This window comes from Mus caroli, unplaced genomic scaffold, assembly GCF_978045245.1.
Source record: "Mus caroli unplaced genomic scaffold, Mus_caroli_1 scaffold_3, whole genome shotgun sequence".
Classification (NCBI taxonomy): domain Eukaryota; kingdom Metazoa; phylum Chordata; class Mammalia; order Rodentia; family Muridae; genus Mus; species Mus caroli.
Window position 1 is genome coordinate 12,554,988 of NW_028227258.1, and position 144,179 is coordinate 12,699,166.

The window sequence follows — 144,179 nt, forward strand, 5'->3', positions numbered from 1 at the left end:
TGCAGCAATTACACATATGAAAAGCTCCTACACCCCACTGCCAGGGATGGGAGTCTCAATGGCGGACTGTGTAAAGCAGGTTGACTTGGGGCATGTTGTACCGAATTGTCTTGACCAAGCTAACTGAGGTGAGAAGACCCACACATTCTGAGTGGCAACATTTTCTAGGGAATTGTGGACTGTATAAGAATAGAAAAGGTGTGCTGGGCTCTACTGGCGTGTACACATCAATCCACTGCCCTGTGCTCTTGATTATGGATGTAACATGCTGCCTGCTGCTAGCTTGAATCCCTCCTTGAATCCCTCATGATGATGGGCAGAGCATAACCTGCAACTGTGAGCCAAATAAGCCCTTTCTCCTGGAAGTTGCAAATGTAAATATAATTTGGCATTCTATATGGCATCTGTTGGGCCTAGGGTGCTTCTCTGCCCTGGAAGGTAGGGGCAGGAGGATCAATTTTTTAATGAGTTGGGTTCAGTTGGGTCACATAAGACACTGTCTCAAAGAAACAAATTTTAAGTTACTTTTGTTCAGTATTTGTTCAGAAGATATCACCGTTTTCAGTATCTGCCAGTGCAAAACAAACCAAGCAGGAATATGGGAAACTAGGATAAATGGTCTGGCAGATACATTAAACTCAATTATGGTTTTTATTTCCTGATTGCTAGTAACTTCACTCTAAAGAGTCCCACAGTATGTCATTAGCTCAAATAATCTAAGATTTTTAAAGCATATGCTCATTGGTCTCTTTGCAGAATTTTAATCCATACATAAAGTGTGTTTTCACCATGTTCACTTCCAATTATCCTCTGGAGTGCCTCTCCCATCCCTGATGATCCTTCAACGACCCTCCCCCACCTCCGTCAGCTCCACCTCAGATTTAATAAACATATGTTTCTACTAATTTGGTTAATTAAGTAATACTTATTTGGGAAAGATCATGCAGTTTCCAAAACTAGCTATTTGGGAAAGTTCTAAGAAAGATATCACTGTGAAGTTAATAAATCATATCTCCCCATCACCTGCATTCAACCTCTACAAGCTCTAAGGAATCCTCCTGCTAGTACCACAGGACACTCCGGGTAAAATTTGTAGAATCGACTCCAAAGGACAAGGTGAATTCCTGGGTCTCCTCTGTTTAAAACATTATACACTCGGAATCTTTGCATTTTCATGTGAAAACCATCCTAAGATTTACCTAGCTTTTCTCTCTCGGGACTTCCTGCAAAGAAGTCACATGCTGCAGTTACTCCTCAAATTAGAGACTTAAGTTCCCCTGCCTGGTCAATTAGAAGACCCTTGACCTTACAAGAGAATACAAGCTCAGACTAGGCGAAAGTCCGCCGTCAACAGCGTGTTGGGCTTTAAAGAAATCTCAGTCGACTTTGCAGCTGGATTTTTTTTTTTCTCCTTTGGTGTGTTTCAGGGCCACTGCTGGTTTTCATTCATCTCCCTTCTCTGGGTTGCAGGTGACATTTTGGGGCTAGAAACATAATGTGTCAGAAGATAGCTGCAGCTTCCCACTGTGTTAGTTATTGTTTCCTTTGTCAGGAGGTGAGCGAGCACAAACATTTTCCAATTGCTCAGATTTTCCGACAGGTTTAGATCTACTGAGCCATCACCGATGCCCACGCCTATGCCATTTAGAAGCACTGATAGAGATTTCAGAGAGAATGTCCGACTTCTGTCCCACACAAATGCATCTACTGTCAGTTAACTCTCTCTCTCTCTCTCTCTCTCTCTCTCTCTCTCTCTCTCTCTCTCTCTCCCCTCCCCCCAGGAGGCACAGATTCCATGTCCTCTCCTTGGTTTACCCCTGCTCAGTACAAAGGAAATGGATGGAATGCTTCTCATTTGGGTTCAAAACACCGGCGTACCTTTCTTTTCTCCTTCAGGGAAAACATTATCCTGATCAACAGAATGTGTCTCTCGGGACTCAGGCGTGCAGTCCTTTCTCGGATAAAATTCCCCATAGAATCAGAATTAAGTCCTTAGTGAAAACTTAAATTACATTTTAAGATTCATTATAATATCATAAGTTCCAGCGAGGCTTTGCCAACGGCGCTGAATGATTCATGATAAACTTGAAAACCTCTGTCGCCTCTTCCCAGGGTGTCTTCAATTATTTCTTTGACGAACTCTACTCTTAATTCCTTGTTAAACTGAAGCAATAAGGAGTTTAGGGGCTTTATAGTCTTGCTCAAACTTTTTTTTTCTTTTTAACTTTGGATATCTGCAAGTAAAATACCATTGATTGGATCTTTCTAAATGTACCTCTTATAAAATTATGGTTAAATATTATCTTACTCTTACAGAATTTGTAGGACTTATAAATGTAAATTCTCGATAATATCATTTTAGCTATGAGAATCACATCATTAAAAATTGCTCAAATTCATTTTACATCAATCTGAGCAGTTAGTTAAGTTAGAAAATAAGCCTTGATGAAATTTCACCCTGCTTTCAATTTGATTTCCTGGCCACTTAGGATATGGGTTCACGTCACCAGCAATAGAGAGAATTGAACGGATGAAATCAGAGACACCGGGAAGTTGGAAGTCTGCTTTTGTCCCTCATCTGGAGAAACTGAGTCCTGGAACAGACCTGAAGTCTAGCATTTCAAAAATAGCAGTGTGTATTATATTTCTATGAAGGCAGTGGAATCAAATGTGAGTTTAAATATTAGACATACTTGATGGTTAGATATACTTAACAGATACATCTGTTCAGTGAACAGATCTGCTGCATATTCACTGCCTGAGTGTGGCAGCATTCTTGAAATCCTTAACTATGAAAGGCAGAAAGCTTTCTTCCAAGATGTCTCAGAAAATAAAAGGGTACATAAAGATAGATGATGGACAGAGAGGTAGGTAGGTAGATAGATAGATGGATCAATAAAGGTGAAGTAGAAATTTCTTGTTTCTTTGGATACTCAGTTATATCACGTGACATGTTTCTGGAAACTATCTTATAAGAGGATATTTTTGCTGAAGCAGACACATGGGAGGATTTTTTGCTAAGTACAGACATGTTTTCTGGAGGCAGTCTGGAAAAAGGGCATGTAATATTCTGCTAGAGCAGATGCTTGAGAGAACACATGATGTTTGGAAAGGATATAAATATAACCCAACAGACAGTAGACAATGCTGGATGGTATTGATACACCTTGGCACACTCTGCTGGTCAGCATTGGGCTTTGCTGATACTGGTCTTCACTGATGATGCTGGGTACTATTGGTATGCCTTACCACTTATTGTTGGTCACCATTTGTCATGACTTTATAGAACTGCACCAAAAAACTTTTGGTGGCGTTCTGGCAACTTCTTACTTCTATAGATTCTGGCTGATTGGCAGAGCCTAGCAGTTTCTTCTGGATTGACCTGCCATTGTTGATCCGTGAATGGTGTTTGTGAGTGGCTAGAGATGCCACTGTTGATTCATGGGAATTAAACTGCTGATATCCTGACAACACAGATTGGACTTTCTACAAAGAAATATTTCAAAAAATAAGTCCACATCCTCCTTTGCTCTCTTAACCTTTCCTTTCCAATACCCCTGGTGGATGCTGGGCTAGAGGGGAAGTTAAACCATTTAAGAACACTTAGTAAAAGTAGGTTTTGAAAAATCTAAGCCTACATAGATAAGAGAGAGAATGAAAGAGGGAGAAAGATGATAACAAACAAATAGCTAATATATAATGGATAGATAACAGACAGACAAACAGATTGCTAAACAGATGATAGAGAGATGACAATGAGGTGAACTCTACAATGATATTCCATAATGGAAAACACTGTAATTAGTACTAATCTAATATAACTAACCTGAAAAAATCCACTTTCCCCCCTGCCTCAGTCCTGCCCAGGCTGTAATAACAAATTATCAGAAACTGGGTAATATGAAATTGATTTTCCAGGTCTGAAGGCTAGTCAGTCCGATACCAAGACACTGGTTTCTGGTAAGGAAGATTTTGCTACATCATCCCATGAAATAAAATGATATAAGAGAGGGCAATAGGGAGAGAAGACTGAACTCATATTTATAATGAGTTATGTCATCTCCCATGGCACTAAGCACAGTGAGGACATCTACTCCTTTGAAAGGAAGGGTTTCTTTTTATTTGGCCCCATTCTATAAGACCACTGGTTGCCAAGTCAGTTCCCAAAACTTGCTTCTCATAGACACATCCATGCAAAAGCAATTCAGTGTTTCTCTCTGATCTACCTTTGTATAGCATATGCAGCTTACAACTGTATTTTCATGGTCTAGGCTATAATTTGATTGTGTTTGTTTATTTTTTTAAAGAAAGGCACATGGTCAACCAGTTATATTCTGTTACTTGGGTAGGTATGTAATTTTAGAGACTAAATGAACTTTGAGAGTTGGTTTTGAGACCCTACCACAGCCGGGCGTGGTGGCACACGCCTTTAATCCCAGCACTCGGGAGGCAGAGGCAGGCGGATTTCTGAGTTCGAGGCCAGCCTGGTCTACAAAGTGAGTTCCAGGATAGCCAGGGCTATACAGAGAAACCCTGTCTCGAAAAACCAAAAAAAAAAAAAAAAAAAAAAAAAGAGACCCTACCACGGTAGTGAAGCTACTAAAATATCTTCCTCTATTGGAAAGATGTGAGGTGTCTGTGTGTGTGTGTGTGTGTATTTAGAGAAAGAGAGAGAGATAGAAGAGGGAATATCACCGAAGAAAGTATCTGTGGTGCTAGTTGGAAAGAAGGAAATGGAACAAAATGAGGTAATAGGAAGATAATTATGATCAAGATGCATTATGTACATGTATAAAACATCATGATAAAATTTATTGTTATGTATAATAGATATATGGTGCTGAAAACATTTATAATCATCTTAAAATAATTTCTGACCTAGTATTTTAGGCAGCTACTCGTCTTTCTCATTGTCATCTCAGCTCCAGCCTTTTATTGGCTGCAGACAAAGGGTCACCTTGGTCCTAAAGGTTTGGTCTGTTGTTCCAACAAGATGTAGCCTGTCACACAGAGTTAGGAAGACAAAAGAGCTACCAGCTCTTACCCACACACTGTGTTCTCTTGCACACGATTGTACAGTGTTCTGTGATTACTTGTGTCCTCAGTTCACTCAGTATTTCAGATAGCTGTCCATCAAGGTGGAGTTATGTTCTTTCCTTTACCCTGTTCCTTTAAAAGTAGAAAGAACTAGACAACAATATTAATTGAATACCTTAAAATAAAACAGGAAAAAATATTAGCAAGAATGAAGAGTTTGGAGCCTCTAGAGCAACATTAAAAACCATGACTGCATTATTCCGGTAAAGGGCACTACCTTTTCCATCTTAAGTCATCAGATTTATGAATTTGTAGTGAAAGGGGACTGGAACACAGTGGTACAAAGCGTGCTACAGTCGAAAAGGTTATCACACTTTCTTTGTCTCCTGGCATACCCAACTGCATGAAGAAACACAAGAGTAAATAAAATGGGTCATTCGGCTAACAATAAAAATCACACGAAAATATTTGCATCCGTTGGGTGTGATGGTATATGCCTCTCATCCCTGAAATGAGGGAGGGGGCAATGCAGGCAGCTTTTAATATATTTCAGAAAGGGGACATTTGATGAGTTACAACGTTGCGTTCATTAAAGAAATTTAACAAGATGCTGACTCTAAATCTCTGTGCTCTTGTGGTCACAAACGGTCACTTTTAGGAATGACACCCATTTATGTGCTGCCATTGGTGACAAGTAAACAGAAACATTAGTACACATATGAAAGGAGAAATATAAAGTATTTCTTACAGAATTCTTTTTCTTGTGACCTATATATCAAATGGCCCTTTATTTTACAGATTAGCGATGTTTACAGTTTCTGAGATGTCCTTGCACTTCAAATATTATTACAGCCACAAAACTGTGAGCTCCAAGCTAAAGCTGTTAACTGTTTTTCTCAGTACCATATAGTTGTTTTCAAGATTGGGGACTAACAGAAGCAGACTCCTCCCCACAGAAAGAAGTTGAAACTAAATCCAAACATGTTTCAAAATAGAGACAAACCTCCATTCACACTTGATGGTTTCAATATGCAAACTCACCAAAAAAAGTAAAAACAAAAAGAAAAAAAAATCACAGGGTAATAAAACAAGAGGAATGCTTTGGAACAAGCCCTGAAAAAAATAGTGAGGAAAAATCAAAATGGAAAATGGGAAAGAAAAGAGAAGGAAGAATGTATAGGAGAGATCACAGCTTGCCGTCTGGGTACACAAGCAAGTGTTTAGAATGCACTCTATATTTTCATTACATGTAAAATTGACAGACCTATTTGAAGTCAGGCATCTCCTCCATAGAAAGACTACTGGGCACAATTACTCAGCATAGTCCTGAGGTTTGCTCCCTCCTGACAGACTGCCCAGACTCCCTCCACTCCCCGCTGTGAGCAGAGATGGCATTAACCCTTTCAGCTCCTCAGGGTATCATTTAGGAAGTCACTGGGGTGTTACATCTCTGTCCACAAGTCAGCTCCTGGGAGAACCTGGATCAATGTGTTTTATGCCCATGAAATCTGAAAAACAAAGGATGCGTTTTGTTGTAAGAAGGTGAAGTCTACATTTCTCATTATCCCTCTATAGACAGAGATGATCCTCTCTCTGAACCCAGTGGGGCAATCCAATTACAAAGTCATTAGATGCCATTGTAAGGTGATGGCAGGGTGGATTCCTGTTTTCATAACAAGCCTGTTCTGTGTTCATCCAAAACATACATTCTAGCCTCTTGCAGTCAGTTTACAAGGTTTCTAATTAAGCTCCAGAGAGAATTACAGAGTTCAGTGAGCTGAGTCGCTCTGCTATAGCTGACAGAAGAGACACTCTATTTTATCAGAGAGGTAACCACTTTCCTTTCATTTTCCCTACCACACGTGTTATCTCTTCTTCCTGTCACAACGTTTTTTATAGGATTTTATTTCAAAGGATTACCTTAAGATGGCTATCAACACCAGCCAAGGGGACATCTCCATGCAGAATATAGTGGGTGATTTTGCCTTCTTAAAAATAAAGCCTGCTGTAGACAGTACAACCTCATATAATATTTCTGAAATAATTCCTCTAGGTGAAAGCAAAAAAGACACTTTTACAACCGAGGTTTAATTTAATTTTAAGGAAAAGAAAATATTTGTGAGCAACCAAATGCACAACTCGCCAACTTGATTTCTGAGTCAAAATTTTAGCTTTTAAGTTTGCCTTAGATACTTCTTTGGTTTCTATTGCCTGACGTACCAGCTGCAGGCAGACCAGCACATGCCCACACTGGATCACAGTTCATAACGTAGCGAGAAAGCATTGTGGAGAACATAAAGGTCCTTCGTTTCCTATGCAAGGAGGGAAACACTTTATTATTCAGCTAGAGTAAATGCTCATAACCATGGAATTAAATATTTCTGAAGGGTTCATTCCTGGGCTCTCTGGGTTGAATTAGGCTCCTCTCAGAACTGTACTTCATGTCACCCACATGTCTAAGGAACTGGTGCCTTCTGCTCTGCTGTGCATTTTTTCCAGACATGCCGGATGTCTATGCAATAAGCTCTCTGAAACTTCAAAGAGGCACCGAGCATTCTGTGTTTTCTCTTCCCTCCATTCCGTGTAAACACCATTAGCAACCAGACCACTCCTCTGCCAGAAGACTTGATGGCTTGATGTTAGTCTGCTAATTGTTCACGCTTGCTCTCGGCCTTTATTATTCTTGGTGGAACCAGTTACCAGCACATGGGTTTCCTACAGGACTAGAGGTACTGATGGCATCCTAGGAAATGCAGGTACCACACACTATCACTTATTGCTCAGTGCTACAGGTTCCATCCTTGTCAAGGAATTTAAAACCATATCCAGATTCTGCCACATATCTGGTGTTAGGATGAAGGAGGTGAGGTGTGCTCGGTGGATAAGAAGATGAAGGTACGTGCTTCACAGGCAGATTTCTTCATAGTTGCTTAGCATGTACAGTCCCTGGATTTAATCCACAGCACACGCTTCACCCTCAGGAAAACCAGAAAGCAGGATATCCATATCTCTGCATTCCCACTGAACTTAATGGATGTTGCAGAACTACAGGAGTTAAACACATAAATAAACAATTTTAAATGATTTTAGATAATAATAAGCCATGGAGGAAAGAAATCCCAGGATAAGATGTGAAATTATGGCTTGAGGGGTTGGGGACCACAGATGGGATGCTCATGAGAGCCCTTACTAGGCAGATGGCATGTGAGCTGAAACCTGAAGGGGTGGAAAAACAGAATCTGAACAGTCTAAATACCAGACAAAAAGGGTTTCAACATCGAGGAGGCAAGAACAAAGCCCCCAGGGTGCGAGAGTTTCTGTGGGAAGCCTCATAGGATGGAGGTGCAAGCCTTCACAGGCTGGTGAAAATTGCCAAGTACACACAGTTCTTTGCCTGCGAATGTTCCCAAGAGTTGTCCCCTATTTCTTTGAAGCAGATTGATTCTTTTTTTCCCAATAATTCTCCACTTAATGGAACTTCGTGGGTGCAAATTTTTTTTTTGTTTTTGGAAAATTTATTTGAAAGTCTGTTTAACTTCCCTTCTAGCAAACTCTGTGGGGATAAAAGCACAACTCTTCTAAGACTTCTGTGAGGATTACTGCCCGTGGTGGTTATTCGGCACTTATTTTTTTAGATTTAGAAACACCTAGGAGATGCATCTCTGGGTGGAGCTATAAGGGCACTTTGAAATAAGATTAACTGATGGGGTATACTCTAAAGTGGAGTGATAGAATCTCAGAATAAACAAGAAAAAAGGGAGGACTTTTCTGAATTCCAGCACTTATGCCTCTGCCTCCTGAATGGATGCTGTGTGACCAGTCATGTCATGAGCTCACAGCCATGCCTGCCCACATGTCAGAGTGTATCATGATGCTGTGAGGCAAGGTAAACCCCTTCCTCCTTAAGTGTTTTTTGCCAGGTGCTCTGTCACACCAATGAGACAAAGACTGCGCCACCATGGAGTGCACACCCCAGTTGGTTCTGACTCAAGATCCCTGTCTTAAATAAACCAGATTTAGTTTGTAGCAGCAATGTTTTTATATGCAGCTATGTGTGGGTGAATTCCTATATACTATACTATACCCCACTCCGCCCTTCCTGGCAGCTGGTGAGTAGATAGTCTCTGCCATATGGAGTTCTCATTGTCTTTATGATTCCCCCTGTCCTATCTTGGAAAGAGATCCTGATCCCGGAAGTAGAACATCAGTCTTGTACCCCTAACATCACTGTGAGACATGAAGTCATATTATTTTAAGGCCATCCTGGAGCCACTATCAGAATATTACACTCTCTCCTCTCTCACTGAGTTGAACTAAAAATGAGTCTCATACAATCCCTTGATAAGATTTTTGTATGGTAGCATAGCTATGTGTATCGCAACACAACTATAACAAAGTAGATATAGGATACTTAGTAGCTTAGTTTCTTTATAATTACCCGTATGATTGACACATTTTGTAAGCATTGCGCTTGTTTAGAGATGAGGATGCGTGAAGATAGAAAACACTGGCAGGATACCTCAAAACCCAAGGAATTTAAAGGGTTGAGTAATATGAAATTATTCCTTCTTCTCATAATAAATCTGGTATGATTTATATCCTTAATTGTTATCTAAAACTGTCATTCCCCAAACATCTGGAACTGTAAAGATATACAACTAAAATTTATTCTTGTGCAGCTACTGTGCCTCACCAGCACAGAGTAATGGGTTGCTGGCTCTTCCCATTTGACCTTCCTCCATTATCAGAGGCATTATTAATTACTCCCATAATCTCAATGGATAAGAAAGACTTTTCCTACCAACTAAGTATTTGGAACTTGTCTTAGGATAGAAATGGGGCAATCAGGTAACCAGTCTTGCAGAGATTAGAAAGCTGTACATAGCCCGAGTATGGGGTAGGGCAAATGTGATATCCGGTATACCGGCGTGGATGGATGAAGAATTCTTACCTATGAACGAATGCATATTGAGCAAAGGCCAAGATGACTGCATGCTACCTCCTCCAGGTCACATCCCAGGGGAACCTTCAAGAAGTAGCTAAATCACACTCTTACCAATCAACAACTCCTATTTGTCAGTGACAGTTTTCCCAAACTCACAGTATTGAAGTGATAATTAGTAGATATTTCTCACAAAGAAATATCATAGATATTTCTATGCCTGTAACTACATGGCCTGTGTGCAATGCTGTCTTTAACCCTCATATATCTTAGTAAATTTATCATGGATAGGAGGATTTCAAATCCACTGGAAACACTCCACATTTCACTGAACTAGATCGCCACATTTGCAAGCCTCTCTTCTGCTGCCCCCGCGGACTTACTGATGTGTGGATTTAGACGCTTTGTCCCTCCAATGGTCATTTCTTCAGGCTTCTTATTCATGTCTACAGCAATTTATGCATAGTTCCTTCAGGAACTTCCAGAATTTTCCAGGATAAGATCTGTCAGCTGTACTCAATATGATTAGAAACAAGAAGATGTGTGTCAGCTATGGTGTACCTACTGTCTGTGAACTCAAGGACTGTGCTTACAAACATCAGAATTCGAATACATTCTACTTCATATAATTCCATTAAAATCTATCTTCTGGGACTGGAATTCTAACTGCTTCAGCATGTATATCTCCCAGGAAAGACCTTCCACACTGGCCAGCCAACTACAAAACCTTGTTCTCAGCACTTCTTGCAATTTTAGATGTCTGATGTTTAAGGAAGCTTGCCACCAAAGAGTTTCTAGCTTCTGATTTCTCAAAGCTTGTTTCTCCACTGCTACCCCAATTCAGATCAGTAGAACCTAGCTCCCATCCACAGAATTACCATGGCATCTCCACAACAGGCAGCAGGCATGCTGCTGTAAGGCTTTCAACCTTACTCAGGATAAACAGTAGTATACTAGAAGAGGACACTCCTACCCCATGCAAACTGTGTATATAACTCAACTGTATATCCACAAAATATACAAAGTTGTAAGGGAGAGAGGGTTGAAGGCAAAAGGAGAAAAGGTAGGAGAGAACTTGGAGGAGAGATTAGTATATAAGGGGAGAAATGAATGGAGGTAAACAGGTGAAAGAGTCCTGGAAGGGAAGAATGAGGAAGGGGAGAATAAAGGGGATAGGAAGAAAAGAGAAGGGGGAAAGCTCAGAGGAGGAGAGAGGCAGGAGTGGAAAACAGAGGAGAAACATACACACACACACACACACAGAAAGAGAGAGAGAGAGAGAGAGAGAGAGAGAGAGAGAGAGAGAGAGAGAGAGAGAGAGAGAGACTTCTCTCATTTTCCTGGGAGTTGTGTTAGAACAGCCATTCTAGTCACTGAGCTTGGCTTTGACTTTGTTACCATGGTTACCTTCATTGCGCCAATCACTGGGAATTCCTGGAGCAGTTCACTGTGGACACTCCTTTTGCTTAATTTGGGTTTTGTTTTAGGAAATTGTTTTCTCACAGTATTTTTTCTTTTTTGTTTTTTTTTTTTTTCTCTAACTTCAGCTTATAATGCTCTTCATGGTCTTAAACCAAGGTGAGGCCTGCAGGGGGTACTCTCTATTGCCTCTCGATTGCTTCCTCCATGGTTCACTGCAGGTGAAGTGAAGAGGTTTACTCTCTTGACCCAGGATTATGTCTAGGTGCTGTTTCTACGTCCTGAGACCGGAGCTTTCTCGGGGCTTCTGTGCACTCTCATGGTAGCCAAGTACCCTTTATTTCTGAAGGAACATAAAAAGGACTTGGTAGAGAGAATGTCCCGTTGTTCCGAATTGTATTATTTCAGAATTCTGGCCTATAGTGCCTTTCCTTCTCTCTTCCCAGATGGAAGCCTTTTGTCTCTGCTTCTTCAGTTAGGTTTCACCCCATATTCCTATCTGCATAGGAATGTGGCTGCTCTGTGATGATCCACTACTATTGCTTAACACAGAGCTCCTTGGAGAAAGAGCCCCTGCTCCCATCCCTTCTTCCATCCTTTGCCTAAATGGACCAACAGAAACGTTTCACCTTTCCTCAGAATTTTGCTTCTACCTTCTCTCCAATGCAGAAACCATTGGCTCCGATGCTAAAATGTTGACCTATAATTTGCTTTGAGTTTCTGATTTTACTTCATTACCAAGAAACATGAAGATGCTCCACTAGAAGAGGTTAGTCTAGGTCTCTTCCTTCCCAACATATAATTCTTCTGAGCATGTGTACGTCACGTTCTTGTGTGTATGTATACATATCAGTGTATGTATCTATGTATGTGTACATGTTACTTAGTATGTGTGTACAGGTCCATTTATGCATGGACATGTTCCTGTGTGTAGATATATACATGTTAATGTATGTATGTGTGTATGAATGTGCAACTGTGTGTGGAGGCTAGAGATAGATTTCAGGTATCTTCCACTGTTGCTTGCCAAGTTACTTTGGATAGAGGGTCTCTCAGTGGATCTAGAAAACACTGTTTTGGGGAGTCCTGCTAGCCAGCATGTCCTACGGCTCAGCTTATAACCATGGGGACTCTTTCAGTGCTTCAGAGTTAGGTGCATGAAGGGTCTAATCTTTTACTTGGGTGTTGAGGATCCAAACTCAAGTCTTTACGCTTACCGAGCAAGCGCCTTACCCCACTGCGCTGTCTCTTCAGCCCCATAAGAGTACTTTTAGATCAAAGAATAAAGCAAAACAAAACCTGAGAAAGTATAGATTTTACTCATATCTGAACTCCGGAGGATTCTCCTCTGTTGGATTAACTCGTAGTTGGCCTTTAGTTGCCTGCTTTTCAGGATCTGCTATTATTAGCAGTCACCTTGTTCTTCCAGAAATCATTCAAAGGTGAAATGGTTTGTTTGTCTCCTTCTTCTTGGGAGGGGTCCTTTGAAAGTCAGTTCATGTGATTAGACGTTTTGTCTCTTGATCTTAAAAAATAAAAGTGTTTTTGTAGACTTCTTTTGCTTGTAGTCAGGAAAAAAATGACAGTTTCTGGCAGCCCTCTGTGTTCTTAGAAGAAAGAGAGAGAGAGAGAGACAGAGAGAGACAGAGACAGAGACAGAGAGACAGAGAGACAGAGAGACAGAGAGAGAGAGGCAGAGAGGCAGAGAGACAGAGAGAGAGAGAGAGACAGACAGAGAGAGCTCTATATAACTGGGGCATTTTATATTAAAAAATGGAGACACAAAAAGGTCTAGTACTTTGCCCTGTATCATTGATCTATTAAAAGCCATGATTGAAATTCAAGTTCAGATTTTCCTGATGTAAAACTCATCTGTCTTAAATGTAGGCAAGCATCCCTTAAATCTTTTCACCAGAAGACGACACCTTAGATGTTCAGTTTTGGAGCCCTCAGCTCTTTCACCTTGCATCCCTCCAGCATACTGGAAGGAACCTCACATTTTAGTCAACAAATCTCTATGTGTAAGAACTTAAAGGACAAAATCTCTCCCCTACGTTTAGGTGAATATGCCTGCAGAATCCTGCTATTCTCCAAGGCCTTGAACTATTTTGGAAAGCAAATCTCAGTAATTTTGCCACTATTTAAAAACTAGACTTTTTTTTTTAAGTTTCCAGTATCTGTTGCCTTGGAGAAACGCCCAGGCATGCTGAGTAAAACATCATATGATCTTCGGCCCAGGGAGCTAGAGGAGAGAGGATGGCTTCAGGGCTGACAGTTTCTACAGGAAACTGAGGAAGCAACTTGGATTTGGTGGCACAGTTGAAGTTCATGAAGAACCTGCACTGTTATCAGAGAAAGTGTCAAATTCATCGACAGAAGCAGAGACTGAAACCAGAGCTCATACAGTGGTGCCAGGGAGGGCAGAGCAGGGCTTTGGAAAGAGGTGTCAGGTGCTCTGCAGAAAATGATCGATGTAAAACATACCCTGTGTGGCCTGCAGAAGTCATCCCGGTTGTTTCAGAACCTGAAATCATCTCATATGCAGCCAGACGACTCTCACACCTTAACCAGACATAGACTGGATGGCTGATTTTACTTAAATAAACTACATGCTTGTGTTATCTTGTTTGGCATTCATGACAATCCTAAATACGAAGTGAACTTGTGGCTAGTTCTTTTTTTTTACAGATGGAACCCCAACACTTTAAACAGAATTCTTAAAACGTAATCACACAGCAGCAATGCTGTTTGTATCAGATGCCCATATCCACTTCCTGTGTGCACAGAGCTTCATGTCTTCTCTGAATATTATACATACAGACACACAGACGCACCCACACACAGAGACACACACACATGCACACACATAGAGAGAGAGACAGCAACAGAGGGAGACAGAGAGACAGAGACAGAGATATAGACAGAGAGACAGAGAGATAGAGAGACAGAGACAGAGAGACAGAGATATAGACAGAGACAGGGAAACAGAGACAGAGAGACAGGGAGACAGAGACAGGGAGACAGAGACAAAGACAGACAGAGACAGAGACAGACAGAGACAGAGACAGAGACAGAGACAGAGACAGAGACAGAGAGTTCACACACCACTGAGGAATCACTTTTTCCCAAGCTGGAGAAAGATAAAACGGAAAAGATTTTAAAAGGCTGAACCTTCTTCTAAGTATAAGCAGCAAATATTCATGTTGTGCTGAGGAAAGTCCAATGTTTCATATCTCACAGAGACATAAATCAAAACCTTCCCACCAGCTCTAGCAACCATTTTACGGTTTTATTAAGGTAAAAAATGATCTTTAGAGTCACACCTTAGAAGACAGATCAGGTTAGACAGAAGAGGAGAGGCGTCCATGGGAAAGGGTAGGGTGCTACTCAATATTGGGCCATTTTTTTCCTTAAGCCCCGCTGTGAAGTATTTCCCTGCATCTCTTTTTCAATGCACTTCTGTGTCGAGGAGTCTGTCTTCGCCGTGACAGTGTGACATTCTTGAACACAAGGATGAGGACATTCACTTTATTGCCACATCCTAAGTGTTCAACAGACCACGTGGATATAGTAATCATTCGATGAGAACTAATGAATGAATAAGGGGAGCATGTTATCATGAAACAAACAAGACAGACGCACACACTACTCAATTACAGCACTACGCAGTTTCACAGGTATGTGCATAGTTTTATATATAGTACAGGTGGATGCAGTCACAAAATATGATTTTATATGTTACATAAATAACACCACATATTTATGTCTTGTTTCAGATTTAAATATTGATGTGACATATTTAAAGACATATACATATATATATATATATACACACACACACACAGTACAGATACATGCTGATAAAGCATATGTATTATACATGTATGTGTCAGGATGTCTATGCCCTCCTAGAGAAGCATACTACTATATCATGTACACCCATACATTTACACAATTTGATGGTCATTTTCTCACATTACGTTTCTGTCATTGAATATTATTTAATGAAACTATATTAAAAGAGAAATGATAAAAGACTTTAGTTGTTGCAGCCCATGGTGGCACACGCCTTTAATCCCAGCAGTCGGGAGGCAGAGGCAGGCAGATTTCTGAGTTCGAGGCCAGCCTGGTCTACAGAGTGAGTTCCAGGACAGCCAGGGCTACACAGAGAAACCCTGTCTCGAAAAACCAAAAAAAAAAAAAAAAAAAAAAAAAAAAAGACTTTAGTTGTGAACTGTGGAGAGATCCCAGTGGAAATGTTAATCTGGGGCTTGCCTCACTGGGTGTGGTACTTACTGCAATGCGTGAGGCAGTAGGGATCCCAGGTGCTAGCTGGCCACATGCTCCAGATAAAGTGGTGAGTCCCAGCTGTAGTGCAAAAACTATCACAGAAACATGAAAAGAGAGTCTGGTTGGTAAAGGTGCTTCCTGTAAGCTTGATGACCAAGCTCAGTCCCCAGACCTGATCTGGTTGTATTCTGACTTCCACATGTATGCTCTGGTATGCAAACAACATTCATATACACACAAACACACACATGAATATATATATATATATATATATATATATATAAAACACAAATAAAATCTACAGATTATATATACATGCATATATATATTTGTGTGGGTATATATCTCTGTTGGCTCATGTGTGATACATATGTGCATGTATATATATATAATATATATATATGTGTGTGTGCATGTATATATATATAAGTATATATATATATACACTTTGCTGGTATAAATTGTATATACACACACACACACATGCACACACACACACACAATCTAAATCTAATTCCAAATATGTCTAACCTTGTACAAAAGAATGTGAAGGTTGCTGATACTCTTCACTGCCCACTCACAGTCACAGGTAATGTTCTTTGACACTTATGCAACTGTGCCTCTCTGATGCCACAGAGTCCCAAGCACACATTTAGCTCCAATCATCTTTGTCAAGAAAGCACCCCTGGTGGCTGTCTGCATCCCACTGTCCAACTACAGACTTCTTCTGATCCCCAATATTGAACAGAGTCAACCTGGACTAAGCTATGAATGCGTTCAGGAACTTTTCATTCTCATTCGATCACCCATGCCCTTGTTCCCAAGCTGAGAACTGCCACTCTGTAGGCTGACATAGGGACAGCATGATGCACATTCCTATCTCAAAGGCATTGTGCTCCTCTCGGTGACAGTTTCTCAATCCTGTGCTTATACAAGGGTTCAAAGAGATAATGGATGGGCATTCACAAAAGTATACTTAATTTTTATAATGTAAATCTCATGGAAAATAAAAGCATGTAAGAGTGCAAATACTCCTGACGACAGGTGGATTGTTTTACACACAACATAATAGCGATGTTTCATTATTTGAGGTACACCCATGGCGGTCTGAGCTCCAAGCTGAGATGAGCATGCTTTCATGACACAGATCAAAATGTGGGCTCAGCAGGGCATTGGCTAGAGACTTTCATTCCCTCATTTAAGCCAGAGCAAAACCTCAGGCCCAAGGCCTGGCCTAGGCTCACAACAAATAGAATGATAATGGAATGGAAATTTTCCAGGTGGTTTGAGCCACATCCTGCCCCTGCATAGTCCTGCCATGTTTCTAAATGGGAAGGATTCCTAGGGTTTGAAGCCTGAACTGTCTTCAACTCCTCCCCAACAGACTCAAGTGTTACTCTGGTCCTTTGTGATTTATAAACAAACTGCTTTGGCACTTTGGGTGTTCTAACTGGAAAGTACCTGAAGTTTGAAAGCCCATGAACTAAGGGTGAATGGAGTATAAATAAGCCAGATTGGGAAACTCCAGGGCTTGCTTGGGTCCGTTTTTCCATTATTGCATCATGTGTAACCTGGGTGAGCTCCTTTGGGCTAGAACAGCCATTCCTATGTAATTCCTTTGTCAATAGAGACTTTCATCACGTAGAGAACTTCCTCTGTAAAGCCTGTGATATATATTATATTGAAATGGATTTGTTTGGATATGTTTTTGAGGCTCAGTACAGAAAAGCATATGATATAAGCTGTATTATCCTTAATCAAAAGTTACTTTTATTTGTAGATTTTAAGGGCAACTAAAATTTTTATTTGACAGGTTTGAATATCTCTAGTTGAGCATACCTGCACATTTTTATTATGTTCTAAGATTGGGCATAAATCAAATGATTTCCCACAGAAAAATAAAAGTAGCAGAGTAATACAGTTCTTGGAATTTAACACCTCTCGGTCAGGAGATCACACATGCCAAGGTGTTTATTTATGCACCTCTTAAAGTTGAAGTCTGTGGCAGGAGACCTGAAGACTGCCTTTCCTTCATTTACATAGGCTTAGTGGTGTTGGGACAGCAAATGACCCAGGCTTGTCATTAGGAACATAGCATCTGGCATTTTCATGAAAATATGTAGGTTTTATGGTTTTCTGTTTAGATGACAACCACCTGGTATAACCATTGAAATCTAATAAGCATATTTAATATTTTGTGTGTAGTATATGTGTCTGTGTGTGCAGATACGCTTGTGTAAAATGTGAAAGTACACAAACAGAGGCATAGCAGGACAGCAAGTAGCTGCCTCTACTGCTTTCTGCAGTATTGCCTTGAGATGAGATCTGTCATTGAACTAGAAGCTCGCTGTGGTACCTGGCCAGCAAGGTCTCAGATCCACTGTCTTCAGCCTTTACTGTGAAGATCACAGGAACACATACACAGCCCGTTTTTTTTTCTTGGTTGCTGGGAATTTGAATTCAGGTACTCATGCTTCAAGAACAAGCTCTCTTACCTACTGAGCCATCTCTACACTGCTAAATAAGCACTTTTTTAGAGGTAGATGCTCACAGTCGTCTACTGGATGGAACACAGGGTCCTCAATGAAGGAGCTAGAGAAAGTACCCAAGGGGCTGAAGGGGTCTGAAACCCTATGGGAGGAACAACAGTATGAAGTAACCAGTACCCCCCTCGTGTCTCTAGGTGCATATATAGCAGAGGATGCCCTCATCGGCCATCAATAGGAGGAGAGGCCCTTGGTCTTGTGAAGATTATAAGCCCCAGTATAGGGGGATGCTAGGACCAGGAAGTAGGAGTGGGTAGGTTGGGGAGCAAGGTGAGGGTATAAGGGATTATCAGAGAGGAAACTAGGAAATTGAAATGTAAATTAAGAAAATATCTAATAAAAAAAGAAGAAGAAGAAAATGTGGTAAAAATAGTGCATGCCATTTATCACCAGGCTCATGAGGTCATGCTAATTTTGCAGTTATGTTTGGCCCATACAGCCAAAGTGCAGCTTGATATACGTCACTTCTAGATCAGGGCAGCCAGGAGCCCAAGTATCTATCTCCTCTTGCCTTTTCTCGCGCTGTCCTAAGTAACTATACAGGCCACAAGTTTTAGATGGTGGTCGTATATTGTAAATGGCTTCTGAATTATTCTTAGCTGTGGCATAGAACAGGTGTATTGTGAAAACAGAAACAGAAACACACAAACACCTGCAGGCTAACCACCTCATTTCTGCAACACCAATATCTCTAACTTATAGCACCTGCTAGTGCTGAACAGTTTCTTGTGCCTTGTCTCCTTTTGACAAGCTAGTCCACTTCCGATTGCATAGCATCCTTTGTGTCAGCATTGTAAGGCTCAGAAAGGTTTTGCCTTGCCTAATTCCCCACAGCTCTCAAGGGGAATAAAGATTTGAACCCAGACCATCTAGCTCAGCATCCATGCATCCTCTCTGAAGAACATCTTAGAGGTCTGTGTTAGTCAGTCGTGTTCTGTTAGACCCCAGTCATTCATCGGTAAGTGCCACTTCTCGTCAGACACAGCTTTCTGTCCCTTTAAATGCACCTGGGATTTATAGGTAAGCACTGACTAATAAAGTAAATGATATCAGTGCCCTATGAAGGTCAGACCACAGGCATGGGTGGAAAGAGAACAAAAGCAAGACACCCCCTTCAGTTTTATCACTGCCCTTGTGTTGTTAGTTATTGGGACATTTAGAGCCTCAGACATGTGTTCCTGCCACGGTGGCCTCACAGGCTACCCAGCAAGGATGATGAGGACAGAGCTTTTCAAGTGTCTCTCACTCCTCCTGCCTGGGGGTTGCAAGCATTGCCAGCCGTGTCTCCTGCAGGCAAACTGGGGACATGAGGTGTTTTGTTTGTCTGAGCATGAAACAAGAGTGAACTTGCTGAGACCTGGCATAATGCAGTCACATGCCTTGTTTCTTCTTTCAGGAGATTGTCTTTTTCTAGTCCCTCAGAATATGTTAAGGAGCTTTCACTGTATATCACAAATCATGGTTTAAATTTCAAAGTATTAGATAAAAATGACCTTACACTACATTCGTAGATGTCATTCTTAAGCAACCCCCTCAGTTTCCATGGGAACTAATGTACATCAAAGGTAGAAGAAAGAAAGGAGAGACTATGTAAGACCAAATTTTTATTCCCTGCCACCTCCCCTTTTGGCAAAACCAAATGACCGTACCGTTTAAAACTGAAGAAATTTGACACTGGGTCTTATTTTTTATGTCAGTGCATTTTCTTAAAATTAAACTTTTAAAATACAATTTGATAATTTTTTTACTACATGTTTTAAAAGGAAAACTTTCCCAAACGGAGCCGTTGAGGCAAAATTGAGATAGAGTTTGAAATTATGCAGTCAGAAATAAAGGGTTGTCACTCTCACCAACACTGACATAGAGGTAAGAAAACACATGGATGGAATAGAATCTGTCCCCTTGCCTAGAGAGGAAATGGGGCCCATCAATGCTTTGATTGTTTAGTTCTGGCATCTAACACCATGAGAAATTAATTTCTGATTTGTGTTTTTGTTAGTTTAGGTAGCCCTGGCTGACCTGGTAATCACTGTTTACCTCAGACAGGCCTTGAACCCACAAAGTCATCTTCTTTTCCTCCCCAATGTTGTTGTTAGATGTACTTAGCAGCATACATCATAATTTTGTTGTTTTTAACACTCTTGCTTCCTACATCATTAGTCTTAGAAGATATATGTTAAGGATAAGAGATGTCCCTCCCTCATAAAGTTTCAAAGCTTCTGCAAGACAAAAGACAGCATCAACAAGACAAAAAGACGACAACAGATTGGGAAAGGATCTTTACCTATCCTAAATCAGATAGGGGACTAATATCCAATATATATAAAGAACTCAAGAAGGTGGACACCAGAAAATCAAATAACCCCATTAAAAAATAGAGCTCAGAGCTGAACAAAGAATTCTCACCTAAGGAATACCGAATGGCAGAGAAGCACCTGAAAAAATATTCACTATCCTTAATCATCAGGGAAATGCAAATCAAAACAACCCTGAGATTCCACCTCACACCAGTCAGAATGGCTAAGATCAAAAATTCAGGTGACAGCAGATGCTGGCGAGGATGTGGAGAAAGAGGAACACTCTTCCATTGTTGGTGGGATTGCAAGCTTGTAAAACCACTCTGGAAATCAGTCTGGCGGTTCCCCAGAAAATTGGACATAGTACTACCAGAGGATCCCGCAATACCTCTCCTGAGCATATATCCAGAAGATGTCCCAACCGGTAAGAAGGACACATGCTCCACTATGTTCATAGCAGCCTTATTTTTGATCGCCAGAAGCTGGAAAGAACCCAGATGCCCCTCAACAGAGGAATGGATACAGAAAATGTGGTACATTTACACAATGGAGTACTACTCAGCTATTAAAAAGAATGAATTTATGAAATTCCTAGGCAAATGGATGGACCTGGAGGGCATCATCCTGAGTGAGGTAACCCAATCACAAAAGAACTCACACAATATGTACTCACTGATAAGTGGATATTAGCCCAGAAACTTAGGATACCCAAGATATAAGATACAATTTGCTAAATGCATGAAACTCAAGAAGAAAGAAGACCAAAGTGTGGACACTTTGCCCCTTCTTAGAATTGGGAAACAAAACACCCATGGAAGGAGTTACAGAGACAAAGTTTGGAGCTGTGACGAAAGGATGGACCATCTAGAGACTGCCATATCCAGGGATCCATCCCATAATTAGCTTCCAAATGCTGACACCATTGCACACACTAGCAAGATTTTGCTGAAAGGACCCAGATATAGCTCTCTCTTTTGAGACTATGCTGGGGCCTAGCAAACACAGAAGTGGATGCTCACAGTCAGCTATTGGATGGATCACAGGGCCCCCAATGGAGGAGCTAGAGAAAGTACCCAAGGAGCTAAAGGGATCTGCAACCCTATAGGTGGAACAACATTATGAACTAACCAGTACCCCGGAACTCTTGACTCTAGCTGCAGATGTATCAAAAGATGGCCTAGTCGGCCATCACTGGAAAGAGAGGCCCATTGGACTTGCAAACTTTATATGCCCCAGTACAGGGGAATGCCAGGGCCAAAAAGTGGGAGTGCGTGGGTAGGGGAGGTGGGGGGGGGGAGGGTATGGGGGACTTTTTGGATAGTATTGGAAATGTAAATGAGGAAAATACCTAATAAAAATATTTTTTTAAAAAAGAGATGTCCCTCATAGGAATTATGATAATAGCAGTAAAAATGGAGAAGAGATGTATGGTAGGAAAAGACTAGACCCAATACTTGACAAAGGAAGCAGGAATAACAGAGGCTAAAAATGGGGTCATAAAGAATCAATGAAATGGTAGTCTTGTATATGACTAAATATCTGTGGTTCCTTTTACCCAGTGATCTGAAAACACCCTCAGATCCCATCTTGGCATGATGGGGCCTTTGAAAGTGGAGGACTTTCACTAGCCAATGAGAATCACCAGCTCTGTGTACCATATTTGCTGTGGTTAAAGAAGACAACGGCAGGACTCTGGTATCAATCCAGGTAGCGACCTTGGGAGCTGATTGGCATTGGTCTGACATTTCCATATCTTCATACTGTTCTATACTTTAGGAAGGTACATTGAAATGTTATTGAGGGAAGAAACTCCAGAATAATCTTCAGTGTCTCCTTGGAGAGTAAGAGACTCAATAGAAAGGAACAAAATGGGAAAGTCTGTGGTATACAGAGCCAGCGAATCCGAGAAGCCGCCTAGAGTAGAACAAAACTTGGGTAAAGAAGAACTGTTACTTGCAGTGCTCACCGTGGGTCCTTTGTTCCGTTACTGATCCGAGGACAGGAGGAAAGCTCATCTAGAGACCACAGCCCTGCTGAACACCCTTGGGAGGACCCACTGTGTCAGCTTTAAAGCCTGACAGCAGCAGAGAAGACAAAAAGAAGAGAGGATTGGAGGAGAGACATGAGAAAGATGGAAAACAATGTTGTTCTTTTCAAGCCACAAAGAATCGGAGGGCAGCAGAGATGCCTGTAGAATATAGCCTCGCAGGTAGTTAGGGAAAGACTCTGTGAATCTTTCCGAAGCGTTGACAAGTTAGAAGGCCCGGAAGGCGTCCCTGCTTTCATGGGCAGTTAGAAACCCTTCCCTGCCTGTTGTTCTTTAGAGCTCCACATTGCTGACCCCTTTATGACTTTAAAGGGAAAAAGATTGCAAGTTCTGAGAGTTTCTCAAACATACTTTCTGGGCTTAATGCTACAGGAAAGTACTAACTTTATGGGTTTTTATTAACAATGACCTAAAACCTCCATCCCAGACTTTCTCCAATTACCAAGTAAAGAGTGTTCAGCAACGAGGACCAAAGTAAGAAAGAGAACTCCTGAGTGTGATGAGCAGAGTTTTAAACCTTCCAGCTCTGACAACACAGAATAAACTGCTTAGTGCCAGCAACCTCCATGCACCCATGTAAATCCCACACTGTGCCTGGGCATGATTGAATTATGTGACTTGTCAGCAACTCAAGGAAGGTAATGATGATAATTACAGTTAATGGACTAGAGGGGAATCCTTAGAAAGGTACCAGCCCACACCAAACAGAAATCAAGTAAAATTCTTTATGGGTCTAAAACACTATATTGTTTGCCTACAACATTGAGCTGTGGGTCCTTTGTCCTCTGAAGAACCTTCCATGTCCAGCATTTGGAAGGTTGTCTGTCTGTCAGTCTTGGATCACCCAATCTCTTCACTAAAGGATATTCTGTAGGTTCCTTCACTGGCAGCTTAGGAACAGAAGTGACATAAACTCTGACTGCCACTGCAGAACAACAGGCAGAGGCACTCAGAGCTCCTTTCTGTCTTCACAGCAAATGATGCTTTGAGGTTCTCTGTGTTTAATAACCTCTAGCTGCTGTACTATGAACATTCAGTACTCAACAGTACTCACAATTTCTAATTCCACGCCCGTGGTGAGGTGACCTTGCAGACGATCAAAGGAAATACTTTCAAAGCTCACAGTGGAAAAGGTTTGGTTTCCCAATCTTCTGCAGAACTGTTTTCAATACTTCCTGCAAGCAGTTATTGGTATCTGTATTTAGGCTGTGTTTCTTCATTCCTGTGTCTATGTTTAGCAGATATATAAGGGAGCAAAATGGTTTTAATGGCCTTAAGTGGAAAAGCAATGATGTGTAAACCTCTGAGGAGCAACAGAAGAGCAAAGGACCATGGCAAGGAGACTTTGTTTCCTGATGACAAGGAGTCAAATTGTTTTTGTCTGCCTGTGAGTCAAGGGGAAATTCATGGCCACCCATATCCCTTGAGATCTTTCGGTGAATGTTTCTTCTTGTAGGTAGAATGTGAGAGAGTTCCATCAGGTAGGGGGATGGAGAAGGTTCTTTAAAGGGTCATGTGGATAATCCTGTCATCTGCTGATTTAGATGACCTCACTGGAGGCCGTGGTGACAGATGTTTTCTCTCTGTAGAATTGTGGGTTTAAAAAAAAAACTAGACAGATACTCACTAGATGTGGACAGTTTTGCAATCTAGGCACTGTGGACATTTGACACCTCTGGATTCAGCATCCTGAGGAGGCTGGCATGGGCAATAGAGACTGTGGTTCCATATGCTTTCCCTTACTGACTGTAGAGCTAAGCATCTTTCCAACAGCAGCCTTCTTCAAACTCCTGACCACTGAATATTCACATTCATTAACCACTTTCTTCTTCAGGACGTCAATTTGTTTTCTGAAAGAATTTCAGGATATGAATTATCTCCCACCTCATGAAAAACAACTGAAGGTCAAAGAAGAGATGGTACATGAACACATTATAGCATTGAAATCAGCCCAACCGTACTTCCTTATGCCTCTTCTCTCATACAAACCTGGTAAATCTTATCTTGATTTTCAAAAATATGTTCCATGTTGGTGTACCAATACAAAGAAAGCAATATGACAAAGAAACAGGCTGAAGGGGAAAGTAACTAAAGTATATAAAGAGTAAACCTGGGCCCTAATTATAGCAGAAAGAGCCTCTAAAATATCTAAGGGAACTGATTTCCATAAATCCGTGTTAATATTGCAAAACAATTCTTTGTTCAAAACTTATTCCTTCTCTGTTTTGTTCTTGTTGTGTTTTAATTAGAAGTTCAACTTAAAAGTGACACTTTTATGTCCTCCTCATCTGCCTGGCCCTCTGGAATACTGCCGAGTAACTATGTGGCATTCACCAAATACCACTGTGTCCACTTATGTGGTTTCAAATGGATTCTGAAAAGCCAACGTGTCCTCCTAACTCTTTGAAATTCAGACATCCTGAGTTTCAGAGGGCCCTTTCACTGGCGCTTTCAAAACCCTTTACAGACATCCCTTTATTCTCTTTTATTGTATAAATTGGGAGATAGATCAAATAGAAGTTAAGTGGCATGTAGAGGTCGATGCAAATTGCAAGAAAACCCCGGGAAAAGCATCACCCTGGGTCCACAGCAAATACCTCCCTGGTCACCTGATTTTTCTGGAGCAAATTGAAAAAGCTTCCAATGCACATGGCAGATGACAAGGACTCTTCTTCTTCTTCTTCTTCTTCTTCTTCTTCTTCTTCTTCTTCTTCTTCTTCTTCTTCTTCTTCTTCTTCTTCCCCTTCCCCTTCCCCTTCCCCTTCCCCTTCCCCTCCTCCCCCTCCTCCTCCTCCTCCTCCTCCTCCTCCTCCTCTTCCTTCTTCTTCTTCCTCTTTTTCCTCTTCCTCTTCTTCGTCTCCCTCATCCTTCTCTTCATGTTCTGCCTCTTCTCTCCTCTTCTTTTTCTTTTTAAAACTTGTGTGTATTGAAAGTACTCTATGCATACATATGTAGACATGACTTTTCATGTCTGAGAGCATACCTGAGTGTGAGTCACACAAGTGTGCATGTACTCAAGTGGCCATAAAGGTCATCCTCAATAGCTTCCATCATATTTTTAAGACAATGTCCTGTACTTGAATTTACAGCTCACATTTTGGCTATTCCAACTAACTAGCTTACTCTGGGAAGTTCCTTATCTCTGTCACAAGAGTGCTGGGATGATAAGTACACTGCCACACATGCTCAGCAGTGTGAATGTTAGTTCTCCTAACTTGGGTCCTCACATAGACACAGCAAGTGAGCCATCTTCCCAGCTCCAAATTCTCTCTGCAAAGATTTTTCTCAAGATTCACCCTCAACTCCCTGTCCAAGAGTATCTCCTTAACCCTTGTCACACTGTATCTGTATTGAAATCAATACAGTCTGTCTGCTCATTTCCTGTTCTCTTTTGTGTATTTACTATAAATCAATCAAATTAAAGTTATTTACAGTTTCAGATTCATTATAAATTTCCATATAAAGTTGTTCTTTGTACAGTAATAAAGAAAACTATTTTTGTGTTTTTTTAAATGAAGAACGTATCATTACAGTTCACTATCTCTCTATTTTAACAGAACCCATTGAATAAAGTAACTATATTTTATTCTAAACGTTTCTAGTGTCAATAAACAAGTACTGCTTTTAATAAACATTCACAACCATGTGGATATTGCAAGTCCAGCATTCAAACTTAAATTTTCTGAATCAATTGTTTGCAAATAGTCTTTGATTGTACATCTATCTATAGATTAGGGCCGGATCCAAGTTCTCTCTGTTTTTATAAATCAAACTTTATTGGCCTGTTTATTCATTTGCATATCATCCAAGATTACTTTTGACAGTTGCATAGTTAGAACAAATATCATATGATCTACAAAATATTTCCAAAACTACCATTTGCAAAGGCTGTTGCAAATGACTTTGGAGTGTTGCAAATGACTGTTGGAGATGAATCTTATTGGTCAATCCTGGCAGATGAGATCAGTGACCCAGAGTGCCTCATATATCCTAACACAAAGAAAATATAGTTTCAAAATACCAAGCAAAACTCCCACGCATTCTCGCTGGTGATCATATACATCAGGTTCAGACTCACACTTAGCAAATGTCAAACCATTAAAACAGAGGATAACAGTTTCACTGAAAGATCTTTCCACTTCTGCCAAGTGACACTCAGTAGGAAGAACTATTGAAAAATTTTGATTTTTATATACATACATATATTTTGCTCTAATTGCAACAATGTTGTGGTTGCACCACTCTTATTTACAGTGTGCTGAGACAAAAACTACTGGATAACTTGGTATGAATTTTGGTGCCAAAGTACTACTTTGATTATGTCATTTTATCCCTGGCACAAATATATTCCTTTTGTACATGTTCCTTTTACATGATGTACAAAAAACATAACTGTCCTCTCTCTCTCTCTCTCTCTCTCTCTCTCTCTCTCTCTCTCTCTCTCTCTCTCTCCTTCCCTCCCCCCTCTCCTTTCTCTCTAGAAGAACCTGCGAAGTCATAATTATGTTCCCTTCCCACTGGCAACTAACAAGCCCTTTATTTTTGTCCTGTTGGAATGCAATAAGAATAAATAAAGTCCATTTTCCTCCTTGAGGGGCTATCCTGCCATTCCATCTAGGACTTCATAGTTTGCCAATTCCTAAAGCATCTATTGGTATAAATAGTTTTATGTCCTTAAAAATGTGGGCCATAGAAAATGAGGTGAGAAGGGAAAATATCTCAAAAGAATATGAAAAAAATCAACATCATCTGTAAGATGCAACAGCAAACTCACTAGCTTTTAAAAACTTATAATTATCATTGTTGGTTAATTGGTACCATAGATTACCCAGTACTGACATGTAATTTTCTAAAACAAAGAGGTTTTATTGTGTTACACAGTGATGTGGATTTAGGGACTTTTTATTTTATTTTTACACATTGAAGAACAAAGGGCAAAATTCTTGAAGCATGCAAGGATTTAGATAATGAATTGTATCCTAAATTTAGAAAATACATCAGACAACACACAGTGATTCATGGTAGAAATTTGTATCCCAGAAAAGCAAGTTATTTAGATGTTCATTTTTTAATAAGTCAACTTTTCTTAGCTCAAAGTTGAATAAAGAGCAGAAACATTAATGAACATTTATGTAGACCTTCAATTTATTTATGCTTTACGGGGAGAGATAGTTAATATTTGTACAGTCATTTAGATTGTAACATTAATTTTAGCAAGTTTATAGATCCATTTGTCTTTTAATACACCACTATAACAACAATCACCCAGAGCCTATGGACTCTTCAACATTTACTTGCTGAATATTCTGGTTTCCATTTGTGAATGCAAATATTTCTTGACTAGGCTAGACTGAAGAGGGTACTAGTCTCTATGCAGAAGTAGGAATGCATTTAGGGATGGAAACCGATATTGACTCAAGATTCTGCCTTCAAATTTTCTTGTGGGAACCAACTCTGACTTGGTATGTAGTGGCTTCCTGCCAACCTGGCCTGTGAACAAATGCTTCAGAAGGAAGGCAGATATTTGTCTGGGACTCTCTTCTTTAAAACACTAGGATCTTTCTAAAACATCAGGTATGAAGGCCAGAAGGGGAGACTGCCAGACCCAGTAAAAGTATTAGTCCTTTGTAAACAGAGACTTCACTCATCAGTGTGGATGAATTAATGATAATGCGAGGAAGAAAAAATGTAGCAAAGGAAACTTCGGATGAACCCAAATGACACAAGGTCTTAGAAAACCAAGAAGAAAGTGCAGCAAGGCCTTCCCAGCCTGCTGCATCTCAAATGAGCTTCTCCTTTGAATTTTATTCCATGTAGAATACCACACACAGAGATGAACTCATGGAATTTGCATTCAATAATGGATAACTTTTTGACATTTATTTGAAGTTTCCCTTCAGGGAAAATGCCCCAACTAGTTCTTTGGAGTTACTTCATAATTAAGCAGGCCCTGGTGTGCATCACACGACTGAGGTCATCTAGTGGATAGCCTCTCGAACCTTTTTAAATCTCAAGCTTTGGGGCAGTTTAATATTTCCTTTTAGAAATAGGAGTCAGTGAAAGAGCTAGGATTCACAAGAACAAACGTGCTCTTCCTTGACAACAGGTCCACTGGGTCCAGGAAATGGGCTTACTGGCAACTCATTGTCATTACCAAAGTGTTGGTGGGTTGGTGGCTTACTGGCAACTCATTGTCATTACCAAAGTGTTGGTGGGTTGGTGGCTTACTGGCAACTCATTGTCATTACCAAAGTGTTGGTGGGTTGGTGGCTTACTGGCAACTCATTGTCATTACCAAAGTGTTGGTGGGTTGGTGGCTTACTGGCAACTCATTGTCATTACCAAAGTGTTGGTGGGTTGGTGGCTTACTGGCAACTCATTGTCATTACCAAAGTGTTGGTGGGTTGGTGGCTTACTGGCAACTCATTGTCATTACCAAAGTGTTGGTGGGTTGGTGGCTTACTGGCAACTCATTGTCATTACCAAAGTGTTGGTGGGTTGGTGGCTTACTGGCAACTCATTGTCATTACCAAAGTGTTGGTGGGTTGGCTGTGACCTAGTGGGCTTTTCTTCAAGTCAATAGATCCAGCAATGATTAAACAAGAAGTGTATGTGGAAAGACAACCATAAATATAAGTAAATAATATGAGAAAAATCAATAAATCAAATAATTTAATGAAAATCAAGGTGAGGGCTGGTGAGATGACTCATGGGTCAATCTGCTTACTGCAAAGCCTGATGACCTGAGTTCCATTACAGGGGCACAGGTACAGGAAGGAGATATCTGCCTCCTGCAAGCTGCTCTCTGACCTTCAGATACACAATGAAGAAAATATAAGAAACCCTTGCTCTAGTCCTCATCACACAACAAACTCAGAAGATGATGGTCCCTTCATTCTCCGACAGCTGCCGAAAAGCACAGAAGTTGGCATTAGCATACTAGTAAGACACCTGATTGCTTTTAACTTCTCCAACCCTGTCTTATCATCTAATATGTAGAAAGAGCACCAACATCTCTCTATCTCAAACAATTGATTAACTACTAAGTTAACCACTGGCTAAGTTCATAAATAAGAACATAACCTGGTAATGCCCAGCATTACCTTGCTTTTCAATCTCTGAAACACCTCAGCATCATTCCTCCTCCTTCAGGGATTCATCAAGCCTCATTGAATGGATGCTGTTGCAGGTTTGAAGTTCTCCCCCTAAGGATCTCCAATCATGCATGATAGAGAACAACAGGAAAGAAAAACTCATTGTAACTGCTTTTACTTTTTAAGAAATATGTCTTCAATATTTAAAAAAAAAAAAAGGTAACTGGTCCATGGGCATCACATCCCTATGTATGCTATATCCCATCTAAGAAAGACAATTATCGTTTTCAGACATAATCTACCTTGTGAGTTGTGATTAATATTTGTTTTGGGTTTTTTTCTACAACAGGATCTTATAGCTTTGGCTGGCCTAGAACTAGCTTTGAGAACCAGGGTGGCCTTGAACTCAGAGAAGTCAGCCAGCTTCTACCACTTGAGTACTAGAATTAACACTGTGCAACACCAGCACATTTTGGAATGTTTCATGGGGAGATAGAACTTGTCCTTCTGTAAAATTTTAAAGTGTTGGACATATGCCTCAAGTGTCATGTTTCCATTACAAACTGTTGGGAATCCATAAAGTTTACATAAACATTTAAGTACTCAGATTTGGTGAGCGACTCCAAGTCTTTTCTGTTCATAACTCTGATGGTGTCCAAACACCAGGAACTTCCTCTCCAAGCTCCATTACTGAAAGGGCCCCACCTTGAGCCCCACAACAATCTTAACAACGATCTGTAAATAATCTCACTCCGAACTGATGAAATGCTGAACTACCTCGCCATCTCTTACCAGAGAAAACAATCATACTGCATTGCATCTTCAGTCAAGTGTTGCTATTGAAAATATGAGAATTCTTTCTGAACTTGTTCATAAGAATCACTGAGTACTCATTTGGGGCAAGAGAAATAATAGATAGGACTGATTAGTTAACCCCATACCCTGGCCCTTTCTTTTTGAGACAGGAGCTTATCTATTCCTGGCTGGCCCTGAACTTGCCACACAAAAACCACTGTGACCTTGAGCTTTTGCTCCGGCTTCTGCTTTGGCAATGTTTCAGGGTCACTGCTGTACACCACCAAGCCCAGCTTATATAGTTTTGGGGATGAACTCCCTGGGACTCATGGAAGCTAAGCAAAGCAGGCTACCAATGTCCTCCAAGAACGATCAACACACTAGATATGATTAGAGAAACAGCTAGGAAAGCTAAAAATATCGTGTTTGTTAACTGTCTCATAAGAATATACCAATTAATGACTGTTGCATCTAAAATTTAAGTGCTAGTATTTTCTATTTCAACTCTCTTAGAACAATAGAGAACTAGAATTTAGAGGCACCTTGCCTCCTCTGAAGCCACTCTACACTTAACATTTAATCTCTTTGGTATGCCATTTGCCGCACAGAATAAAACTAAGATGTTTTACCCTCAGGTCTGTCCTTTAGCAAAGAAGTAAAGTAATCAGAACCTGGCATGCTTGTTGCAGGCTTCATCTGTGTTCATTTCTCTGCTGATTCCCCAGTGGAAGGTGTAGCTCAGAGACAATAAAGGACCATTTTACATCTTCCACTAGGTGCTGTGAGATAAATTCAGATATGTGCTCCTGTTCCTTATTGAGCATCTCCAGTGGGTGTGAGAGCTAAAGGCTAGGGATTCAGAGATGACAGGCATAGTTTATGATCCCAAGCAAACCTGCAGGCTGGGAAATGAGAAACACAGGATCCAATGAGCCAGAATGTGAGAGGATGTAATATAGGAACAAATAACATGCACCTAGCTCATATAGGAAGAAATCAGTCCAGGAGCTGGTAGACAAGAGGCTGAGAGGGACAAGGAAGGCTTCTTGATGCCCAAAGCATTTGAACTGATGTGTTTATTAAGGCTTTCAATCATCAAAGAAAAACAGGTAGAAGAGGCTTCATGACCCAAGGCAGAGACGTGCTTGCTTTCTGCTTATAGCCATAGCTTCCTATACTCTCAAAGGACATCATCTTACTAATGTATAAATGATCGCCCAGGGTAACAAAGTATGTGCGATCAAGAGAAACATTCTGGGACTGATCATTCATGCTGGGACCTGGACTGACAGCATTGATGTTCTGTAATACCTCTGTCAATTTGAGACCACCATCACTATCAAGAAGATACTTGCCTTCGCATGCTAAGATACAGTGAGCGATGCACAACACGTTCTTAATAAGCAAAGATTCTGGTATGTTTTTATTCAACATGGTTCCCTCTTGCTTATTAAACATAGTAGAACCAATTGTCCTGTCTCCTAGCTGCTGTCATGAAAATCCTTCCCTCAGAACATCGATTTAGAGCATAGACTTGTAACAACCTGGGAATGCCACATGGCTCCAAGTGGGCAGTTATTATCTAAGAGAAGACAGCTTAGAGTCCATAGTTTACTGTTACCCTGTGTCTGCCACATTTTAAAGTCTCTTTGGAGAAATTGAGGAAAGAAATCTGGTTCAGGTCTTTGGTATTCTCAATTATTCAAAATTCTTTAAATAAAATACACAATGGATGTTATGATCTGTATGCCACTGCTGATGTCTCACAGCCAGAAAGTAGCCTTCAGCCTTCAAATTACTGACTTCAACAAAGCCACCTCATTTATATTTTTATTATATTTTTATTGTTTTTTTTACACTCCAGTCCTCATCCCCCTCCTGTTCTACCCTCTGGCAGTTCCTCATCCCATTCATTCTTCTCAGTCTCCAAGAGAATGGCTCCACACCCCCAAACAACAAGATCTCCCCGCTCCCAGGGACCTCAAGTCTTTCTCTAAGGTTAGCTGCATCTTCTGTCACTGAGGTCAGACCAAGCAGTCCTCTACTGTATATGTGTCAGGGGCCTGAAAGCAGCTAATGTGTGCTACCTGGTTGGTGGATCAGTGACTAAGAGATCTCCAGGGTCCAGATTAGTTGAAACTGATGTTCTTTCTACAGGGTAGCCCTCCTTCTCAGCTTTCTTCCAGCCTTTCCCTCAGTCAACCACAGAGGTCACCAGCTTCTGTCCATTGACTGGGTGGAAGTATCTGCATCTGGCTCTTTCAGTTGCTCATTGAGCCTCTGGGAAGGCAGCCATGCTAGGTTCCTGTCTGTAAGCACACCATAGAGCATCAGTAATAGTGTCAGGCCTTGGAGCCTTCCCTTGAGCTGGATCCCAAAGAAATACCTATTGTAAACAAGAACTATAAGTTACAGAGAGAGAGGATGTAGGCTTTTGTGGAATTTAATTCAGAAAAGACAGTTAGAAATCTAGTTTACCTAAAAAAAAAAGTGTGTGTGTTTGGGGATCCTGTATGTATAATCATTTATTTTCACTAGTGAGCCCTTATCACATATGTTTATACACACAAATATACAGAATTATACCTATATCGGCATGTAATGTAGGCTATATGAAAGAAAATGAATGAAATCTGTAGCAGTTTAACAGCATGTCCGTGAATCATCAGGTTGTTCATAATTAACTCTCCAGGGCAGTAAAAGTCAAATGAGGATACAAACATGCAGATGTATTCCAGCCTGATATTTCCTGGGAGATTTATCCATTAATTACACATGAGAGAAGCAGCCAGCCATGGTGGACAAGAATCTGATGCTCCTCAGAAATAGAGGGCCATCCCAGGGGCACCTCAGTAAGGCTTTACTGGACCAAGAATAATAAACTCACAGACAAAAAGCAGATTTTCAACAACGAGGAGACAATGAAAGCCTTGAGCAGCAGTGGCCATCACCAAGGAAACTGTCATTGAGGAACAAGGCTTTTAAAGAGATGCCAGTGCAGAGCATGCTACGGCTCAACCGAGAGATGTGTTTTGTGTCAAATGGAATCATCCCAAGTCTAAGCAGATGACCTGTTGGGGGGCCCTGCAAGAGACTCCCACTCCGCAACTCTTCTGCCCAGGTGCTGAAGTACAAACTGTGCTACCATGCATTGTCTCCTTGGAAATGCAGGCATGTCACGGCTTCTGTGAGCACGGTTGCTAGACATCTGTTATATGAGAACAGTTTGGGGGCCTTGTTACACCCTCTGCACCAGCTTCACTCATCCAGGACACACTCCTAAGCCAGTGGCGGTCATGATAATTCCCTAAACACTAACTCGGTATCTTCTTCTCAGGAGCTCTTTTTCCTCTCAATTGAAGATGCTATACTCCGGAAATGCCCTGAGCTTTCTCTGAGTTTGATACTTAAAACTTTCTAGGGACCACCCGAGGCGCGCTCAAGTATACGCTGTGCCTTCTCTTCCTGCATGTCTACATACCTAACTAAAATCAAGCATACGCTGTGCCTTCTCTTCCTGCATGGCTACATACCTAACTAAAATCAAGTATACGCTGTGCCTTCTCTTCCTGCATGGCTACATGCCTAACTAAAATCCCTTTTGCATTTCTCCTGGTTCCTTTCTTTTCAATTTTCTCTTTGTTTCTCTAAAGATCTCATAGTTGGCTGTAATTTGAACAAGAAATACGAACACGATACTAATAAAATTATAGCTGTTTTCAAATGTAATTAAATACATATATAAACAGATAGAGAATCTGTTTATGCTCAAATATTCCTAGAGATACTATGAATACCATTTCAAGAGTTGATAAAGCATCTAGATCTTTTCGTAACAAGATCCTTGTTAAGTCATACAGCTTCCGAATAATTAAAACACTATATGATCCAATTATCATTCTTTTTGCCACCCTGTCACTCTCAGTCCAGCTAAGGTGCTTTAACCAAATGCCTCGGGTGACACATAAACAGCAGAAAATGAGTTCCCTGTCTTCTAGAAGTCAGGAAGCCCAAGATCAAAGTATTAGCAGGTTGCGGTTGGGGCAGCTCAGATTCCAGGTTTGTAGGCAGAACCTTTTCATTGAGTGTTCACTGGGTGCCAGGGAGGGACTTCCTGATCCTCTTTGCAGAGGTATAGATCCCAGCCATGAGCACTCACTTGCTCTCTTGGTAGATTTATAACATTGATGGAAGCATTCCTCTCCTCACTTTGTCACTTTGATGGCTAGGATGTCAATGCACAGTTGGCAGAAGCAGGATGAGGACACGGGTACCAAGTAAACTAGACTTAGAAAGTTGTCTTCAATATCCAATTACAATGCTGAAGCAACCATTTACTAGAAGCTTTGTAGAAAACATACACATCATTTTCATTTTAGTGGGGAATTGTATACCTCCCCCAAGTATTCTCTCTCTATAAACTCACACATTTCAGTTTTATCACAAAGTTTAAATCCAATTTTTAAATTTGACTTCAGTATTTAATACTTTCTATTTTTCCCAGTTTGTCTTCCATGCTAAAGTTATTGGTAATAACTATACCAAACTAGATGCATTAAGAAGCGAAAGAAAAACTTGACTCACGTGTAAGAAAAGGAATATGTCAGAAAAACTTCTTGTAATTTATAAATATGCATGGAAATACATTTTCAAGAAATACTGCTTAAGAGATCAACTCAGTTGTTCAAAAGGAGAGACTAATTTGAAAGAATCATTAATAATATCAGTGGAAATTTTTATTCCAGCTTTATCTCAAAGTGCCACATCTAGACAAATAAATTAGGTCATTGAGATATCTCAATGTTGTTTAATTTCATTCTGGCTTAGAAAACAGACATGAAATACAAAGAGTCCAAAACCTAAGTGCAAGTCAGATGGATGGCTTATCATCCCAACATAACACATAGTTACTATACATTGAATACTCTCTGTAGCATAAATTCTCACAGTAAGTAGTAGGTCCCAGAGAACATTTGGCACGCATACCAAGGATGATTCACATTTTCAGACCATTTTCCTACTAATGAGACAATAGACTTTTGGTTCCCTATTTCAGACAGCTACAGAAGCCTCAACAAACAGACAACTGGTATGCCAAGTTGTAGTCATTGGTATCAGAGACTCACTGAGCTGTGTTAAGGACTCTGAAGTGACATGAAAGGTGTCAACAGACATGGTGAATTGCTGCTTCAGTGCCCTTCTTTCAGAGTTAAAATGCAACCTAGCAAGTAAAAGATGCTCACACTATATACATGTATAACACTTCCATCCGTGGCAGGGAGCAGGTAGAATCACTGTTTAGGGACAGCAACGTAAAGACCCTGATATGAGTCATCTATTTACTTTCATTAGCCATGCCGGGTGAGAGAGATGCTTTCTGCTATTAAGAAATGCACAGGCATTTTCCATATATGTTTATGCCCCCGTGAAGACTGTTACTCTGTCCCCGAAGAAGGTGTTACAACCACTGATAAAACAATGTATACTTGGTGGCCAGAGGGTTAACACATTTTCCAAAGAAAGAAGACTATGTATGATAATCATTCATAAATAAGCACACACGTACACGTGCATATGTGCATGCACATATTTCACTTCCAAATTATATATGCACATATTTAATTTTAGTAATAGGTTTTATGATGATTTTGTGTTTAATACTTAAACTTTAAAAATTATTTTATCTATTTCTATGTGTATATGTATGAAACCACACTAGTGTATACACATGTATGTGTGGTACATGTACCTGTTCGCATAAAAAAAAAAGCCAGAAGAGGATCTTAGATTCATTAGATCTGGAGTTGCATGAATTTTCAGGACACTGTGCTTAGTATGTGGGTGCTGGTATCTGAATACCAATCCCCATGATTGTGCACCAATAACTTTTAATTGCTGAACCACCTCTCCAGCTACAGTGGTTAAACTCCAGATAAAATTCACCCACATGAAAGTCCAGAAATAACTATATATTTTGATAGGAAGAGTCCTGCTCTATCATTTGCTAAGCCAGATGTTGTTATGCTTTTTATCTTGTCTTCAATATACCAAGCAGATTTAACTTCAGAGTGCTGTACAGGACTGATCAGATGACATAGAATATATCTCATGCATCATGTAGAGTTAACAGGCAGGCATCACCATCAGATGACACTGAATATGTCTCATGCATCATGTAGGGTTGACAGGCAAGCTTCACAATCAGATGGCATAGAATATGTCTTGTGCATCATGTAGAGTGACAGGCAAGCGTCACAATCAGATGACATAGAATATATCTCATGTATTATGTAGAGTTAACAGGCAAGCATCACAATCAGATGACATAGAATATGTCTTGTGCATCATGTAGAGTGACAGGCAAGCATCACAATCAGATGACATAGAATATATCTCATGTATTATGTAGAGTTAACAGGCAAGCGTCACAATCAGATGGCATAGAATATGTCTTGTGCATCATGTAGAGTGACAGGCAAGCATCACAATCAGATGACATAGAATATATCTCATGTATTATGTAGAGTTAACAGGCAAGCGTCACAATCAGATGGCATAGAATGTCTTGTGCATCATGTAGAGTGACAGGCAAGCGTCACAATCAGATGACATAGAATATATCTCATGTATTATGTAGAGTTAACAGGCAGGCATCACCATCAGATGACATAGAATATATCTCATGTATTATGTAGAGTTAACAGGCAGGTATCACCATCAGATGACACTGAATATGTCTCATGCATCATGTAGAGTGACAGGCAAGCGTCACAATCAGATGACATAGAATATATCTCATGTATTATGTAGAGTTAACAGGCAAGCATCACCATCAGATGACATAGAATATATCTCATGTATTATGTAGAGTTAACAGGCAAGCATCACCATCAGATGACATAGAATATATCTCATGTATTATGTAGAGTTAACAGGCAAGCATCACCATCAGATGACATAGAATATATCTCATGTATTATGTAGAGTTAACAGGCAAGCATCACCATCAGATGACATAGAATATATCTCATGTATTATGTAGAGTTAACAGGCAAGCATCACCATCAGATGACATAGAATATATCTCATGTATTATGTAGAGTGACAGGCATGCATCACAACCAGCAGAATGCTGTCCTTCTCTTACTTCCACCCATTGCTCTTCTGCCCATAATGTGGTCAGTGTTGTTCAAGTTGATGCCCCATATGCTTAGTTTTTTTTCTAGAATCTTCAACTGAAGCTGTTTGTGTGCATTGTGATGCAAGAACAGTCTCAGAGAGGAGAAGAGATGACTTTAGTGAACTAATGGCTTTGATAACACTGTCCAGAAGTCATGGTGATATGCAAAAAAAAATCAGTAATAAAAATATTCCTGTTTGGAGGCTCAGAGGGAATTTTAATGCAGGAGCAATTAAGGTGCAAAGATGAGATCTGTTTAGAAAATTGGATGTATAACAAAGCTGAACTAATTACAATAAAGTGAGAGGCAGAGAGAGAGAGAGAGAGAGAGAGAGAGAGAGAGAGAGAGAGAGAGAGAGAGAAAGAGACTTGTTCAAAAGATATGATGGGAAGGTAGTTCACTGATTAAATGATTGTAAAGAAAATGTGAGGACCAGAGGTCAGATGCCTGAGACTCACAACCCTGTCAGGCATGCCATCACCTACAATCCCAACACTCAAGAGGCAGGGACAAGAGGGTCTCTGAAGCAAGGTGGCACATGAGACTATATGCAATTCATGAGCTCCAAGTTCAGTGGGAGATCCTGTCTCCATAAATAAAATAAAACTAAAAGCACTATTGATAAAGACACTTAAATCAATTTCAGGCCTTCTTATGCATGGAAGCACATGTTCAACCATGCACATCCATATCCATATGTGTGGCCACACACATTAGAACATACTTACACATGTATGCATACTGTACACACATACACAAGAAAAGAAGAAGGAGGAAGAGAAGAAAGAAGGGGAAGACAGAGATGAAGACAAGTAGTAGCATTGCAGAAGGAGGGAGAAATGGGATTAAGAAGTGGAGGGGAAGAAGAAGAGGGGGAAAGATGGGGGCTGAAGATGAGGGGGAGAAGAGGGAGGCAGAAGAGGATCAGGGTAAGAAAGAGGGAGAAGAGCGTAAGAGAGAGAGAAGCTGAAGAGGAGGGGAGAAGAGGGAGGCAGAAGTGAAGGAGGAGAAGAAGGCAGAAATGGAGCAGGGGAAGAGAAAGGAAGAAGAAGAGGGGAAGAGACGGGGAGTATGAAGAAGGGGGAGAAGAATGAGGCAGAAGTGGAGCAGGGGAAGAGAGAGGTAGAGTGGGAGAAGAAGAGGGGAGAAGAGAGAGGTAGAAGAGGAGGGGGAGGAGAGGGGGCAGGAAAGATGGGAAGAAGGGGAAGGAGAAGAAAAGGAGAAAGGGAGAACAAAGTGGAGGACTAAACCAAGCAAATGGTCCTGAGAGGCAACTTCAACCATTTATGCTTGGTAATTTGCAATCATTGTCCATAATTTCAAATACTAGACCATGAGATGAGGGACAGTCCCGAGTACTAGTAAAGGTTTGCTGGATCAAAGACAACTCACATTAAAGTGGACAATGACTATCCAGATGCAGGAAGCAAGTGAGAGAAGGCATGGAAGTCATATGCCAAAAATTCTTGTGTTAAGGCCAGGTAGAATTACCTTGGTATCTACACTAACTGTCCTTTAACTTGTTTTGCTTTTTAATTAATATTGTATAAGAGCGCAAACATGCTACTGGGTCACCATGACTGATGTGCACTGTGCGAGAAGGTCAAGAAGCATCATGAAAGGCAATAAAACCACAAAGTCACTGAGTCACTCTCTGCCCTCTGAAGCAAAGTTATCCATTGCAGTCTAGCCGGTAACTCAGAGTGGAAGTAATAACTCGAATCACAAGTTCGGAGGTTAATTCAGCCCCTCTATTCTGTTTGTTATATATACTGTTATTAACTCATTCAATCAGCAAGTCACTGTGGTGAAAAAGGTGGTAGGTCTTAGGCGAGCTACAGCTGTAGGGCAAAGAGTGTGGATGGAGCAGAGCTTGGAGCCGTGCACCTGCATTAGGAAGTATGTACTGAGGAGGTGAGAGACTTCAGGGAAATTAGTCACAATTTCAATGATATTTTAATCTTCTGGTCCCACAATGAAGGCAATCATGGTCATTATTTTTTAAAGCCAGTCATATCAAACATCTGTTCTGGTATTAATCCTCAGTCTAAATGGAGACTGTTATAGCAACCTCAAAAGAAAGTTTACATTTACAGTCTAATTTTAGAAATTGAGAAACATTTTTATATCTGTTATTATTTCTGATGATTCTCTGGATAGTTCAAGCATGCAAACATATTATATAAGGGCTGGGTTTAGATCAGTTTAGAGCAAGGGTTGCTCTTCCAGAGGACCCACTTTGATTCCCAGCACCCATATGGTCGCTTAAAACAACCTGTAATTCAGTTCCAGCTGATCTAATGCCCTCATCTGGCCTGCGGTGGGTACTGCATCCACACATTACACAGAAATTTGTGTGCAGGTAAAACAAACATACCCCTAAACGAAAAAGCTAAAATGTATCTTAGTGTTACTATGGCTTTCTAAAGTAATTATATTATTTCCCAATCATTTTCAACTTATTTACTTCTGTCTTAGAAAGTTTTCATATATATGAACTCAAAATAAATTTGAAAAGTGATATGTTCAGAGTTTGTCATTTTAGGGAATGCTACAAATATGTTAACTCTTTTTCCTGCAGCAGAACAATAAGTCATGAAGTAAATTGAATTAAGCATTCATCTCTCCTCCATGTTGACCAGCTACAGATAAAACAACCTGATTTGATAGACTCCCTCCAAACCCACCACAGCCATCATCACCTGGAGGAAGGATTATACATTCACGGTTTGCTGTTGTGTGTCCCAGAATTACCCCCATATTTCTTTTGCAAGGGCCACATTAACAAACGAGTCGAATGTCTAAATGCATTTAAGCTGCTTTGAAAAGCAGTTCATTGCATATGGAGAAAACAATGCCTTACAGATACAGGGCTAGGAGAGCACATGAAAGTTCACCACATGATGGTAAGACAGCTTCTAGGGAAGTGGCAGGAGTTACTGAAGAGCAGCAGCTTCAGGTAATGTGGACCAAGTGACAGAGAGGATAGCAAATGCCACAACCTTGGGAGAAGGAGAAAGCCATTCCCAGGTTAGACTCCCAGAAGAAAGATGCTCTTGTGGCCTCTCAGTGGGCTTGGTCTCTTACACCCAAAGCTTCTTCTATACCTCATCATGTGATTTGACTGAGTGTTGAAAATATCCCTACAAGCTTTTGGGTACTTGAGTTTTTATAGCCGAAAGCAGCAGCTCTCAACCTTTCTAGTGCTGTGACATTTTAACACAGTTCCCCAGCCATAAAATTATTTCATTGCTACTTATTACTGTAATTTCATTACTGTTATGAATCATAATGAAAATGTCTGATATGCTGGATATACCTGTGACCCCGAAGGCGTCATGACCCACAGGGTGAGAACCACTGGCAAAGGCTGCTACTAAAATCAGGGAACAAGAGCTTGACTTTTACAGTGGCTGAAGAGGAGTTTACAACCTTAGCAGACTCAGTAGTGCAATTCTAAATACACGGCCACTTTAAAAATTCTTGTTTCCCAGCCTCCTTTCTTCCAGTACATTATATTTTCCCTTGAAAGACCTTGTGGAAACTTCTACCCAAAGAAAATCCTATTGGGAAAAAAAATTGTGAGCTCATCAATGAAGCTTATTACGCAGGCAAAACACACACACACACACACACACACACACACACAATGAATGATGCTGCTCTTCTCTACTTACAAGTTCACATCTTATGAAAGTTCTTGTCACAGAAGCCTACTTGTCCCCTTGAGAAGATGTCTTCCCAGAATCTTTCTGATCACCTTTACCTGCTTTGTCTCCATAGCTCTCAGTTGCTCCCTGATATCCAGGAGCTTACAGTTACATTGCTACCTACTGATTCCCACAGCCATGTGAATGGAGACAGACACTGTGAGATCAAAGCCCTTCTCTACTCAGATCAGGACCTAGCAGAGGTGGACACTGGGTAATGTGAGAATGATGAATGAGTGAATAAAATGTCTATTTGAAACACAGTCTCCTGTAAATGGGCTTTTATTTTTCAGATGTAATATCAGCTTCGATACTTACTCTTGAATAAGCTCACTCTTTCTCGTTCTTTCTGAACTCTGGCTGGCTGGTTGAACTCACTTGTTCTGGCTCAAATACCCTCTCTAAGCTAACTGATTCGATCTGGCTTCTTTCATCTTCTCACTGAGCTGCTTGGCCTCAAACTAACTTTGGCAATCTGCTCTAATCTTCTGGCTCCTTCTTATTCTCTGGCTTGTTCTGTTTTCACCTGCAATGTGTCTCTGTAAAACTGTCTCCTCTCTCTCTCTGTGTGTGTGTGTGTGTGTGTCTTTCTCTCTCTCTGTATCTCTCTCTTTCCCTCCCCCTTTCTCTATCTCTATTTCTGTTGCTTTCTTAAGTCACCACTCTTTCTTCTCAGTTCTCATTGGAGTTGGTCATATCCAATCTCTGACACATTCTGTCAAATCTTTCTCTGATTTATCACTTTGTCTGTCCCCAGATCATTTTCAAATATAGCTGCTTCCTTCTACAAACTAATTTAAACTCCATTGTTTGGGATTAAGGGTGTAAAGAAAGGGTGTGTCTAGAGTCCAGCCAGGTCACCTAGACCTAGAAGGTCTTTCCATAGAATCCCCCACCAGAGCAGCCATGTTGCTGGATTAAAATGACTCTACAGTCTCCACTACAGGGTGACCTTCAACCCCACCAAGGATGGGCTTTTATTTAAAAAAAAAAGTCAAACATTAGTCTTAGGACATAAATGTTCTCTCTCTTGGCAGATATATTGAAAATTATATAGAAATATTGCAAAGAATTTCCTGTTACTGTGTATGACAACTGATACAAGATGCAATGTGAAACCTCTGAGGCATTAGACAAACACAGTATTTGTCTTTTCTTTAGCATTTATAACTTACTGGACAGCTTTGCAAATGCTACGTAGGACCAAAGTACAGGGCTTCTGATGAGTGTTTTCATTTAATGATGAGAACGGCCCTTAGACATGTGTGTATGAAAAGGGAAGTTAAAGCAAAATAGTCGTCACAAGATAGTCTGTATTGAAATACAATTATTATACCCAACCCCTAGCCCAGTGCTCATATTACTACTTCTAAGTGGGTACCAACACTGTTGGGCAAAGCAGTTAGAAAATTTGGGGGCATCTATCTTGCTCTCAGGCACTTTGTGATACATTTGTGGTAGACAATTAATGTGACACACTAAGTAAAACTTCTGTTCTTTTGACAGAGCCCCAAGTATTTAAATGAGTAACTCTCAGTAGCTGCAGAGTAAAAAATCATGACACTGGTATATGTCAATTCATTTCTCTCTCTTTCTTTCTCTCTCTCTCTCTCTCTCTCTCTCTCTCTCTCTCTCTCTCTCTCTCTCTCTCTCTCTCTCTCTCTCCCTCCCTCTCTCCCTCTCTCTTCCTCTCTCTCTTCCTCTTCCTCTCTGGTCTCAATATGTAGACTAGACTGGCTTTGTACTCACAGAGATTAGCCTGCCTCTGCTTTTCCAGTGCCCAGGGCTACAATCAAAGACGTGCACCATCCCCAAGAAACTGTTTCATTCTTTGCAGACCTTTAAATGACAGTTAGGAACCCAGGGGAAACCATGTGACAGAATTCAGAGCAGTTCCATGGACTGTGACGAGTGGCCACTCCTCCTGTGTTGTAAGTGGGGAGACTTATAATCCTGTTGGCTGCTTCCAGAGTCCGTGGGCATAAATGTAGCTTTATTTAGGATAAAAACTATTCCTGGGGCTGTGGGGGGTGGGGAGATAGTGGGGTCGTTGCTTATTACTGGGTTCTGAAATGTGTGCTACAAAGAGTCAGAGAGTGAGTACTTGAGCTTTGCCAACCTGAAGGTCCATGGTTCTCATGGCAACCATTCAGTTCAGTCATTATAGTGTAAATATCATAAGAGTGAAAGGACTATGGTTCAAATAAAACATCATTTGCACATACAGCCACTGGTCTATTTACTTCACTGAACTGTCACGACCTGGTTGAGCCAAGACTGTATCATTCCATGGGCTTCTCTCCTGCATAGAAACTCCTAGTTCTTGCAGAATTAAAATTCCTTCCTTAAGTCAGTTTTATTGAGAGACTTTAAAGAATGTATTTTATTAAAGTCAAATAATATCAACCTAATTAATTCAGCACTTCATACACATAATCACTTATAGTATTCACAAAACTCCTGTAAAGCTGGTTGTAAGAGATTCATTATTAAGATGGTAAAATGGAAACACTTTCATTTACTAATTGACAGAAAGAATATTTGATGTCAGGCTTCTCTGTGGTGATGAAGCTCTCAATATCTATTCCTCAGCACTTAAGAGTTGCAAGTAGGCTCTTTCTTCAGTAATATTACCAAACCTTCACAAACACAGAAAAGAAAAAGAAATAGAGTCCATTTCAGGGAGAGTGTGTTTCCAAAATCTTCAGAAAGGTTAAAAGAATGAACATTAATGAACTTTTCTCGATTGTTTAGTTTCAAGGTTATACCCATGAAAGCGGTGGACAGATGCTACTTTTAGCCATTTCTACCACTGTTGCCAGGCTTCCTCATAAGAAGTGGGACCATTGTCTGCTCCCTGACTGTCATGTTAAAGCAGTGTGAGTCCTCATGACTGTAGCACTTATATATTAGCATACTTAGCTGCAAGAAAATATTCTCTGCCTCACTTCTGATGTCTGGATCCCGTGCAAATGCATCTAAGTAATGGAACCCAGCTACACAGGAGTCTGGGAAGTATAAATATATTTTGGACTCCTTAAATGGAGACTGAGAAAGCTTCTCCTCTAAAAACTAAGGTTTTCTTTTGATTGCCTCAAATGTGTTTTCCCCACATTTGTCGGGAGTCCTAGAGACAGGTGGATTTTTAAAAATTTAAACTTAAAGGGACTCTTTCCTCATCCCCATCCGCATCCCAATCAGCTGAGCCAGAATAATGACTTCATAGTAATTTTTCACAGTACACTTGAGGGAAAGTAATGCATTCATTATTGGAATAAAAGTGGTTCATGCATATAAATCTTGCCCTTGGCAAAGCAAATGATCAAAGCCCAAGCCAAAGGGAAAGATGGCAGGGCCATGATGCTACATTCAAGTTCCCCGCAATGGTATGGAAGGAGCATTCTCTATTGCAGATGAATTTATGATTCATGGCTAAGACCTGGTGAGGTATTGGTCTTTGAAATGAGGCATTGTTAGTATATATTAATTAGATGGATGTTTAATTGTCCTACAATCTATCTTCAGCTATTGAAAGTATGCTGTACTTATTCAGGAAAACATTTCAGTAGTGCTAAGAGGAAGAACAGAACTACCATCCAGGATGAATGGCAATCTGCGGATTCAGTTCCAAACCGTTGACTTAGCATAGCAGGCGATTTGCCATAAGTAACTCTATTCCCAATCTCAACTTTCATAGCCTTGAAATGTGGAGGTGATGGCATGGGGAGGATTAATGGAAAAAAATGTGTGAAATAATTTGCACTTCTTGAAAAGCACTGCACTATATATTCAGGAATATTGTTATTTGTGATGAGAGCGTGTCAGAGGCATAAATTTGGGTTCTTTGAATTTATTGGCATACCGGAAAACAGAGAATCTAGGTCAATGGGAGGCCTTTTTCTCAGACAGTTTCTGTTACGAATAAGGCACAAAGGAAACTTTCTCAGGGAAACATTGTCAGCTTCCACAATTATTTCAATAAGCAACCGTCTTTCAGAAAGGTGTGATTTAAAGCCGGGTACAGTGTCCTCTTCAAGACAGGTCTGTAAGCCTCATCTTCCTACATTTTCAAGTTATTCTCTGGCAATAAGCACCACTTGTGCATATTACTAAGCATACTCCAAAGCTGTGCAGAAAATTCATTCCAGGGAATCTTATTTTAATCTGATTTTATCAAATTTTCCATGAACTGCAAAAGAAACACGCGTGCATTTCACCTCCTAGGAGATTGTCACCTTCCCTTAAAATCTAGATCTAGACCCAGCTGCGGATGACATCATGCCACAGCAGAAACCACCTTGTTTCAAGATGACATTCAAAAGACAGAGCCTTCTGTAAGCCAGCTGATCGCCGACAAATTATGCAAATTTCTAAAAAACATGAATGCAGCTGCAAAAACAGTTACTACTTTACTGTGTATAACTGTTGATTTATTAAATAATAAAATTAAATAATTTATTAAAATATGCCATGCTAAAAGTGTTACTTAGAGACATTGGCAAAATTAATTCTTTCTTTCTCCTTTCTCCTTTCTTTCTTTCTTTCTTTCTTTCTTTCTTTCTTTCTTTCTTTCTTTCTTTCTTTCTTTTTTTCTTTCTTTCTTTCTCCTTTCTTTCTTTCTTTCTTTCTTTCTTTCTTTTCTTTTCTTTTTTTCTTTCTTTCTTTCTTTCTTTCTTTCTTTCTTTCTTTCTTCCTTTCTCCTTCCTTTCTTCTTTCTTTCTTTCTTTCTTTCTTTCTTTCTTTCTTTCTTTCTTTCTTTCTTTCTTTCTGTCCATCCTTTCTTCCTTCTCTGTTTATTTTATCAAATCCTGGAACATGCTTATATCTCCCAAGAAAGATATAGATATCATATCCTCTTCACTATAAAAACTTTTGAATTTGACTTTTTATGTGTCTGTTGAGAATGGATTAGTAACAAATAGAATCTGAAAAGCTGATTTGAACTCTGGATCAGTGGTTTATTTTTCCACCACAAAAGTAGTTTTCAAGTGTCATCTTTCCTTCCAAGATGGACGGAATGAAAGAAGACCTCTGTTCTACCCTGTAAAAGACAGGGGATTTGAAGGGAGCACATACTGGATTGGCACTTGACAATATTCACCTTCACAAATATTCATATTATATAAGGAAAGATGATATTAACATTGATCTGCCCAGACACCGGCTCTGACACTTGTTGATATCACTTAAATATCTCTATAACGTCGGCAAGATGGTTCAGCAATTAAAAAATGTGCTTGCCTTAAAATTCTGATGACCTGAATTTAATCTCTAGAATCCTTGGTAGAAGGAGGAAAAAGCAATTCCTAGAAATTGTCTTCTGACCGATGTCTTACACACACACAATACAGGAAACTACAAAAAATATTCTGAGATCAATAAGGAAAATGATAGGTGAAAAAGCAGAGAAATCTTACCAGGCAGAGAAATATAGCTTCTCTTTTTATTATTCAAATAAGCCAGGATTCAGACATAGTATCCAAAATTTTAAGAGTATAAGAAGCCAATTTTCTACTGAAGGTGGCACTCAGAGTCCAGCAAGATAGGACTAAGCCACCAGAAATAAGAATGCATGCAGCTGCCATTCTGTCCTGGGAATGACAGGGTTACAGACAGGGAGTCTCAGCAAACCAAGATTTCCCCTTAGAACTACATTAATGGTGGCAAGTGATTCCAAAGTCAGTCATCTCTCATCGTAGGCACAAAGGGTCCATGACCTTCTTATTCACAAACACCGCGTTAAATCAATGTTTTACATTTCAGAAGAAGGAAGCATGAAAATTGTATTTACTAAGCATCAATGTAAGAAAGAAAATTCGGGGCAATAGACATTCCTGAGTACAACTGCAGTTAAAGAAATATGTTCATATTATGTCATCACTGTAATGCAAGGCCACCAAGCTGAGGGGCAGCTAAGGTGTTAGGAAAATATCATATTATCAATCCATTTAATAGGCTCTGCAGGACTTCATTCTTTCCAGATTGCTATCTCTGTTTCCAAGAAGGTAAAATAAAATAAATGCTTTGTAGAGAAGAGAAAGAAAGAGCCAGGCTTTGAGGAAACTGAGTCATCTAGAAAGTGAGAGAGGAGCTCGAAGGGACTATAAGGCAATGGACTTTCCTAAAGCATCCTGGCTGTTGTTTGGCTGTTGTTTGTCTTTTTAAACCAATGAATCTTAAACTGGAATAAGGGCTATGGGAAAGCCTGTGATGTTCTTTGTAATGCTCAGGAGGACACTTACATGATTTGCACATAAAATATTGAATTTGAAAAAAAAATTCTTATTTTGAATTCCCGAGCCATTTGTTGAATGTGGTATAGCACATTAATATGGTAGAGGGGACAGATAACAAACACACAAGCTCAGCATGAAAACCCTCATGGGAGATGGAGAACAACCATGCAGAACTTCAGTGTGTGGTGATGGGAGAAGAGGTAGGGAAGGAGAAACAGACAGACAGACAGACAGACAAACAGACAGAGACAAAGGGATAATAGAGTGTTTGTGTGCAAGAATGTGTGTGTGTGTGTGTGTGTGTGTGTGTGTGTGTGTGTGTGTGTGTGTGTGCGTGTGACAGCTCCAAATCTGTCTCCTGAACAAGGACAGGAGTCTAAATAGGCAGACTGTACTATCTCGGGGAACAATGCAAAAGTTTCCTTCTGTCCCCCGACCTACATGCCGCAAACTAGTTTATCAACAGGTTAGCTGACACATACTCTCTAACTAAACTGTCTGGAGCAGCCAAACATCTAAAGAGATAACAAAATAGATACTGGGATAATTAAGACATGAATCCGGATGAGTATATGTTATAATAGAAAAGTAATTCACTAGGAGGTTTGGAAAACTTGTGAGCTGCAAGAGATTCTGTTTTAGGTGCTTGTTTTGCAAAAGAGATGCATCTACGTTTATGGAAGTTAAAAGGCTTCATAGAGAATGGGGTTTGGCGTAGAAAGTAGAAGGAATTTAGAATAAGGTATAAGATAGAATAGATCAGAGTAGATGATAGCTTTACTTCCAAATTTATTTACTTCATTTTAAGCTGTTCTTTTGTTACTTAAATATTAATGATGTATTTAATTACATTCCTACTAATGAATAGTTTGCTTCCAATAATTTTCTAAAAGAAAAATATTACATAAATTATTTGTAATCATATTAGGTTTTTGTGTGTCTCCAAAGTGAAAACATCCTAGAGATGGGATTATAGGGTCAAATTATTCACATGTAATAATTGGACAGATCTCATCATAAAAGTCATTGCACTGGGTCCTCCTCTGCAGGCAGTATGCACATCTCTCCTTCTGCAACCTTACTTACCAATGGGGTTTGATAGCAAACTCCGGAGAAGCAAACAGAGTGCACGCTGGTACTGTATCAGCTCATCAGAGGTGGGGATAGTTCTACTGAGTAGAAAGGTTGGGAATCCTGTTCTCATCTCTTTAGAGGTTTCCTGACTACTGCAGTTGACTGCTGCATTTTGTGGAACCAATCACACTGCCTCATTGTTTTTCCTACTAAATCAGATTTCAACTTGTTTCTTCCACACACTAGACTTTTAACACAAGACTTCTCCTTTTTGTAAATTTAAATATGTCCTCTTGAATCAGAGTGTACCCTTTTCCAAACTTCAAGGTATCATTTTTCTATAGTTTTTCATCCATACTCAAGTGTGGTTCCTCCACATTTTGTTTTATGAAAACAATTAAGTTATATTTTAACCCTAATAGCTTATTTCATCACAGCCTTGAGATTTTGCAAGCTAACCAGTTTTGCTTCACAGAACATATTCTGTTCCCAACACATTGATGCACCACCTCCCTTCTTACAGTAGATAACTAATATTGCGATACGTGAGCTTGGTGTTTTCCCTTAGAACTTATGTTTTTGATTTGGCTAAAAATTCTCAGTTAACTTTGTTCAGAACACATGGAGAAGGGAGAGAGCTGGATTTGAACCTATGAAGAACTGTATACCTGCAAGTATACCAAAGTCAATCTAGAAGCTCTCCTCAGGGGTCACCTGCTCTGCCTTCCACTACACTGATAGAGCTCACAACCCTACAGTGCACATCTGTGACAGTTTCTCCTCCTCTCCACAGAGCCAGAACACTAGGTATTCTCCAGGCCACTGTCCATCTGTCCTTCCAGAGACAATCTTCCTTTTGCAGTTTATAGACTTAAGCACTCAGCAGCTTCATCAACAACTAACAGTAAAGACATTTCATTTTTTTCTCTTATTTTCCTGGTCATTTTTATAATAGCAGAGAAAATGGGTACAATATGGTCACTCTAACCCAGTGTCTTAAAGATGAATGTTTAAGCATGCTCTCTTTGAGGAGATATCTCTGATCATGTTTTGTTGCATGGTAATTGCTTTAATAATAATATCCACTCCTCTTGTTTCAATTTTAAATTTAAACCTTTTCTAAAAACTATGCATTTTATTGATACTCTGCATTTGAAATTGTATGCTATTTTCTCTTTACATGTTATTTTTCAACATCTGTAACTTGACCTTTTTATCGTCTTTACCTCAACTCATATATGAGGTAAGCTGGCATTGATTGTTGAACTTTTAAAAATCTTTAATTCACAAAGACAAAGACTTTTTTTTAAATCCTTCTGTTTTGTTTATAATTTGCATATTATTTCCTATATGTTGAATTAATTTTAAGCTCTGTTTTCTTGAAATAAGTGTTGTGGGGTAGGAAAATTAACATAGAATGCTGCTATTATACTCACAGTAACATCATCACTTCACTGGGAGAATTTCTAACACCAACTTTTGATTCTCTAGTTAATGCTATATTTAATTTTGCATTTCATATACTTTAAAAATCCCATGTGTATAATTCAATTCTTTCACTTCCTTTTTTTTAAGTGTGTGTATGCTTGATTGTTGAATGTGCACATGATTGCTCCTGGAGGTTGAAAGTGAATTAGTGTTCCAGTGTACGTTGCCCAGTGTGGGGGCTGGACACTGAGCTCAGGTCTTCTCGAAGGACAGTACTAATTCATAATTGCTGAGCATCTCTGAAGCTCCCGGTTTACACTTCTTAATTGGTGGCATTATAGCTTAATAATATACATTCTTCGGGCCATTTGGATGTTTTGTTTTCTTTTTTGTTTCATTTTTATTGAAAGAATGATTAGTCCACGGTAAACCTTTCCTAATTAGTTCAATCATAATGCTAGCACGTAATGTTGATTCTTGTTTTAGCTTACCCAGGTCTGTATATAGTAAACAGAGGCTGGGCATTATATTTTGAAAACTTCCGTGCCCTTCGTTTCCGAGAAAGTTTCAATAAAGTGCAACAAAATATTGAAAAAGAAACGGAAGAGCAAGGATCCATCTCGGTGTAGAGTTGATGTCAGCCACGCATGTGCTGACCGTGGCAGGCCTCTCTCAGGGTTCTTCTCAGACACAGCGCCTTCCGTGGAGCATCTGCAATGATCCCATTTCAAGTACCACTCTTCTCACTAAGCCCACAGAATCCTTACTCCCCTGATCCTGTCTTAATTTTCCATAGCATTTATCACAGTCCATGATGAGAAATGCTTTAGTTGCCTGCTATATGCATTGTTAACTATCTACTTTTCTCCACTATGGTGTGAACTTTACAAGCCCAATTGTGTCTGGATTTTTTGCATCAAGGTTAGAACCCATAGCTGTAAATACAGGAAGTTCACTGGTGGGAAAATGAGAGCCGACTTTACAACAAGACATATGAGACGAAGAAGACTCCAGATTGTCTTGGAAACAAATGTGTGCACAACAAATCACTGATCATGAATTTTGAGTGTAATTATAAAATCAAAGTCTTCTCCTGGGAGGTATAGTGTCCCACAAGAATTATTTTTATATTTTAAACTTTCTATTAAATTTTAATTAATTCTAAAGTAATCAGAATATGTTTTTAAAAATCATGTTTAGAATGACAAAAAAACCTCTCTGGAAGATTTAAATATTTCCATAGACTACTAAAGTAGCCTTACTACATAAAAAGGTAGCACTGAACCACTGAGTTAAATGCAATGGTAAAAGAACAGACTTAGAAATCAGAGAGCTGGGTACACAGTTGATATGGTCTGCCCAGCTTACATAAGATTATACTGCCTGACCAGGGAGGAAGTTCAACTCAGAAGAGACCAGAAGAGTGGACAGCAGATAAGCTGTTGAAAAGAAAAAACAAAATACCAATTTCCATCAAAATTAGTTATTTTTCTGGTCACAATGGCAGAAGTGTCTAACAGAAAGGAAAGAAAGACCTATTTTGGTGACAATTTCAGAGGGTTCTAGTCTTTGATGGATACAAAGGCTTCATGTAGTGGAGGAGGCTCCATCATGCCTGGCTGTAAAATGAAGGATATAGGCCAGAACCAAAAATTACAATCTCCTGTGGACTGCTTCTATCTGCTGGGCCCTACCACCCAACTCAGTGCCACCATCAGTCAATCAAAGACTCAAACACAGGAGTCTGGTAAGAAAAATCTCACATCCAAGTCATTACCATAACAAACCTTCTATGAAAAGAGAAAACGTAAACAAAATTGTGGGTATAGAAACATTTTATACTCACCATGGAAAACACCAGAAATAAATTTTAAGTCCATTGCTATCTTGGAGGGGGGAGCCTTAAATATAAAAGATACTGGAATGGGATCCTTATAAAATCAAGGTCACATACAAGCAAAAAGAAAACACTCCAATCTACCAAGCTCTTAAAGTGACAGGATGGATTCAACCACAAACCACTAGTTTTGTTCTCTAAATGGAACAATAAGGCAACTGCAAATGATGACTTTATCCTAAGTGACCCCACAGATGAAGTTGCCAGAATTCATAGAACACACACAGAGAGAATCAGAAAAGCCTTTGATGTCCTGGGAGCCTTGGCCTTTGTAAAAAGGGAGATAGCCCACACTTACTTTCATTGTAGTCTAAGCACGAATCAACAATGCTGCTTCAAGGGAGGATCTGCACAAAATAAACTGGGTCCAGAGCTTATTCAATTGCCCAGAACAGTAGAGACTCTGTCTCTATATCTTCTCTGTCAATAATAATTATCCCATTCTGAAAAGGATGTTAGAGATACACAGTCAAAATGACCCTTTAAGGGAAGATATAATTTGGCTTACAGAAATCCACTACCAACAAATAACTGCTTGTAAAGGTAACCACAGCAAAGCCTCCCATTGGGAAGTGAGAAACACAGTAAACTGCATCCCCATCCTAGATTGTGTCTTCTATAAGAAGCCACCACATTCCAATTAACCAGTATTTATTTTTCTCAGTGTAGTGACATCTTTGGGGAACTAAATACAAAATTGGAACTCAGAAGAACTTGCTGTTTGTCTCGTCTCGGTTCCTCTCCCAGTCCTACTCCCTTCTGAATAAACTTCAAGCGAGACAACACAACTAGCCCATAAGAATCATTTTCCTGGCTCAGTTTCATATGAGACCAGAAAATGATATAGCATCCGTTTATAAACTAGACAGGGCTTGCCCTACTATGTCAACACAGAAAAATCAATCCACTAGTCCCAACCCAAAGCAGTGGCCTTTGGGGCTACTTCAGAAATCAATTCTAGAGTAGAATAGAAAGGTCCTGCTCCAGGGCCTGAGAACACATGCCTGAATCCCCAGCTTTTGTGCCTGTTCCCCTTAGTAACCTTACCACTAGGACTCTAAGTGGGGATCCACAGGGGACAAGCCATCCTGGCTAGTGCATATTGTCTCTTTATGCTTAATATAAAATAAAAAAAATATGTTTATTGCTCTCTATTATCTTTCTTATTTTTGTTGTTGTTACAGTGTTTTTCACATGATTTGTTTGGTGTGCCCTGTGTGTGCATGTATGTGTGTATGTTTAACAAGTAACTACAGTCCCAATCCATAAGTCAAAAAGATTTCATTTTCTTTCTCCTCTTCCTATTTCTGCCAGATGCTTCCTTAGCTCAAATGAAAACACTGTTAAAATGAATGCCTCTACCTATTTCAGGGTGGAGTACAAGTTAGGCAGAGAATCTGATCAGTGCTTTGGGTATGGTGCAGCCACTGGAGAGACTTCATAGCCTAATGTGTTTATGTTACATTAATCCTGATACCTAAATATAGAGTTCAGGATGTTATTTTATGAATCCAAATCCATCACTAAACTCCTCAACATTGAAGATCATGTGCAAGCTAGGATTCTTCATGCATCCTTCTATTCAACTCAACATCAGCAACAAAAAAACAATCTTCAGCTAACACACACACACACACACACGCACATATAATTAAAAATAAGCTAATGTATGCATAGTGATGATTCTCAGGACATTTGGTTATATAGATGCACACACACACACACACACACACACACAAGAGAACCATCCATGCAGAATGTGTCAGATCTCCTTAAGGCAATCACTTTCTATGGACTGTTCTTATGAGTCATCTCTTACAATCTAAGTGCATTGTGAACATGGTGATACTTTAAAGCCACAATTCCATCAGTTTCTGCCAGGAAAGGAAGAAGCAGACCATCTTGCCACTCCTTAATATCCCTCATCCTCTCAGATAGTTTATGATCATGGTGGTTCAGTGAAAGAAATGATCGTCTAGATGTCTGCTGATGGGTTTCAAGTTGTTGCCTCCATTGTTTTCTCCTGTAGTACACTGGACAGTGGAAAGTAGCCCCCATTGATTCTTCCCGTGCTTGTCTCATTAGTTCGCATGCCACTCTGATGCCCTTCAAAGAATCAGTCCCATAAAGGGTCATCAGGCATTGTGTGCTACTAAAGCAGTTAGTGCTTCATCCTTTCAGTCTCTTACACCTGTGGCCATTCACTGTCTCCAGGGAACAGAACACAATGGTTGAGGTATCCATCACCTATCACAGGGGCTAGTTTCTTTTCTCTTTTCTCCTTACCTCCACAGCAGAACAATCTGTCCAATAACAGACTTCTTTTGGCGGTTTAATTTTTTAAAAACTGTATTTATTAGTATAAACCATATCCCACAAATTAAAGAATGTAAAAAGTGTGTAGCCTTTAGTATTATGAAGATTTGTTTTTGTGCCAACAGATTTTTCAGAGTCTAGGTTCCACATATGATTTAATGGTTTTCTATTTTCCTGCAGAACTTAGAGTCCCTCAAGCAAACCATGTGTCATTTGTCTGTACACACACACACACACACACAAACATACACACACCACTCACATACATATACGCACACTATGGGTTTGGCCTGCTGGTTCATGTCTAGGTTCCAGCATTGACACTTTTCTTCTCTGGGCTTGTAATGAATTGTGACTTCTCAGATATGTCACAGAGTCATTTCCTCTCATGGATTTCCTACCACTAACCTATCCTAGTGTTGCCTTGGGCTGAGTTCCTACCACAGAGCAGCTCATGCACCCAGCCTTGCTTTCACGATGCAGACTGGGGGGGCATCTTTCTAGTCTTATGGGCTTCATCCAGCTCTATCTACTAATTTCCTGTGAGCTACCCAGGCTCTCCATCATGCAAGTTTAGAGAAAGATATGAACTAAAAAAAAATCCCAATATATTAGCCACCCATTTCTACTTTCTCTTTTTCCATATTCTTTCTCTGTCTGAAATAGAGAAAAATCATCTGAGAATCATAGATCGTTCTGAATTAATGCTATATATTGTTGTTCTACATAGATCTAGAAACACAAAAAAATATAATTTGAACCTCATGAATCATATTGGCAGGGGGAAGCTTTGCTTTTTATTCTCAACTTAAAGCTATTAACCTAACATGTTGTAGACAAATATCCTATATACCGCATCTTTCCACAGATTTTTCTCCTGACCTTGCTTTATTCTTCATTGTATGGCAAATTCAGAAGGGTCCTGTCATATTCCTTCTTGCAAGGAGACATTACTCTTTAGAGTTGAACATGGTTTTCGGTCTACAAATTTATTTTCCAATGAGAGAGTCTATATAAAAATAAATGAGAAAAATTTAAGCTTGTCCTTTGACATAGGCAGATATGCCTTAATAGCAATATTAAGGGGCATGGTTGAAGGACAGTATTAACCAGTGATTAGAGAGTGAAAATCCAACACAGAGAATCCAGTGTTTGGAGATATGTGTCTGATTCAGTATCTAGTGTACAAATTATATTGTAATTAGCCCTCTGCATCATAAGTCAAACATACATGGGTTACAGCAAGGTGAGCAGGAAGAGTGAAACTGTTATCTGTGTTATTACTCCCTAAACAACATAATAAAGCAAACATCTGTGCAGTGTTCATATTGTATCAGGTATTATAACTAATCTAGAGAGAGTCTAAAGTAAATTGAAGGATGTGTGTGGTTTTATGTTAATAGCATAATACTATGTCATTGTATGTAAGGTGCCTGAGCACCATATCTGGGCTCTGTAGGGGTTCTGGAACCCAAAGGAGCTGATTGAGTGTGTGTGTGTTAATAAGAGGTAAAGACAACCCCAGATAAAGCATGCCTTTACTTTGTCCTGAGTAGCAATGGCTCTCAAAGGCTTTTCCTGTAGTCTAACATGTCCTGCCTTGGAGGACAAAAGTACAGAAATCTCCTAGAAAATAATATTGCTACTCAGTGAGAGCTATCCTTGCCATCTTCATGGTGAGAGTCTATCTACCATGCTCATTCAGACACTGATTTGGGGAGGTGGGGAGGAAGAAAGAAAATGTAAATTGTTAGATTACAGTTAAATAACTGTGTTTCTTGCAATTTACGCTAATAGTTATTCATTATTCAGTCAACTATTTGGTACAACAGATAAATATTCTCCCACTTGTTAGTCCCTGGGGGCTTTCTTAATCCTATCTGAATTTACTTTATGTGAATTTCCTAGTAATCAGAAGTTCTAGGTTGGATGCATCTTATACTAGGGACACCCATGGTGTAACTGCTTCATTTTTTATTTTCATTTCAAAGGAAATGGCCCATCCAAAGTGAAAATTGTTGGTGGGTTGGGTTTTTTTTTTATGTGGTAGAGAATATTTTCCTCTTTGCTGGTGCTGTTATTGTGGAAGTTGTTTTAATCAGATAGTTATTTCAAACAGAAGCAATCAGGTTCCTTTTTTTCAGTGCCATTTTCTTCCCCCGTCCTCTTCATCCATGCTGTTAAGGAAGTACTCTTGTTAGTGATGTGATTCATATACTTTCCTGTGTAGCTAAAGCAGCTGCGAAGATCATCCCATAGGAATCATCTCAGATGGTCTTTACAAAGGTAAAATAGCATTAGAGTGCAGCGATACACCAAAGTTTTAGGTATTTTCTGAGGCCTAATGTGTCTTTAAGAGATGAAGAATGAATTTATGATTTGGGAGGAAGGAAGAGGACTTTTAAATTTCAAGCTCCACACATGAGATGGTGCTATGCTTCTAAACAGAAAAACAGGTCTCATTTGTTCAGGGAGCATATTAAAGTCCCTGCTGGGACAGAGGTGGCTTTAGGTTTCCATATGAGAGATAAACTTATCCACATGCCACCGTTCTATGGCAGGCATTTGATCATCCATGGAGATCAAAATTCTGTAAATAACGCACAAGATAATGAAATTTGACTGTAAGAAAGATGAATGAAGAAGAGCAGTAACCATGTTTTCCTAATACAACTGGGAAAATACACATATAAACACACAGTGGTTGTGACATAACTGTGGGTCCCTCACAAACTCAAGCCAGACAAATATCCCAGTGTGGTGCCAAGAAGGTGTGCATATAGTCTAAGTCTTAGGTGAGGAGTCACTGATGTTGGATAACTGTTGGTTAAGGAAAGTTCTTATTATTTTTATTATATGATCTCTGACATATCAATCACACTCCAGGTAGCCCCCAAACCCAAGAATATCTTGCCACTATAAACTGACTCAGTGTGAAGAGAAGGAGAGGGGGAGGGGGAGGGAGAGGGGGAGGGGGAGGGGGAGGGAGAGGGGGAGGGGGAGGGGGAGGGAGAGGGGGAGAGAGGGAGAGAGGGAGAGAGGGAGAGAGGAGAGGGGGAGAGGGGGAGAGAGGGAGAGAATGAACATGAATTTGGTTGAGAATGAATTTGGGAAGATTTCTGGGAGAAGGTAAATATGACCAACATACAGTATATGAAATTCTCAAGAAATTATTAAAAATTTTATTTTAAAAAAGAGAGAGAGTAGAAAATGGTTCTAAATTCATTTAAATCTGCATTTTAAAACTAGCATGAGAAAATACCAAATTGATTTCCAAAGTGGTTATACAAGTTTGCACTCCCACCAGCAATGGAGGAGTGTTTCCCTTGCTCCACGTCTTCACCAGCATGTGTTGTCTCTTAAGTTTTTGATCTTAGCCATTCTGATGACTGTAAGTTATAGTTATTTTGATTTTCATTTCACTGATGACTAAGGGCTTTGAACACTTCTTTAAGTGCTTCTCCACCACACACAATTCCTCTTTTGGAATCCTCTTTTCAGTTCTGTATCCCATTTTACTTGGGTTATTTGGGATGTTGGTGTCTCCTTGAGTTCTTTGTAAATTTTGGTGATAAGCTCCCTGTCAGATATAGGATTGGTGAAGATCCTTTCCTAGTTGGGCTGCCGATTTGGCCTACTGACAATGTACACTGTCTTACAGAAGATTTTCAGTTTCATGAGGTTCCATTTCTCACTTGTTGATCTTAGAGCCTGAATCATTGGTGTTCTGTTAAGGAAATTTCTTCCTATACCAATGTGTTCAAGGCCATTTGCATGAAACTCAAGAAGAATGAAGACCATTTTCTCTTCTATGAGATTCCATGTTGACTCACGTGGACTTGAGATTTGTGCGGGGCAATAAGTATGGATCTATTTTTATTCTTCTACATGTAATCATCCAGTTTGTCCAACACCATTTGTTGAAGATGCTTTCATTTTTCTATTTTAATTTTATCAAAAATCAAGTGTCCATTGTTGTGTGGGTTTATTTATGTGTCTTTTATTTCTGGGTCTTCTGAGACTTTCTTTGGAAACCAATTTGGCACTTTCTTAGAAAATTTGGAATAGTTCTACTTCAAGACCCAACCATTCCTGAACATATACCCAAAAGATGCTGCAACATCTCACAAAGATACGTGCTCAACTATATTCATAGCAGCTTCATTCATAATAACCAGAAACTGGAAACAACCTAGATATACCTCAACTGAAGAATGAATAAAGAAAATGTGATAAATCTATACAGTGGAATAATATTCAGCTATTAAAAACCAAGATATTGTGAATTTTGCAGGCAAATGGATGAAACTTGAGAATATCATCCTGAGTGAAGCAATCCAGTCCCAAAAAGGTATGCATGGTATGTATTCACTTATAAGTGGATATTAGTCATAAACTACAGGTACCATGCTACACTTCATAGACACAAAAAAGTTAAATAAGAAAGAAGGCCCAAGTGAAGAAGCTTGCATCTCACTTAGAAGGGGAAATAAAATAGCCATAAAAGACATATGAAGGGAGGGAACTGGGAGGGAGGGGGAATGGGAGATTCAGTATCAGGTGTGGGGAGGAGCAGGAGAGATGGCTATATACCCACAAAAATGAAAGGAAATCTTGCAAAGTGCAAGGAGTTAAGGAACATCTCCAGGATGAGGTAGAGACCTGGGATATGAGAGGTGCCTGAGAATCAATGGGGGTGACTTTAGCTGTGTCTCACTACATTGGGGATAGGGAATCTGAAGAGGTTACCTCCTGTAGCCAGACATGAACTCCAGTGGAGTGATAGAGACACCAACACACTCACAAATTTTTAACCTCAAATTTACCCAATCTACAAGAAATGCAAGCACTGAGGGGGTGGGAGGAACAGAGACAAACAGAATGGCCAACCACTAAACAGCCCAATTAGAGACCCATCCCATGGGCAAGTTCCAATTCCTAACATTATTAATGATACTCTGTTATACTTGCAAACAGGAACATGGTCTTCTCTGAGAGGCTCCACTCAGCAGCTGATTCAGATAGACACAGACACCCACAGCCAAACAGTGGATGGAACTTGGGTACCCTTATTGAAGAATGAAAGGAAGGATTACAGGCCCAAAGTGGGTTTGAACTCCACAGGAAGACTGACATAGTCAACTAACCTGAACCCTTAGGGCTCTTATAATATGAACCTCCAACCAAAGAACAAACATGGGCTGGACCTAGGCCTCCCACTCATATGTAGCAGATGTGCAATTTGACCTTCGTGTGGGTCTTAAACAAATGGAACTGGGGTTAGCCCAAAAGCTCTTGACTGTAAGTGAGATATGTTCTACTAGCTGGGCTGCCTTGTCTACCCTCAGTGGGAGAGAAAGTGCCTAGTCTCTCAGAGACTTGAAGAGCCAAGGTAGAGAGGGGATATCTAGAGGAGCTTCTACCTACTCAGAAAAGAAGGGACTGGGGCTGGGGAAAAGATTGTGGGAGGGGGTGACTTAGCTAGGGGGTCAGTGATCAAAATGTAAAGTGAATAAGTAAAAGTTAATCAATCAATCAAGCAAGCAAGCAAGCAAGCAAGCAAAAAGCAAAACAACCTCCTACCCCCCAAAATTAGCATGCCAATCCTCTGAGAGGCTCTATTAGCAGATAACTGAGACCAATGATACATTGGATGGAGGTCAGGTACCTCTATGGAATAGTTAAAGGAAGTACTGAAGGATCTAAAGATGGTGGTAATCCCATAGGAAGACCAACAGTGTCAACTAACCTGAACCCTTGGGAGTTTCCAGAGACTGAGCCACTACCAAAGAGCATACAAGGGCTGGACTGAGACCCCAACACTTATGTAGTAGAGGACTGCCTTGTCTGGCCTTAGTGGGAGGCAATATGCCTAATGCTGCAGAGACATGGTACCTCAGGGTGGTGGTGGGGGGAATACCTAACAGGTACCCTCCAAAGAAGAAGGGGAGGGGAGAAGGACTCTTAAGTGGGACAGGGACAACATTTGGGATGAAAATAAATCAAACAATTAATAAAAAATAATGACCTTTAAAAATTAAATAAAATTGAGACATGTAAAAAAATGTTCTCAAATGTTAGTTGACCTCTTTTCTTTGTACAAAGAATGAGTACGCTATAAACATTGGTTTTTCCTGTTTGTAACCAAGACACAGGACTAAAACCCATAAGTCCAGCCAGTTTTAATTTGCGTATCACAGTAAATTAAGCCCAGCCAGTTTTAAATAAAGAACATATAATGGCATGTCTTCTTTAGCATAGCCAGAGATTTTGTACTTTTAATCAAAATCAATATGGCCCAAGAGACTACGTTGTCATTTCTTTCTTTTATTTTTTATTAGATATTTTCTTCATTTACACTTTAAATACTATCCCCTTTCCTGGTCCCTCCTCAGAAAACTCCCCATCCCCTCCCCCTCCCCCTGCTCACCACTCACCCACTCCAGCTTCCCAGCTCTGGCACTCCCCTATACTGGGGCATAGAACCTTCACAGGACCAAGGTCCTTCCCTCCCATTGATGATGGATTAGGCCGTCCTCTGCTACATATGCAGCTAGAGCCATGAGTCTCACCATGTGTTTTCTTTGGTTGGTGATTTAGTCCCAGGGAGCTCTGGGGGTACTGGTTAGTTCATATTGTTCCTCCTAGGGGGTTGCAAATCCCTTCAGCTTCATCCTCAGAGCATTCTTCTTTCCTTGCATCTGGAGTGGCAGCTTCAGGAAGAGGAGCCACTACAGAGGGACTGTGAGGTTATCTGCACCACCATTTGTGCTTTCCTTCAGAAGAATCAAAGAGTAGATTTTTTTTTTCAGGAAAGTCAAATATTTCATGGGTGGGTTCAACTTGCTAAAAGTTATAATGTAGGCTTTTCTGTTCAAAAACATTTCCAGCCCACATACTGAGAGCTCATTATGAGAGCATGAACTGACTGGTGTTGAACCTCTTGAATGCACTTATATATACCCGAAAAAAGTAGGCAATTTGTCAATCAGAAAGGACTCTGTGGGAAAGTGGGGGATATAACTGAGGTACATAAGACTCAGTCAAAACTAATTAATTGAAAGTACAAGATCCTTGAAGAAAATGAGTAAGGCACATTAAATTGAATCTCCCACAATGAATAAAATACTTTAAAGGAAAAGTCTGAACATGTGCTATGACCATAGATGTCTGATGTGTGAGGGAGAGATGTAAGAGGAAGAGAAGACCAAGAAACAGAGTGAGAGAGAGCACAAGAAGAGAATAAAACAAGAATGGATCTGTCTGTAGCTCCAGGGAAACATCAAAGATGCATAAATCCTCTCCTTCATATGTGATTTCTCAATTTAGTTAAGAAGTGGGCACTGTGCCTCCTGATACTATGGTACTTTTGTGACTGAAGTGTGCCAGACACTGAGGTTCCAGAGCGTGACCATGTGGTGACCTCTTAGGAAACCTGCTAAGGCATCACAAGATGGATGGTTTGGGGCACTGTAATTCCAGCTCCCAAACCCCTCTCTCCTGTCTATTCAAAGAGCTAAACTTCTTCAAACCCTTAGGTTCACTATCCCCTCACTCTTCTTTACTTAAATTCTGATAATTTTATCTTCCTAACAATCCCTTCTCCTTTTATATTGCCAGTGTGTAGGAAGTCTTCCCTGATGCTTCTGCATACAAGCTTTTCCTCTGGCATGGTACAGGTCTCCATACATATTTAACCTCTGAGTCCCCTCCACTAATTAAAAAGCTTCAAGAGCAGAGAGTATAATCTATATTTCTTTTTAGCATTCCCAGTACAAGACACTGTTTCTAAAATAAAACTATCTTTTAAAGAAGAAAACAATGATAATGAAAGTAAATTGTAAGAATATAAGAAATCCTACCATTTCTGAATTATTTCATTTTATTGCAATAGAATACTCTGACCAAATCAATCTAAGAGAAGAAACGTTTAATTTTATCCACAATGTCAGCTCATTGTCCATGACAGCAGAGCAGTCACAGTGGCAGGAGCTTGAAAGACCAGTCACATGGTGTCCAGTGTCAGATGAGGAAGGAAATGGATGCATTCCTGTTCATATTCAACTGACTTTCTCATGTAATTCAGGAACCCTGCTTAAGAAATGATGGCGCCCACAGGTGGACAGACATTCTATCTCCATTAACATACTCAAGGCAACTCCCCCTCATTAAACATATGCCCACAGGCCATCCCACATTGAGACGCACTTTCTAAGTAATTCTAAATTGTGTCAAGCTAACAGTTAAAACCTTTATGCTCCCTAACCAAAAAAGTAACATAAGCATACGAAGGTCCCTTTGGATATATAAGATCCAATCTGAATCTGCAACAAACAAGCTTTACTTATAAGCCAGCATACAACAAATACACCTAGTGCTGCCCTGATCCAGCCTAGGCTCCGAGACTGGCACAACCTTTTCCTTTGTTAAATGCCTTTCCAGAAAATAAAATAATCCTGTCTCCTTCTTTTTAAATATGCTTCCCAGGAGCCTTCAGGTTCCCTGGAATTTCTATTAATAATTCCATTTATCCTAGTAATACAATATGTGTCAAACATCACAGTGTCTGGGAAAGATTAATAACCTCAGTTTGTCTTGACATGAGAAAAAAAAAAGATTGATGAAAAAACCTCTGGAAAGAGATTTTGATGCCAAATTAAGATTTCAAGGTGAATTATAAAGAACAGTTTAAGACCTGGCACATTGCCCTATGAAGTTCTTTCTGAGAGCCACACCCTAGTCACTGTGTGTTTTGCCTTCACCCTGTGTCCTGGGTTCTCAACAGTGCATCCTATAGGGCATCTTCACATGTACAAAGCCTGTTTTGATATCAACTCCAGGCTTGTCAATATATTCTTCTCACCCACATGTGTTTATTCATCTGCCCTAGGCTTTGAGACACACTCTTTTATACAACACCTCCTAATCTCAATCCAGCTACTTTTCCTAAGGCTACTTTAAGTTAGCCTCTTGCAATAACTCTATACTCTGAAGAATTCTTCTTTACTCTGCCAGAGCAGACAACTTGAGAAGTGTAGGCTATGACATCAGACTTAAGTGTAGGCTGCCTGTAGTTTTGAGTGTCCAGCATTTCATGAACATGTGATAAATATATGATAAGAACATAGATCACATACTCATTTCATACATGATCATTGGCACAGTGTGGCAGAGACAGTAGGAAATCAAGCAATGGAGTTTTCTTTGTAGGATAAGGTGTATATCCTACAATCAGTGATAGAGTATGGGAACAGAGGAAGGAAGCATGCAGAGCAAGAAGGTTAAAAGGAAACCATAGTGAAGAAAAAGAGATGGGCTTTGAGAAATCTAATAAATGTCAGCAACCCTTGTTTACATAGGTACCTGCCAAGACCTATAGCTAGTTTTATGTTTATGACTTCACATTGTATTTTGTAGATGAAATGTCATAAATTTTATATCCTTTAAGCCCTACAAAATGAATACCTACCCTTATAAAAAGGCAGTGGTAATAATATTTATTCACACTACCACTCAGCAAATGTGCATTGCTCTTTAAGTCTTTTGCTGATGTGGGATATCCAAAGTCAAATGTGAAAGGGTTATATCCATTTTATCTGTTGACATTTTATTCATAGATCAAACATGTATATTACATATTCAAAGTAGCCATGTCTCTTCAGCTGGTGCTTACTAGTTAGCATGGTGTTTAAAAGAGAAATATAGCCATAAGTTAATGGAGGTAAATCATAGTTGGAAGAAATTTGTCACTGGGAGTGGGCTTGAGGGTGTATAGTCTTGTCGTCTTCTCTCTCTCTCTCTCTCTCTCTCTCTCTCTCTCTCTCTCTCTCTCTCTCTCTCTCTCCCTCTCTCCCTATCATCATCTATCTACCTATATATCTCTACATCTATCATCTATCTGTCTAGCTAACCATCTATCTATCTCTATATCTATCTACCTATTTATCTATCAATCTATCTCTACCTCTACTTCTCTGTTGGTCTAACTGTTGAGGTCTGAATCCTATATATGGATGAAATGTGACCACCTAGATTTCTGCTTCTGCAGTCAGGACTTACTGACTCAGGTCCTCAAAAGCCATAAACAAAAGTAAACATTTTCTTCCACACTTCCTTTTGATCATAGTACCTTTGTCACAGCAACAGAAAATTGACTAAGGGTCTTTTCAACAACAGAACTCAACTGCTCTTGGTCCCATGGTGCAGGTGAGGTACTATGGCACATGGCCATTGAAAAAACATGGAAAAAACAGATTGAGGCAACTTACTCCTAAATCCATCTCTATGCATTCAAACTTGTGAATGTTACTGAAGACACCAAAAGTAATATAATCAAGAATATGGATGGTCCTTGAGATAAGAAAATTGGAGTTTCTAGGCTCCTAAGTTGTATGAATTCTTAATATGTAGAATTATGTAGAATAGTGAAGAGTTGGCACAGTGGTTCTCAACCTGTGGGTCACTTAAGACCATTGGAAAACACAAATATTTATTTACATTTGGTTCTTAACAGTAACAAAATTACAGTTAGGAAGTAGCAACAACAACACAACAACAACAACAAAAATTTTATGGCTGGGGGGGCACCATGAAATTAGAAACTTATATTAAAGGTCTGCACATTAGGGAGGCTGAGAAGCACTAGGTTAGAGAGGTGCAGTTGGAAGATGAAAGAGAGTAGACTGGAAGCAGGGGAAGAACCGTTGTCCCAATTTCTAGAATATATGCATAGCAATAAGGAGAAATGAGCACAGGACAAATCCACAAGTGACTTCTAGAAGCTTGAATGGACTTAGCTAATGACCAGCAAGAAAATGACATTGAACTCTATAGCTACAAGAAGCTGAATTCTGTCAATAACACAGGTAAGCACGGAGATGGTAGTCCTCCTGTGGAGAGATGACAGTCCTCCTCTGGAGAGTTAAGAATGAAATGCAACCGCTCAATATTCAGTGAGACCTGTGCCAAACTTAGGGCTGAGATATGTGAGATAATAAACTTCACTATTGGAGGATTCCAGGTTTGGGGGGAATTTGTTATCACAGGAGTAAATTAGTGCAATTATGTTCACACATAAGATGATAGAGAGAAGCAGATTTGGCAAGAATACTGACCTCATGATAATCAGTTCACTGATAACAAAGGACTCTTGAGAGTGCAAAGGGGCACAAACAAATTCTAATCTGCAGGTCCAGGAAATCAGAAGCCAGAAGAGCAAATCCAAAGAAAAGGAAAAGGGGAAGGGGAAGGGGAAGGGGAAGGGGAAGGGGAAGGGGAAGGGGAAGGGGAAGGGGAAGGGGAAGGGGAAGGAGAAGGAGAAGGAGAAGGAGAAGGAGAAGGAGAAGGAGAAGGGGAGGGGAGGGGGAAGGCAGGGGAGGATAGAAGAGGGGAGGGGAGGGGGGAGAGGAGGGGAAAGGGAAAGGAATGAAAAGGGAAGGGAAGGGAAGGGAAGGGAAGGGAAGGGAAGGGAAGGGAAGGGAAAGGGAAAGGGAAAGGGAAAGGGAAAGGGAAAGGGAAAGGGAAAGGGAAAGGGAAAGGGAAAGGGAAAGGGAAAGGGAAAGGGAAAGGGAAAGGGAAAGGGAAAGGGAAAGGGAAAGGGAAAGGGAAAGGGAAAGGGAAAGGGAAAGGGAAAGGGAAAGGGAAAGGGAAAGGGAAAGGGAAAGGGAAAGGGAAAGGGAAAGGGAAAGGGAAAGGGAAAAAGGGAAAGGAAAGGAAAGGAAAGGAAAGGAAAGGAAAGGAAAGGAAAGGAAAGGAAAGGAAAGGAAAGGAAAAATCTGTAACATGGCAACCAAAGGTCAGCCACAGAAGTTAGAACTGCAACACATAAGCATTGTCTTCTATATTTCTCTCTAGGCAGAGACTAAGAACAGCTCCAGACACTCTGATGCACAAATACATTTTAACCCCAGGTTTCCTGAAAACATCTGAGTATACTCCTTAATAATAACATTTTTTAGGAAAGTATCTAAGTTCAATTTTATAAAATATTTTAAATACATGTTTTCAGTGGATCCATTATCATGATGAAAACATTATCATGATAAAATACTCCTGAAGGGGGCACGTAGTGCATCACTACCCCCCTGTACCTTTTATTTTACAAACTCCTTTTATACTGAAGAAGTCCTCTCAGGCCTGAGTGAATTTTCCCTGACACATCCCAATGAATTTCTTTTTTAAACAAAGGATGTTTCTTTTTATTTCTATAATGTCATTATTATATATAACTAACTTCAGAATTTGATATCACAAAATAGCCAATTCATATTCAAATTGCCCTGAGGATTTAAAATGTCTTTCTAAGTTAGCTTAATTCAAGATCCAAACAATGTCTATGATCATATTTGATTGCTTGTTCACTGACTTCTTTCAAATCTCTGTCCTGTTTCTCTTTTCTTTGTCTTCTTTATGCCAGTGTCTTATGTTCTTTACAGTGACTCTGCATTCTTCTTATCTTCATAATCCTGTATATATTATAGGAAAGACTAATGACATGTTAGAGACTTGGTGCATAGTGAGAGGTATAATACTTTATTGCATATTCTACCCTGTATGTTTTCCAAGTCCCTGAATGTAATGTTATGTTACCTAATAGTTTCTAAAACACAGCTACTGATTAAAACATGCAACCATAATTATGACCTAGAATCTTGTGAGACTACAAGCCTACCTACATACATACATACATACATTTGTACATACATACCTGCATGCTACCACACTGTGGGCGGAGGGGGTGCAGTGTTCTTCCATTAGCAAACTGATCTAAAGGATGCGAACAATGAGGCTGCCAAGCGAGCGAGCTATGATCATCTCTATAATTTATGGATTCAGAGAATGAGGAAAAAGTTCATCAAAAGCATAAAATATTTGAAAAATGGCTAAATTCAAATAAATAAGGACTTGGAATCATGAGAACAGTTGTCCTTTGAAGATCACTAACTTGAGTTAGTGATCTTCACAGGCCTCATCCGGCCGGATCAGCGCCTGGGTAGCTGGAACGCAGGCTTGCCTGACACCCGCCAGCTACCCACGACCCCCGCCGCAGGATTTTGGGACTGCTAGTGAGTGGAACACAGCTTCTGCTCCAGTCCAATCACGCGGGACCTGAGACTGCTCTGGTTGGGGAGAGAGAAATCCGGCCTACATAGGGCCACAAGCCTCTTCCGGTCAGAAAAGCACCGGGGCAACTGGGGCGCAGGGTCGGCTCACACTCGCCAGCTACCCACAACACCCACCACAAGATCTTAAGAATTCTGGTGAGTGGAACACAGCTTCTGCTCTAATCCAATTGCATGCGGGACCAGAGACTGCATTAGTTAGGGAAGCAGAAAACCGGCCTGAGTAGGACCACAGGCCTCTTCCGGCTGGACCAGCACCGGGGTACCGTCAGCTACCTACGACCCCCGCCGCAGGATTTTGAGACTGCTGGAGAGTGGAACACAGCTTCTGCTCCAATCTTTAAACAGTGACAACGATAACAACTAACCCCAGAGATTACCAGATGGCGAAAGGTAAACGTAATAATCTTACTAACAGAAACCAAGACCACTCACCATCATCAGAACCCAGCACCCCCACTTCGCCCAGTCCAGGGCACCCCAACACACCAGAAAAGCTAGACACGGATCTAAAAGCATATCTCCTGATGATGGTAGAGGAGTTCAAGAAGGACTTTAATAACACACTTAAAGAAATACAGGAGAACAATGCTAAACAGGCAGAAGACACTAAAGAGGAAGCACAAAAATCCCTTAAAGAATTGCAGGAGAACACTGCTAAAGAGTTACAAATCCTTAAAGAAAAACAGGATAACATAATCAAACAGGTAGAAGTCCTTACAGAAAAACAGGAAAACACATCCAAACAGATGATGGAAATGAACAAAACCATACTAGACCTAAAAAGGGAAGTAGACACAATAAAGAAAACCCAAAATGAGGCAACACTGGAGATAGAAACCCTAGGAAAGAAATCTGGAACCATAGATACGAGCATCAGCAACAGAATACAAGAGATGGAAGAGAGAATCTCAGGTGCAGAAGATTCCATAGAGAACATCGGCACAACAATCAAGGAAAATGTAAAATGCAAAAAGATCCTAACTCAAAACATCCAAGAAATACAGGACACAATGAGAAGACCAAACCTACGGATAATAGGAGTGGATGAGAATGAAGATTTTCAACTCAAAGGACCAGCAAACATCTTCAACAAAATTATAGAAGAAAACTTCCCAAATCTAAAGAAAGAGATGCCCATGAACATACAAGAAGCCTACAGAACTCCAAATAGACTGGACCAGAAAAGAAATACCTCCCGACACATAATAATCAGAACAACAAATGCTCTAAATAAAGATAGAATACTAAAAGCAGTAAGAGAAAAAGGCCAAGTAACATATAAAGGCAAGCCTATCAGAATTACACCAGATTTTTCACCAGAGACTATGAAAGCCAGAAGATCCTGGACGGATGTTATACAGACACTAAAAGAACACAAATTCCAGCCCAGGCTACTATACCCAGCCAAACTCTCAATTAACATAGATGGAGAAACCAAAGTATTCCACGACAAAACCAAATTCACACATTATCTCTCCACGAATCCAGCCCTTCAAAGGATAATAACAGAAAAAAACCAATACAAGGACAGGAACCACGCCCTAGAAACAACAAGAAGGTTATCCCTCAACAAACCTAAAAGAAGACAGCCACAAGAACAAAATGCCAACTTTAACAACAAAAATAACAGGAAACAACAATTACTTTTCCTTAATATCTCTTAATATCAATGGACTCAACTCCCCGATAAAAAGACATAGACTAACAAACTGGCTACACAAACAAGACCCAACATTTTGCTGCTTACAGGAAACTCATCTCAGAGAAAAAGATAGACACTACCTCAGAATGAAAGGCTGGAAAACAATTTTCCAAGCAAATGGCATGAAGAAACAAGCTGGAGTAGCCATTCTAATATCTGATAAGATTGACTTCCAACCCAAAGTCACTAAAAAAGACAGGGAGGGACACTTCATACTCATCAAAGGTAAAATCCTCCAAGAGGAACTATCAATCCTGAATATCTATGCTCCAAATACAAAGGCAGCCACATTCATTAAAGAAACTTTAGTAAAACTCAAAGCACACATTGCACCTCATACAATAATAGTGGGAGACTTCAACACACCACTTTCACCAATGGACAGATCATGGAAACAGAAACTAAACAGGGACACAGAGAAACTAAGAGAAATTATGAATCAAATGGATCTGGCAGATATCTACAGAACATTCTATCCTAAAACAAAAGGATATACCTTCTTCTCAGCACCTCATGGTACCTTCTCAAAATTGACCACATAATTGGTCACAAAACAGGCCTCAACAGATACAAAAATATTGAAATTGTCCCATGCATCCTATCAGATCACCATGGACTAAGGCTGATCTTCAATAACAAAATAAATAATAGAAAGCCAACCTTCACGTGGAAACTGAACAACACTCTTCTCAATGATACCTTGGTCAAGGAAGGAATGAAGAAAGAAATTAAGGACTTTTTAGAGTTCAATGAAAATGAAGCCACAACATACCCAAACTTATGGGACGCAATGAAAGCATTTCTAAGAGGAAAACTCATAGCTCTGAGTGCCTCCAAAAGGAAACTAGAGAGAGCACACATTAGCAGCTTGACAACACACCTAAAAGCACTAGAACAAAAGGAAGCAAATTCACCCAAGAGGAGTAGACAGCAGGAAATAATCAAACTCAGGGGGGAAATCAACCAAGTGGAAACAAGAAAAACTATTCAAAGAATCAACCAATCAAGGAGCTGGTTCTTTGAGAAAATCAACAAGATAGATAAACCCTTAGCCAGACTCACTAGAGGGCACAGGGAAAGCATCCTAATTAACAAAATCAGAAATGAAAAAGGAGACATAACAACAGATCCTGAAGACATCCAAAACACCATCAGATCCTTCTACCAAAGGCTATACTCAACAAAACTGGAGAACCTGGATGAAATGGAGAAGTTCCTAGACAGATACCAGGTACCAAAGTTGAATCAAGATCAGGTTAATGATCTAAACAGCCCTATATCCCCCAAAGAAATAGAAGCAGTCATTAATAGTCTCCCAACTAAAAAAAGCCCAGGACCAGATGGGTTTAGTGCAGAGTTCTATCAGACCTTCAAAGAAGATCTAATCCCAGTTCTTCACAAACTATTCCACAAAATAGAAACAGAAGGTACTCTACCCAACTCATTCTATGAAGCCACAATTACTCTGATACCTAAACCACAAAAAGACCCAACAAAGATAGAAAACTTCAGACCAATATCCCTTATGAATATTGATGCAAAAATCCTCAATAAAGTTCTTGCTAACCGAATCCAAGAACACATCAAAACAATCACCCATCCTGACCAAGTAGGTTTCATCCCAGGGATGCAGGGATGGTTCAATATACAGAAATCCATCAACGTAATCCAGTATATAAACAAACTCAAAGACAAAAACCACATGGTCATCTCATTAGATGCAGAAAAAGCATTTGACAAGATCCAACACCCATTCATGATAAAAGTCTTGGAAAGATCAGGAATTCAAGGCCCATACCTAAACATGATAAGAGCAATCTACAGCAAACCAGTAGCCAACATCAAAGTAAATGGTGAGAAGCTTGAAGCAATCCCTCTAAAATCAGGGACTAGACAAGGCTGTCCACTTTCTCCATACCTATTCAACATTGTACTTGAAGTCCTAGCCAGAGCAATTCGACAACAAAAGGAGATCAAAGGGATACAAATTGGAAAAGATGAAGTCAAAATATCACTTTTTGCAGATGATATGATAGTATATATAAGTGACCCTAAAAATTCCACCAGAGAACTCCTAAGCCTGATAAACAGCTTCGGTGAAGTAGCTGGATATAAAATTAACTCAAACAAATCAATGGCCTTTCTCTACACAAAGAATAAACAGGCTGAGAAAGAAATTAGGGAAACAACACCCTTCTCAATAGTCACAAATAATATAAAATATCTTGGCGTGACTCTAACTAAGGAAGTGAAAGATCTGTATAATAAAAACTTCAAGTCTCTGAAGAAAGAAATTATAGAAGATCTCAGAAGATGGAAAGATCTCCCATGCTCATGGATTGGCAGGATCAACATTGTAAAAATGGCTATCTTGCCAAAAGCAATCTACAGATTCAATGCAATCCCCATCAAAATTCCAAATCAATTCTTCAACGAATTAGAAAGTGCAATCTGCAAATTCATCTGGAATAACAAAAAACCTAGGATAGCAAAAACTCTTCTCAAGGATAAAAGAACCTCTGGTGGAATCACCATGCCTGACCTAAAGCTCTACTACAGAGCAATTGTGATAAAAACTGCATGGTACTGGTATAGTGACAGACAATAGACCAATGGAATAGAATTGAAGACCCAGAAATGAACCCACACACCTATGGTCACTTGATCTTCGACAAGGGAGCTAAAAACATCCAGTGGAAGAAAGACAGCATTTTCAACAAATGGTGCTGGCACAACTGGTTGTTAACATGTAGAAGAATGCGAATCGATCCATTCCTATCTCCTTGTACTAAGGTCAAGTCTAAGTGGATCAAGGAACTTCACATAAAACCAGAGACACTGAAACTTATAGAGGAGAAAGTGGGGAAAAGCCTTGAAGATATGGGCACAGGGGAAAAATTCCTGAATAGAACAGTAATGGCTTGTGCTGTAAGATCGAGAATTGACAAGTGGGACCTCATGAAACTACAAAGCTTCTGCAAGGCTAAAGACACCATCAATAAGACAAAAAAACCACCAACAGATTGGGAAAGGATCTTCACCTATCCTAAATCAGATAAGGGACTAATATCCAATATATATAAAGAACTCAAGAAGGTGGACTCCAGAAAGTCAAATAACCCCATTAGAAAATGGGGCTCAGAACTGAACAAAGAATTCTCACCTGAGGAATACCGAATGGCAGAGAAACACCTGAAAAAATGTTCAACATCCTTAATCATCAGGGAAATGCAAATCAAAACAACCCTGAGATTCCACCTCACACCAGTCAGAATGGCTAAGATCAAAAATTCAGGTGACAGCAGATGCTGGCGAGGATGTGGAGAAAGAGGAACACTCCTCCATTGTTGGTGGGATTGCAAGCTTGTACAACCACTCTGGAAATCAGTCTGGCGGTTCCTCAGAAAATTGGACATAGTACTACCGGAGGATCCAGCAATACCTCTCCTGGGCATATATCCAGAAGATGTCCCAACCGGTAAAAAGGACACATGCTCCACTATGTTCATAGCAGCCCTATTTATAATAGCCAGAAGCTGGAAAGAACCCAGATGTCCCTCAACAGAGGAATGGATACAGAAATTATGGTACATTTACACAATGGAGTACTACTCAGCTATTAAAAAGAATGAATTTATGAAATTCCTAGCCAAATGGATGGACCTGGAGGGCATCATCTTGAGTGAAATAACACAATCACAAAAGAACTCACACAATATGTATTCAATGATAAGTGGATATTAGCCCAAAACTTAGGATACCCAAGATATAAGATACAATTTGCTAAACGCATGAAACTCAAGAAGAATGAAGACCAAAGTGTGGACACTGTGCACCTTCTTAGAATTGGGAACAAAACACCCAGGGAAGGAGTTACAGAGACAAAGTTCGTAGCTGTGATGAAAGGATGGACCATTTAGAGACTGCCGTATCCAGGGATCCATCCCATAATCAGCTTCTAAACGCTGACACCATTGCATACACTAGCAAGATTTTGCTGAAAGGACCCAAATATAGCTGTCTCTTGTGAGACGATGCCGGGGCCTAGCAAACACAGGAGTGGATGTTCACAGTCAGCTATTGGATGTATCACAGGGCTCCCAATGGAGAAGCTAGAGAAAGTACCCAAGGAGCTAAAGGGATTTGCAACCCTATTGTTGGAACAACATGATGTACAAACCAGAACCCCGGAGCTCTTGTCTCTAGCTGCATATGTATCGAAAGATGGCCTAGTCGGCCATCAATGGAAAGAGAGGCCCATTGGACTTGCAAACTTTATATGCCCCAATATAGGGGAATGCCAGGGCCAAAAGAATGGGAATGGGTGGGTAGGGAAGTGGGGGGCGCTATGGGGGACTTTTGGGATAGCATTGGAAATGTAAATGAGGAAAATATGTAATAAAAATATTAAAAATCAAAAAAAAAAGATCACTAACTTAAGAAAGTGCATCATAACCATACTCTTTAATGCATGTCTGGAACTTAGAGAGTGAAAAGAGAATTTACAAAACAATAAATGAGACATACTGTCTTTTGAAAAATCTCAAGACCATGAAGATGAAAACAGACTGTGTAGCAATAATTTAAAATAGCAGAATAATGAATAAGAGATTTACAGTGCACTCACACACTGATGCACACATACATGCACAGATACACACATACAGAAACAGTATGTACACAGATATGTATACACATACAATGAACATGCAGTGAATGCATAAAACACACACACACACAATATCCATACAGAAGGTACACATAATCTACAACACAATATACATGTATACATATAATGTACAAACTGATCAAATGAAGAGATATGTATGCAATGTATATGCGCATATGCATAAACATAAAATGTACACACAGAATGTATATGCAATAATACATGATGTATACACACAAAGTACATACAATGTACATGTGTAATATTCACACAACACACACACACATATATATATGTATATATATACATGTAAAATGCATACTTATTACATGAAGGCTACTATAGCATAGTAATCAGTGATGTCAGACAATAGCTTACTTTCCTAGGTCAAAGAAGATGATCAAAAAAGTTTTAACTCACTAGACAAATATTAAAAATTTACTCACTTAATAAACTAGTAAAAATATAGAAATTAAAATTTGATAGCTATGACAGAAGAAATATACAAATCTGATTCAGTAGTAAAAATTTCTATGAGCTTCTATCAAATATTGGGATGCTAACCTATAAAACTATCAAGATATACAAAATGGACAAATGGCATAATAAGTCTGAAAGATTCCTCACAGACAGGTTCTGAGCGTTTCTTTCCTAGCTGAGGGTGCTGTCTGGGGAGACCGGAGCATAGCTGATTAAAGCAGGACATGAACTGCAGGTCTCTGAAGGTTGGGCCCAGACCCCACTCTCCGCCATGGTCCCTACTGTCTTGTCCACTGTGGTGTGAATGGCTCTGTCCACACTCCCACAGTCAGGCTGCTCCAGGCCTTTCAACCTTCTGAAACTGTGAGCCAGTGTCAATACTTTTTTCCTTCCATTGTTTCTGTCACATATCTTGTAAAAACACATGAGAAAGAAAGGAACACAAAAGTACCTACCAAAAGATGAACTGGCAATTTAATAGTTATTTTATTTTCTAAATTTTTTTCGGGCTGGCAAGATGGCTCATCATGTAAGAGCACTGACTGCTCTCCCAAAGGTCCTGAGTTCAAATCCCAGCAACCACATGGTGGCTCACAACCACCCATAATGAGATCTGATGCTCTCTCCTAGTGAGTCAGAAGAAAGGTATAGTGTAGTTATTTATAAATAAATCTTTAAAATACATAGATAGATGACAGATAGATAGATAGATAGATAGATAGATAGATAGATAGATAGATAGATAGATAGATAGATAGATAAATTTCATATGTATATGTATGATGCTGGGTAGAAATGTGCATGTGTGAATACAGATGCCTGAAGAGTCCAGAAATATACATTGTTTGCCCTGGAGCTAGAGTGGTGAACAACCGGACCTGGGTGCTAGCAACTGAACTCAGATCCAATGTACACGTTTGAATTGTGCAAAGAGTATTTACTGAAGTTTCCTGTAAACGCAACCATAAAACAGCTCAGAAGACTTTGAAGCCATTGATTTTATAAACCACCTTTTCTGCCCATGCAACATATTAAATTCATAATGCAAATAGCTAGAAGTAAATTTTCATTTCTTAGAAACCTAGTAGAATTTAAAAGTAGTTTTTAAAAAATATACTTAGAAATGAGAGATATAGAAAACATTGCCCATTAATTTTTCTGTGGAAGAGTAAAAGGAATATTAGGGGGATTTACAAAATTAAATTTTACCTGAAACAAGTGAAAATTAATGACTTAAAGAGTCTATCTTTAGAATGTTAAAAGGTTAGTTCTAACTTCAAAGCTCTATTGTTAAAAAAAATGGTGTAATAAATAAAACAAATTAGTAAGCTAGAATAGAAAGCAAAGTCAATTTAAAGAGAAACAGAAAAGCCATATCTGGTTATATGAGGAAAAATATATTAGATACAACTTTAAAATTCCAGTTTGAGAAACAAAGAAGCAGAGAACACACACACACACACACACACACACACACACACAAACAGTGTTATTATTACAACATGTCTGGGAGCGTTAGAAGGGTGAGAGATAGACTGGCTTGTCAGAGACTCCATTGAGTTTCCTCTAAATCCCCTCCAGGATAACACTATGGGCAGCATCCCAGTGAACTCTCACCTTTGTGTGACATGTGACAATTTTCTGCAGGTGAGTTACGGACCACTCAATATAATAGAGCTAATGTCAAGGGAGAAAAATAAGAATATTTAGAGGATGAAAATGGTATGGTAAAAAGTTGGATGCATAGACCATCAAAATTCACCTCCCACTGCTCTACAGCTCTGCGCTGTTACTCTACTGTGTTCTATAGTCAGGGAAGCCTGATATGCCCACACCAGAGATCCATTCTTTCACCTTCTAGGTTGTCTTCCCTCCATGCTGGTATAAAACTGTCCCTTCCCGCAGTATGCAGGAGCTTCTTACAGTGGAGACAAAAGTTTCCACTGAGCCTCGTCATGTACTCTCAGCACTGATGCCAGCATATGTAAAGGTTTGTGACATAACAGGATTGTGATACCAGAGTCGGGAGGAGGTGTGCCCGCTTGGAAGATTTGAGAGGATCAAAACTGTGACGCCCCAATTCTTGAGGCATAAATCTGCACCTGACCTACCTCACTTAAGCTAAAATGAAGTGGAAGAGGCAAAGCCAAGAGCTAGACTGGAGTGTGGAAGTGTGGGACAATTAGGCAATTCACATGGTCCCATTCACCTGGGTCAAGAATCATTGAGGGAGACAGAGTCCTAGTGTGGACAAGTGACTGAGGGGTGGTATATTTCAGAAGAGGTATATTTACTAAATCATGAAACTGTTTCACCAGCTGGCACACACATTTTGAAATATGTTTTTTTTCCCTTTAGCTTAATGGTCTGGGAACAGAAAAACTTCATGACAAAATGAGCCAATGGGTATGATAAACCATGCACAAGCAAGCAATTGCTCCTCGTCTTCACCTCGTTTCATGTCACCCATCTCAGGCAGGCACTGTATATAATTAAAGCATTTCTTTATGGGAAAAGCTCTCTCCTGTACATCATCTGGGAATCCAAATATTTTGAGTAGTGTCCTAGCATGATTACATAAAAAGTATAATTATAAAGGAATTTAATGCTTATAGAGTCAGGACTTGCGGCACACATTTATGTAGCTTTTTTTAAACAAAGTATGTTTCAGAGTAAGTAAAATAAACTAAGCCTGCCCCATTCTCCTCAGCCACTTCCTTCAGTGTATAAGAATTGGCCTTTGGAGCCATAAGCCATGTCATCTCTGAGGTTAATTTGGTTAGAGTTCTACTGACATGTGTGCAACCTGTCTTTGTGAGATAGGTATGAATGGGGCAGTACAAATGGGGTTACCAGGAGGCTATAGTGTTGTGCTTTGCAAGAATGTACAAATGTCATGTGCTCCCTTCTGAGACCACAGATTCCATGAGGAGGTTAACAGCTCAGTGGTTCCGAGGTCTCTCCCAATGTGAGACTTCACTATGTCAGTCATAAAAACAATGGATGTGGATGGTAGATTCCAACAGAGTTTTCTCTTTTATTCTCTGTATCTCCATGGGGGCATGGGTGGCAAACGTATATGTCATATGCTCACTTTACATGGCTGTTGAGATGATGAAGGGTCATAGCCTGTTTATTTTCACCAGAGAAGCAAAACATGAAGTTGATTTGCTTCTAATGTGACGCTTACCCTCCTCCCCTCTGCAGAAGAATGTGATGCAGCTGGGAAGAGTGGCTGGGGTTAGGGGCACTTGAGAAGTAAGGGGTACCAAGTTAGAAGCCCCAGCATCTTCTAGTTGTGGCGCAGCAATGCCTCCTGCTGCTGGCCAGAAGAAGAAAGCCAGGCACAACAAAGCAAGGCCCTCGTGGAGCTGTCTAGGGAACCATGGATTGAAATGGCAGTCCATCTGCATGCTCATTTTTGCTGTGTGCAACTATGTGCTTGCACTGTGATGATAAAAATAGCCTGCTATAGACACTAAATGGATTGAACTGTCAGGTGACAGGTATGTGGCTACAAGAAAAAGAAATGATCTTAGTTTATTTATTAAGGATATCTAAAACCACGTAGAAACTGTATTATTTTCCATGCTACCAAGTAGACCTTTTTATCCACAGAGCATGAGAAACACTTTAAACTTCATCTTGTACAAAACTCACCTCTCTCCCTCATCCACTGCCATTTTTAAAGATACTTCTTTTTCAAACACTGCAAAACTGGCATTGGTATTAACAAGAAAGCAGCTTTTGTTTCTGAACTAGACATCCTCCCACACACTCTAGCTTGAGCATCTTCTAGTGGCCTCCATTTCAAACATGCTTGTTACTTTGAATGTGCTATGGCATTCAGTACATCACAGTGATGAGATTACCTCTTTTTACTTCTGAAAAAAATGCCTACAGAAATTCAAATTTTTCATCTTGCAGCAACTTAGAGAACACAAGGTGGTCCTGTCTCCATGCCAAAATGAAAGTGTTGTAAGGTATTTAAGAAGTTTATTCTTCCCGAGACATGAAAATAGAACCTACCTTGGTGTTAATTTGAGCTGTGCCCATGCAGGAACTGAAGGTAGACTTCCCTTAAGAAGAAAAACTTCTTCAAAAGCTAGCAAGGGATATTGGCAGGCCTAAATGCCTACACCATACATAAAAATGTAAACTATGCATGGGTGTAGTTTCAGGCAGGTGCAAGAGTAATTGGGAAGTGGCCAAGATTCTGGATAAGAGGGGTACAGTGTATGAAGAACATATGGTAATGTGTGAACAGTGTAAATGTCCACATGAAAGATGTAACCTATGTGTTAACAATGTGCTCCAAAAGTCATTTATTTGTATTTTAAAAGTGTTTTACTGCTATGCCTCCTGTGACAAAGTTTTGCAAATGGAAACAATATGAAAAGTGAGGTCTGAGATACATTAAACCTTCTGAAGTTGCCTGTGGTGTGTATCCACGTACTGAGAATCAAGAACAAAGCTGCTGACTCAACACTGATATAAAAGAGCGATTATGAGCATGTAAGAACTAACTTAGCAATTCATTCATCTTTCAGGATTCAACCAAGTTTATACATCTGTGCATTGCACTTCTTTATGCTATTCCAAGCAGAACACCAACTATCCTTCAAAGCTCATCTCCTCTGGTCATGCCAGGTCTTCATATATCTTGGGTCAAATGGATTATTCCCAATCAAACCTCATTTTTTTAATATAAGCCATCAAGAGAAGTTGTTTATCTTGTTGTATAGTACACTAATTTGTTACACTATAGAAAGTAGCTGGAAACCTCCCCGTTGCTACATTCTATAAGTGGCACATGAATGTCCTTAAATGTTAAGTCATTGAATTAACCCTTCCCAAGAGAAGATTTAAACAAAAGGCTGAAATAAAATCTAAACAATGATGATTGTGCAAAACCAAAGAGAGACATCTAACTGTAGTTACAGCTCAAATAAGACATCTTAATTTTACTCTCGTAAACTCTAAAGATGATAATTCTACCTATTACAGAGGCACCAGAAGTATTTACAACATACAAAAGAAAAATTTGAGTCTCTGTAAACTCAAAATTCTATATCAACAAATGGTGAAATAATGAAGTCAGGTGCTCTCTAGGCTGTGACTCCAAGGAATTTCAGGGAAGCTTCAAGCTCAACAAAGAAAGGGCATTCCCCCAAAGTAGAACAAGAAGGAATCTTTACAGGTAATCCAAAAAATCACAACGTTTGAAATCAGGGAAAGAGAAGGTTTCAGCAGGAGAGGGGCCAGTATCAAATAACATTTGGAAGTCAGAGATTTATGGCCATGGAGAAGTTGATCTCTGGACTTGGTAATAAGAAAGTTGGAGAAGAGGGGACATTGGAGAAGTCATTAGGAGCAAGAGGAGGGGACCGATAAAGGGGTGTCCAAGAAGAGAATTTGTCTCTGAGTGCGAGGAAAGAAACACAGAGGATGTGCACAGAGGTTTGGGTTTACTTTAAAATTCATCTGCTGCACATTGGAAGACTCCTTAACAAGGATGAGAGCTAATGTCTTCCAGTCATTACAGACTGAAGTGTTCATGTCAGCCAACATAGAAAAGGACAGGACAAAGTGGAACTTGATGTGTTCAAGGCAGTTGGCCTGGGGACTAAGAGAGTTGCCTTTCACAATTCCTTCTTTCTGTACACTGAGCATGACAAAGTTAGTTGTCAAGTGTGGGAAAAGATGCCAAAGTCACTAGTGGTGTCGAGAAGATCTGAGATCTCCACAGAGAATAGGAGGAAGAAACCTAGGGAAGACTCAGAAGAGTGCTTACCAAGATGGACAGACAGAAGAACATCATGCCTTAAGGCTTTTTAACCCTCACCAATGCACAGATGAGATTTGGTTGTTTCTTTAGTCATTTAAAATTCTTAGATGCAAGTTGTTCCATAAAAACAAATCATATAAATTTTCAGACACAGTAGCCCTGGTAACAATTAAAAAAAAAATCTCTGTTGAATTACTCCCAATGTGAGATCTGAGTGTGCCAGACTGAAATAGAAAATGGCTTGTACAAAATTATTTTAAGAAGATTCATGGAAGGAAGGGTCCCCTGTATTTACAGGAAACAATCGCCATCATTTCTCAGCATCCTTATGGGATGCGAACAAAGAATCTGTTTCTGTTCTTGCTGTTGTGCCCTCACCAGCCCTGCATCAATTTGTGTGTTCCCAACCATCTGCCTCACGTCTCTCTCCCATTACTACAGAAAGGGGAGAGAAAAATTTTGTTTTGAGGAAAAACCAAAAAACATTTCCGGGTACCTCATATCTATAAATCAAATTTGTTGATGCAAACTTAATATTATTTTATTATCCTTAAAAAGAATAATTCAGTTTAACTAATGGTGGTTTAAGGGGCTGTATATCAACTTCTAAGACAACATAAAAAAAATACCATGAAAGGACTCTAAGTGGTATTCTACAAGTGCATAGTTCACCCCAGGCTGTATATTTGAGAGCATAGCATGAGAAGTTTGTGTTACCCTAGATCAGCTTGATTTCCTTCGGTCTCTGGTACTTATGGTCAGCTTTGATTCTCGCACAATTGTCGATGTCATGAAACCAGAAGTTGGAACAGTTATTCTGAAGACTTGAAGTAGGTAGGAGGAGGACGAGATGCTCTATCTACACTTGATCTTCCTGCTTTGCTTTTGCAAAGTCCAATGTCTTGTTTTGAAGCCAACTGAAGTATTTTGTGAAGGTTTATCGTTGAAACTCTAGTGCATAAGGCAACAATACAATTACTAGCAGGAAATCTGTGCATGGTCTAGGACAGCATGTAAGAGAACTGCAGTACTATAGAGACTAACACAGTAGATCACACAAGATGGTCCTGTTTGAAAAGGCAACAGAAGAACCAACTCGGATGTGTTTGAAAAGCAGAAGGAATTTAATTTGTGCACTTAGTAGAAGTATATGATAATTGATATATAAGGATACAAGTTCATTTTTGGAACTATGATCCAGAAAACACAGTGGGAGAAGCTCTTTCTCAAGGACTGTAGGACCTTGCATTTGCATGTAGTCTATCAAAACCATTATAAAAAGATGGTCAAATGGAGGAGTTGAGTTTGTAGCTGTATATTCAAATCTGATATCTAGTGTAGAGCCTGGAAAGTTATGAGGAAATAAACAGTATTTAATACCATAGACTAGATGAGTTTACAGTGAAGGGAATTTGACTAGAGATGAGACCTGGGGTGTGAACACCAGAGAATGCAGTCACTGTGAAGTGGGTGAGGGCTACAATGTATATACACTGGTGATTGGCAGACACTCTGTAGTGATGATGATGCAGGAAGAGAGGAAATTGATATTGGGAGCTTGGGGGAGTAAACAGCAAGAGGAGAAAGTAGCTCTGGAATTGAAGATGAATTGTTACTCACTGGGGCAGTGGGGCTCAGCAGTGAACGACTAGGTGCACAGGCCATGAATGACCTTAAAGAGAACAGCTTTCATGGACATTCTAATTGAATATTGGTGAAAATAACTGTGGGAAACAATGAAAGAGAAAAATTAGAGGTGAGGGGTTAGACAGTCTCTGTAACATGCCTCTATAAAGAAAAGTTAGTAGCAGTTTTGATACCTAAGAGGTCAAACTTTCCAGTTACTGTGATAAAACACTCATACAAAAGCTATTAAAATAGGAGAGGTATATTTTGTCCCAAAGTCCAAGGACAGCATCCACCATAGTCTGACTCAGTACAGCTGGATATATTGGATCGTAGTCAGTAAGCAGGAATGGTAAATGTTTAACTCCTGGAGGATCCAAATCCAGGGCATCATGAGGCCTGTTTTTACTAACTCTCTTCCTATATCAATTAAACTAATTGAAATATAGGCATGTCCAGAGGATGATATAATCTAGACAATTCCTCACACATGTGTCTAGCTTGAGGCCAGTCTCCTAAATGATGCCAAATTCTGTCAAGTTGACAATGAACATTCTCATAGAGAAGAATGTAGAGCCAAAATACAACATTTAAAATATGAGATGTATTTAAATTATTTATATAATCATAGGAATAATCCTACCAGTTAAAAAACAAAATGTATGATACCCATCCAACCTTCCGTTTTGGGTTGTTGTTGGGTTTTTTGAGGGTTTTTTGGGGGGGAGGGTGGATGTAGTATTTAACAGTTGAAGTATATGCTTCTTAATTCTGCCAGGAGCCCCAAGACAGCACTTGAGAATCATAGACACAGTAGGATTTTTCATTTTTTTTCTAAAAGCCACATTTTCAGGAATATAAAGGTCATGGGATGCTAATAAGTTATTTGAATAGTACTTGATGATATAATTGATGGGAAAACACAGCTAGAAGACATAAATTTCCTCCAGACATGATAAGTGTGATAGCAACACTTCCTAAGCCCCCATTATGTGCCAAATGCTGTCTGAAGTCATTTTCGTCTCATCTCTGCATCCTACAGAGATGGGTACTAATGCTATATTTAGTAGCCCCAGGAAACAGAGAACTAAAGAAACTCCCTAGCTGACTAAGGATGTGGGACCCACAGCTAGCAGTAAAGGATAACCATAGTCTATGTTGATGTTCAGAGGGCTGTACAAACCAAGAGTCAAACCGCTGCTACTCTAGTAGAGTCATGGGCTTCACTAATCTGAACACAGCAATGAATACGAGCTTAGTAAGGTTAGCATCTTTCTCTAATTTTCTGCCAAAGTCCATAACTATTTGTTCTTTCATGACAGAGTTTGAGTATCAACATTGGCTTCACCATGAGTTTGAGTGAAACACCTCCTAGAGGTGACGAAAGACTATTTGTAAAGGGGCAAAGGGATGTTTGCCTTTCCAAACCAACCAAGGCAGATTCCTTATATGAGCCACTGACAGAGAGCTCTTGGCTTGTTCATTCTTATTTCTGTTTTTGTTGTTGTTTGGCCTTGAATGTGATTCCAAGAAATGGGTGCTTTCTAGTATACGATGCAGAACACTAGCTTTGCCTCATTTTGTCTGGGAGGAAGGAGAGGGAACTGGTAAACTCGTGTTTCTCATCATCCCTTCATTTGAATGTCAGTCTCCTTCAAAGAACAATCAGAAAATAAAGAAGTAAAAAGACCATGAAGGAGGGAAACAGAAGAAAGGACAGAAATAAGAACTGGCAAGCACGCCTACTCTACCAGAGTTTGCTTAGCACTGCACTAACAAACTAAGCCATTCCTTCCTCCTCTGCAAGTGACCAAGTTATGAAGTTATGTCATTAAGGGGAAAATCTGCCTCTTAAAAATAACTTAGAGATCATTTTACACATGAATGTTTACTGGACTACTTCATGAGCTTTGTTGAAATTGCTTTCAAAGTGAAGACAAAATAATCTAGATTTATAAGGGTAAGTGGAAGTAAATTTTTAAATGCAAGAGAAAGGGGAAAGCTGAATGTCGTCTCTCCAGCCATCAGCCAATCGGCTGAGCATGAAGAAACTGGGAATTCAAACTATGCTTTCAGAAAGTAATGTTTACATAAAGCCACATGAATATCCTCAAGGCATTAAAAAAAATTATCCTGTTTTTAAAGCAGGCCCTCTAGAGATTTACAACTTGATTTCTGTAGTGCAGAAAGAAGAATGTGAGTCCTCTGTTTTTAAAAGTTTATGAAATCTTTTCATGTTCATTACCACAAACACCTGACATGTTTATTCACTTATTCATATGACAACCATTCTCCTAGCTTCAATCTCAAAGCTCAGTGGTGACCATTGTTTGGGTAAGATGTTGAAAAGCTCAGTCACACTTCATTCTTCTTAGTGCGTGAAAGCAATTCAGACCAGATGAGATCACCCTTTCACCTATTTTCTACATGTGGTAATCCCCGGTGCCCTCTTAGTAAATGTCGTTGCTTGGAATCTGACAATAATGTCATAATAAATTCTTCATCAGATGATGCAGCGCGAGAGTTTACAAGGCAGCTCCAGGCCCGCAGCAGGTTGCATGCTAGAAGCCTCACCAGACGAGTAATGTGGACAAGCCTCCCTCTGAGCGAGAGCACCACATGGGACTTATCCAAGGAAGGATTAATAGCATTCAGCTAACATGGCCTCCATGTTGGGCAACATTTCAAAATGGAGATCTATCAGTAAATGGAATAGTCTCCCAAGGGAACTAATGGGAGTGTAATTGCCTTCCTCATTTAAAAGTAAGCCAGACAAAGCCTTTCTGGAAAGAGCCATGATGTTATGCCAGGGTGATGAACTGCGTGACTCACAAAGGCTCTTCCATCTCCAATTTTATGACATGAAAAATAAAGAAACACATTAAAATTAATGCATTTTAACACATTACCATCTATCACACCCCAAATAATTCACAGCAGAAAGAAAGGGACAAATAACAACTTTCAAACTCTATTACTAATCACGAGAAAGCGCTGTTCACTGTGGACACTCTTTGAAGGGCAGCTACCATCTGATTCACTGCATCTCCGATTCACATTCAAGAGACTGCCAGTGAGAAAATTTCACATCTGGGACCCCCCTAAGACTCAATCTAATAACCTAGCTCCTATTCTTTTTAAAGAAAAGAAAAATAATTCCAGTTTTTCACCAGCTCCCTGCCATAGCTGTCATTACCTTTTTCTGTTATCATAGCAATATTTCACACAAAACAAAACTCAGATGCCATTGGACATAAAATATGTACCGTGGTTCTCGCCATGTGGTCCAGCAGGCACTGAGACTCCCAACCCTCTTTCTGTATGTTCATGAAGCCAATGTAATTTCCATGAGGGTATAAAAATATTATTCACTTTTCACCATCATTCTCTAAGGATAGGCTATTGACAAGCCTACAGCTACCAGGGAAGCCTATCAAGAGAAGAACCTGAGTCCTTGTCTGCTTTGTCTTGTTGGCCAAAACAGCATTTCACACTAAGTTGAATACAGAGACAGACATGAGAATCCACGTTTTTCTGTGAAGTCCATGATTCAAGGGATATAGTATAAATATAAAACTGATCAACTCACTGGTTTTCTGGTGAAATGATTGTTTTCCAACAAAAGATATTTATATCAACCCATGATGATTTTTAAATAAATTGGTATTTTATCTATAATTTAATTTACAATTAAACATCAAGTATTATAATCTACATACACTAATAGTTTTCAAGCTTTTAACCTTTTAATAATTCTGTAATGTTTACAAACTGTTACCCAGAATAAATTGTTTATTTCTGAAATTACAGACTCCTATTACACATTATATAGATTGAGAGGGTTGTACTTATTTATGTATTTATGTGTATATGTGTATATGTTTGTGAATAATAATAATAATAAAAGAATACCACCAATTTGAAAGGAAGTGGGGACATTGTAGAGGTTGTATGGAGCAAGCAGAGGAGGGGCTTAAGGGAAGAAGGGGAAGAAAGGAAGTGAGGTAATTATATTTTGATTAAATATTTTTAATAAATATATAGAGTACTTCTAAAACCAAAAATTTTAAGAAGCATCATCATAGAAACAGTAACTTCTATTCCTATTAGGCAATGGTATGACTGCACTAGCCCATCCTCCAAGCACATTCTTCCATTTTTTTCCCCCAAGATAAGTGATCTGTCCACTCTGTGACACCATCATCTTCTACAAACTCTCCCATTTCCCCTAATTGTGCTGGCTGCACCAGTTTGCTTGATCCGCACATCCCACCCAATTCATATTTGTCATTTTTCTCTCTGCTACTGACTCAAGCCCACATCTCTACACAAGTTCTTCCCCTAAGCAATTCCCAGTCTATTTCCTGAGTCATCTCTCTGGAGACTTTTGTCTCTGTACACCATAAGACATTCACCTACTACTCTATCTTTTATATTGCTTCCTTTGTGTTATTATAATTACCACTATCTAAAAATGAAGATTTAAGGCATATCCTAATTTACTATATTTCCAAATTCCAACAAGTCAGAGACATTGACACTGTCTCTTCTCCCTGGAGGTCGAAACACAAACTGAGTCTTGGTGGACCTGCATAAACTGGCAGCAGCAACAGAGATGTTGCTGTCTACCTAGCTCCCTTAGTCTTGTGTACTAAACATGGTGTTAACTGTGCCTTACTCACTGTTACAAGCTGTCTGCACTTAGCACAGAGTTTGGAATCTAAGAGATATCAGACAAGTGCTTGATGAATGAAAGGAATAATACTCGGAGCTAACACTTCCTCTTTACAAAACTCGTTCATGACAACCTGGCTGCTGATAATCAAAATAATTAAACAGTAGATAAATTTGCTTTCCTTTTTGACTTAGAAATAATTGCCCTTTATCATATTAGTTGTTAGTATATAAAAGACACATCCTGGAAAAAAAAATAACTCTTTCTAACACAACACCCTATGTTGTTTTCAGAAATAATGTAACAAATTAGCAAATGAGCTCTTTGCAAGTAAAAATAGAAGAAACTGGTGCAACTCAGAATGCTTTTCTAGTAATTATCCCCTATTCTTGAATGGCAATGATGTTTTGTAATAATTTACTCTACCGCTAGGATTAGAATGCCCCAAGGAGAGGGGTATTCTAACTGCAAACTAAAACGAACAATGCACTTTGCCAAGTTTATGGTCACAACATGGAAGGTTCAACTAGTCTAATTGAGAAAATGTGTTATTTCCTGAGTAAAGTGGATTGCTGAAAATCCAGCTGAGCCATGCAGAGTTTCATAAGACTAGATTTTATTATGTCTCTGTAGATTCCCTTTACATGTGTATGATGAGGAGCAGGGGGCAGAATTTGAGGAGCAGTGAAGACAAAAATGTCTAAGCACTGTCCTCATTGCCTTCCACTAACAACTTGAGCTTCAACCACCACATAAGCTCCCAAGACAAGACCTTCTCAGCCAATACCTGGAGTTTTGTTCTTTTTTCATTCACCTTAGGTAAGCTCTGCCAGTGATAAAATAAGGCATGGAGGATTCTTGTAATGACATGTATAATGTGACATATAAATGAAAGGCTTACCAGCCAAAGCATGAGCCTTCCTCACAGATGGACTTCAGGGACACTCTGACCTGGGGAGCAAGAGAGCCAGTTACCATGATCAGAACATTGCTATGATTTTGTACTCGTGTGTGTGTGTGTGTGTGTGTGTGTGTGTGTGAGTTCCCGAAAACCCAGATTTGGTTCCAATGTATTCACTTTTTGGGAAATGTAAATAAGACTAAATCTCTTGGGTCTGGCTTCATGCAGAGTGGACAGACTTCTGGCGTGAGTTTCCTGCAGTGTTTGTCCTTTGACTAGGGAGGCCTGAAGCATTTGGTGCACTTAAAAGAAATCAACAAGTAAATAATTTGAATTCATGAGTCTGTTGTTAAGCTTCTTCAGTGAGAAGGCCATGGCTTTTACAGGAAGAGCATTAGTATTCACGTTTATGTCTTCCACGCTCTGCATCCGTATGGCTTCAGAGATGGGATTGAAACTTAAGGACTATATTTCCTTTTCTGTGTGTTCTAAAAATGTCAAGTCAGAGTCATAAAATCAAGATATTATTCCCAGTATGGCACCTACAATAATTTACTAAAATAGTTTTATCAATTTTAATTTAAAGAGGACCCACAAATTTCATCTTTAATATATATGTATATATATATATATATATATATATATATATTTGGAAATTAGTTAAAATTAGTGATGTTCTCCCACAAAAATACCAAGCAGAATCAAGAAATGAGAGTCGACACCAGAACCATGCTGTTCCTCCACCCTCAAAACTCCAACCCAAAACCTATCTCTTTTAACCTCTGAAGTTTCATTCAAGCTGGGAGCCTGGCTCTGACTACAAGTCAGGAAATGGACCATATGCAACATCCAGAGAGGAGGTTAAAAAACAATAACAAAGAAGAAAAACATTAAAGCTTTTCTGTTAACCTGATACTTTACAAAATTTATTTGGAATAAGGGCTGAATTGTGTTTTCTGTTTGTTTTGTTTTTAAATTGCCTGTTTCCAAATGGATGGGAAGGCTTGGGTTGAGCTAAGGACAGGCTGGCAGTCAGCCTGAAAGCATTTCCTCCTTATACCCAGAAAAGAATTAGGGAAGGATTTGGAATTCTTCAGATCTTTAGCTTAGAGACCATGGGAGGAGCCCAGGCACCTACCTACCATCTAGTTGGTGGTTTTAAATTAAATTATTGTCCAGTGACAAGTGGCCAGTCTGACAGAGAAGGAGGCAGCAACCCAAGAGATAAGTAGAGAATGTGGGAGTGCTGCCTGGAAAATCTAGCTAGAAAGTAGAGTTGTTGGCTCCATTTCTCCCCCCAAAGAAAAAAGATTAGCCCTCCGAGAAATCTCTGTCAACAAAGACATCCTTTAGCTTTTAGTCTACAAAAGGTAAGGGGCTACCTACAGTAGAGGGCAAATGATAAAATTAATTCTACTGAAACGAACAAACCACAGCTAAGGAAATATATTCTCGCTATTGACAAATGTTTAAAACTCCATTGTTATCAAGTATTTCAAAGTAATAGGTTGGATTTCCATCTGCTTTCAACTGTTGCGTGCATAAATACCAGTTATAAATATTGTTTTCATTCATTATTTTTAATTAACATGTAAATCTATGTATTTATTGTGTACATGTTTTGAAGTACAGTGTGCTAATTACAAATTGTTAACTAACAAATTTTCAATATCAGGTCTAATTCCTCTATCGTTAGGCAGAGTGGCTCCCTAACCATCCCAGTTTAGCCAACTTTCTTTTTCTTTACCTTGGAGTAGTTAATAAGAACATCTTTCTTTTTTTCCCTTTTTTACTCTCAAAAGAGTAAAATTTTGGTTGATAAACCATATGGTCATTCTTTCTATGTCCAATACCTTGAAATAGTTTATGTCATATAAATGATAATTAATGAGTTACTGACAAGCATGGCAAGGCTAATTGAATACAAAAACAAATCTTCTTAAAGGGCCAGCTAGAATAACGATTCCAATACCACATAACCAATTTGCAGTAGTTAAGTCTAAACCCAAAGCAAATTAACTCTGTCACTAGTTGCCAAAACTAGTGAGTTTTCCTTGATTGTATAAATCCAAGTCTGATATCAAGCACTAAGAGAGATATTACTACTTTGAGTTTCTGTTTGCAAATTATACCACCAAGAACAATATTTTAGCCGGGCAATGGTGGTACATGCCTTTAATCCCAGCACTTGGGGGGCAGAGGCAGGAGGATTTCTGAGTTCAAGGCCAACCTGGTCTACAGAGTGAGTTCCAGGACATCCAGGGCTACAAAGAGAAACCCTGTCTTGAAAAAAAAAACTGAAGTTATAAATAAATAAATTAAATAAATAAATAAATAAATAAATAAAGTAGTGATAAATTTTAATTATGAGGGAATTTTTTTAAACAAAAATCTTCCAAAACTAGAATAAGAAAAATCTTATAATCAACATTAAGTGCTTAATATGTTAGTTAGATGAAAGCTATAATATATCTTATGGTATAGTGTGGAAATATGGAATATTTGGTATATGATATTGTGAAATACAGTATAGGAATATGGAAATATAGTAATAAAATATTGTGGAAATATGGAATAGTAATATGTCATGCAGAAGTGAGGACTGAAGAACTTTACATTTACAAAGTCCCTACTATAACAAATTCATGCAACAGTGGGAAACCAATTCAGGAAACTCCCCTGCGACGGCTGTAAGTATCATTACCACGTTAGTATCTGGAAAAGCTTTTTGAATTATTCACCCGATCCTTTCTCTACAGTGAAAACTATTATGTAATTATTGTTCCCATTCTATCAGCTATCAATATCATTGACTAGGTCTTAAAAGCCTTTTAGAAATATAATTCCTGAGCTAGCCCTACCTTAGATATACATCAGCCCAATTGTCTGAGGTAGGTGTCCACGAAACCAGGGAAGGTTAAAATCCTGGAATGGTCTGAAGTATGAATCTGTCTACTCATCAGCATGTACCCACTCACTGAGAACCTTAGAAAGAGTCTCCACTCTTTTCTATCTTTGAAAGCTGCAAACGGATAACTTTGCATCAAACATTATTAACTATACTTCTTGATTTGAGATTCTATAAGATTCTTAAATGCTCGTGACAAAAATTTAACCAAGATGGTTTAATGAATTCAAATCACAAAAAGACAAAGCTGCATTGAAGTGTGGTTCTGAGAGCTTGTTGTCATCAGAATGTTGTGAGTTTTTCCTTTTTCAGTTAGCACCAAGCTGCTTCAGTTTCTCTAGCTAACTCTTGCTACCTACCCTCGAGAGGGAAGTGGTTCAGATTTACTAAAGGTACTGAGGCTATTTTACCTACTAGTTTTGGGACGTCCTGAAGAGGATTGTAATTGACTTGGTCATGTAGTACCATCTGCCCATTCTGGATATACAGACTAGAAGAACTATCAAGAAAAACAAGATCATAGTACCTCCATATCCCTGCTACAAGGAGCAAGCAACCTAACATGAAGAAAGAAACTACAGCACTGCTGTACTTTAATCTCTAATGAAATAACCCTAACAGTTGTTGGTCAAAGCTAAGGGGCAATGATCTACGTTCATAATCTCTATAAGAAACAGCCAGAAAACATTGGTAAAAGCCACATGTAGAGAATATAATACAGTTGGTTTCTATGGGTTTGTATTGTAAAAAATGGCCTTATGCTGCTGATAGCCTATCACTAGCTCACAGTACCTATGTCCTGACAGTAGCTGCTCTGGCCTCTTCTGCAAATGACTCATTAGTGTACTTGATTTGACAATCTACGATTAAAATGTTCATTCCTTAAAAGACAAAAATGAAAATCTATGCACAGTGCAAATATCAAGATACAAAATATATATTAGTTGTGTGAATAGGGCTTTTCTAACCTCTAAGGTTTGGGATTTAACTTCCTGGTCTAAAGCCAACAGGACGATGAGTACATAACTTTTAGTATAAAATCCTCAAAAACTAAGGTCAAATTTAATTCAAATGAAATTATCACTTCTTAGAAGTTCCATAGATTTTTACCTAATTCGCTTTCTTGATTTTCATATAACTGATTAATTCCCTTTCAGTTGCTTTTCTGGTTCCCCCATGCCTGATATCTTTTTATAAATTCCTTTCATTGGTTCATTAAGTTAACAGCTAGTTTTTTGCCCTGAACATCCAACTCTTAGGAGAACCCTGGTTAGCTTCTCCCTCAACAACTTAATTGGAGACCAGGGAATTCTGAAAACTCTCATTTCAAGGACCTTTAAAAACCCTGAAGAAAAGATGTTCTAATAGAATTACCTACCTGCTGCCAGAGAGCAGTGATACCTCTGTCCTCTAAAGAAAATGCCACATATGTATTGCAACAGCCATTCACTCACGCCAAACAGACTGCTTTGTCATTCTCAGAATACATTAAAATAACACATCTGCATTTAGTAAAGTAAGAGAGAAGCTAAGAGAAAGGAGAGGGAGATGAACATTTTCAAAGTGAAGTACTAAAAGTGTTTCCAGAGAGATAGATGCTCAACACAAAGTGTCTGGCAGTAGGATAATCATCAACAGAAATGAATCTCCTCTCTCTCTCTCTCTCTCTCTCTCTCTCTCTCTCTCTCTCTCTCTGTGTGTGTGTGTGTGTGTGTGTGTGTGTGTGTGTGTGTGTGTGTGTGTGATGTTTCTGTGCTTTATAATCAGAAAATCTTTCATTAGATTTCCATTGACTACTATAATCACTTCAGTATAAAGTAATAATTCATCTTCCATCTAACTTAACAAATGCTATGCAACCCTCCGAGCTCTCCTGATGTATTTGCCATACAATTACTCTTCCTAGATAATTGGTCCTATTGCACTGTCTTGGAGTTCCCAGGGGGAATTGTTTCCTGTGTATGTGGAATGTTAATACTGATAACTTTCCCTGCTGCCACCTGCAGTTCCCAGGAGATGGGGCTTCCAAAGAGAATTTCTTAATGCAGGTGGTGATTTTTTTCTTTAATATATTTAGAAAGAGTTGAAGTCGAGTAAAGGGAACTTTTTTTCATCGATCCATTTCCTGTATTTAATTATTTGACACAGTTGACTCATGGTTCTGTAATTATCTCTTGGAGTGTTTAACATTAATGTAAAATGGTACTGTATTTCCAAGCCAAATGGAATTTTTATGAGGCCATACAACCCTTCTTGGCTTTACTTTTTGTTTAATGGCCGTGCTGTAGCAAACAGCACTGTGCAATACGAACAGTTAAACTGTTCTCTTAATTATTGCATCTGGTTTACCATATCCTGCCCATCCAGTATGTTTTAATTGAAGGGCAGAAATGATCTCTGGTTGATCATTGATGGCTTTAAATTGGCACATAATGATAATACTGAGTTCTGAAGGGAGTTCTTCATAAATCTCAGCATATGTCTTTATGTTAAACAATTAAACCACATCTGGAAAGAGAAAGCAAACCCGTGCTTTACTCAGTAGATCCTGTGAGAACACAAATTCAGTGGGCCGAATACTTGTTACCAAAAGAGAGGAGAAGGTTGGAAAAATGAAAAGAGGGAGGAAAAGAACAAGCAGAGGAAAAATGAATGAATGAGAGAATCATGAATTCAACAGTTTTGGAGACTTACTTTTCTAAAAAGGAACAGGTGTTGCAAGAAAAATTCCCACAAAGCAATAAATAGTTTTATATCTGCAAGGGCATTTAGTAATAATGAGGAGATTTCATGGATCTTATGAAAGGCACCAGGGGGAATTACTAACAGAAGAAATATATAAAGACCTTATTTCAAGAAAGTATATTATTATTAGAATTTGCCAAGTCTCTTGAATGAGGAACCTGAACAAGGATCCAGTTAGCATGTTTAAAAGCATCTAGGTGATGCACAGAAGGGGTTCACCTGCGTCGGCCTCTCACATAGCCTCAGGCAAATCAGATGAAAAGGTCCACTTGGGTACATATTTCCAGTTGAGAAGGAAAAAGAACTTTCATCCTTACTTAGATGCAATGTCGTTTCAGACCCTAATCTCCTCAGAAGACCATGGCTAACACTGTCTCCCCCACTGCCTTAAGGCCCCTGCCTTGAATCCTTCTAGCACTCTCTACAGGGATTCCAGAAGAGAAGTTCTCTCAAGTAGACTCTGGTCAAATAACTTCACACTGAAAAACCATCAGTGGCTTGCCATCTTTTTACCTTGAAGATAAAAACTAAATTAACATGCCTGACTGTCAAACTTTCCACAGTGTTTGTGTGTGCATGTCCCTGTGCATGTATGTGTGTGTTGCATGTGAGCATTACTGAATACGTGTTGTGTGTAAGCACATCATGTTCAGGTGAGAACACTGATGCATGCACCTATGAAGACCAGTGGTCCACCAATCTACTCACTTCTTTCTACCTTACATTTTGAGACAGGATCTCACACTGAACTTGGTGGCCTCTGGAATCTACCTGTGTCTGTCTCTCGCAACTCCCAGCACTAAAAATGAGGTAATCTAACTATTACACTCAACATTTAATGAAGATGCTCGGTATCAACTCAGGTCTTTATAACCTGCTAAGCCATCTCCCCAGCACCACGGTGTGCTTTCTAACTAAGCAAGTCTATTTTCTGCTGCACTCCTAGGGATCTTTCTGCTAGCTGACTTAATCTTATCGGCTAAATATCTTTGGAAGTGTTTCTTGTTTTGCGATGTTTTCTTTATCTGAATGTTTTGGCTTACACATCTTACAATCGTGATGCTCTCAACTCTGTAGCCAAAATTTTTCTAACTATTCCAGTATAAAGTGACTTCTCCCCACTTTTGAGATATCTGAGCCTCGGTGTTTGTACTGTAGCTTTAACATTACTGATTTACATCTAATTAAAAAAAAACTTAAATGTACAGAAAAGTTTAATCACTCAACTGCCTATGTAGTTCGTGAAAAAAGTTTGTGTTATATGTAGGTTTTCCCTTTATGGAACACATCCACATATTTTCATACAAAATAACTTTGAACATAATTGACAATACCCCAAAGCTGTTCTTGCTCTTTAAAGTCCAATGCTTATGGAAACAACAAATCATAGATGTAGACTGCATTAGTTTGCTAAAGACATTATAACAGAATATCACAGTCTGGGTGACTTAAACAGCATAAAATAGTTTATTCACCTTTAAGAAAGCTAAGAGTTCAAAGTCACGTTGTGTGAAAGGTCTTTTGTCTTCTGAGATGGTCTAGCCACTTCTTCACTCTGTTCTCACAGCATCTTTCTGCTGAAGTCTGTCTGTCCCTTTGTGGTCCCAAATCTCCTTTTCTTATGAGGACACCAGCCACATTGGATTAGAGTCCACCTCAATGGGCACATTTTATCCTATCAAGACTTTTAAAGGCTAAATATAATTAACTGAGAAAGTATGGGTCATGGCCTTGGGGAGAGGCAGGATGCCCGTCACTGGTAAGAGGCAAATGAGGCACCATTGAACTTGAACTTTAGGTCATACCAAGATGTCTGTTCTAGCATACCTTTCCCTGAAGTTTCCTATAATCACACTTGTTAAAAACCATAATTACAGGGATTGAAGATATAGATGGCTTAGCAGTCAATAGTGCTTGTAGAGAACTGAAATTTGGTACCAGCACCTTTCTCTAATGGCTCACAACTGCATACTATTCACAGCAAATGATTTCACACATTCTTCTTGCCTCTATGAACACACAAATGAATGTATGTATACAACCATACCCCCAAAATCACTCATGCATACATGTGTACACACACATACTTACACACACACACACATACACACATTTAAAGTAAATCTTTGAAAAGAGATTATAGTTAAATGAAGTTTAATGGGTCATAGCACCAAATCAAATCTGAGGTTTTGAGTTCTCAGACTCTTTAACATTGCCGCTTGCTCCTGTTTATTGTCAATGGATCTATGTCCCTGCTTGCTCATACCATCATTGTCCTTCACAGTTCTACCTTTGACTCTCTAGTATCAAAGGTCCTCAGAAAACAATGCAACAAAAGTAATAAATGTACAGTGAAGATCCTTTTAGCTGTAGCCAACAATAACCTAGACCTAACTTTCTCAAATATGAGGAGAATTTTTAACATATAGTTTGACATAACAATAACCACAAAATTAATGCTGGAGTATCAAGGTTGGATCCCCCTAGAAGTCAAGATGAGACCAGTAGGACCTGGTTTCTGGTTTTTACCCTCTCTCCCTTTGAGTGGACTGTGTTCGTTGTCATCCACATCTCATGTTGAACAGAGGCTCTGGTACCTTTGCAATGTTGCTCCAACTTGAATGAAAGAAGTCATCTCTGCTCCTTTGGGTAGAAATCCCTTAAGTCAAGGTGTTTTCTTATCAGAACAGCTTGGACTATATCCTCATTCCTCAACCAATGTGTTAAGTACTGACTCCTAATTTTGGGCAAGAGCATTCTATGGAGAAGAGACAGATGTGGAGGAAAATATACAGAGGTGGCTTCACCAAGCAAAAAGGTTGGCTTTTGGTGGGCTGGGTGGTTTGTTAGCAGAAAGAAAAGAAATAGAGACATGGCAGCCAAAAGCCAGTAAATACTACTACTAATAATAATTTCTTCAAAAAAAACAACAGTTTCATTATGTTTCATTAACAAAAGGAGAAGAAATAGTGCTAGGGCAATCAAAAATTATTAAATCATTTCAGGAACATATAAACCTAGTTCTACAACCTTCTTAAAAATAGCAATAAGATAAAAACACAACAGCTCTGACTCAGTTAAACATCAAAGACAAAGAACAAGTCTTATCTGAAATAATTCTGTACCTGGTTTGCTCTTCACTTATTAGAAAAAAAAAAAATTCCTCAACTTTCTTGTGCCCCTGTTTCCCGAATGTCTTTCTAAAAGTCAGAGGAGGGATTAGGACTGGAATTCAAGTTATTGAGGATGCTGAATAGAAGGAAAAGGGAATCTGCAAGCGCAAAGCCCCACTCCAAGTCTTATTAATAACTGTGTCTCTGCTGAGCACATGTAGAGACAGATAATTATATCCACATAAAGAGTGATCTCTAATTGGATCCAGATGTGAAGGAGTCGACAGACATCCACTAAAGGGAAACTGTACGAAATAATGAAGAACCAAATGGAATCGCCATGCAGAAGTTTATGAAGAATGATGGGACGGATGACGATAAAGCCTCTCAGGCAGCTCTTAGTCACACACTTGAGGAAATTTATTGTTGCTCTGTGCATTGTTACAAAGCTGCCTTGTCAAAAGCCAATGGTGGTCCCTAAAGAAAGAATACAATATAGGATTAGGAGTCCTCGGAAAGGGCATTTTAAAGATTTCAACCATTTTAGGGACTCATTCCTTTCCTCATTCATTAGCTGTGTTTAACATGAATTCCACAGCACCAGAACCCATGTTTCATCAATCCTTTTAAAAATCTCCAACTCGTGCCTGTGTTAATTGGAAAAATTGTATAAACACTGCTAAAATCCAGCCCTCATCTCTAATTAATTTGCCCCCAACCTTACACACACGTGCGCGCACACACACACACATACACTCACACACACACACACACCCTCACTTGAAAGTAATCATAACGAGGTCTTGGTATAAGACAGAAATTAGGTCAAGAATAGCTACATATGGCCATGGAACCAATAAATGGAAATAAAAAGATAGCTTTCAGAGAAGATAGCTGACTAGAAATGTCAGACATCTGTCTCCCACAAAGTTATAAAAAAACAAACAATGAATAAATAACTTCTGCTCAACTAGAATTCCTGATAGAAGATGCTGGAGTGAAGTGCTCAATTACACCAGATACATAAGTACGAAAATTCAGGACATCCTATATTTAAAAGCCCTTTACACCAACTACCCTATTGTCCCAATTCAAGATCAACCTAAAGCTGGAAGAGTCAACAGGTGACCTCAGCAACCCACATTCTTGGCAAGATTACAGAAATTTTTGTTTCTGGGAAATATTATGCAGTCCTTCAGGCCTCATGGCAAATTTGGAGAGCTTCCAAGGAGTATTCAGCAATGTGATGCTGCATTGAGGATCTCAATCCATAGTTCCCTTCCTTACTCTGAATGATACTCGTAATACCATGTAAACCTAAACCCTTCTGAAAAATAAGTGCCCTATTTGGGGGTCATGCTCACTGCAGCAAAACCACCTGTACTGACTGAACCAAGCCCACTCCTATGCGACCTATGAGAAACTAATAGGCCCTCCATAACCATATATAGACCATACCCCAGCCTGCTAGCAAATCTACTACTTGACATACCAAAGATATTAATTCACAGAGACAATCTGTCCTCTAAATTCACAAACATCAATTTGGGCAACAAGCACCATAAAAATGCCAGACACAGTGATACATCTAAATAATAAAATAAGTATGTAGCTATAGACGACAAAAAATTGGAAAGCTGATTAAATATATTAAAAACAATTCAAAAGAATGATTCAAAGAAACTCAAGAATACACAGAGAACACAGACAAGTAATTGAAGGACTTTTAATTTTATTATTAGTTATTTTAATAGAAAAATAACTAATGAGAAATCAGGGTCAAACCTTCAGTTTCTAGAAAGAGAAGTCCTAGTCATCACAGATGCTCATATGCATACTTACCCAGATCTTCAAAAACACTAACAGCTACAACAGGCACATAAAACCTCAAACTTATGACTATATGACCTACAGGGAGTGATAAACTAGTTAGGACAAACTTAAGAGAAAACTAGTTTGTTTGAATAGGAGTCCTGGTTGCACAAATCTTTATGAATATAAACTAGACAATTACATGCACCCGCCATAGAAATATCCTCAAATTAACTCTTCCCAACCCACAAAAGGATGTCGCTGCAGGCATCATTCTGCAGTGTCGTTCTCACTCTGAGATCAGCTGTTGCCTAACATGGTCTGACACTTTCTACATAAAATCTTTGCTTGCTTTCAGAAGAAAGAAGAAAGAAAGAGAGAGAGAGAGAGAGAGAGAGAGAGAGAGAGAGAGAGAGGGAGAGAGGGAGGGAGGGAGGGAGGGAGGGAGGGAGGGAGGGAGGGAAGAAGGAAGGAAGGAAGGAAAGAAGGAAGGAAGGAAGGAAGGAAGGAAGGAAGGAAGGAAGGAAGGAAGGAAGGAAGGAAGGAAGGAAGGAAGGGGGAGAGAGGAGAGAGAGAGAGAGAGAGAGAGAGAGAGAGAGAGAGAGAAAGGAGGGAGGAAGGGGCGGGAGGGAAGGGCTGGAGGGAAGGAGGAAGGGATAGAAAAATAACCAATGAGATAAGCGAGAAACCCACGAAAGGACATGAGAGACCACAGTGTTGCTGATGGTTCAGCAAGAAGACCTGGGCACAAGCACATACAAGTAAGCTATTACCTCCAGGTCCATGGTTGGCAATGCCCTCTCTTGCCTTCTGAGGGCAAGGTATGCAAATGGTACCTAGATATACATGCAGGTAAAATACCTATATATTGAAAAATCATAGTCACTAAAGAACTTAAATTAGAAGAAGTAAAGATTATTTAAAAGTGCCAAAAACTGAAACATTAGAAATGAGCTATTGACAAAGTCAAGCAAAAATCAGAGGTGGGAAAAATACTAAACTTGAAGAAGATATTTTGAATCATTCAAGGCAATGAAAAAAAACATGAAAAATATAATCTATGAAATCTATGAGAATAAGATCATTGTAATCAGACAAATATTATGAAATGATCACTGAAACACTCCCACATATTAAGGAAAATATATATACACTCAGATCCATATTGCTCCAAGGATTGCCAAGAAGATCAGAATAAAAAAATGACATTTAAGGTATACTATAGATAAAACTCAAAAGTCACAGAAAAAGAGTGAATCCTAAGGGGAAGAAGGGAAGAATGCTAAATATACCTCCATTAGATCAGCTACACATTTCTTAGCTAAAGCCGTAAAGTCCAAGAGAGAATGAAAAACTGCCAACCAATGACATCCTGATCAGCAAACATATCCCCAGAATTTACATATAAATAAAATATTTGAAGATAAACTAAAACTTAGCTTATTACCATTACACTAGACCAAAAAATTAATAGTCTTACATTCAGAGGCAAAAGAAAGAGAACTTCCATGAGAAGACTTGAAGGTTGAAATAGTTGATCAGCTACATTAAATGCTGGAAAATCAAGCACCATCATTAATGAGTTGGATTAACAGTTTAAATTCCTCCCATATGACCAGGTAAATAAGCTAGACAAATAAATGGGTAGTCAACATCCAATAGTATGCTGCCTGCAAGAAGTTCATCTCCTCAAAACATATACATATAGACAAAAGGTAAAGTGGTGAAAAAATTATATTGTCAAAGAGAAACCAAGTATAAGCAAATATCAATAGTTATATTAGACAAAATAGACTTTATGCCAAAATTGTAAAGTAAAACTCAGAGATGATCAGCATGTATGATTAAGTAATCGATTTGATAAAAAAAATTTTAAACATGTGTGCACATAGACACAATACCTAACTATATAAAGCATGCATGATAAAGATAAAAAGAAAGAAGCCATTAGAATAATATTTGAAGGCTTCAGCATATCTCTTATCAACAATAAAAACAAATAGACAATAAATAATATGACCCTAGTAAAAATGTATAAAATATTTCATATAATATGCTGCATATGCTAATGCACAAAACAAGTTTCAAAAAATTAAAAAAATATCAAAATCAAAGCCTGTGTCTTCTTTGACTATGAAGAATAAAAGTAAAAGTCAATTGGAGCTTATATATTACACTACTATAGAACAACTTTTTCATCTTGGAACCAACTCTAGAAAATAAGATTGAGGCATGGCATTCCATATTCTCAGTATAGCACTATCTTTAAAAAAAAGATGTAATAACCAAGAAATGCAGCGGGAAATAATTTCAACTTCACCAATCTTAGAAAAATTAAAAATGAAAGTATTATATGTTAACATAGCATATGAAAATGTTTATTAGGGTTTAGAGTGAAAGCTTATATATTGTGAAATAAACTTGTAAGAAAAAAATTTATCAGGATTCGTCTAAAAGAACAAAACCAAAGTGTCAAATGATCAAATTATCATACTATTTAATAGAAATTCAAAAGCAAAAAGTCTACTTATTTAAGAGGGACACTGTATGCTCATGGTTATTGAAAACATATTTATAATGGTCAATAGATGTAATTGAGTTACTGTCAACAAAGTAAGAGATTTAAATTTGTGCGTGTGTGTGTGTGTGTGTGTGTGTGTGTGTGTGTGTGTGTGTGTGGTGTGTGCCAGAGGTCAATAAGATAAGCAGCCAATTGTGAGACCAAAGAGTATTTGGCAGTTACAGATAATCAAGTGACGTAGAATAATCACAAGGTAGAGGAGAATATTTGATCCAAAAGCAAAGTTCTTCGCTAAATGAAGTGAACAAAAGGGAAGAGTGGAGTGGATGAAAGCAGTGAGCAAAGAAAGAGGACAGTAGAGCTGAATCCCACGTACCTCAGTGGATTAGCGTGGAGGGGTGGAGGGAGGGGTCAAGGTGGCAATAGAAAACGGGAACAGCAGCTTGACTTCTCGTCCTACACGTAACATTAGTGTTCCATCGGTGGCACTGCCTGTGTCTGTAATTGGTTCCTTCATAGCTATCAACATCTTTCCAGTCTTTGAATATACTTAGATTGCTTACTCATCCACCAGTTGACACCCAGTTCTACTTTGAGCGATTATGGAAAGGTCCCTGTCATTCTTCTTGGGGGAAGTTAATTGTTTTATTTCTCTTGTCTCATGCACTATGTCCTGAATATGTGTAAAATAATACTGAGCTGTCTTCCAGCAAGGCTGATACTACTCTGCTCTTGTCAGTGGAGTATGAAAGCATCACGTGACTTTTAAAACTTTAGGCCTAGAGAAGGATGTCATTATAATTTTCATTCAATTTCTTGTGGGGGGATATTTTACATATTTACATTTCCTGTTATCCCCTCCAGAAATCCCCTATCCCATCCCCCATCGCCCTGCTTCTGTGAGGCTGCTCACCCACCCACTACCACCTCTCTGGCATTCCCCTGCATTGGGGTATCAAGGCTTCACAGGACAAAGGACCTCTCCTACTGTTGATGCCCAGCATGGCCATCCTCTGCTACACATGCAGATGGAGCCAGGGATCACTCCATCTGTACCCTCTGATCAGTGGTTCAGTCCCTAGGATCTTGGGGTGGGGGTGGGGGTCTGGTTGTTTAATATTGTTGTTCTTCCTATGGAATTGCAAACCACTTCAGCTCCTTCAGTCCTTTCTCTAACTGCTCCAATGGTTGACTGTGAGCATCCACCTTGTATTTGTCAAGCTCTGGCAGAGCCTCTCAGGAGACAGCTATATCAGGCTCCTGTCAGCATGCACTTCTTGACACCCTCAATAGTTTCTGGGTTTAGTGTCTGTATATGAGATGGATCCGCATGTGGGACAGTCTCTGGATGGCCTTTCCTTCAGTCTCTGCTCCAGACTTTGTCTCCATGTTTCATCCCATGAGTATTTTGTTCCCCCCTACTAAAAAGGACTGAAGCATCCACACTTTTGTCTTTCTTCTTCTTGATCTTCATGTGGTCTGTCAATTGGGTATTCTGAGCATTAGCACTAATATTCAAATTATGTGTGTTCTTTTGTGACTTGGTTACCTCACTCAGGATGATACTTTCTAGTTCCATAGGCTTCACTTCAGAGATGCAGGGATGGTTCGATATATGGAAATTCATCAATGTAATCAACTATATAAACAAACTCAAATGAAAAAAGTACATGATCATCTAATTAGATGTTGAGAAAGCATTTGACAAATTCAACACCGCATCACAGTAAAAGTCTTGAAAAGATCAAGAATTCAAGGCCCGTACCTAAACATAATAAAAGCAGTATACAGCAAACCAGTAGCCAATATCAAACTAAATGGAGAGAAATTTAAAGCAATCACACTAAAATCAGGGAAGAAACAAGGCTGCCCACTCTCTCTATACCTATTCAAAATAGTACTCAAAGTCCTAGCCAAAGCATTTAGAAAACACAAAAAGGACAAAGGGATACAAATTGGAAAGGAAGAAGTCAAATTAAAACTACTTGCAGATGGTGTACTTAAGTGGCCCCAAAAATTCCACCAGAGAACCCCTAAACCTGATAAGCAACTTCAGCACAGTGGCTGAATATAAAGTTAACTCAAACAAATCAGTAAGCTTCCTCCAATCAAAAGACAAACAGGCTGAGAAAGAAATTAGAGAAACAGCACCCTTCACAACAGTCACAAATAATATAAAATACATTGGTGTGACTCTAACTAAGGAAAGTAGAAGATCTGTATGGTAAGAACTTCAAGTCTCTGAAGAAAGAAATAGAAGAAGATCTCAGAAGATGGAAAGATCTCCCATGCCCATGGATTGGTAAGATTAATATAGTAAAAATGGTGATCTTGCCAAAAGCAGTCTACAGATGCAATTCAATCCTCATCAAAATTCCCACTCAATTCTTCATAAATTTCGAAAGAACAATTTGCAAATTCATTTGGAAAGACAAAAATCCCAGGATAGTGTAAACTATGCTCAACAATAAAAGAACTTCTAGCAGAATCACCATCTCTGACCTAAAGCTGTACTACAGAGGAATAGTGATTAAAAAAAAAAAAAAAAAACCTGTGTGGTATTCATCCAGAGATAGGCAGGTAGATCAATGGAACAGAATTGAAGACCCAGAAATGAACCCACACACCTATGGTCACTTGATCTTTGACAAAGGAGCTGAAACCATCCAATGGGAAAAAAGACAGCATTTTCAACAAATGGTGCTGGTTTAACTGGAGGTCACCATGTAGAAGAATGCAAATCAGTCCATCCCTATCTCCTTGTACAAACTCAAGTCCAAGTGGATCAATGACCTCCACATAAAACCAAATACACTGAAACTAATAGAAGAGAAAGTGGGGAAGAGCCTTGAATACATGGGCACAGAGGGGAAAGTTCCTGAACAGAAAACTAATGACTTATGCTCTAAGATTAAGAACTAACAAATAGGACCTCATAAAATTGCAAAGCTTCTGGAAGGCAAAGGACACTGTCAATAGGACAAAATGTCAACCAACAGATTGGCAAAAGATGGTTAGCAATTCTATATATGATAGAGGGCTAATAGCTAATAAATACAAAGAACTCAAGACATTAGAATCCAGAGAACTAAATAGCCCTATTAAAAATGGGGTACAGATCTAAATAATTCTCAACTGAAGAATCTCGAATGGCTGAGAAGCACCTAAAGAAATGTTCAACATCCCTAGTCATCAGGAAAATGCAAATCAAAACAACTCTGAGATTCCACCTCACACCAAGCAGAATGACTAAGATCAAAAACTCTGGTGACAGCAGATACTGGCAAGGATGTAGTGAAAGAGGAACACTCCTCCATTGCTGGTGGGTTACAAGCTGATACAACCACTCTGGAAATCAGTTTTGTGGTTCCTCAGAAAATTGGACATAATACTACTTGAAGACCCAGCTATACCACTCCTTGGCATATACCCAAAAGATGCTCCAACATATAACAAGGAGACATGCTCCTTATTTATAATAGCCAGAAACTAGAAAGAACCCAGATGTCCTTCAACAGAGGAATGGATACAGAATGTGTGGTAGATTTACACTTATTCTCAGCTATTAAAAACAATGACTTCATAAAATTCTTTTTAATTTCTAATTTAGTGTCCTATGATGTGAACTTCTTTGGATTTAAATTCCACTAGACCAGACTTACATGTTCATGACAGTGCATGAAACTTCATGTGCTGCCTACTGCTAATACTGGCCTTCAGTAAATGCAAGATTGCCAGGGTCCAATCTCCATTTCATTTCTTCCTTGATTAACTGCCACCAAAATTGAGGAAAACAACATAATTATGAAACAAAGGAAGTGTTATTACAAGGTAGAGTCTTATACAAGGACAGAACCTTCAAACAGGATGATGTGTGGTCAGTGTAACCTCATTAGAATGAATTAGTCAGCACCAGAGACTAGAAGAATCACTCATCAATGCTAATCAGCCTCAGCAATGTGCTGCATAGAGCAACTATCCTTGCTTTAGCAACATACAGCTCTCCCCTGAACCATTCATCTTCAGTCCTCATCTGACTCCCGTTTCTCCTGATTTGACTTCCTTCTCTACCTTCCTTTGTTCTAATCACCCACACAAATATTTATTTATCAACTTTGGAATACCAATATGGTTCCATAAGTTCTTTGCATAGACATACATCCCGCAGCCTTCACAGTACAAAAAGCACACCATCATAGTAGTAGTATTGCTATTATTGTTTTCATTGTACAAATAAGTAATTAAAGTTAATAAGAATAACTTGCAGAAGGCCAGAGGCAGCCTTTCGCTGAGCACTGAAGTCTGATCTAACCAATATCAATGTGAACTATACACTTTATGAAGCCCCTGCTCAGTGAGAATTCTTTACTAGTCTCTTGTGATGGCCTTCATGTAAATTCACTTCCAGTTGGCTGAATCCTTGGATATGTGTGCCCAAGAGCAGCCTACTGTGGAGAACAATTAATTTATAATATTATATGATTCTGGGGAAATTAGTACAACTCAGATGCTATAAATTCTCCTTGATGTGATGACTGCCATACTTTATTTAACTTAAGATTTGGATCTATGTTTGAGTGCAAGATTTCCAAATGAAGGTAGCCACCTTAGTTACTAATACAGTTAAGATGGCAAAAGAAAAATCTAAGAATAAGTTTCAAATGCAAAAGAGGAGAAGGGAGCACAAGCTGTGAGTGCCTGATAAAATAAAGATGGGGGAGGAGGAAAGATATAAAAGAGAAAGTCTACTGTCATCAAAGACACAATATGTGATGTGTAGTTAGTGAACAGATGAATAAATAGCAAATAACCTTGAGCAGTTTTCAAGTTTAGTCCACTGGGGACTCTTGGCTTTTCTTGTGCTCAACATTTATTCTGCCAGAGTGACAGACGAAGGAGTCTCCCTGCCATCAGTAGCCTCCTTCCGATTAATCAATTAAGAAACACTGATGAATGGTGACTCTCTTCCAGGGTGTGAAAGCTGAAGAAGTAATTGCCAGGTAATCCAGTCCTTGCATAGTTGTTGATTCCACTGAGTTACACACACTGAGTTATTCAAGAGCCCCTCTAGGCAGTTGTGATTTCAGTGAGAGCCAATGTAACCCAATGTATTTTATGATCAAATGTAACAAAGTAAGCCGGGCGTATTGGCACACACCTTTAATCCCAGCACTCGGGAGGCAGAGGCAGGTGGATTTCTGAGTTCGAGGCCAGCATGGTCTACAAAGTGAGTTCCAGGACAGCCAGGGCTATACAGAGAAACCCTGTCTCGAAAAGCCAAAAAAAAAGAAAAAAAAATGTAACAAAGTAAAGTAGATTCATAAAACACAAGACTTAAGAGTGGCTGGAAGAGTCAAATCTTTCATCTACCTCATTTCAAGAGGCTTTGGTTAAATCCCAGAGGAAAAGAAATGAGTTCTATATCAGTATAGAGGCTGGGATAACAGGGAGTCATTATTGTAGGACCTCAAGTCAGAGAGATAAATCTTGAAATACTCTAGAGCCAGCTCAGTACCCTCCACCCCTTTGCCTCTTCCTAACTCCTTCTACAGTTAAATTCAGAAGTTGCTCTGCCATTCCTTTTTCACAAGTGTATCTATATTACCTTCTACAAAATCAGGACAAGCAGGTTAAATATAAAGTGACAGTGACATATACTAGAGACAGAATTAACGGTAGAGTTCGGAGAGAAAAGTCAGTGTTCTAAACGTTTAGCATGGATGTCAGCATTTGAGCATTTAAGTTGAGATATCAATAGAGGAACTGGTGTAGACTCTGAATATTTTGGTTTAGATAGAGATGTTCTGTATTATAATTAATATTAGGGTAGCTTTTGTCACTCTGGATAGAGTTAGCCTCCCTGAATTCAGAACACTCCACACCTGAGTATACTCCAGGACTTGATATGCATCTTGGACCTGCCCAGGAATCCTCAGCAGCTCCGTTGGTCCCTCAAGACTTCATTCATTCTGGGGCTGGCTCCTTGCTCTTTTCAGCCCCTTCTTTTTCTCTTAACTTGCTTGGTAAGACAGACTTGTCCTCAAGCTTGCTCCATGCTTTTCAACAACAGAAGCATTGTCCAGCCCAGAGTAATGCTCAGGGCACTTTGGTTTTTGTTGTTTTGTTTTGGTTTTCTTGTTAGTTTGTGTAAGACGGGGTCTTGTTGTGTAGCTCTGGCTGTAGGAAACTCACTACTGTAAACCAGGCTGGCCTCAAACTCACTGAGATTGGCTTATCTCTTCCTTCCTTCTCCTGTGATTAAAGGCATATACCACCATGCCTGGCTCTGAAAATACTTTCTGAAGATTTATTTCTTTGTTTATGCATGCCGGTGTTTTGTCTGCATGTATGTTTTTACAGCAAAAAAAAGGGGACATTGAATGCCATTATAGATGGTTGTGAAACACCACGTAGGTGGTGAGAATTGAACCAAGAATTCTCGACAAGTAGTCAGCACTCTTAACCATGAAGCTATCTCCCAAGCCCCATTCTGCTGTGAACATTTCAATGATTGTCATACCTCAAACAATGGCCAAGTTTCCCACAAGCATTTTGCTAAGTTCATGTAAACACTAAGATCTATGGCCATCAGTCTGAAGCTGCCATGACGGAATATATTGACTATCATATGAACTAACTCACAGCCTCTCCCTCAGCTATGACCATCACATAACAGAATACTATGGAAACACAGGCTGAGCCTCTGCTGGGTTGTGCTTATCTGTTTTTCTCTTCCCTACCTTAAAATTATTTCAAATTCTACTTTTCTGCCTCTGTTTTCTATGACCACATGTCCTAACTTCCCTTACAACTTTTAAATGCTTTCTCCAGATATGATGGCCCTACTTAACTCTTTTGTACCCAAATGCAACTGAAGGTTGCGATTCACACACATGGGTTAAGAACTGCACACAGGTAAGAAGTTCATTCAGAGGACTTGACATAGTCACACTGATGAGGAAGTGACAGAATTGGACCTGGCTGGGCAGAGTGACAAGCTGAATTGCAATGCTCTTAGAAGCGAGGCCACAGGAAGTGGTACTGGAGATCCGAAGCTGGGAGGCTGTTTCAGTGTTGTTCCAAGAAGGTAAAATGTGAAACCTGTCAGAGTCCATATCCACTGGACACTAGGAAAGCATGCAGCTCATTTCAGTTATTAGCCATTGCGGAGAGGAGCATCCATACGTGTCCTAGTGGTTAAGAGAATGACTACTCACTCTTGGAGAGGGTTAGTCCTAGTTTGCATCTCTGTTGTTGTGCTAAAACACTAACCAGAACTAAATTGAGGGAAAAAATAGTCTATGTGGCTCAAAGTTACCATATGCCATTGAAGGAAGCCAAGGCAGTAACTCAAAGCAGAAACCATGAAGGAATGACACTTATGGGCCAAGCTCAGCCACCATATTGAGTACAGTGAGGTGTGCCATCCTACATCAATTAGCAATTTTAAAAGTAATTTACAGACATGCCCACAGACCATTCTGATAGAGGTAATTCCACAAATGAGATTTCCTCTTCCCAGGAATGTCTAGCTCTGTGTGAAGTTGACACTATTTAGGGTACAAGTCTAAGTTCATTCCCTGTGACCCACTTCCACACCATCTACCACTTCTCTGCTGTACCTAGCATAGTTTCTCCTTTATTTCAAATGAATTCAGAACAACTTCCTGTAGAAAGCAAAATGTACTTTGACTCTTCTTCCTAAAATAATACCTACCCAAATATTTCTTTTCATTTGTATGAACGTATACATATATGACTATTTGTGAATATGCATGTATGTTACCTATCATTCTCATGCAGGAACAAATCCTATGATACCAAGCAAACCATGCGGATTTAGAAATCAATGTGCTATTAAAGTATTATGGGTATTTCATTCTAAGCTATTCCAGTCCAGGGGGAAAACTCTGGTGCTCTTAAGACAATAACAGATCCATCAAATCCATTACGTACAATTTTGCTACATAGTTAATATACTTCAATAAAAAACTTCAGAGATTCCCCCAAAGACTATGTATTGAACAATTTTGATGCCTGTGAATTAAATTTTCTAACTAAGTTTTTCAATATTGAAAAGTTTTATATTCTTTATGAAATACCTACTTTCCAACTTTTTGAGTTGAAAAAAAGAATAAAAAAGAAAGTCATTCTCAAATAATCACTGTGTTAACCTTGAAGAGAAACATAATTTGTCAGGGAAGCTTAGTTTGAGAACAAGTTCTTTGTGATATTCCACAAATCAAAGACCCATGTGAACCTATTTGTTTAATCTGTAAAATGGTGATATTAATGATATCACAATCTGTTTTTAAAACATAACCAGAATATTTGGTAAAATTAAGAACAAAACCAAGTATTAATTACTGCTTGCTAGTTCCTCTGTTAACTCCTTTATGTACATGTTATTCTGAGCTGTATTAGAACTCAAGGAGGTATGTAATGTTATTGTCTCTACTTGGAGAAATAAGCAAACTACACTTGCAAAGGGTAAATGTGATCTCCAGGGCCACACAGTCAGAAACCACCGGGTCTCTCCAACTTCAAATACCATGAGGTAATTCTCCTCTGCCTTCCCATAGTAAAATATACTTGAAAGTGTGGGAAAGCTGTGAGTCCCATTTTAAATGCCACTTTGATTTCTCCTTCATCTTTGCTGGCCTTCTTTTTTCTAGGGCCTGTCTCTATGTTAAAAGTAGGGTTAGAGTAGATTACATCTGGTCTACCAACTTATTGAAAAAACTCCTCCTTGAAGCCTGGTCCTGGTGGGAGGCCGAGGGTGGAAATGGCATTCTCTGACAGTGAAAGGACAGACGTATCTAATTTTCATTTGTGGGCACTGCTTCATGGCACAGTCCCTCTCCAAGTCTAGTGAGTCAACTCCAGATAGAAGTTTAATGGCACTCAGACTGAGGCACGTCACAGGGCCAGAGTGCTGTTTCTTCCTGATTTATTTGTAAGTTAGTAAATATCCAATGAGAGGATCTTAGTCCTTTCTGTAAATTCAGACAGTCTCCACTCTATAAATACACTTTGTTATTCTAGTGACGTAAGCTCAGCCTAGTTCCTTTTTTAATTACTCTATTTCACTGTGCCAAAAAAAAATATTTCAAAATATATCAGAACTCAGTCCAAAAAAATAAGCTATTCACCTGTAAAAATAGGGTTGAAGGGATTTTGAAGAAATTCAATTGCATTTTTAACACACACACACACACACGCACACACACACAAAATTTAATTGCTCCCTTTATTTTTCCAAGGTCTCTGGGAACTCAAAAGAGGGGCTAAACAGATTCTGGACTTTATAAAAGAAATTAACTTCCCAGATTAATATATTGTTTGCCAAGTTTCAGTTTAGAGTGAATTTTTACAACCAAGTTATAAACCTCCTGGAAATACCATGGGGACTTAGAACGGAAAAGCTCAATGAACCCAAGTAGATCTGATGATAACCTTGGAGCCAAAAACCCATGGAAGAGCCACTGTCCCAAACAAAAAAGGGGACAGAGTCAGTTCATATGCTAACAGAAATGAGAGATATTTTAGAGTGTCCATATATTTTGGAAAGCATGCCATAGGGTATTCTGTAAAATTTTATTTGGATCTGTTGGGGGATGAATGACTCATTGGCTGCTAATGGGATACAGAGCTCTTTACTTCAAGGCCCCCAGTACAAATCTTCCCTGGGAAGAGGGTAATATAAGACTGTTACAATGGACCAACTCTTGCTTAATCCCACTCCCACCCACTCAGGTAATACATTCTCTCTGTGCTTTCTGCAGGCTTCTCGTCTTGCAGCTATGAAATCCCATTTATACTTGAAAGATAACATACATTTTTAATCAAATAAAAAAGAATGTTACTCCTTTATTTTTATCTCAAATCAATCACTAAATAATTTGTGCAAACTTTAGCAGTGCCATCAAGAATTCACTGTCAAATACCACAATTTATTAGCCAACGTTTCATAGACCCCTTGGTGCTAAAAAGTCAGCGTCAAATACAAGGACACCGTCCATCTAATGAAAACTCCTATAAAGAACTAAAGAACAAACTGAATAATAAAAGGCAGAGAGGGAAAGCAAACACATTTTTGGGCATGATGTATGAACTGAGCAGTGACTACAATCTTTACCTATGAAACTGGATTCTCACAACAGCTGTGTCAAGCTGATTTGTTTACATGTTGCTAGGTGTGGAAACTGACCTTCAGCTCCACAGAACTGGAAAGAGACAGGATGAGGATCCAATACAGATCTGTGCTATTCTAGAGTGTTCCTTGGTTTCTGCCCCCAGACTTGAAGAGTGAAAGGGACATAGCAGTTATTGCAGTGTCTCCTAGCCAACTTGTGCTCTCGAATGGTTAATGATTAATCACCATCTAGTTATCCAGGTATAGGGGTTCTGTACTGAGGAAGCATTGCCACCCACAGTGTAATATGTGCTGGCAACCTGACTGTACCTTCCACAGAGCACATCTCACATGATTAAAGTAGACCTCCCATTCTGTAAATAGACATACTCTACTTGCAGGCCAATCTAAACAGGTAACAATTTGAGGTGACTTTAGTACAGACGTCCTCTAGCTGACATTACTTAAAGGAAAGACACTAAAGGGTGGCAGAGATGGTTCAGCAGAACACACGCTGCTCCAGCAGAGGACTCAAGTTCAGTTCCCAGTACCCACTTTGGGTGATTCACAACACCTGTAACTCCAACTCCAGGGGATCTAGTGCCTCTTTCTGGCTTCAGAGGGCAATTCCACTCTACACACACACACACACACACACACACACACACACACACACACACACACACGGTTAAAAAGTAAAATGATTTTTCTTCTTTTTTTTCCCCACTCCCACCTGGCTTGCTCCAGTCCACCAATTAGATAATACAATTAGCTTGCATTATCTAATCTAGTTTCCTTCCCAGTGATATTCAAGCTTCCCCACTCATCCTTGTTAGTTAGCCTCTTTGGGTCTGTGGACTGTAGCAAGGTCTTCCTCTACTTCCAAACTGATATCCACTTCAAAGTGAGTACATACCATGTTTGTCTTTCTGGATCTGGATTATCTTACCGAGGATGATTTTTGTCCAGTTCCATCCATCTGTCTGCAGATTGCATAATGGCAAATTTTTAACAGCTGAGCAATGCTCCATTGTGTAAATGCACCACATTTTCCTTATCCCTTCTTTGCTTGAGAGATAGCTAGGTTGTCTCCTGGTTCTGACTATTCTGAATAAAGCTGCTGCTCTAAACATAGTTGAGCAAGTGTCACTGTAGCAGGAGGGGGCATCCTTTGGGTTCTTACCCAGGAGTAGCATACCTGGGATCCACCATAAGGAAATATTTCTACAAGAATAATCCTGAAATGAAACAATTAATAAAAACTAAAATGAAGCAAATAATAGAAATGGGTAGAAAACCTCATAGACAGAAAAAATGTTTCATCTATTTAAAAAAAAAAGTCACATACCACACAGAGACTCAAATGTATCATGGAGGTGATGACCTCATAACTAACAGATATGCTTAACGGAAATGTAACATTTACAGAAAGTATAATTTCAGTGGCTAAAAATTTATAGAGGTAAAACAATGATTTAGAAAGAGTTTGATTTAGTTTTAAGTAATATATTTTACATTTAAAAAGTGTTACTTGAATGAAATTTTTCCTTACTATCCAAACATCGTGTAGCCTCTACACATTGATTTTTCTTTCAGTATATGGTCTAAGGCCCCAGACTATGTAGTGCACAGGACTAAGACACAGGCATGGAGAAATGGAGATATGGAGAAAAGTGAAGAAAATTCTAGTGTTGAGTCTTAACACTTCATTTTGAGGCGGCTTTGTTTGAGTGTGTGGACTGAGGAACTATGTACCTGGAAATTTTCCAAATTAACTTTTAAGTGAAATAAAAATGTCAATGCTGAGTAATAAAATTTTTTTTTTGCTAATTTGTAGTTTTATGTATATGTGTGTAATTACACACACACACACACAATTACGTATATATACATATGTATATATAATATATATAATATGTATAATTACATATATGTACATATATAATTTTATAGGTAATTAAAATTAACCAATTTATAAGTATTAGAATTTGAATAAAAAATGTTGTGAGGAGTAGCTTTATTGCTGTGTTTAGTGTTGCCTATAAATTACTATGATGAAAACCAGCCTGTTTCCATGGATTTCTATCACTGTTTCTTCTACATCCTCTGTACTTCCTGAGTTCCAGCACTGATTGTTGTGATTGTACCCACTCTTGGGTGCACCACTAGCCAAGGTGCTTGTTCAGCACTCACCTACCATAATGTTCTCTGGTGAGAAGTCATTGCCTGTAAACCAGTGGTTCTCATGTAGTAGTGACCCCAACCAACAGGACCCCACCTCTGGCTGCATCATCCCATAGAAGGAGGTGGAAAGGTAAGAAAAGAGTGGTGTGAGAGTGAAAAGAGGGAGAGAGATTATTCTTTGATTACATCCTGTATTACCCAGGATTCTCCAGAGTCACAGAACCTGTGGAATGTCTCTATATATTAAGAGAAGTTTTTGGAATGACTTACAACCTGCAGTCTATCTAACCCAACAATAGCCAGCTGTGACTGGGAAGCCTGAGAGTCTAGTAATTGCTGTGTCCCATGAGGCTAGATGTTTCCATTGGTCTTCTGTATAAGCTGGACTCCTGAAGAAGTAGGTTCCAACAAATGTGATGCCATATAAGTACAAGCAGGCAAAGAAAGAGCCCTTCCTTTTACCATTGTCTTTATGTAGGCCTCCAGCAGAAGGTATGGCCCAGATTAAAGGTGTGTACAAACATGCCTTGACCTAAACTTACCTTTACTTGGAATTTGTTCTGTCCCAGGCAGGCGTTGCACTCAGAAATCTGCTTGCGTCTGACTCGTGGATTAAAGGAACATATCAACTTGCCTGGGACTAAGCTTTTCATGGCTACGATACCTCAAGGTCTGGATCAAAAGCCTGTGCCATCCCATGTCAAGATCAGAAGCCTGATTCTATTTTGTGGAATAGTTTGTGAAGAACTGGGATTAGTTCTTCTTTGAAGGTTTGATAGAACTCTGCACTAAACCCATCTGGTCCTGGGCTTTTCTTGGTTGGGAGACTATTAATGACTGCTTCTATTTCTTTAGGGGATATGGGACTGTTTAGATCATTAACCTGATCTTGATTTAACTTTGGTACCTGGTATCTATCTAGAAACTTGTCCATTTCATCCAGGATCTCCAGTTTTGTTGAGTATAGCCTTTTGTAGAATGATCTGATGGTGTTTTGGATTTCTTCAGGGTCTGTTGTTATGTCTCCCTTTTCATTTCTGATTTTGTTAATTAGAGTACTTTCCCTATGCCCTCTAGTGAGTCTGGCTAAGGGTTTATCTATCTTGTTGATTTTCTCAAAGAACCAGCTCCTCGATTGGTTGATTCTTTGAATTGTTCTTCTTGTTTCCACTTGGTTGATTTCACCCCTGAGTTTGATTATTTCTTGCTGTCTACTCCTCTTGGGTGAATTTGCTTCCTTTCGTTCTAGAGCTTTTAGGTGTGTTGACAAGCTGCTAATGTGTGCTCTCTCTAGTTTCTTTTTGGAGGCACTCAGAGCTATGAGTTTTCCTCTTAGAAATGCTTTCAGTGTGTCCCATAAGTTTGGGTATGTTGTGGCTTCATTTTCATTAAACTCCAGAAAGTCATTAATTTCTTTCTTTATTCCTTCCTTGACCAAGGTATCATTGAGAAGAGTGTTGTTTAGTTTCCATGTGTGTGTTGGCTTTCTATTATTTATTTTGTTATTGAAGATCAGTCTTAGTCCATGGTGATCTGATAGGGTGCATGGGACAATTTCAATATTTTTGTATATATTGAGGCTTGTTTTGTGACCAATTATATGGTCAATTTTGGAGAAGGTACTGTGAGGTGCTGAGAAGAAGGTCTATCCTTTCGTTTTAGGATAAAATGTTCTGTAGATATCTGTCAGATCCATTTGTTTCATAACCTCTGTTAGTTTCACTGTGTCCCTGTTTAGTTTCTGTTTCCATGATCTGTCCATTGGTGAAAGTGGTGTGTTAAAGTCTCCCACTATTATTGTGTGAGGTGCAATGTGTGCTTTGAGCTTTACTAAAGTATCTTTAATGAATGAGGCTGCCCTTGTATTTGGCGCATAGATATTCAGAATTGATAGTTCCTCTTGGAGAATTTTACCTTTGATGAGAATGAAGTGCCCTTCCTTGTCTTTTTTGATGACTTTGGGTTGGAAGTCAATCTTATCAGATATTATAATGGCTACTCCAGCTTGTTTCTTCCTACCATTTGCTTGGAAAATTGTTTTCCAGCCTTTCATTCTGAGGTAGTGTCTATCTTTTTCTCTGAGATGAGTTTCCTGTAAGCAGCAAAATGTTGGGTCCTGTTTCTGTAGCCAGCCTGTTAGTCTATGTCTTTTTATTGGGGAGTTGAGTCCATTGATATTAAGAGATATTAGGGAGAAGTAATTGTTGCTTCCTTTTATTTTTGTTGTTAGAGTTGGTGTTCTGTTTTTGTGGCTGTCTTCTTTTAGGTTTGTTGAGGGATTACCTTCTTGCTTTTTCTATGTCGTGGTTTCTGACCCAACTCATTCTATGAAGCCACAATTACTCTGATACCTAAACCACATAAAGACCCAACAAAAATAGAGAACTTCAGACCAATTTCCGTTATGAATATTGATGCAAAAATCCTCAATAAAGTTCTCACTAACCGAATTCAAGAACACATCAAAACAATAATCCATCCTGACCAACTAGGATTCATCCCAGGGATGCAAGGATGGTTCAATATACGGAAATCCATCAATGTAATCCATTATATAAACAAACTCAAAGACAAAAACCACATGATCATCTCGTTAGATGCTGAAAAAGCATTTGACAAAATCCAACACCCATTCATGATAAAAGTCTTCGAAAGATCAGGAATTCAAGGCCCATACCTAACCATGATAAAAGCAATATACAGCAAACCAGTAGCCAACATCAAAGTAAATGGTGAGAAGCTGGAAGCAATCCCACTAAAATCAGGGACTAGACAAGGCTACCCACTCTCTCCCTACCTATTCAACATTGTACTTGAAGTCCTAGCCAGAGCAATTAGACAACAAAAGGAGATCAAGGGGATACAAATCAGAAAAGAAGAAGTCAAAATATCGCTTTTTGCAGATGATATGATAGTATACATAAGTGACCCTAAAAATTCCACCAGAGAACTCCTAAGCCTGATAAATAGCTTCGGTGAAGTAGCTGGATATAAAATTAACTCAAGCAAGTCAATGGCCTTTCTGTACACAAAGGATAAACAAGCAGAGAAGGAAATTAGGGAAACAACACCCTTCTCAATAGTCACAAACAATATAAAATACCTTGGCGTGACTCTAACTAAGGAAGTGAAAGATCTGTATGACAAGAAGTTCAAGTCCCTGAAGAAAGAAATTAAAGAAGATCTCAGAAGATGGAAAAACCTCCCATGCTCATGGATTGGCAGGATCAACATTGTAAAAATGGCTATCTTGCCAAAAGCAATCTACAGATTCAATGCAATCCCCATCAAAATTCCAACTCAATTCTTCAACGAATTGGAAAGGGCAATCTGCAAATTCATCTGGAACAACAAAGAACCTAGGATAGCAAAAACTCTTCTCAAGGATAAAAGAACCTCTGGAGGAATCACCATGCCTGACCTAAAGCTGTACTACAGAGAAATTGTGATAAAAACTGCATGGTACTGGTATAACGACAGACAAGTAGACCAATGGAACAGAATTGAAGACCCTGAGATCAACCCACATACCTATGGTCACTTGATCTTTGACAAGGGAGCAAAATCCATCCAGTGGAAAAAAGACAGCATTTTCAACAAATGGTGCTGGCACAACTGGCGGTTATCATGTAGAAGAATGCGAATTGATCCATTCCTATCTCCTTGTACCAAGGTCAAATCTAAGTGGATTAAGGAACTCCACATAAAACCAGAGACACTGAAACTTATAGAGGAGAAAGTAGGGAAAAGCCTCGAAGATATGGGTACAGGGGAAAAATTCCTGAATAGAACAGCAAAGGCTTGTGCTGTAAGATCGAGAATCGATAAATGGGACCTCATAAAGTTGCAAAGCTTCTGCAAGGCAAAAGACACCGTCAATAAGACAAAAAGACCACCAACAGATTGGGAAAGGATCTTTACCTACCCTAAATCAGATAGGGGACTAACATCCAATATATACAAGGAACTCAAGAAGGTGGACTCCAGAAAATCAAATAACCCCGTTAAAAAATGGGGCTCAGAACTGAACAAAGAATTCTCACCTGAGGAATACCGAATGGCAGAGAAGCACCTGAAAAAATGTTCAACATCCTTAATCATCAGGGAAATGCAAATCAAAACAACCCTGAGATTCCACCTCACACCAGTCAGAATGGCTAAGATCAAAAATTCAGGTGACAGCAGATGCTGGCGAGGATGTGGAGAAAAAGGAACACTCCTTCATTGTTGGTGGGATTGCAAGCTGGTACAACCACTCTGGAAATCAGTTTGGCGGTTCCTCAGAAAATTGGACATAATACTACCAGAGGATCCAGCAATACCTCTCCTGGGCATATATCCAGAAGATGTTCCAACCGGTAAGAAGGACACATGCTCCACTATGTTCATAGCAGCCTTATTTATAATATCCAGAAGCTGGAAAGAACCCAGATGCCCCTCAACAGAGGAATGGATACAGAAAATGTGGTACATTTACACAATGGAGTACTACTCAGCTATTAAAAGGAATGAATTTATGAAATTCCTAGGCAAATGGATGGATCTGGAGGGCATCATTCTGAGTGAGGTAACATATTCACAAAGGAACTCACACAATATGTACTCACTGATAAGTGGATATTAGCCCAAAAACTTAGGATACCCAAGATATAAGATACAATTTGTTAAACACATGAAACTCAAGAAGAACGAAGACCAAAGTGTGGACACTGTGCCCCTTCTTGGAATTGGGAACAAAACACCCATGGAAAGAGTTACAGAGATAAAGTTTGGAACTGTGAAGAAAGGATGGACCATCTAAAGACTGCCATATCCAGGGATCCATCCCATAATCAGCTTCCAAACGCTGACACCATTGCATACACTAGCAAGATTTTGCTGAAAGGACCCAGATATAGGTGTCTCTTGTGAGACAATGCCGGGGCCTAGCAAACACAGAAGTGGATACTCACGGTCAGCTATTGGATGGATCACAGGGCCCCCAATGGAGGAGCTAGAGAAAGTACCCAAGGAGCTAAAGGGAACTGCAACCCCATAGGTGGATCATTATTATGAACTAACCAGTACCCGAGAGCTCTTGTCTCTAGCTGCATTTGTATCAAAAGATGGCCTAGTAGGCCATCACTGGAAAGAGAGGCCCATTGGACTTGCCAACGTTATATGCCCCAGTACAGGGGAATGCCAGGGCCAAGGGGTGGGGGTGGGTGGGTGGGGGACTGGTAGGGGGGAGTGTATTGGGGACTCTTTGGATAGCATTGGAAATGTAATTGAGGAAATTACCTAATAAAAAAATAAATTAATTAAAAAAAAAAAGATCAGAAGCCTGTGTTTTCCAGCCTCAAGATCTGGGTCATAGGTGTGCCCTCCATTTCTGGATTGTAGTTCATTCCAGATGTAGTCAAGCTGACAATTAGGAATAGCCATCACACAATCTATTTCCAAGATTCAAACTCAGTCTCCTAGCAAGTCTTTAAGAGATGAACATATAGGAGTTACACCTCTCCATCTTGTTGCCTTGGAGGTTAATTTTCAACCAGTGAACTTGGAGGACATTGAAATCATTGTAAGGTCCTCCAAGGCCAGAAGCAGGTTATCAGTAGGGACAGGGAAGGCTCTAGAGAAGAACCCACTCTGACTTACTTTCACATTGCTAGCAGAGTAAAGTTTATTATGGTTCTAGAATCATGGTTTCTTCCCACCCAAAGCTCTCAGCCAGGTGATGCCATTAGCAACAAGTGGCCACATTCTGATCCTTTCCATCTGTCTCTGAAAGCCAACTCTTGCTCAAGGTTCCTGAGACTCACAGCCTATCCCCCCCCCCTTTTGGAGAAACGTCCCTTACAGGGTCCCATGTGATCAGTTATCCCTCCTAAACAATGTTGCTTTTGATCATTTCCAGGTCAACTGATCGGTAACCCCAGTTGACCCTGCAGCATCATTTTTATTATATAAATTTTAGTCATGATTGCAGGTAAAGATGAAACATTAACAGGGAAAAAATGCATCCTCAGGATGCAAGTAGGAGCAGCCCTGGAAGCTGAGATGTAAGAGGGATCAAGAGCTTCATACAAGTCCAGCACACAAATGAGCAAGGATACATCAGCCCTGTGCTGTCCTGGCAGAGAGCTAACATTGCATTGCCTGTGTTGCTTTTTGACAGAGCAAGTGACTCTACACAGCATTTCACATGCCCACATGCAAGTGATGATTTCACCAGGCATGTACCATGCAAAGTGAATCTGCTCTAAAATTTGGAAAGATGTACTGCTGGGAACACAAAATTGAGAAACTGACTGTATTGGGGAAAAAAATATTAAGATATTGCAAAAATAAAATAAAAATATATTTGTTGCCACTTCATAACTGTAATTTTGATAGTTATGAATTAGAATGTAAATACCTGTGTTTGCCAATCATCTTAGGTAACTGCTGTGAAAGAGTCTTTTGACCCCCAGAGGACTTGAGACCCACAGGTTGAGAACCCTGGCTCTAAAGTATAGAATATTGACTTCTTCATAGGGTACAAGTGGTCACCTAGTTAAAATCTTTTTTCACTAGAGAAATACTAGTTTTCTGAGCCTATGTTTCGTTTCTGCCATGTGTACATTTGAGATTCATACCCTAAATCACCATCCCTAAGAGCAGAATATGCATACATAGTCATCTGCCTCTTTGTGTGTCTCAACATACTTCGTCTTGAGGCAGATTGTCATAGTGTATATGGACTGAGGAACTAACTATGTGACTGGAAATTTTCCAAATTAACTTTCTAATGAAATAAACTTTCATGTTGAGTAATTTGTAGCTTTAAAAACACACACACACACACACATGAAAACACACACATATACACATAATTAAAAAATCACGATTGCACAAGTAACTTAGAGATTTGCCTAAGTTTCAGAACAGATGACTCAATAGAGGCATAGGCTGCTACACATCATCTGAAACAGCCCAAGTAGTTGTCTATCCAGAAGTTTGATGTTGGTCCAATCTTACAGTAGTACTAGCCATCCACTTTAAATAGACCATAAACCCAAATATTAATGTGTTTATTACCTGTTTTGCTAAAATCAAACCTATCCAACTTTTTAAATGAGAATACTCATAATGATATCACCAAAGATGTATTATAAGCTTGTTTATCAAACATAAAATTTCAACATTACCCTAATCATCTATTGCACCTATTGTCTAAAAAAAACTATGGAAAATTTTTCTCTTGTTCTAAGAACACAGACATTCTCTCTCTCTTTTTTTTTTACTTAAACTGCTAATCTTGACCATGTTTCATAAATGCCCCCCCCAAAAAAATGAAACAAGAAAAAAGAAAAGAAAAAACAAACTAATTCCTTACAAAACACCATCTGCAAAACTTAGACATAGAAATATGAATGGCCTTATATCTATCTAGGAGAGATCAACAAACAATAACTGATAATATTCTAAAACAAAAACACCAGAAGACCCAGTAGTATCACTAATGAATTCTACCAAAATTCAGAGTGAAAATACCTCAATTCCATACAATCTCTTGCCAGGATGAAAACAGAAGCTAAAATACTTAATGTATTCTCTGAGACTAGTGTTACTCCAATATCAAAAATAAACAAATATATTAGTTATAATCCAAATATTATATAAAGATAGGTGTGAAGCCATAAAGAATTAAATCAAACAATATATGAAATAATGTAGGTATCACTGCCATATAGGATTTATATCATACATATATATATATGTATATATATATTTAGCATTTGGGAATATATATAATAATATATATTTGGGAATATATATTATAATATATATATAATATAAATATAAATATATATATCTATATATATATATTTAGCATTTGGGAATCAGTTTTGTAACCCATAAGGTTAACTAGCTATGAAGGAAATGTCTCCTGGTCATCTCCATAAGTGCAGAAAGGATTTGCAGATCCCTAAGTCTCTCATGGTTGTATTAATCAACTGGGGTAGAGAAGACCACCCACCCTTTTGTGTTCTATTTTAAAATTTATTCTTCTCTCATACATTACATTCTGACCATAGTTTCCCCCACCTTCACTCTCCCCCAGATCCACTCTCCCTCCATTTCCCTTCAGAAAAGAGTAAGCCAAGGACGTTTTTCTTAATGTAGTAAAGAATACACACAGAAAGCTCGACATAAAATAAAACCTATGATGACAAATATGAAGCCCTCACAGCAAGGGAATAAAGCAAAGATGCATTTTCTGACTTGTCCTTTTCATTATATTAGAAGTCTTAGCTAACACAATAAGATACGAAAAGGAAAAAAAGTTATACAGATTTGGAGAGAAGAAATAGATTTTAAAAAGTCTTTATATTACAAATGGCATAACCATGTTATAAAAATTCTAAGCCACTTTAAAATGTGGGACAAATAAGTATTATTATATATTAGCAAGGCTACAGGATATAAGGTTAGCATGAATTAAAGAGTCAATACATATGAATGAAGGAAACTGGAATTTGAAATTTAAAAAGCAATATTATGTGTGTTCTTTATCACTTGACACTTAGGTACATCACTAACAGTAAGTACACTATATATGGAAAACTATAAAATTTCAAGGCAAGATAGATATATTCTCTGTCAAGGAAGAAGGTAATATAATAGTGCCAAGGATTTTATTTCTCCCAAATTTAGAAAATTATATATATATTTCATGACATCTTAGGGGAATTTAACACATATAACCTCTCCCTAATTGAATCACCTTTGACTCTTACAGATAATCCAGGTAGGCCTTTAAAAGAAGAATTCACACTTGAAATTAATGTTAAGAACTTTGTCAAGTGAATCTTTTTACAGAAAGAATTTAGTAGGAATTTAGAGAATTGCTAATTGAGGTTTAGAAAACTGAACAAGCACCGGGCATGGTGGCGCACGCCTTTAATCCCAGCACTCGGGAGGCAGAGGCAGGCGGATTTCTGAGTTCGAGACCAGCCTGGTCTACAGAGTGAGTTCCAGGACAGCCAAGGCTACACAGAGAAACCCTGTCTCAAAAAACCAAAAAAAAAAAAAAAAAAAAAAAAGAAAGCTGAACAAGCAATGGAACAACAAAGTTTCATACAGGCAAGAGTTGACAGACCATCCCTCCCAAGGTTGGGGGGATGAGGAAAGACAAATATTGGCATTGCTCAGTTAGATGCTTATAGTAGAAGGTACACAGAGCTGGGTCTCAGTCCCTTAAGTAGGGTCATTGTTAAAAGAATCAGAGGTGTATTCTCGGCGTAAAAAAAAAACAAAGAAAAAAAAACAAAAAACAAAACTAGAGCTGCATTGTCAGCTATTGGAACAGTCAGGTTTCTGAACTCATTTTGGCAATGACAGAAACCATCAGGAAGGAGTAAGGTCCTTGCTTGTCCAGCTGCCCCCCTCCACCAAGAAACGACTTCAGTTTTATTAGTGTTTCCCTGCTTGTTCTCTAACACCCTTGAGGTCCATCACCATTAACAGAGGAGAGATAAAATGACAAGTAAATTGATAAAAACTTTTTACTTCAAATACCTACCCAATAAGTGTAAATATTTTTGGAAGGCTAAAAAGTAACTAACTAAATAAATAAAATGAGTCTACTATGGGGTGGTAAGGTTATAGGATACACAAGAGACTCTCAGGTTTTCCTTTCACATTAGTAACTATGTTCTGTTCGATTTAATAATTGTATTCTGGAATCTTTACAGACACATTAAAATTAACAGCCACTTTGTTTTATGACTTTTTGTTTAATGTCATCTTTTAAGCAAAAAAAGAGAACATTTTTAGAAAGTCAAATTCGATACACATTGTTTGTTGCACAGGGTACTTTGCCTCTTCTCCTTCTAAGTCTTGACATCCCACAGTGAGGTGATGTCTTATCATGGTCACTGGTCCAGTTGGAAGAGTTAGACATCCTGGCTTGGTTCTGAAAGCAACATCCTAAAATCTCATTGGTTTTTATCCACCTCTACTTGACTAATCCTTTACAATTGTATAATATTAATGGCACGGGAATCATCAGATCAGATCAAACCAACAGGGCATGCTCCTTTTTGACATGGGCATTACTTCATACAGAAGGAGACATTGGGGGCAGGGAGATAGAATAAAAGTACTAGCTGTGGGGAAATGGAATGCTGTGAAAGCTCAACAGGCATGAGCTCTGTCCCCAGAACCCACAGGGAGGGGAGACAACTCCAATAGTGGCTTTCTAACCACATGTGCATCTTGTGCACGTGCACACACACTTGCGCGTGCGTGCACACACACACACACACCACTAATAAGTAAAATAAGAAGGACACAGTGCCGTGGATGTTGATAAAGCACCAATGACAGCTCAGAAAGAAGCCAGTAAGCACAGATCATCCTGACAAGAAGTGACCAGCCACAGATGTGCAATATGCCTTGCCATGTATCACCATCCCTCATGAATCCCAACAATGGAAAGGAGGTGTGCCAGCTCAGGTAGCACACTGCAATGGCTGAACGCTGTGTATCCTGAGATGTCCTAATGTCTGACACAGGCAGGGACTGCTACAAGAGAAGATGGGATGGAAAGTCCAGGTAAGAGGGACTGAAGCCTCTAGGGTGAGCAGACACTTTTGGACAGGATTCCAAATGGCCCGCTCCCATGTGTTTTCGTCTCTGTTTTTGTTTTTCTCCAAATGCTGGTTGACATATATCGATTCCATATGATAAGCTTTAATACAAGAGACTTGTGACGTGTACAAAAGCATTAAGCATGATTTGAAATTTAAATTGTGTTCCAGAGAAATTGTAGTGCATTAGATTACGCTCAACAGGCACTGTTGTTTTGCAGTCAATTTACATATGGCAATAAAAGACAGTTAAAACATTAAATTACATGAATTTCCCAGAATTGCTCTTCAATTATGATAAAATTAAGCTTTTGTGTCCTGTTTATAAACATTGATAAGTAGCCAATACCTTGCAGATACCATTATACTACAGCCAAGTGTAATTTTCCATAGTTCCCTCGGGGCTTTGGCCATTTACTGATATGGGCTGATAAGTTTGTTTGTGTCTGTGTACATGTGTGCCTCTATAAGCTATGCAAAATTATCTCTAGGAAGGAAACTCTATAATTCCTGGAGAAATTACCAAGCACTGCATAAGCTTTAACTGTATTAACAACAAATTGGTTTTTGAGAAAATGGAATTTTGAAATTACCAACAAGGACAGTGTAAACCGAGGGGAATTCTCAGAAAACAGTCATGATTTCTTCCACCTTAAAGGAGGTCGAGGTAGGAAGTTTCTGTGTGTGGGGAGATATTGTGTAATATTATTTATGTAAGATCACAATCTTCAGTAGCTCTAGGCTATTTTTATTAAGTCATTTGACAATATCATATGCGTTAACAGTGTATTCTAGTTCTTTCCACCTCTCCCGACTCCTGCTCACTCCTGCCCACCATCCTCTCACCTGTCTGTCAGTTTACCATATTCACAAGTTCAGGTTTTGTTCTGTGACCATTTAGTTTAACCAGGGCTATTGTTGGCACTATGCATTGTAGCCAGATGGCATCCACAGTGGTTCCACAATTGAAGTCCATGAATCTTCCTCCCCTGGATTGCTCCATAGGAAATAGTTCAGCAGGAGGGGGCAAGGTTTGAGGTCAGTGAGATTCCCAAGTCCTGTGAGGTAGAAAGAGAAAACTTTTTCTTGAAATTCCAACCTCCCACCCCCTCCAATCCCACCCCCTCTCTATCTCTGTGTGTGTATGTGTGTGTGTGTGTCTCCTCTCTCTCTCTCTCTCTCTCTCTCTCTCTCTCTCTGTCTCTCTCTCTCTCTCTCTCTCTCACACACACACACACACACACACACACACATACACACACATACACACACACACGTGCACTCATGCACGCACACACACTAAACATAAGTAAACAACTAATCTATTAATTAACTCAGAAAGCCAGGGTTCTTGCTCTTTGATAATCTGTGATGATAAACAGTTGTTCAGTAGGCCCTAATCTGCATTTTCGGCCTATTTATATGATATAATTCCACTGGACAATCCCTAAGCCTTCCTGCCAGTAGGGGATAGCACATTTGTAGTAATTAAAAATTTCTCTCTTGGCCAACTTAGAAACTCAGGAAATAAATAAGATTAGTAATACAGTCAAATTAAATCCTGGAATTCTTACTAACACAAGTAAACACAAAAGAAAGATCAGCGCTGATCTTGTGATGTTTCTGAAACTATGTCTTTCTACTTTTCCAGTTAACTATTTTATATACATCCCAGTAGGATGCACTGAAGCAGAGTGCACACAACAGGGCCATTTGGGTGAGATGGAGCCAAAAATGCCTTGATTTGGTGGAGAATCTGAGGTGGCTAAGGTAAGTGTATGGCTTACCATTGAACAATGAACTGGTAATTGAGACCTCAACAGGGTAAGAAACTGACAGTTTGCCCTGCCAAAGGGGCAGCTCGGTAATCTACCCCAGATAAATGTCATCTGAGAGAAGGCTCTTCTATCTCTTTGACAGCCAGAGACTACAGCCCAAATTCCAACAGTGCTACAACTTTGTTCTCTAACCTTAAGGGGGTTAGGTGGCCAGCTTGACCTGCTGAAGGGTTTGGTGACCTTGGTGTCAGTGTGGTATAAAAAAGCATGGGGTGCACAGACAGAGGGCACTCGGGCTCTTGGACATAGTGCCTGCATTACCAGGAGAATTCAGCTCCGCCTCACAACTCAGGCAAGAACCACAGAGCAATGCACAGGCTTTATAAGCGGTGACAAAATGTGCGGACAGACAGTTTGATCACAGATTCCATCCGCTAGGTCACCCTTCCCTGCTGGCTTTAGACACCAGATTAAGATCTTCACTTCTCCCTTCTTCTTGTCCAGTTTTAAGAAAGGTCTTCACACTGCTGGATCTCCATTTTTTTGACTGACAGCTCAAATTGTGTGAACATCACAATCAATTCTACTCTAGTTTTTTTTTTTTTCCTTTCTTGGATTAACTAACAACTGCCCTTTCAACTAGCCAATGACAGATGCTCTACTGACTACAAGAAAACCACCCAGTACAAGTCAAGGGCAATGTGTATTATACAGAGTCATGATATTTTCTGTTCAATCAGATAAATAACTATAGTCATCTTGTAGATTGGGGGGGGGCAACACATCAAATTTAGTGATTCTCCAACTTTCCTCCACTTGAAATCTTTAAAAGATTATTGATGCTTGAATCCAGAGTCAAATATTCCGATTTAACGGATATAAAGTATATGCATATTGAGATTTGAACAACATACCTCAAGTGATTTTAATGCATGGCTAAATGTGTGTACCACTATTGAACTAAGTAAGCAATGTCCTATACTGTTTTCCAAGTTAAAAATTCAGCATTTCTATTTACTAAATATATGACTATGATTTTTTCTTCAACTAATCACAATTGTCTTAAATTAATATTGGGAAAAGACTTGTGAAGGAACATAGAAAAATGTCTAGTGTGTAGTAAGTGCTCAATAAGTGTTAGGAAATGAGCCACCTACAGGCCTAGTCAGACAAGACTTGTTTCTATTATTTTCTTGTGAAAGTCTTAGATTAATTCAATTCATTTGAAACATATGACTGCCTTAGCTGTTTTCTCATTGCTGTGACTAAGATACCCCAACAAAAGCTGCCTGAGAAAAGATGCATTCAGATGCAGAATTCCAGGATGCAGTACATCATGGCAGGAAAAAGAAACATGGCAGTATACAAGATATATTGGCAGGAAAGGGAGCTGTATCGTCAGTGGCTAGAGGGTGATCAAGAAGCGGTGTTCTTGTGGAAATCCTGAAGTGGGAGTAGAATGGGGCTGTCCCTGATTCTTCTGCCTACTTATGGGTAGTTTCCCCCCTACTGAGCTGCTCTGTCTAGCCTTGATATAATGGTATGTGCCTGGCCTTAGTATAGCTTGTTACACCGTGTTTGGTTGATGTCCCTAAGAGGCGAGGGGAAATTGTGGCTGAGATGTGATATATAAGAGAAGAATAAATAATAAAATCAAAGAAGTAGAACTGGGATATAAAACCTCAAATCCTGCCTGCCTCCAGCTTCCCCCTTCTGCTAAAGGTTTCACATCTTCTAAACAGCCCTGCCATCAGGGGACCACGTATTCAAACACATAAACTTGTGTGGGACAGTATAATACATATTAAACAACTTACACCAGTGTCTAAGGCTTCCATAGACGTTACTACAATCCCGGTGGTTTAAAACAACACAGATCCATCATCTTCGTGTCTTGTTGGCCAGGTGTTGGACACAGGAGTCACTAGACTGAGTTGTAGCGTGGATGGAGCTGCCTTTCCTTCTGTGAGTTCCGGAAGGACTCTTGAGCCTCCCAGCATTCCTTCACTCATGATCCCTTCCTCTATCTTCACAGTACAATATTGCATCTCTCTGATCTTTTCCCATAGCACATCTCCCACTGATCACTCCTGTCTGGGAAAGGCGCTTCAACATTAAAGACCTCCGTGATTAGAGCAAGCCCACATGGGATGGGGAAGGCTGATCTCATCAGCTCCATTGTATTTTTTTTCTCAATTGCAGAGGAAAAGTCCCTCTGTGTGGGATTAGGGCGTAGAAGGCTTTGGGAGGCCATCATTCTTCCAACCACTGTAGCTTTGCATCATATCCTTTCCAAATGTCCACTTGAATAAATAAAACTGGTCTACTTCTTAAATCAAGCAAAAACTGCTCTTTGTTTTGTTCAAAATAAGCTTTATTTCGAATATTTAAAAAACTGTTATGAAGTCTATGCCAATAATGGCTTTTCACAGCACATAGTAATCACTAGTACCATGATGTGCTAGTCACAGCATATCTATGGAAGAAAGAACAAGTTACCCATTATTTTATCTTCCTTCATGTTCCTCGGAATTTCAGGACGTTTTACAACTTATCAAATTCCCTTCCTCCTGGCAGAGCTTTTCACTTCTGCAGATTCTTAATACCATCCCAAACCCTCGTTAAAAAAAAAAAAAAGCCACTTACACAAAACTAAGTAATGAGATCCTACCTGTGCTGATCCTGTTTCCTGCCACTATTTGCACCTCTCTGCATAATCCATCATCTCTCTGTAGCACCAATTGACCCTAAAAAATTCTGGGCAAATTCCCAGAAACCTGTGAGCTAGCCCACACACTATGTCAAGGGCACTGGATATTATCATCTGGAAAGGCTCTCTTAAACAAATATCTACCATCCACCCAATGCCACCCCTTGACCTCTTTTTCTGGACGTGAACACCTGGCTATGATGCTAAGAGGCCATCCTGACCACACAAATTGGCTTTGATCACATATTTTTTTATTCTTGTTTTGTTTGGTTTTGGTTTTGGTCTAGCTGTTACTTCTCTGACTGGCTCACTTTGCTTTCTTAATCCTCTGCTTCCATCCTTCTGTGACTGAAAAGCGATTAATAAGAGTCTACCTTGCTCTCACTCCTAGAGAGGTAGGTCCGGCGAGCCATGTCTTATGCAGCCTCGTGTTGATGAATGGAAATGGAGGAAAGGCTGGGCAGATACAACATATCCAGATGACAGAAGGCTCTGGGTGCTGAGCGGTGAATGTGATTCATTAAATGATAGGGACCATCATAGGCTCTTAGGTACAGGAGTGACATGAAGATAGCCATATCTTTGAAAGAACAATCTGACAACACCATGTCTGATAACTTAGAAGCCAGGAGAAAATAAAACAGAAGCAAGCAGAAGACAATGACAAGAGCCAAAGTCTTGGATAAGAATCTGCAGGATGTGACAATCTGTACAAAGCAGAAGCAAGGTAAAACCAAGAGAATCAGGAAAGAAAATCTTTGGGGCTTAGTCACTCATTGTATGTGGGTGATGCCTTGGTGACAGGTTCCCAATGTGACCCTGTCTTGAGAAGTACAACTGTAGGGTGATAGTGGCACTGCTCAGTTTATACTTGGGGACACACTGCTGACACATACTTGGGGACATTCTGATGACACATACTTCGGGACAGAAAAAGTTGTTTACTTCAAAACTCAGGCATCTTAACAGTAATTAACAAGAATTTTGTTACTCTTTGATTAAAATTCACCATAGATTCTCACTTTGATTTATTTAAGTTCTAAATGCTAAATATTACCTGAAAGATTCTGCTTTAAATATGTCATATCCCTCTGATCTCATCTTTCACAGTTTCTCTGATATTACCTATCTTTAAGTGCATAGTGAGGGGTGAATTACCTTCTGCCCATATGAACACAGACTGTACACTGTGATTATTGCAAAAATATATGGAATGATATATAAATCCTGCTGATTTTTTTAAATGAAAAAGTCTCTTTTTATCTGAGCAGAACCTATAATAATGATGTAGCCTAGTGAGTTCCAGTATCCAACCTAGCAATTAAATGAAGTGTCTGAGGATAGGGCAAGAGGACACATAGAATCAGGAGATGGAAAGAAAATGACTGGGATGGAAGGCTTGCTAATCAATCCTAGAGATGGCCTGCTCACATACTTTAATGTGAACCTGCAGGATCTCAGGTCTAGAATGAGCATAGTGTACAGTAGCTAAACTGGGAGTTGAGTTGTGACTGTTAATCCTCATTATCAACTTGGATAGATTTAGATCAGAGTCCTGCCTGCCATGCCATCTACATGGAATACACTCTATGTACTCTTTGATTGACCAACACCCATATTTCTCAACACTCCAGTTCCATGGTACTTTCTCAGGAAAACACAAGTCAATAAATCATTTCAAGTTAGCTCTCTCTCTGCTGCTCTCTCAAATTATCTTATTTTCCTGCACAGCCTTTCCAATACTCTGCAGGATCTATTTATAAGCCTGTATTTCTTTAAGGTCTATATTGCTTGGTGTTACCCCAAGCACCCAAGCAATATAGACCTCGATACCTTCTGGAATTCCCTCTAGAATGATATAAATGAGAGATATTTACTCTATAAGTCCAAAGTAAAGATATCAGATCTCCAAGTATAGTCTCTAGAGCAAATGGCACTATCAAAACAAAATGGAATTCAGAAAAATCCAAAGGGGGAGAGAGAAGGAGAGAGACAGAGAGAGAGAGAGAGTGGTACAGAAATATGAAACATTTCTGGGTCACCATTATAAAAATCTTTCAAAAAATTGAAAGGTATGTTTCACAATCTCACAAAACTTTATAAGTCAAAAAATAATAATACTGAGTTTAAGTTCTTGGAGAGTATACTGGTCACTTAAATATGCAACAAGACAAGACTGAGGCTATCAAACTAACAGAGCCATTGCAATGCAAGTAACAGGAATGTCAGGGGGGAAAAGGCAGAGAAAATGGAAAGCAGTGCATCCGAACTGTACTCCAAGAGAATCTCTAAAGCTGAAGGCCCAAGTGCCTGTCACTTATAGATGACACAGATGTACACCACAGCACATCACAGTGAAGTTCTCAACTCTAGGAGTTAGGCTAACACACTGAAGGTTGCCATGAAAAAGATCCAGAGCACCAGCGTGACAATGGCTTTGAACTTCTCTCTTGGTGGAACAATAGAGAGTGAGATAACAATGCCAAAACCCAGAGAGAATACAGTTTCAGACTAGAACTATCACAACCACGGTAATACGAAAGAGACCATTGCAGACTTTCAGAGACAGGAAGCAAAAAATTCTCTCACTTCTTTTCAAAATGATCTAGTCTGACAAAAGGAGGAGAAACAGTCAGAATGAGGGAGTAGATGTCAGAAATGGGATTGAATGTAAGTGAGAGGTTAAGGAACTCTGACAACCTATTGGTCAAGGAAGAAGAAGACCTCTGTGGCATCCTGACGTCTTCTAGGAGAGAGCTCAGGAGCAAGGCATTGACATACTCCCAACTACCTCTCAATGTAATTAAAAAGAGGTTTATTGGGTGAAATTGGAGATAACTTAGCCAGAAGTACATGGAAAACTACATGAATAAAAATAGAAAATGTTATTATGTCCGTTGTTATTATTATCAAAAAACTAAAAGTTTCACATAAAAGGAGCCTAAAAGTAATTTTTAAAAAATTATGAGTGAGCCTCTCTATACAAGTACTGGCCTTGGGATTTGAACCTAGGTGTTGGGTTACAGAAGCAATTTTGTTAACTTTATTCTGTTTTTTTTTTTTTTTGAAATAAGCACAGTACACTCTGTTTTCTTCTCCATAACGAGAAGTGATATGGTAGAATATGGATATTGATCATTCATTTAACCTAGCTCATACAATGAGGTTGTACAGCCACGTGCACAGGTAGCATGTGAGTCATATGAAATAAGACAAGTGTCCAGTAGCTAAGCTGGGAGTTGAGTTGTGACTGTTAATCTTCATTATCAACTTGGATAGATTTAGACTTTACTTAGTAGACACACCTTCAAATACATGTGTGAGGGTATTCCAGAAGGATTAGCTGGGGTCAAGACACCCCTCTTGACAGACAGCTCAGAAGCAAGGAATTCCAAAGAAATGTGTGGGGAGAGAGGGAGAGAAAGAAAGACACAGACAGACAGACAGACAGACAGACAGACAGACAACAGACAGAGATGGAGATAGAGACAGACAAACAGAGATAGACAGACAGACAGACAGACAGACAGACAGACAGACAGAATGCCTGCCTGCCTTTACTCCTGCTGCTTGTAGTACTTCTACAACCTTGATTGACATCAGACACTAACTTCATGATCTTCCCACATGGCCTCACTATGGAACTCACTCGTGGAACTTTTACTCCCAGAACTTGTCTTGCTGAAGCATCCCAATGCTTGGCCTAAGCATCAACTGAGTTCCTTAAATCTGCAACTTGGAAATGTCTACTGTTGGGCTACTCCAGCACCATCTTATAAGCCAGTCTTATAATTCACTATTTTTTGTTTATGAATATACATACATGTATATACACATTCATATATCTACACACATATGTAGATGTATATGTAATGTGTGTGTATGTAACGTATACAAATGTGTATATAAGAGAATATACATTTCTTTTTTCCCAACATAATATTAATGAATACTAATCAATATTTATTATTTGAGAATTTCCTACAATGCAGCTTGATTATCCTAAGCTTCTCATCTCTGCCAGTTCCACCCCCTATACTTACACCCTCCCTTCCTTTAAAAAAATAACGAACTTTCCAGTGGAGTTCACTTTACATTGCCTATACACTCACTGAAACATGGTCAAACTCCCAGTGTCCAGCCCCTTTGAGTCCTTACCTGCCACCCACCCCCCAGAAGTTAAGAAGAGCTACACTTCACTTCAGTATCTTTAGCACAGTTTTCAAGGACTCTCTTCAGTATTTTCCTCTCTGTGCTGTTTCTTTAGGGGAAATGGAGGTGGGCAGAGTTTGTCACTGAAGTCTTCAATGTGAGAACATACACTCTCTGTTGACTCTCTCTACCTATTGAAAAATCCTGCCAATACAGATTGGGTACCAGCGGTGCAGTCATTGCTGCTGTTATAAGAAACCCATCCGTGTGGTTCTCTGCGTTCTAAACTGATCTGTGGGGGGAATATGAAAGATTTCAGAGCTGCAGATGAGAGAGGCCCTAAAACTCCATAAACACTTCTTCACGGGCGGTTCAGTTAATAATAACAAGGTAACAAGGCTGCTCGGCATGAGGTTTTAGAGAATAAAGGCTAGGCAGAATGCAGCTACATGCCATTGTGTTAAATTTCCTCCAAGCATTTGGTTATGCTCTCCCGTTAAACATCAACAGAGGATGAATTAGAAGGTAAGGGACGACAGTGCTTGGCAGAGGAGATTTCAGGGCATTTGTGGTGTGGGATGTTTACAAATGAAAAGCTGGGGCAGCTCAGAAGTGGTTTGGGAAGTGAGGTCATCTTGTCCATGATTGTGGAAAGAGCTTTGAAAATGATTTATCAGGTGCTGTGAGGATCAATGTGGGGTGACTCTGGAGTGAGGATCAACATGGGATGACTCCAGAGGGCTCTGCACAGGCACCCACATGATGGGATGAGTTGATTTTTTCTTTCCTTAAGTGCTCTGCCAGTGGAACAGCCACTCCCTCTAGAACAGAAAAGGAATTACAGGAAATCATTGTTGGCAAGATGCTTGTTGACATGAGAAAAATGACATGGTTAGTTTCTGGTGGTGGCAGGGTGCCGTTTTCAGCATTGCCAAAGCAAAGAAATCATAATATGTAGAAAATAGTATTTCCATGCCTACCATATAAATTCTGGCCAGATGTTGCCCTGAGGAAAGTGAGCTTCTTTGGCTTTGATGACAAGAACAGAGGAGCAAAGGGCTTCTTCCCTCTATTGAAGAACCCTGGTTGTCAGTGACATAAATCAGGAGATAAGCTTTGGGTCCGGATCACAGCCAGCCTAGTATTACTCCTGATGATAAGTGAGAGGTCATTGTTTAATTTGAAGGTACATGCTGGAGAAGAGAGAAGCCACTTGGCAGAAATAAGTGCTACCTCTGGGATGAGACTGCTGGGAGCAGATAGGTGAGGGGGTGTGCTCCCTCCCTGTGCTTGTGGGGAGGCAGAGTGTGGAGGGGAAATGTTAACACACTCCGCCTCCTGCAGCACCTGTAGGATGTTTCCTGGAACTTCATTTCCAATCAATCAGGTGGTGAGCTGTCAGTTATCTGTAGAGGTGTCTGCAGGTAACACCACTCAAATATCAGAGCTCAGGCTTGTTAAAGTGGAGAGAGGAGGAGGTTAGCTTCCAATTGTGCAAGACTTTGGAAGCTCTATGTGTTTCCTTTTGTTGTGGTTACACTTTGAAGAAAGTGTGTGTGAGTATCTCCATGTGAGTGTGTTTGTGAGTGTGTGTATGAGTGTGTGTGAGTGGGTATATATATGAGTGTATGAGTGTGTGTATGAGTGTGTGTGAGTGGGTATATATATGAGTGTATGAGTGTGTGTATGAGTGTGTCTGAGTGTGTGTGTATTAATATGTGTATGAGTGTCTGTGACTCTGTGAGTGTGTGTATGAGTTTCTGTGAGCATGTATGAGTGCATGTGAGTGTGTGACTGTGTGTTTGAGTGGATGTATGAGTTTGTGTGAATGAGTGTGTATGGGTGTCTGTGAGCATGTGTGAGTGTGTGTGAGTAAGTGTGTGTATGAGTGTCTGTGAGCATGTGTGAGTGTGTGTGTGCGTGAGTGTGTGTATGAGTGTCTGTGAGTGTGTGTGTAAGTGTGTGTATAAGTGTGTGTGCATGTGTCTGTGTGTGTTAGTTGAACCACATTTCTCTTTTTCCTGTGTCTTCCCAGCTCTCACAGACAAAGTGAACACAGTCATATACAGTTGTTATGTGAGACTAACCCTAGGATTATCGCCACACACGGTAGCTAGATTTTTTTTTCTTCTGCCTTTTCCTTTTCTCATGGGGAATAGCAGATAAGGATTGAAGAGCAAAATGTATGCATAGGACTGAACTCCCAGAGACACACTGTGGGGTGTGGGCGAGACTCCTGGGACACCCTGTAAGGTGTGGGCTGGGCCCCCAGAATATCCTATAAGATGTCTTGTTGACTTCCCTCACCTTTGACAATGTACAGGAGCAAAGAGACCAGGAACATGTCTGTCTTCCTAACATGTGCTAAAAACCACGTAGCCTTAGGTGAGATAAGAACAGCTAAAGAAGAGCTTCTAGACTACACAGTCATCCACCAAAGCCTCTCTCAATCACTGTCCGCCACACACACCTCTCGCAAATCAGCAACTACTTGTAGACAAGACCATATCTGTCCTTTAGGACATGGTCTCTGACCAGTGTCCACTCTGGATGGAACAGGAAATCCTCTGTGCTATCTAGATTAGGAAAGGCACAGCACAGGAGTGAAGAGCACAGCTATCGACCCAGGGGCTTAGATTATGTGGCAAGTGTGCACTTGGCTGTGTGACTTTAGGCATGCTGTTGGACTTCTCTGTCTCTGTTAAAAATGGAGTGGACATTTCACTTCAAAGGATAGGACTTTTTCCAAAATTAAATAATTTTAAATAAAAACAAATTTAATAAATACTATTATTGTGCTAATGAGTCCCTGATTATACAGAATTCAGAGTCTGCAAACATTGTTATGAAAAGATAAACTTTGGACTGGGGAGACGGCTTAGTTAGTGACGTGCACAGCAGGAGAACCTGGTTTTGAAACCTGGAGAGATGTCTCTAGGGTTAAGAGCATTTGTTGCTCTTCCAGAGGACTTAAGTTCAATTCTCAGCATACACATGGCAGCTCCAACTGCCTATAACGCCAATCCCAGGAAATTCAATACCCTCTTCTGGCTTTGTCAGTATCAGACATATATACAGTAAACACATATACATGGAGGCAAGCATTTAGACTATAAATAATGATGATGATGAGGAGGAGGAGGAGGAGGAGAAGGAGGAGGAGGAGGAGGAGGAGGAGAAGAAGGAGGAGGAGGAGGAGGAGGAGGAGGAGGAGGAGAAGAAGAAGAAGAAGAAGAAGAAGAAGAAGAAGAAGAAGAAGAAGAAGAAGAAGAAGAAGAAGAAGAAGAAGAAGAAGAAGAAGTAAATATTTAAGATAAAATAACTCTATCTGAATAGAACCCATGTTACAAAGCAAAGCAGGGAGAGAGGTGAGGCATAATTGTGATCTCAGTGTGGGGAGATGCCTGGGTTACCCTGATCAGCCAACTGAGCTTTATCAGTGGGATATGGGCTTGGGAGAGACCCTGTTTCGCAACGGAGAAGAGAACCCCTGAGGAACAACATCCACGGTTGTATGAGGCCTCTCCATACAGACACACGTATGCACTAACATACATGTAGACATACATGGGGGCGTTTTGCAATGAGCAAGTCACTGATTAATATCATGACATGTTTCCTCTAAGGTCTTCCAATCTCATAGTCAAGAGAAGCCCCATTAAAACCCCTTTCTCTTTCTTGTTCAATCCCTTAGCCAGCCCCCTTTGCAGGCTTCCATGGCTGCTCTAAAAGGCTGCCTGATGTTCCCTGCTGCCACTCACTTCCCACCTGCATGTTTATGTGACACTTCTCTGTCTGCCACACACTTCCTCCTCTGCTTCTGCTCTTCCACACATCCTCTTATATATCTGTCTGCAATCCTTCTGACATCTCAAGTTAACTCAGCCCCAAATTTACCTACTCACCCCTCTCGCATTGAGCACGTCTCCAGACCACCTTTGCTGGTTTTCTTCTGTCAAAGCCGTGTATTCCAGAGCAGAAACCTTCAGCACTGCTCATTCTTGCAACAAGATTGACATCGTTGCAGATGTCAACTGTTCTAGATATCAAATATGTCTCCTATAAGTCCCCTTTCCATTGTTCACTCCCGCTACCCTGCACTCCACAGCTGAGCATTACATACCCTGCTGTGCTTTTATGATAAGCAATTAATTTGTGACCTAACATCCCACCTATTCCCCTCCTAGCTTGCATACATCCTTGACTCTGAACACATACATTCTGTGACTGGTGTAGTAGAGAGAACCAATCGTTCAGCTCTAAAAACCTTCCCAGCATCCAAAACTCTAACCCCAACATCCACCAGCACACAAGTTAAACTGGTCACCATGTGACATTATAGACCCAGAACACCGGCTGTTCTTGCCTCACATCTCGACTTGAGCTGTATGAGACTATTATGTGCTGGGTCCCATCTCCACTATTTGCTCCACAAGACTGCCTTGACACGAATCCTTTGGTTTTCATTGCATGCTCTTACAGAGGCTACCTTAATTACTCTGGTCTCATAGCTGCTGAATAAATTATAAAATGCATTATTATATAAGAGAATGCTGTGTTAATGAACTGCTGTAATGTAAAGGACAATCGTAGCATTCTGCAAGTAGCATTTAAGGTTTTAAAGGCTTAGTTGAAATGCAATCAATTCAAGAGTCCTTTCCTCTCCCTCCTTTTCTGCCTCCCCCTCTTTCTCCTTTTCTTCTTTCTTTTTTATTTTTTCTTTTCTTCTTTTGCTTTTTTTTCTCCTTTCATGCAAATTACAGATGACCATATACCATGTCAGATGCCACACTGTTCTTGGGTTGATATGTAGCAAAGATATGGCTGCTACCCCGAGAATTTCTCTGTTCAGTGGGATAGAAGCCGGTAGAAAGTGCAGGGGCACATGAGCATTGAACACACAGTAAGAAGAAAATGTAACCCATTCCGAGAAGCCGGGGAAACTCTTACTAGCAATGAGCTGAGAGCAGAGCTGCCAGCTATGAGGAGTGTCCAGTATATAGGATCTCCACAGAGGGCTGTCAGGGCAATAGCCAGGAGGCACCTTGAGGGCTCTGTCGCTTAGAAAACCACCTCCAGAACACTGAAGCAGAGTCCCTGCAGGCATTCTTAAGATTCAGAAGCCTCAATCCCAAATCACTGAATGACATTTTCTGCTGTTAAAACCTAGCAACCCCGGGCCTGGTGGCACACACCTACAACCCTAGCATTCAAGAAGCTTAGGTAAAAAGACTGTCAGTCTGATAGCAGTCAGACCTGCAGAGCCTACAAAGCTGGATCATCTGTCCAAACTGCAATGACTGAGGAGGTAGCTCAGGGGTTGCTTGTTTGTCTTAGTGTTCTTAATGCCTTGGGTTCAATCCTCAATATCACAAACATGGGGACATAATTGTAAACCAATGCCAGGGATGAGCCTATACATGGCAGATATAAACAAAATGAGCCCTTTGGAGTCACAGATATACAACCACAGGTTCCAGATGGAGGAGCTAGGAGAATAGCTGGGGTATTGAACACTGAAGATGTACAACAACACATTCTCCTTGAATTTTGAAAACTCGTTTAATGTAAACCAGAATCCTAACCAACCATTAAAGTAATATCAGAGTGCACTTTACAGGGCACTGTGCAAGGGAAATGCATGTTCAGACTGCAGAACTAGCTATTTGTGTGTGTATACACATAATTTAATTTTAACCTTATTTTGGAATGTAAGAAAAGGTGGTGTGTGTGTGTGTGTGTGTGTGTGTGTGTGTTTGCAGGCACACACACATGTGCATGCATGCACAGAGAATTCTTTCTTAAAGAATAAACCTCAAAATGATAGTGACAGCTATCACTAAGCAGCAGGCATTTGTGTAATCTGGGGATTCGGGAGATTTCTGATTTCCTAAATAAGTCCATATTGTTGCCTGTGTAATTATTCTAAAAGCAAGATAATTTCCTTTTCTTTAATAAAAAAGAAAAAAAGAAAAAGAAAAAGAAAGTCCAACCCAACAGGAATTCTAATCCAGTGACCTGAAGCTGTGACAACAGAGTTTCACCTCAGGGTAGGAGGTGGTGACACAGCCCAGAGCTGTTTGCAGGGTGCCAGACCTCTGTGTGGCCAAACATCTCAACAGCAAGCCTACCAGTGGAGAGCAGTGGATGTCGGGAGGCCTCCCTGACCCCGATGGCACTAGGTTAGAATGTCGGAGACCCAGCTGTGAAAACCTCAGACACAGAGGAGAGAAAATGAAACCAAGGCAGATGGTCACAAGGAGTTTGATGTGGGCCAGGCCTTGGAGCCCAGCCTGTGAGCCTGAATCCCACAGGGGTAGTTCTTCTGTCTCAGGGATAGAGGTTCTAAGAATCAGATGTTCTACCAGTGCCTTTTGTGATCCAAAGTTAGACTCAGGGACCAAACAAATAACCATGTTCTTGCCATATGTATAAACTATTCTGAAAAAAAACAAAAAATTGTCTCAAAACCTGGGACCCTTCAAATTTTCATACTTTATTTGTAAAACAGTAACACGCTGTCTTGCATCTGAGAGATTATATTTTCCTTTTATGCTTCTAAAGTTAATATAATTGAAGGACTTGTCTCCAGTCCAGGCTTTTGGAATCTGTGCCCCTGTTCTATACCCCAGACAGCACTATCCTTCTGTGCCATGCAGTTGTTTGGTAAATGTCATTATGAATAAATAATGATATATGGGACGCCACTCTTTTACGTAAAATTATATGTATAATGCAGCTGATCCTAGGGACGGAAAAACTTTTCACTGGTCCTATATCATAGTCTGTAAACCATGAGCATTGAATTAACCCAATAAAAGTGACAATTTTGACCCTGGGCTATCCCCATTACTTTAAGGTTACAGCTTGCAAGCCAGCTCAAATTGTTCTCCGTGTGGTACTTCACTGAAATACTTATCATCTGGAAACCGTATGTAGTGCATATTCTTAATAAATAATAACACATTTTATTTTGGTTTACTGAAAATTAACAAGGCATTTGGGAAATGGCTGTTATTGTGGGAGCCTGTTTCCCATTTACCTTGGCAACACAATAGCTAGCTAAGTGGAAAGCGAGAGAGCCAATCGCTGTGGAGGGTGGATATTTTTTCCCCTCTGCTCTTGGTACTCAGAGAAAGCCATGCAGCTGGTAACATTAACGGCATCCCATAGACTCAGAGGAGAAGAGAGGAGTAAAATGAAGTTCTAATGGGCTTAGCCGTACAGACTTCCCATTCTGCATTCAAACACAGTAAATCTACCCCTTCCCAACAATAGACCTATATTCCAATCTCTAGTCCAAATAACCCGCAATGCCACAAGAATTCCTAATAGCTGCTAAAGACAGCTTGTGAACACGCTCACCTCAGAGGTCTTCAGGTGGCTATTCCTGGGTTGACCGTCTTTCCTTTCTGCTCAAGACAATTTCCGGGTAGTCCAGTCCTGTGCCATTCCTTGGGAGGCTCTTCTCCTTCCAAATTCAACTTCCTGCAATGAGCCTCTGGGGATTCATTTTAATTGGAGAAAAGTGGGATGGTGTGGTGGGGAAAGGGGCCTTGAGTGAATGACAGGATTTAGAGATGAGCAGAAGGCAGTCTACGGAAAGAAACAAAAGCAGATCCAGTTGTCCTGGTTTCCTTTGTATTATATATTCTGTCCCTTGTTGGTTCTGGGTACAGTATTAGGGAGATAGTGAGGGCTATGCATCTAACATGCAGTGACTTCACAGCCTATGGGACCTGAATCTATTTGAGAGACCCTCTCATCTCTTGATCACCAGGCTTTTCCATGCTCTTTCCCTTTCTATGTTACAAGTGGGTTCAACTATATCCTAAGAAGAGGGAAATTAATACATTTGCAATCGAGGTCTCTGTGATCCTGTTGACCATTTTCCCCGTTTGAATGTTAAATACACACCCCCAATCCGTGCATTCATCCCTACCAATTCTGTGGGTGTTTGGGGGTTCAAGCTGAGAAACCATGTCATTATTCTTATCTAATGATGCATTTTATATTTCCTGGATTTAGGAGACCTTGCAAGCTCTTGCTTATTTAATCCCTATTCCTTTCCACATGGCTGATTCTGGAGCCTTTATGGATCGACCACGTTTCTGAACACCCAAGTTGAAAACCAAAGTGAATTTCACCTTGTCTTGCCTCCTCCCTTCCACCACCCCATGAACATGCCTTCAAAAATACCCTTAAATGTGTTATGCATCATGGCTGTTCAGGTCTTAATTTCCCCCATTACACCAAGTGAATTGTTCTTTGCTAACCAATCAGTCCACCCTCAGCCTCTCCCTGTGCAAAGCATCCAATGTTGTCACTGAAACAATCTTGCTAAGTAACAAGAAAGGTCATAACCTAGATCACCCTAGGATCAATAAGGAGATTTCTATTTTCTGCAGGATTGGATTTCTGCTTCAAAGCAGTCCAGCAAGATGGCGAAGCCAAGGCTGCACAGCCAAACTGCCCGTGCAAATTCTCAGCTGTGCCAATCATCAGCAGTGTAAACCGGTCCTCGACCTCATCCTCTCTAGCAACTCTATTACAAGGTGATGATGAGATAATTGTGCTAACTGAGTAGTGAGTGAGGTCATCATAAATGGGACCAAGCAATGGTTTCCAGGAAGTATAGCATGCCTCTGGCTGTACAAATGAAATACCCTGTGTACAGCACCGAATACTTGCCTCAGCTCCCATCCCTCACACCCTGCCCATCAGTTCACATCGCCATGCAGATGTGTGTGTTTCTTCCATTGCAAACATTATTTCCATTGTTGTCCTCTTGCTATTTCTCCACCTAGGAAAATTGTACTTAACTATTTGTTTATCACACATATCCTTATCATGTATCCCGTTTTTATGTAATTTAGTCATCACCACATGGTCTAAGAGCTATGACAAGCAAATGACTTCTGTGTGACCATGTAAGCTAACTCCATCTAAAATAGTATATAGGCATTCATTCTATACTGAAGAAATGATTGCTTTGCTGTTGAAATGAAGAAGGAGATCCAGAGAAATAAAATTAGAGCTCACTGTTCTCTCTATCTGCCAGGGAAGTGGACAGTCTACACAGATCACTGAAGTTCTTAGGACAGCCCTGGGGTGGGTGTGTGTTTTTATTATCCCCACCGTACAGTAAAGATGCTGAGGTGAGCCTGAGGCTAGAAAATGTGTTTTTAACCATCTCAGGGAGGCTCCCTCCCAATGTTCACAAATATGCCATCTCCTTCCCCAAACACCATCCAATGGAGACTAAGCAAAGGGACCCTTACAGACTCAAGGAAGGATCCTTTGGTGGCATCTGGGAAGCAGAGCAGGAACTTCATAAGCTGTCAAGTTTTCAACTGAATCCCAAGTTCGAATCCCGTACACCAACTTTGCTGAGACAGTCTCTCTTATGAACACTGGAGCTCACCCCTTGCCTATGAAAGTCACTAGAGGTGCCATCTTCCCAGTTCTAGAAATATCGGCAAAAGAAAGGAACGAAAGAGAGAAAAGCGTAGTTGAGTTGCTATGCTCTGCACACTATTCAAAGTCACTCCATAGCAGCTATGATTTAGTCTAGCTAACCCTGCAAGCTTCCTGGCTTAAGAATGAAAGTTAATTAATTATGCTGTCCACCCTTGGTGGTTTTAGGATTCAGCCTTAACACTGTTTTGCAGCACACCCTTTTGGTTTGGCTAAGTAAGAGACTTGCGAAACGTTTTATGAATGTTTGAAACAAAGGCATTAAGGAATGTCAGAGAAAGAAGGGACTCTCTTGAAAGTATGAGGAGCAAGGAAACTATAACCTACCATTAGGAAAAGAGCAAAATGCCTCCATTTGTACAGTGCCAATAAAATAAAACCACATCCAAAGCCCAAGTGCCTAAGAGTGACGGGATGTTCTGAGGTTTACGCTTAGCACCTGGGAAAGGCAACCTGGGCCAGCTCACCAGTTCCTTTATCCCTGCATAGGTGTAGAAAGGCAAAGGGAAATCTGGAACCCCAAAGGAAAGCCTGCAAAGGTTTCATGTTAATCTTAATTTAATTTTAAATACCTAATCACATTTGTAACTGAAGAAGCCACGAACATAAGAAAAACAGAACTTTCTAAAACTGAATCTTTGTTTGACAGACTTGGGCTTGGTTATTTTTCTTCGGTTTTTCTGACATGTGGGGAGGATATGAACAAGGGTTTACCCCCTCGGATTTGGAAGCAGCTACAAGAAGCTACTTAATTCATGGCTTTAGAGAACCAGAACATTTTTCACATGAAAGAATTAAAACTAGGTCAGTAAGGGAAAAATGCAAGAGACAGAGAGGTTGTCTAAATATTTTTCTGAAAAAATGACAAATCCACCTTGAAACAATTTTCCCACTTCTTTATTTAACAATGTCCTCCATTTTTATATTTAAGGGATATTCCATTTCCAAAATTCCATGTTCTCCAGCCATCTTCTCCGTTAGCATGCCAAATATTGCAGATGGAGTGAACATAATCTGTGGTAATTTACTAGCCTCTGCAGTCAGAGGGCAAACATGCCTCTTGCCTTTCCCACACACCCCGGGAGCTCCGCTTATTGTCCCTGCAGAATTCTCACTGATAACGGAGAGTCCTGTGGGTGGAAAGGGTTGCAGAAATCTCCATGGTGAGGTTCAGAGAGGAAAGTTCAGCTCAGGGGGGCTTTTCGGAGTGAGAGGGCAAAATAAGCAATAGAGTCTCAACATTTGGGGGCCATGCTAGGACTCTGCAAAGCTCAAGGCTTTCACATTTAAAAGGAGATGGATCTGCATCCAGTGTGCTATGTGGTGGATGAAGCACAGCCAAGTAGCAACTAAGAATATCGTCCACAAGAAAAAAAAAAACATAACCAAAGGAAATCTTAGAAACGTCTGATTGGGTTCCAGAAAGTCACTCTTGTGAAGCTCACAGGGCTATGAGACTCGTTCTTGTACTTAGCTTGGGTTGGCTCCGCTACATGGCAGGAATAAGAATCTAATAGCATAAACTTTACCAAGTGTCTGGCAGCCTCCGTGGTTTTCCCTTTGTCCTTCCCACACCCACCCCTTTCTACCGCCCTACTTTCAGAGCTAGGTCTCCTCTGATCTCCCCTTAGCACCTCTCTGCATATAGAGTGACAGCCATGCTGAGGGCGTGACATCTTGCCAGCAAATCTCAGTGTTTGCCATAACTGATCACCCTCCCATCATCAATGCTCTCAGTCTCTGGAAAAGAATGCCAGAGGTGTGGCTGCTGCGAGCCCTGTCAGGGGAGCATAATTGCTAACACCTACTGGATGTCAGCACCCCCAACAAGCTACATTCTCTAGCAGGTCATTTATCAGTTGCAAACATTTTTATAACCCATGGCAGAGAAAGGCATTTCTAAGTGAGCGACTCAGCCATGCACATCTTTCAACACTTTTTGTTTAGAGTCGTCTGCTTGGGTTGTGTAGATGTGACTTTTGATGGCCTTCTAAGCATGGCCACCTAATGATGTAGTCACTTTCCTCCTAGCAGGCTGCAGAAAGTACAATTACAAAGCATGTCTAAGGGACAGGTCCTCCTGGGCTTGTGAAAATAACCATTTCTCCATCAAATCATCCTTTTCACGTAGATCACCCAGCTCTGGAAAACAGAAAACGGCAGTAATGGAGATCATAAAGAAAAGGACCCGGTGATTTGTCCTCTCTGAACCAGGAAGATGCTGTGCCCATAGAGTTTGCTCCTCCATGAATTCCTTTCCTTTGTTTAGAATCTTCTTGAACTTGACAGCTGGATGCTTGCCCGGTCTGGACATGTTCTGCTAAGCCTGTGGGAAGTGACCTGTTCCTCTCTGTCCCCATTGCCAGCTAAGCTCAGCTTCTAGAAACTTATTCTGCAATAGGAGGCCATCCTAGGGTTCTTCTGCCTTCTGGCCCTCCACCAGGCTGAGCAGACAGGTCCTAATACCAACCTCTGCCATTTTGTAATCTCCCTTGAAGAACTATGTCACGATAAGCCGGACTCCTTCTCTGAATGCCCCATTGATACACTCTACTTTCTTCTTCTGGAAAACTCTTAAGAGCAGGAACATTTGGTGCCGTATGTGATCAGTTAGCACAGAATGTGGCGTAGTGTAAACCAAGCACCAGTTTCAAAAGACACCATAAAAATGGAAGTTTGGGTGGTCTAAACAAAATCCATTCATTTTTCCTTAGTCCTGAAGGCTCAAAGTCTAAAACCAAGGTGCTACAA